Source organism: Chelon labrosus (assembly GCF_963514085.1).
Source record: "Chelon labrosus genome assembly, chromosome: 13".
Lineage (NCBI taxonomy): Eukaryota > Metazoa > Chordata > Actinopteri > Mugiliformes > Mugilidae > Chelon > Chelon labrosus.
In genome coordinates, this window is record NC_140346.1 from 25,950,444 (window position 1) to 26,078,650 (window position 128,207).

The 128,207-nt window shown below is 43.3% G+C and overlaps 13 protein-coding genes across 14 annotated transcripts; 10 read left to right on the forward strand and 3 right to left on the reverse strand.

Moving 5' to 3' along the window:
• Positions 1–1,204: 1,204 nt before the first annotated feature.
• Positions 1,205–4,684, forward strand: LOC311498374 (galectin-4-like; the record flags this gene model as incomplete). Its single annotated transcript, XM_084558922.1, has 12 exons — positions 1,205–1,249; positions 1,514–1,602; positions 2,085–2,289; positions 2,510–2,623; positions 2,968–3,051; positions 3,140–3,169; positions 3,299–3,334; positions 3,693–3,719; positions 3,824–3,853; positions 4,064–4,152; positions 4,243–4,408; positions 4,489–4,684. 12 exons carry the CDS (start codon positions 1,205–1,207, stop codon positions 4,633–4,635), a joined length of 1,062 nt encoding a protein of 353 aa, XP_084415048.1. The 3' UTR covers positions 4,636–4,684.
• A 4-nt stretch (positions 4,685–4,688) lies between these two features.
• On the reverse strand, positions 4,689–28,851 carry axl (AXL receptor tyrosine kinase; the record flags this gene model as incomplete). Its single annotated transcript, XM_084558824.1, has 20 exons — positions 4,689–7,872; positions 8,256–8,392; positions 8,961–9,120; positions 9,525–9,634; positions 10,196–10,317; positions 10,784–10,876; positions 11,336–11,413; positions 11,669–11,764; positions 13,832–13,923; positions 14,164–14,293; positions 15,012–15,029; positions 15,153–15,297; positions 15,715–15,854; positions 19,850–20,045; positions 22,022–22,137; positions 22,248–22,328; positions 24,777–24,959; positions 25,081–25,181; positions 25,631–25,841; positions 28,713–28,851. 20 exons carry the CDS (start codon positions 28,849–28,851, stop codon positions 7,413–7,415), a joined length of 2,808 nt encoding a protein of 935 aa, XP_084414950.1. The 3' UTR covers positions 4,689–7,412.
• A 6,975-nt stretch (positions 28,852–35,826) lies between these two features.
• LOC311498292 (uncharacterized protein) lies at positions 35,827–36,975 on the forward strand (the record flags this gene model as incomplete). Its single annotated transcript, XM_084558826.1, has 3 exons — positions 35,827–36,077; positions 36,318–36,351; positions 36,444–36,975. 3 exons carry the CDS (start codon positions 35,827–35,829, stop codon positions 36,651–36,653), a joined length of 495 nt encoding a protein of 164 aa, XP_084414952.1. The 3' UTR covers positions 36,654–36,975.
• A 5,483-nt stretch (positions 36,976–42,458) lies between these two features.
• On the forward strand, positions 42,459–50,334 carry LOC311498293 (uncharacterized protein). The gene is made up of 18 exons (XM_084558827.1): positions 42,459–42,702; positions 42,868–43,030; positions 43,126–43,275; positions 43,969–44,129; positions 44,304–44,480; positions 44,574–44,715; positions 44,825–45,012; positions 45,100–45,241; positions 45,336–45,514; positions 46,249–46,497; positions 46,697–46,859; positions 46,997–47,146; positions 48,754–48,914; positions 49,059–49,235; positions 49,329–49,470; positions 49,604–49,791; positions 49,879–50,020; positions 50,115–50,334. The coding sequence occupies exons 1-18, from the start codon at positions 42,532–42,534 to the stop codon at positions 50,294–50,296; spliced, it is 3,027 nt and encodes a 1,008-aa protein (XP_084414953.1). The 5' UTR covers positions 42,459–42,531; the 3' UTR covers positions 50,297–50,334.
• Positions 50,335–51,643: 1,309 nt separating this feature from the next.
• On the forward strand, positions 51,644–55,951 carry LOC311498376 (cytochrome P450 2F3-like). The gene is made up of 9 exons (XM_084558924.1): positions 51,644–51,922; positions 52,123–52,285; positions 52,423–52,572; positions 54,114–54,274; positions 54,419–54,595; positions 54,689–54,830; positions 54,964–55,151; positions 55,261–55,402; positions 55,497–55,951. The coding sequence occupies exons 1-9, from the start codon at positions 51,752–51,754 to the stop codon at positions 55,676–55,678; spliced, it is 1,476 nt and encodes a 491-aa protein (XP_084415050.1). The 5' UTR covers positions 51,644–51,751; the 3' UTR covers positions 55,679–55,951.
• Positions 55,952–56,150: 199 nt separating this feature from the next.
• LOC311498378 (cytochrome P450 2G1-like) lies at positions 56,151–60,758 on the forward strand. The gene is made up of 9 exons (XM_084558926.1): positions 56,151–56,666; positions 56,866–57,028; positions 57,166–57,315; positions 58,924–59,084; positions 59,229–59,405; positions 59,493–59,634; positions 59,768–59,955; positions 60,043–60,184; positions 60,279–60,758. The coding sequence occupies exons 1-9, from the start codon at positions 56,496–56,498 to the stop codon at positions 60,458–60,460; spliced, it is 1,476 nt and encodes a 491-aa protein (XP_084415052.1). The 5' UTR covers positions 56,151–56,495; the 3' UTR covers positions 60,461–60,758.
• Positions 60,759–60,901: 143 nt separating this feature from the next.
• Positions 60,902–65,347, forward strand: LOC311498377 (cytochrome P450 2F3-like; the record flags this gene model as incomplete). Its single annotated transcript, XM_084558925.1, has 9 exons — positions 60,902–61,442; positions 61,642–61,804; positions 61,942–62,091; positions 63,817–63,977; positions 64,112–64,288; positions 64,380–64,521; positions 64,655–64,842; positions 64,930–65,071; positions 65,166–65,347. Exons 1-9 carry the CDS (start codon positions 61,272–61,274, stop codon positions 65,345–65,347), a joined length of 1,476 nt encoding a protein of 491 aa, XP_084415051.1. The 5' UTR covers positions 60,902–61,271.
• Positions 65,348–68,434: 3,087 nt separating this feature from the next.
• LOC311498375 (cytochrome P450 2G1-like) lies at positions 68,435–72,679 on the forward strand. The gene is made up of 9 exons (XM_084558923.1): positions 68,435–68,791; positions 69,091–69,253; positions 69,541–69,690; positions 70,524–70,684; positions 71,285–71,461; positions 71,549–71,690; positions 71,810–71,997; positions 72,079–72,220; positions 72,375–72,679. The coding sequence occupies exons 1-9, from the start codon at positions 68,621–68,623 to the stop codon at positions 72,563–72,565; spliced, it is 1,485 nt and encodes a 494-aa protein (XP_084415049.1). The 5' UTR covers positions 68,435–68,620; the 3' UTR covers positions 72,566–72,679.
• A 1,206-nt stretch (positions 72,680–73,885) lies between these two features.
• Positions 73,886–79,639, reverse strand: LOC311497929 (cyclin-dependent kinase-like 1; the record flags this gene model as incomplete). Of its 2 annotated transcripts, none has more annotated exons than XM_084558313.1 (9): positions 73,886–74,352; positions 74,446–74,598; positions 74,877–74,933; positions 75,376–75,458; positions 76,019–76,219; positions 76,580–76,670; positions 78,229–78,301; positions 79,095–79,216; positions 79,472–79,639. In XM_084558313.1, 9 exons carry the CDS (start codon positions 79,637–79,639, stop codon positions 74,257–74,259), a joined length of 1,044 nt encoding a protein of 347 aa, XP_084414439.1. In that variant the 3' UTR covers positions 73,886–74,256. The 2 variants fall into 2 exon arrangements, with proteins under 2 accessions (XP_084414439.1, XP_084414438.1); XM_084558312.1 differs by having other exon boundaries at positions 74,446–74,601.
• Positions 79,640–83,559: 3,920 nt separating this feature from the next.
• Positions 83,560–93,803, forward strand: LOC311497928 (transforming growth factor beta-1 proprotein-like). Its single transcript, XM_084558311.1, has 6 exons — positions 83,560–85,230; positions 90,283–90,576; positions 90,659–90,893; positions 91,363–91,513; positions 92,370–92,480; positions 92,571–93,803. Exons 1-6 carry the CDS (start codon positions 84,903–84,905, stop codon positions 92,616–92,618), a joined length of 1,167 nt encoding a protein of 388 aa, XP_084414437.1. The 5' UTR covers positions 83,560–84,902; the 3' UTR covers positions 92,619–93,803.
• A 12,155-nt stretch (positions 93,804–105,958) lies between these two features.
• On the forward strand, positions 105,959–114,802 carry ppp5c (protein phosphatase 5, catalytic subunit). Its single transcript, XM_084559354.1, has 13 exons — positions 105,959–106,107; positions 109,686–109,927; positions 110,582–110,729; positions 110,816–110,937; positions 111,023–111,088; positions 111,242–111,340; positions 111,496–111,601; positions 111,780–111,922; positions 112,480–112,567; positions 112,661–112,701; positions 112,819–112,997; positions 113,089–113,170; positions 113,616–114,802. The coding sequence occupies exons 1-13, from the start codon at positions 106,011–106,013 to the stop codon at positions 113,676–113,678; spliced, it is 1,476 nt and encodes a 491-aa protein (XP_084415480.1). The 5' UTR covers positions 105,959–106,010; the 3' UTR covers positions 113,679–114,802.
• Positions 114,803–114,986: 184 nt separating this feature from the next.
• LOC311498105 (THAP domain-containing protein 5-like) lies at positions 114,987–118,657 on the forward strand. The gene is made up of 5 exons (XM_084558549.1): positions 114,987–115,181; positions 116,121–116,304; positions 116,888–117,705; positions 117,942–118,128; positions 118,254–118,657. The coding sequence occupies exons 1-5, from the start codon at positions 115,108–115,110 to the stop codon at positions 118,371–118,373; spliced, it is 1,383 nt and encodes a 460-aa protein (XP_084414675.1). The 5' UTR covers positions 114,987–115,107; the 3' UTR covers positions 118,374–118,657.
• A 2,422-nt stretch (positions 118,658–121,079) lies between these two features.
• Positions 121,080–127,978, reverse strand: gipr (gastric inhibitory polypeptide receptor; the record flags this gene model as incomplete). The annotated part of the gene is made up of 14 exons (XM_084559548.1): positions 121,080–121,386; positions 121,751–121,843; positions 122,877–122,918; positions 123,001–123,139; positions 124,135–124,223; positions 124,662–124,731; positions 124,914–124,974; positions 125,107–125,266; positions 125,512–125,665; positions 125,961–126,067; positions 126,190–126,311; positions 126,413–126,520; positions 126,709–126,805; positions 127,928–127,978. 14 exons carry the CDS (start codon positions 127,976–127,978, stop codon positions 121,123–121,125), a joined length of 1,557 nt encoding a protein of 518 aa, XP_084415674.1. The 3' UTR covers positions 121,080–121,122.
• Between the last annotated feature and the right edge of the window lie 229 nt (positions 127,979–128,207).

Sequence of the window (128,207 nt, forward strand, 5' to 3'; positions counted from 1 at the left end):
GTGTTAGCCCTGTGATAGACTAGAGACCTGTCCAGGGTGTACCCCGCCTCTCGCCCCATGACAACTTGGATAGGCTCCAGGCCCCCCAAGACCCTTCACAGGACAAGCGGTTACAGAAGAAGAAGAATGGTTTTAGTTGTAATTTGCTTGGAAAATAACTGAGCCCGTTTCAACATGTGCTCTCATCCTGACCCCATCCAGACGTCCATGATTAAAGTTTACGTATTATTACATTTAATTGTTTCTACATTCAGTCATCTCTGCTGGGATTTCATGGTGGCTTTGGCAGAACTTTATCTTGGCCAAATATGAAAAGCACTTTGTGCCGTAGACTTCTCAGGGAACACCCATGTATCGCCGTGGCAGCTTTTGTTCTCTGAGGGATTTTCCATGTCTCTTTGTATGTATGCATGGCTATGTAACCACTTCCCATGTTTACTTTACACAGCAGTCTGCGGAATAGCCAAGTACATACACAGAGTATTCATATAGGAAGTTATACATGGTTATCTGAGTGACTGATAAGGATTACTTAACTTTCTGTTTGCTGCTGGTAGACATGCTTGTCTGAATATTTTATGAATCATACTTATACACTCCTATAATTCTTTTAATGATAGGGGAGGAAGAAAATTATACTATGAGGTTACGGTGCTGGTCAGAGATTATATCTGCTATGTAGATAGTCACCTTGGAAAACTAAAAGATTAAAAGAACAAGAAATGTTTTTATAGTTGCAGGTTGTGTTGCAGAAATGTAAAAGATTATGAGGTATTTTTATGAGGTCTTCATGGTTCTTCTCAACCAATATTCTCCCGTAATCCGCTCCACATGTTTGTCTAGTTTTAGATACCAGTTTCGTCACTTATAAAGTATGTGTTGTTATTAAGTATTCAAGTTCATTCTCATGTTTTATTGAGTATATGATGCTTGCTTCGTTATCGTGTAGAATAGATACCCTTCATGTTGGGTTGTACTACCACAGGCTTCACATACACCACTCCTCGGTGCCACTCCTCAGCTGGGGCAAAGTTGAATTTGCATTTTGTGCCTCCTAAGTAAACAAGGTGATACTGAAATGGGTTCGGTACCCTGCTCTGCCCCTCCCTCACCACTTGCATAAAAGGAGCCATCCGACAGAGATCAGCCTCCGACCTCTCAGCCTCCTCTTTCAGTCTGCTTGTCCATCTTACTCACTGCTGCCATGTCGTTTGTCGCTCCTCCTGGCTATCAGCCAGTCTACAGCCCGGTAAGTATAGGCACAAACTGCAGCTGATATATGCTGGTATGTAGCAAAAATGTGAAAGGGATTAGGATTAGTCTGGCTGTGCTACTTATGTGCATTGTTATACTTCTCGAAATCTGTGGCATCAAACTGTTGCTGCACAGAGACTCAAATCCTGAGCCATAATTTGTGATTCTCTAATGTGTAATGCAGCTGAAATTTGCCTGTCTGCCTTGCATATTTGCATGCATTGTACATTGTGGTTGATTATGTTTGTGCACGCCGCAGAGAATTCCCTATCTGGGGCCCATTTATGGAGGCCTGAGAGATGGGACGTCCATCTACCTCCAAGGAGCCATTCCTGAAGACATCACCAGGTGTGTAGAAACCATACGTCTGTCACTTGCTTCTCATGCAGTTCACTCTTGATCGTGAAAGCAGCAGATGTACTGGTTGATAACCGTTAAATGTCTTCATGTTTCTGAGAAGGAAAGCGTGTTATCAGTTAAATTCACTGGGGCATATTTTATCTGCAATGAAAACCTTCCTACACCATCTGAACACAGAGGCTACACCTTGTGTAATCTCACTCATGGGTGAGGCAGGTTTCTTTGCTTTGTTGGACACCAAAGCAAACTCGTAACACACAGCTCCACTTTTATCATTCGTCCCTCCCCTTTTCAAAGTATTTGATCCCAGTGTGCTTTTAGAGGCCAACGACAAAGTAAATAAAGCACATACCTTTACCCCCACTTGATCTGTTTGCGTTTCTTCTCTATAATCCCAAACTAACAAATGAATTACTCCAAGACTCAGAGAGACACAATGTTTCCGGTTCACTAGTCCTTGTTTTTGGCAGGTTCTATATTAACCTGCTCTGCGGAGAGTCTGAGTCCAGCGACATCGCCATGCACTTCAACCCTCGATTCGACGGCTGGGACAAGGTGGTCTTTAACTCCTGTCAGAACGGATCCTGGGAGTCAGAAGATAAGATCCGTAGCATGCCTTTCTCCAAGGGTGAGGCCTTTGAAATGGTCATCATGGTCACTTCAGAGGGCTACAAGGTCAGAATAACAAGACGCACACACACAGTAAACTACTTCTTATGACCTAATCCCCCGTTGCATTTTCAAGTTCAATTTAAAGATTCAATAAACGTTTTAATTGCAATTAACCAACAATGAATACATCTTAAACAGATCTACTCCTCATTACCAGGCCTCACTCATTGACAGTAGGTGTAATGACTCCTCCTTTTTAACCTTTGACATCATTCTGTTTTAGATCAAAGTCAATGGGAATGATTTCCATACGTTCTGCCACCGCCTTCCTGTGGAGCGAGTCCGTGGGATGCAGATTGCAGGAGATGTCTCCATCCAGACAATTAATGTCATAGGGGTGAGTTCACAAGTCTGGGAAGCTTGCACATAATGCACAAGGTATTTGCATGAAATATGTATTAAAGCAGAACTTATGCAAGAAGTATAAATAAAAAAAACAGCTTTTTACTGTTGTGTTACAGTGCATTGGTTGGCATAGATAGGCAGGCTGGATGAATGGGGTAAACTGAACGGCAAATGTTATATTTAGGGGATGCTTGTGTCTTTCTCTTTGCAAGGTTTAAATATGTTTTCATGTTTATTACTTGAAGCTTTAGTTAAAATTTAAATCTAATTTCGCATAAAAACATGTCACGTTAAACAGTTTTTATTTTGTTGTTTTGTTATTAGGGCGGAATGGGAGGAGGTATGGGAGGAGGAATGGGAGGAGGCATGGGAGGAGGAATGGGAGGAGGAATGGGAGGAGGAATGGGAGGAGGAATGGGAGTAAGTACACCTGACTTATACATAACCACAAATACTTTAACTTTATGATTAAATTCAGCACAGTTAATCATTCAATTTGTCTTTTCAGCAGGGAGGATATCCAGGGAGCGGCATGGGGGTATGCTATTTCTGTTTGGTTAAAGTATCTTTGCATGCAGTTTCCCTTAAATGTTGCTGAAGGTTTCGTGAGATACAGATACAAACATATTTCCATTGACCTCTGCTTCTTCTTCTTCTTAATATCCAGGGAGGATACCCAGGTGGCATGGGAGGAGGGATGGGGGTCAGTATTCATGACAGTGCACTAGTAGTTTTTCCCCAAATAAATCCATTATTATAATATTTCTAACATGTTCCCCACTTTTAAAACAGGGAGGATATCCAGGAGGTGACAATGGGGTGAATAAAACTTTCTGTTTATAATATTCATCATCAAATTCATATTCTTTTAATGTATGACGTGTAACAAGGCCGTCTGAAACCTTCCTTGCAGGGTGGATATCCGGGAGGCATGGGAGGTGGAATGGGGGTATGAGACAATATTGCAGTAACAGCTTATATTTTCCGTGTAAACCAATCTGCCTTTTGTAAGTATATAAAACCAAACTCTGCGTGTAATCCGATTTATTTTTTCCAAACAGGGAGGATTCCCGGGATCCAATCTGCCGGTGAGAACGCAGCACAATAAAGTTGGCATGTTCCGTGCACACGTGATATTTGTGACTCCTGGTAAACAACAAACTGACATCTTGAATCTATTAACTTGTTGTAGGGAATGGGCGGGCAGCCAGTCTACAACCCTGTAAGTAATATTTATTTCACAGTCATACGCGCTGCAGGCAGTGATAGATTGTCCCCACGGTGCTTTCGAACCTCTACTGAGAAATGTTAGCGTGTTAACTGGAATTTTGTGTATTTCTAATTGTGTGTGTTCACTGCGGTAACTGTGCAGAGGATTGTGTTGATATTTTTGTATTATTATGATATTATCTTGTATTTTCTGTGTTTTCAGCCTGTGCCCTACTCCAACATGATCCCAGGAGGGATGTACCCCAAGAGGACCATCATCATCAGAGGCATGGTGCCCTATGGAGGAGACAGGTGTGTGTTTATCAGTCTGGAATTACCGTTGTGTACAAATCCAAGTGCTAAAGACAAATATTGTCCTCTTTGCGTGTGTGTGTGTCGCAGATTGAGCATTAACTTCGTGGTGAGCAGATCCCAGGACATTGCCTTCCACATGAACCCCAGAGTGAAGGAGAGATTGTTGGTGAGGAACAGCAGGATTGGAGGAAGCTGGGGCAAGGAGGAAAGAGAGCTCAGCTTAAACCCCTTCATGGAGGGACAGTACTTTGATGTAAGTCACCGGAGACGTATCATTTTCATTGACTATGATCAGAAGTGTCTTGAGCTTTTTTCCGTGTGTGTGTCTCTCAGATGTCGATTCGTTGCGGGAACCAGAGGTTTAAGGTGTTTGTGAATGGGCAGCACCTGTTCGACTTCTTCCATCGCATGCAGTCCTTCAACGAGATTGACATGCTGGACATAGAAGGCGACGTGCAGATCTCCTACATCCACTTCTGAGACCGCACGTACTCCCACGCGCTGACATTATTCGTGCGTCAGCCGCTGAGCCGGTAATCTCGGGTTCTTAACGTTCCTGATGTGTGATCAGAAATCTCCAAATGTTACCTCATCACCTGCTGTTTTGTTTTTACCTGCTTAGCTGAATCAATAAAGATGCCACTGAAACATTCAATACGACTGGAAGAGAGGTCATTCTGCAACAAACACATTTATTTCTTAATGCAAAATACTGCACGTACTGTATAAAACATTGCTTATACATCATAACAGTGAAAATTAAAAGGCAGTTATAATACAATCATTTCTGACAAAAAAAAATCCATACACACATCTACTGTAATGCAAAATACTGGCTCTCTGAAGGCACTTGGTAAAGTTGTGAAATTTTGAGATTTAAGGCTGATCTGTGCGGAGTTCCTGTTCTTGCTGGTTTGAAATACATGACCAATGCTCAACACATAAAACAGGAGGTGTGTCTGCACTGAAACTGGCATTTGAACATTTGAATATGGCAAGTAACACCAGTGCCTTGGTCTCAGCACTCAGGACTCCCTCTGAGTATACAGTACCAAAGGTATTGCAAGAAATGCACACTTTAGCACACTAATGCTACAGGTATAACACAGCACGGTATACAATTTCATATATAAGTACCTTTGATGTATACAAATATATATATATATATAAAAAAAAAAATCACAGCGCCTCATTGGAACTATTGGTTCTCTCAAAATTTCTGCAGGAATATGGTCAAGTCCGATCCAAAGAACAAAAATATATACTGTATGTACAAAAAAATAAGTGCATGCATGGTGGACTTCCTCAAACTTCCGGCTGTTATGCTCTCCTCTTCAACCCTGCTGGTGACAAACTGCTATTTACAGTGCTAAACCTCAACAAGAATAGGAGTGGCGGGATGGCGTCAGATGATGAGGTTAGAATTGTTTTCCAGTCCCAATCTCAGTCTTTCACCTCTGCCATCGTGAATATGCTGGCTGACGCAAGAACATATCTGAAGGCCTCTGCAAGATGACTGAGAATGTACGAACAACAAAAACAAAAATAAAAATAAAAAAAAAAAGTCATTCAAACCCAAAAAGCGTAAAAAGATATACAATTTATAAACATACGCAGATATAAAAACATTAGTGCAAAGTTGTACAAATACAAAAAAATCAGCATGAAAAAAAAAATACAAAAAAAGAACACTGTGCTTGAGAAAAAAAAAAAAAAAAAAAAGCAAAAGTGAGGAGCTTATCCCGTCTTTCGTGTTGGGTAACTCCTCCTTCATGTCTGTATCTACCCTCAGTCCATCCACCTGAACCTCTGATTTATTTGTACCCTCTTCATTTGACCAGTACCTCTGTCCCTCGAGAACTGTCTCAGATTTCCTGAGTTATGACAAAGACGTATAGTAGTAAAAACACCTCCCGGAGGACAAACAGGAGTCTTGTTGGAGTGCTACATTGAGCTGTGATACAAACTACTATGTATGCATGGGATGTGATCCTCCATAAAGCATTTCAAAGTTTACATTCTCACTTTTAATACATTGCTGTTGCTAAAAAGTCTTCAGGTATGGTATGCTTAGGCTAATATCATGGGTTTCACCCACTAACAACAATACTGAACAATATGAGCCTAAACGTTTGCACGGTCTTTCACAAACCTGCATAACTACAACCTTAAAAGGAGCAATTTGTCTTCTCCATATGATTCATATGCAATAAAACAGACCGCTGCTTCTTCTTTTCTTTTTAATCCTCTAGTTCACAGGTGTCAAACATACGGCCCGTGGGCCAAAAGTGGCCCACCGGAGGTTCTAATCTGCCCCGCAGCATGAATTTGCAAAGTGCAAATTACATAGAAGACTGCAATTGTTTAATGAAAACTACTGCTAACCCTAATTTGTCACTGTTTTAGTAAGAGAAGTGGACAGAATACAACACTGAGACCCACGACTAAACAGCAGACAGTATTGTGCCCAAATTGCACTAATTTCTCTTAAGAAATTTCATTTTTTGAAGGACAGTTTATCAAATGTAAACATTCTCCTAACTTACTTGTTCTTCTTTGCACTAAAACAAATGAAAAAAATCTGGAGTTGTCGTTCCTCATAGGTTATTATTCTGTTACCTTACTGGTCCAGGCTGCTTGTACGTGACCCTCGAACTAAAATGAGTTTGACGCCCCTTCTCTAGTTATCTTTGCTCTGAGTTACACAGATACAGGTACGGGTAAGGTTTCTCCATCACAGAATCACAGGTCTCTTATTTGGGTCATGTATGTTAGCACTTACTCCCTGGAAATGTCTAGCGTCTGAGTTTGTTTTGACTCTGGCAGTGTCTGAGCTGGTTTCACAAAGTAGTTTGATTATTTTAGCTTCATCCCTCCGCTGCATACAGGCAGTTGGACGTATGTGGCATTTTATTGCTAAAGCGACTGGGATTGATTCTTCTGATTGTGCTGCAGTGTTTGTGGGAAACAACACCTAGTCTGTTCTCCCACTGTCTACCACCTGTAATAGTGGCGGCAACTCGTATTTTTTACTCAAAATGTGCTCATCTTGGAATGGGTTGGCAGAAGAAAAAATCCCAATGCTTCACTTCATTGGAATGCCTTCGGATGTGTGTGTGAGTATATTTGTTGACTGTACATGTAGAGAGGCACATGAGGTTTCTTAAAGTCAGTAGAAAGAGGCTGGATGTTGTTCTTGGAATGGGATAGCACACTTTGGCAGTGAGCAGTCATGTCATTCTTTAAAAGTTTGTACATCACTGCCAGGGCATTCTTCTGGATCCATCCCTGTCCTCCAGCGTCTCACAGCTGGGGGTGGGCGCCGGCGTGGGGTTTGGAGTCGAGTGGCACGACGACTGTAGAGGCAGCGTGGCTGTGGAGGACGACACAGGCATGTCTAGGCTCTCCAAGGAGTCAGTAAGGGTCCGGATGGTCTCGTGTTGGGGACAGAGGACGTAGCGGTTGGGTTGGTGGACCTCCACTGTCGTCACCGAGTCCAGGGCTTTCAGACAGAGAGGAGACGAACCTCCGAGGGGGTCACGCCCGCCAACGGCCCCGAGCTCCATGGAGGACTCGTCCATGTTGACGTACAGGATCTCGTCTGGGTCCTGGGTGTCCGGCAGATCCTCAAGGGCTTTCTCTAGCTCGCAGCGCAGGGACTCAAATGATGGACGATCCTTAGGGCTCAGCAGCCAGCAGGAGAACATAAGGGTGTAGCTGGAGGAGAAATGGACGGAGAAATGTTAGTCGTGTATTCAGCCCACCGTTAAAGCATCTAAAAATGTCCTTTGGTGCTGATTGTGCTCAGCTGGTACAGAGCAGCAGTTAGTTTCTACTGTGGCCTAGAAATTTTTATCAGCAAAATATTCTGGTAACTCTAATAAATTAACTTTTTTGATGAAAAGCCATTAAAAAAATCTCCCATTTACTTTCATTTATTGGATCTCACAAACCTTAAGGCATGAAAAGGCTTGAAAGACAAATGGACTGAAAGCATTTTAGCTTCTACTGCTTTATGGAAAACAAAAATGTGTTTCTAATCAGGGGAGGAAACATCTGATCATCTGTGGAGCGTGTTTTACGAAGGAGCTGAAACTTACATGCTGTCCAGACAGTCTGGAGGCTGTTTGAGACGGTTTCCTTGTCTCAAGTAATCATAAATCTCGCTGTTTTCGACCCCGGGGTACGGTGTCTGGCCCCGTGTGGCGATTTCCCACATGGTAACTCCGAACGACCACTGAGAGAGCAAGGGCAAGACGGAGGAGAGGAGAAAATAAACAAAGAGACAGAAAGGGGAAGGATTAAGCTTTGTTGAATTCCTGTAGTGTCTTACACACCTTGTTGCACATTAGTGAAACATTAATCTGAACTGATCAAACACTGGCTGTGGAAAAATATCCCAACCATGTCTGTCTGGTATTTCTGGACATCCTCAGTGAACAAGGACTAAAGAATGCACGTAATTTAAAATGCTAACACTGTATCAACACACTCTGACATGTGCATGGACGCAGACGCCCGTAAAATATGTAAGCAATGATATTAGCAGCTGTATCCGTCGTAGAAGTTAATCAAAGTGGTTGTAATAGTAGAACTACTACACCACTTTGAATACCGAGCTGGTTCTTAGGCAAATTATTGCAAAAACGTGCCGTTTACAAGTGAAACCATGTTCCATCTGGAAGCTTGACTGAAAGAAATTTAAGTCGCTAATTTAAATGGTTAAGCCTTAACCCTGTAACGCATTTCTTCTGAGTCACACAGAGACAGACACACACTAACAAAGACACGGTAGGTGAACTAACCACGTCGCTCTTAGTGGTGTAGACGCGGTCGGCTAAGCTCTCGATGGCGATCCATTTGACGGGCATCTTGGAGATCCGCCCCTGTCTGTAGTAGTCTCCGTTGTAGATCTTCTTGGAGAGGCCAAAGTCGGCCACACATACGTTCATGTTCTCGTTCAGCCTGAGACGGAGAGACCAGAGTGTTAAACTGCTGCCGTGGGTCGTGGAAATGAAGTACATATGTGCAATTCAGTACAATTTTGACGTAATTTGGCACTATTAGGTGTTTAATTATTATATATTCTATGTTGGCCTTAGAGTTACTGTTAAGATTTTACATGCAAAACACATAAATTTGCAACTTCTGTCATTCAGAGAGAGACTATCATGCTTTTCTTGCATCATATTGGGCTTTTGTTCTTTTGAGCTCACCCTCTGTCCAGTATTGCATTAAGAATAGTCTCTCACCCTAGTTTTACTTTACAAATGCATCAAAAAGAGAAAGAGAAAGAGCCAACAAGAACACCTAAAGGAAGTGAAAAAAAGTAAAAAAAAGCGGAAGAAGAGAGAAGAGCTTGTGCTTACATGCAGTTGCGAGCGGCGAGGTCTCTGTGGATAAAATTCTTGCCGCTGAGGTACTCCATCCCCCGGGCGATATCTGTCATAAACTTGACCAGCATCTGAGACGGGAGGTACTGTAGGACAGCACACAGAGAAAAGGATTTAGTTTACACATGTACCAGCCAATTTACTTTCTGCCCAGTAGAGGGCACCGGTGCCCATCTGTCCTCTGTGATACATCTGAACCGAGCAAAACTCGACCCCAAATATAAAAAGCCTCCTCCTGTGGGAACAATAAGCTCCAGCACTCTGTTTTCTGAATGTTTGCCAAACTCTTGGATGTTTCTACATTTTGGGCGCCGCCTTGCTTTGATTAGGCCTGTCTTTCTCAACACATCTCTTCAGGGACTTACTGCGTATGGCAGTTCTTGGTTCCAACGCAACACTTCATCCATTAATGAGTAAAACTGCAGATACGCACACTCGTCGTCTCGCATGATCTCAGAGTTCGTACGTGCTGCCAAAAGGCAGTGGGTGCGGACTCGCTTAACAAATACTTTACATCTGCGCTGAACTTTGGATCCCATTTTGCTGACAGACATTCATCTGAGCTGATAAACTCCAAACACATACAGCTGTTAAACTGTTTCTGTGTTGCTGACTCTGAGTCTTTTGTTGTTTCTAATCAGACTTACCACAGGGCAGTCTCCGAGCCTTGAGTACAGCAGGTAGCTGTGCAGGTCTCCGTGTTTCATGTAGGGTAGGATGACCACAGGGGAGGGGTAACCTTCACTCTCCACGGTCTGCAGACACACACCTATAAAAACATCCCGGCTTAGTACACACATGCGTCGCACATTTGGAAAATAACATGATTTATGTCGTGATTAGCTCAGTCTTGGATTTTCTAGTTAAATAAGACAATATTGTAATGGGTCAGTTCATCTAAACAAAGAATAACACAAAAAGAAACACACTTTCTCACTTCCATGCCATGCCAACAGTTGCACACGTTTTAAAATGCATGCCTCATATAATTTGCCTTTAGAAAATGTGCAAAGTGCATTACATCAGGACTATTTCTTTGGTGGAAAGCAATTCACAGTGGGGTTTTAAAAGAAATTAGATGGGGCGGTGTTAAAGGTAAATATACACTGCTGTTGAATTTTGAATTTATTTATTGTTCTTTTGTTTTAGGTTGGAAGCAGAAGGGGATAAATGAGGAAACGTCTCTCTTTGCCAGCCTGAACTCGCCAGCCCACGCGCCATAGCTCCTGACTCACCTAGAAGCCTCATGACATTGGCATGGTCAAATTCCTTCATGCATGCAGCCTCTCGCAGAAAATCCTCCATCTCTGAGCGGGTACAGATGGCAACTGGAGAGAAGATGGTGCAGAGGTGAGACCACTTTCCACGTTTCATAGTAACACGGCACTAACGTTGCAAAGTTGCCAGGGTTTAGAAATAAACATTTCTTTGAGAGGGTGTTGGACTTTTCATACTACGAATTAATAGAGGTTAGCAGTTTTCACCACTATGTTTGTTTCAACTTCTCCACCACAGAATCCTCATGAGGGTGGCGCTGTCTAAAAAAAATCCAGTTTTAATATAATTGACTTTACATTGGCACTATGCTTTTTGTGGGGGTCAACTTTCTCTTCTGCCAATATTTTCTACAAGCCGTGTCTTTGTCTGTTTTCTGATCAGAAACTGAGATTTTCGCCCCGGACCACTTGTTGATTTCTGACCCAAGGGGCAGCCTGTCAATTGGCCTGTGTTCCCGAGATGAAGGGGTTCATTGTGGGAACCGTTGAGTGCTTATACTGTCTACTCACTTTTCATAGTCTTGACAGCAACTTTGAGGACAGACTCCTCCTGAGTCAGCAGCCCCTCCATCACAGAGCCAAACTCCCCTGAAGAAAGAAATCAAAGGAGAAAAACAGCCAGTTCAGATGCTGTTTCAGACGAAACTTTACATGATACAGATGTCTGGTTGAACTGCTCACATGTTGCACTATAGTCAGGGCCAAAACACTGGAGATAAACAGAAAGCAAGCATTGGAGCTGTGGCAGGTGAGTCCTGACTGCTGCCACTGATACTGTCCATATTAACTCCAGTGTTTAAAGTGAGACTTACACTTATAGAAACTTAAAAACCCAAGCGTTACCTTCTCCCAGAGTCTTTCCCAGGGTAAGTTTATGTCTGTCCACCATCACATCTTGGAGCTTCTGCTTCAGCTCGTCGCTGATGCCCAGGCTGTTCACTGAAGAGGAAAAAGTAAGGAATTTTAATGCCGCCTGGAGCACAAAGCACTTTAATTAACGACACAGAAAAGAGAGGAAAGAAAAAAAAACAGCCGGATTGTACAAAGCAGCCATCCGCGCTTTTCCCAAAACCACGATGCACAGCTCCACGCCAAAAACAAAGTGTTAATAAATACTGCCAGACTTAAACAACAAGGAAAATAAGACTATAACTGAACTGAAACAATCCCGTCTCCTTGTAAAACTCCCCAAAATGCTCATTAAATGTTTTCAGTTTTCAGCTGTTTGTTCATGTAAAGACAATTAGTGGCCCTAGTGTTACATTATTTGAAGTTGTATTCAAATAATAAATCGTTGAGGTCGATTGTTTTGCACAAAAATCTATTTCAAACATGTTTACCCTTATTCTAAATGCCACAGTGTAGTCGTATTTAATCTACAGTAAATCAAAAGGTTATCTGAACTAATTCAAAACCTTTTATTCATGTCTTTTATTCAATTCTTCTGTACAGTGTGGTTCCCTCTTTGTGTTTTTTAAAGTGCTTTATAAATAAAGTTGGATTGGACTGAAAAAAACAGAAACCAAAAACTTATTCAGAAAGTGACATCAGGCCTCGCTGTCCTCTTTATCTTTGGGTGTGGGTCACGTGACCGTGCGATCCTGCCGGGACCGGGGCGGTTTGGGGAGATGAGGTCAGAAGATTTAGGTTGGTTTAAATGCTCCCTTTAAATATTACCTCCACAGCTGGCTGTCATGGCGGAGAGCAGACCGAGCTACAGACGCTGGCCGGCTCTGTTTTTCACATCTGGGCCGGGATGTGACAAGGCAACAACATGCACAGCGATCCCCCTCCAGCTGCTGCTACGCTATCAATCTGCCACGCGTTGGACGGCAATGCGGTCAGGCCACAGGCATGTTCCAACACATGCTGCCGTGACCGGCTATTGCAGCAATAACCGGAGCCCCGGGGCTTGACTTTGTCCCGAGGACTGGCCAAAATTAGTGGTCAACGTCAGCCGTGTGCATCCTGCCTAAATCCCTCCAATCTGACCTCTTCCTTCATTCCCAAGGCGCTTTGCTTTTCATCGTTCACTCAGAGTACACATTATCTCCACATCTCTTTCTCTTCGCTCCTATCATTTTTACACACCGAATAGTTTTTCTTTTCTTTCTTTTCCTGCAGGTCCGCCTTTCCCCTGTCCTCTTTATGGCCATGGCAAGCCGAGACTCGTGCGTGAAGATTATATAAATAGTGTGTTTACACCAGCGACAATGCTGGGGCTTGGATGTGATCCAGCTGTGTGAAATTTGAGTCCGTATGCTGCGTTTACAGGTACGTATCTCTGCCTGTAATCATGCGGACTCGCAGGGCCTCCAGGCTGGTGACAGCACCCTGCAAAACTCTTCTTTGTTTTTCACACATTACCAAACTTCCTCTGACTCCTAATCTATCCCCCAAACGGTCAATTTACAGCTAGAGCAGCTGATTACTCCTCGACTGACGCTTAATTTTGAAATCTCACAGGAGCATCAAGTCCCCAATGTAACTGTACCCGCCTTTCACACATCTTTAAACTCTCCAATATGCTGCTAAGTTTCACCTTCATTTCCTTTATTTTCCTTTTTCCTTTATTGCACAGGTCCTTATTAAATTTCCTGCACGTCTAATCGATGTGATTATAAAGATATTGCGTTATATAATATAGCGCTGCTGTGAGTATGTCAGCTGACTGAACACTCTGTTATCACAGCTGTGGGGAACGCATTAGCTGTTTGTGTTCTTGGCTTTGATAGAACCAAACAAACTTAGGATGTGATTCCCGTCTTGAAATGGTGGAGATTTGAGCTGTCACTGTGTGACATGAGAGGCATCAGTTTCCTTCCACTGAACCTCTGGATCCAGGCCCAGGGCATACTGGAAGAGATACTGTTATGCTACTTTTTATTTGGAATTGTCCTCAGAGGCAGGTTTGGGCTCGCCATCGCCTCCAGCTGCAGTGACGGTCAGGGGTAAGTAGAAAGTGTCATGTTTCTGACAAACATGCCGAGGCAGGGAAGTACTTACGCGTCGCTTCGGTAGTCCTGCGGCTGTAGGTGCGGCGAGCGCGGTATCTGACAACCAGTTCTCCGCTCTCCATCATGGGCTCGAACGCCTCTCTGTGAGTGAACGCATGCATCCAAAACAGAGAGAGAGGTCAGTCCAGCGTTAAGTGTCAACAGCTGAAATAATGGCACTTTGTCATAATTACTATTCTGCTCCACCAGAATGCTTTAGCTTCAACAGAAAGTCTAGCAACTAGGTCAAGGAGCTGGAAAAAAAGTGAACATTTTTTGGTTTGGCACGGCTAATGAGTCACTCCCTTCCACCCACGAGGAGCCCTGACAGCCCGTACGCACCCGAATCGCGTCTCCTTGCGCCGCAGCTTGGCCACGTAAACAGCCATGAGCACAGCTATGGACACAGCTCCGGTAACGGCCACCACCACATACCACCAGTGCCAGGAAAAGGCCGGGGGCGAGGACGGACCTGAGGAGAGGGGTGTGGAGGGAGGCGGGTTAGAGTTTAGTCATGTTGATCGCTTAAGATGAAAACAATACTTTTTTTTTTTTTTTTTAGGATTTTGGAGCCCTTAAAGCGACAAAGCAGCATTCAAGTCGTCAATCATTTTCTCAGCCAGACATCAAAACGTCTTCCTAGATATACAAGTATGCTCCCTTTTTCTAATCGTTCCCTGGTGGAGTTCTTGCTGTGCCGTCTCTCACACTACCCCCGAACACTCAAACCCTCCAGCCACTGTTTGCAACTTTCCCTCCTACTCACACTCATCCTCCCCCAACTTTCCCTCTTTCTTTCCTCTTTTCATCTGCTGTTCTTGTTGTTTGAATTGTCTGTCTGGCCCTATTAGACAAAGCAAACAGAGATGCTACACTGTTCCAGCCTGTTATAAATATTTATGATGCGTCTTCCCATTCATCACCCCACCTCCAACCCCTCTCCCCCCCCTTCCCCTCTTCCCCTTTCCCGTGTCTCTGAGATCCTCAATTCTCTTTTTTTCTCTTCCTTCCTTATTTCACCAAAATACACCGCGAACGAAGTGACAGAGAATAAGAAAGAGAAGTCGTGCTTTGGAAAAAAAAACACCATGAGCTCACTTCCGCTATCGCTGTCATTTTGTGCCACTCAGAGAGGTCACAGAAGAGTAGGGTTAGTAGGGTTTAAATGTGTAAAGGCAGCTATTACTCACCTCTAGACTCCCCCATTTCTGTGGGAGTAAAAAGAAAACCAGAGCTCAAGTCAATATTTGGACAAAACCTGTCTACATGCAGTATGTTGTTTATTATGATAGTAGTATATATGAGTGGTTTAGATGCTTCCTGTCACTCACCTGCAGACGTGAGCGTCAGAGTTTGTGTGGGGGTCCAGGGTCCTTGACCGGCCCCTGTGTAGGCACACACTCGGAAAGACACATTGGACAAGGGGAGAGACAGATTGATTGACAGCTCAGTGCCCAGTCCAGTGTCCACAACAAACTGTGAATGAAAGAAAAGAAAGGGCCGGTCAGAGTAGATATTTTCCAGATGAAAAACTTAGAAACCACCACTTTGTTGTGTTTTGCTCTGTGTATGTTTCTCTGGGGGCGGCGGTGTGGTGGTTAGCACTGATGCTTCACGGCAAGAAGGTTCTGGGTTCAAATCTGGGGACTAGTTTGTATGTTCTCCCTGTGTCTGCGTGGGTTCTCTCTAGGTACTCCAGCTTCCTCCCACCGTCCAAAGACATGCTCGTTGCTTAATTGCCGATAGGTGTGAGTGTGAATGGTTGTCTGTCTCTCTGTGTTAGCCCTGTGATAGACTGGAGACCTGTCCAGGGTCCAATGACAACTGGGATAGGCTCCAGCCCCCCCGCGACCCTCCAGAGGACAAATGAAAATAAACGTTTCTCTCACTGACCTGCTTTGCAGCAGGTGTGCTGTACTCCACCATGTAGCCCTGCAGTTCTCCATTCAGCTTCCCCGGAGGCCCCTCCCACGTCATCAGCACCTCTGTCCCGTTCAGCACAGCGGTCACGTTTGCAGGTGAGTTCTCTGGCACTGAAACACAAAACACAGCAGAGATTAAAATCGTATTTTTGCCTTTTTATTTTAGAAAAATTTAGAAGCCGGCAGTGCCGTGGCTGTGAGCTCAGTGGCCAGGGGCCAGTGGGCCGGGGGTTAGCCAGGCATGTGTTTGTTTTGACAGCTTTGAGCCTCTGGGGTGTGCATAACTACAACAGCTGGAAGGAGAAGATGTCAGAGAAGGAGGAGAATTCTGCTTTAATAGGACACAAAAAAGGCATCTCAGGACACATCAGTGGAGTTCAGAAGTGCACACTCTGTTCATGTCGGCCTGGCTGGATAAAAGTCAGATGGACACATTATGAATCCTGCATGCCACCTCTTTTATTGTTGCCGTCTCTGTTTCTGCTTACTCCTCTCGCCTGCCTTTTATTTTTCTGGCTTTCAGGAACAGAGAGTAAAAAATTCTGCTGGCGGCCAAAATAACCAGTGGATAGTAATCCAAGCTGAATACCACGCTAGAAATAGTGTGAGAAATGTTTGTATGCATGCACGCGTATGCGACTGATGAAATCCACGAAACCTTTTCTCAAGGAGAAGGCGTCTCTCCTTTGTTGGCGTCTGAGTTAAGGCTCCCTTTGTCTTTGCTTCTCGCTCTCTACCGGCTTTCAAAGTCCCACAGACTAGCAGGACACCCACATAAACCCACACTAACACACACACACACACAGGCTAAATCACTGGGAGTTTGGGAAACATGGCCCAGCCTATGGATGATGTTATCAGGAAGCGTTTGGCGGGTGATTGTTTCCACATGTGGTCCCTGTTCTGCCCGCCAGCGGCAACAAAAACAAGCCTCGTTCCAGCAGCTCGGCTCCACCTATGCTCCATCATGCCTCTCCCTGCCTCCTCCTCCTCCTCCTCCTCCTCCTCCTCCTCCTCCTCCTCCTCCTCCACCTCTGTGTTGCCTCCCAGCTCTATTTTTTCCTTTGCTTTCTCATCTCTGTCTCCGTCACCGTCGTCCGTCCAACATGATTCCATCTCACTCTGTCCAAGTTTTCTTCTCTGCGGAGAACAGGGATGTTAACCGTTGACGTAAAAGTTTGTGGAGGAAAAAAAAAAACATGTGAAAAGTTGAAAAGTTCCCAAAAAAAAAGGTGGGAGTGTGCTGTTTTTGTGAAATGCAGAAACCGCAGAGTAAAAAAATGCCTCACGTTGTTTCTTTGTCTTCTAAGTGAAAGCAGCGGAGGCCCGGCGGGACGCTTACAAACAAGCACTTGAGCCGCAATTAGTTCACAACAGCAGAAGGTAACATCTGCATCTATTGCGGACTACTGTTTCACATCCCGTTTGAGCGCCGCTATCGAAAAAGAAGTGTCAAATAATCAGCTGGCTCCAGAGACAGAGGCTCTGCTCCTCTCTCTGACGGCTATATTTCATCCTCTCGGCCTAGTTAGCCCCGGCGTGGGTCAACATGTGTTTGAAAAAGGGGTCATCCTTAAGCCAGGAACTGACTTATTACCCTGGGATCCGGGAGTCTGTTCCCCATAAAGGAAAACAAACTCTTTCCTACAGAGGAAACCTGTTTTCCAGACTCGAAAAACACGAATGTTAGTGTCATGAAAATCGTCACGGCCTTCGAGGACGTCCACCCCGTTTTAATTTCATAGTGGAACAAACTGTTGTCTGTCTTGAAAATGGAATTATTCAACGCTTGTGTTTGCAATTTCTCTTTTATTTTTTTTCCCAGGAGGCAGTAATAAACAGGATTAACTGTGACACATGTGTTGCGCCACGTCGTCATGACTCACTTCCATTAGGACAGTGGATTTATTTGCGATTAGCTGTGGCATCTCGGCCGGCAGGGGAAGAGACAGAAGTTATGTTGTGACGAATGTTTAAGGGGAAACAGGAATCACTGTCTTTCTCTTTCAGCTTTCATTCACTCTTCCATTCATTCATTTAGAAAGATGCATTTCTGGCGTTGTTAAGCAAGCATCGCAGCTTTAGGATTATAAGAGTGCCATAGGTCGTCTCACTTCCTCTCCCAGACTCCCCCTCTCCCTCTCTTTCTGTTCTCTCATCCTCCAGGGAAAATAGTGGGCTTTGGGAAAATAGCAAAATGACTGTTTTCTCAAAGCACCCCCTTCTCCCGTTTCTCTTGCGCTTACATCCATTCCTTCCCTGCTCCCAGTGGCAACCCACGTTTTTTTTTTTTTTTTCCCACAGTGCCTAGCTGCACGCGCTGGAAAAAGAAATGATAGGTCGTCTCAGGTCAAAAAAAAAAAAGAGGGGGAAATGAGAGATGGATGGGTGAAGCTGAAAGACTGGATTCAGAAACTTGTCCAGCTTGTTTGGGGATGCGGGAAATAAGTTCCTCGGAAATGTACGTAGGAGACTGCGGGAAAGTGAGTGCTCAGTGAAGGAAATGGAAAAATTGGAAGGTATCTGCACAATATATTAATGAGAATATGGCCGAGCTAAGAGGATTCTGCTGCTCTTCATTCTCTTTTTGACCTTGGTGCCTTCTGAACTTTTAGACCACAAGCTGAATGTTATCTTAAGTTTTAAGTTCCTTTGACTGACTAGAACAAGTGCAGAGAGATTTACTGGAACCACGCTGTTCAAAATTTGTGATTGCAAGCAATTTGTGATTTTATTTTCTCCAAAACGAAACAAAGATCGCTATGAACTATTAAGAATAAAGAACTGAAAATTATGACTGTAGCCAACATTTCAAGGCTGTGGGGGAGGGCTACTTCTCCCTTTTCTCGTTTTTGCCAGAAAAATGAAGTTTTCACATTATAAGCAGCTTGCATTATGGAAAGCCCCGACCATCCCTCGCGTGGCATATCTCTCCTCTTAGCGTACACTGTTTCCATTCCTATTTATCCAGGGATAGAGACGGCATGAGCTGGCATGGAAAATCCCACCTCAGTTTAAACTCGCAGCACACAGCAGAGCCCAGCGTTACAGTTTGGACAGAGCGCCGCGACTAACAGAAGCCTTTCAGGAGAATTTACCACCAACCCTCCCCTTTTCCCCCCGTCTCCACCTCCACCAACTCTCTGTCTCTTCCATACCAGCCAGCCAGCCATCTACCTCAACAGTTTACATTTGAAACGGCGTCCGCGGAGGTGCAGTGACTCGCATCTGGAATCCTTCATAAACACTGACTAAGTTAAAGGGGCACAGGAATGAATATTATGACTAACAGTAGACTGTAACTTGATTCCCCCGGCTCACTGTTACCATACAGTAGGTTATTAAGTCTTGAGTCACATAGAATCAAACTGAACAAACAGCCCGACAGATGTAGGTCTGCAGTTAATTAAACCAATCCCTAAAAAAATAAAAGTATCTTGGCGCAAAGAGGCGTTTAAACTACCATTTAGCGATAACAACTTTAAAAGCATTTAAACTTTTTTCATAAAGCAAATAGTTATAGTGAGTGTGACTACAGCGCTGCAGCGGCCACAGAGACCTTTAGGAGCCTATGACAGCTTCAGTTCTAGACAGTAAAACCAACAACCCAAGGCATAAAGCATTAGAACACAGCTGCAGCACATTAACTACGCCATGGACAAAAAAATTGAATAGTTAATATCCCATCTGAACACTTGAGCCACAAGTTTGACTTGATTAAAAACTGGAAAAATGAGAAAAAACCACAGGTAGGCCTTGTAAAGCCATTAACTTTTAATATTCCAATAAAAGGCCCAAACACTGTGTGCACTGAATAAATGTGTTTTAGCTGCTAAATTCCATTTTGTAAGTCTAAACATGCAATGGTAAATGATCCTAGAAATCTGCTTAGTGGCACCTGCTAGTTTCTCCATTGCTTTGTCCTGGACTAGTCCCGGAGCGTACACAGTGGAATGGGAGGAGACCACGTCTTAGAGCTAAATCGGTAGCCAGATAACACAGCCTTGACCTTCACACACTCCCAAGGAAGTAATCCCACATGCACACACATCAAGACATGGCGTCCACGGTGAAAACAAACTAATCTCTGCACTCAGAGGACTCACCTCCTTCTTTGGTGCGTAGCTCCACCCAGGGCGACCAGTCGGACGGGCCCTGGCTGCTGTGACAGGCCACCCTGACGGCGTAGCGCCTGTGGGGCTCCAGGTCCTCGATGAGGTGGGTGGCCGGCGGGATGTTCACGTTCTGGTTGTGGATCAGCTTATCTGGGCCGGCCGTGAAGGAATCTCCCGCATGTTTAGCCTGGAACGTACAGATAACACCGCTTTCACATGTGCATTTAGACTCTTTACGGCACAAACGGGAAGAGGAAGCTGCTGTTACAGAGCTCAAGTCTGTGGACAATTGAATAACTGGCAGATAAATCACTTTAGATACAGTAATAAAGAATACAAAGAAGAACATTAGTGCATTTAAACCACAGACAGAAAGCAGCTAGACACAAAAGGATGGGATGAAGTTATAATTGTAATAAACTGCAAATAAAATCAACTAAAATAATATATATAATCTAAATCTAGAATGATATCGTTCATAGATTAAGGTGGACTGATGTTACACTTCAGTAGTTACTTTCTGTTTATATATAATATCTATAATTCTTGATTCACATGTCAAAATAAGAAAAACGACACAGAGCATTTCTGTCTCTGCAATCCAAACATTTAAGGTTGTTTTTCTAATATTTTGCTGCATCCTGTATTGTGGAAGAAAAGACTAGAGAGAGGGCTAGCATGTAAATGCTTCTGGTGGTGGTGGTGGTGGGGGTGGGGGGCCCATTAAGTGTTAATTGCCATAAATGGTGTAAAACCTGCTCCACTGCTCTTTTGAACGTGACCCAGGCTCAGCAAGGTGCACCGAATACAGAACTCATCAACCAGAAATCACAGGCAAGAAACCTGCTGCCTCTGCAAACTCTCTGTGGTAAACACATTTAAAGAGGAACACAAAGCAGGGAAAATGCTTCACTGCAGCAATCTCAAAACCGCAATAAAGTTGTTGGTCTGGCTGGTCTCATTATTCTGCTGTATTGCTCGTTGTGGAGATCAGCTCCCGCAGGCTATGGGCTGCACTTTGCAGGATGAAGCTTTACAGTTTTTAATTGTAGTGAAAAAAGAAAGAGCGGCCACACAAACACGTTAGGTCTTTGTGTGCGTGAGCAGGTGCTGATTTGCGCTGCTTTGTCAGTGTATGAGTATGCAGAGGTCACATGAGGGATTTTTTTTTTTCCATGTGGTGCGACTTTGGTGGCGTGATCCTGAGAAATGTTGAATGGGGAGAGTGTATGAATGTTTGTGACAGAGAGAGAGACGGTCTTCTTAATTCGATGAATCAGCCATCCAGGCAAGCAAAACAAGTGTGTTGAATCTAGCCCTGAGTCACAGCTGAGCCTGCATTCCTCCTGCATGGCTCAGACCCGCAATACCTGCTGTCACTGCCGTTCCTGTTCTCTTGAACTGACTTTCTTTGTATTCCTCTCCTCTCTTCTGTTCTCTCTCTCCTTCTTTCCCTCCTTCATGCATCTCTTTTTATGCTTCTATTAGTGGCGCACAGTAATGTCATTCTCCTCTCTCTCTCTCTCTCTCTTTACACCACAGCCTTTTTCATGTTTCTCCTCGCCAAACAATGAACCGTTAAATTCAGATTTTTGCCCCATTCTGCTAAAGCAGGCCCCTTGTCTTGTTCCCCTGTGAGGGTAAAGGGGGCGGGGGGCGAGGGAGAGATGAGGGGAGGGGGCAAGAACGGCAAGAGGTATGAGGGGCAGCTTTATTAAAACCAGACGTTTAGGGGTGGTGCTGCACTGCTCCCTTTTCCAGGAGAAAATGTTCCTCCTCTCAGCTATGAGTTGTAATAGCACAAAGCAGAATAGTGGCAGAGAGACACTGACACACACAGAGAAAGAGAGAGAGAGAGAGAGACATGCTACGTAAAATTAATCCAGGAGGCCACTTTCCCAGAGTGAAACATGATACTCTGGTTCATGAATAAGCCAGGGAGGGGTAGAGGATGAGTAAAGCCAGGGAAAGAAAAGCTAGTTCTCTTTTCTTTAAAATTAGGCTAGCTCAAGGTAGAGCCCTGGTGCTCAGAATCAGTCTGCAAACAAGACTTTGAATGATGTGTTTGTTTAAACTGCCGGTCAAACAGTTGCAGTGATTTTTCCAGGCCGGCGTTCTCAGCTAGTCGTGGTATTCTCCACCGGCGTACGCCTGACGTCTCACCTGAACGGAGCAGCGGATTATCGGGTAGTGGCCTCCAAAGCCGGGCTGCCACTTCAACCGGAACGCGGTCTGAGTGATCTCCACCACGGTCACGTTCTGAGGCTGCGATGGGAGGACTAAAAAAAAAAAAAAAGAAAGACAGAAAGTCAGAGAATACATAAAGCTATTGAAAAGTGCATTCAGACTAACTGAGGAGAGGTTTGTGCCTCCGTTGCACGACACCTACCGGTGATGGTACCGGATCCGGAGGTGGCCACACCCTTGCCGTTATGGGCCTCGCACGAGAAGGTGCTGGTCCTGTTCAGACCTGGGCCGAAAAAAATGAAAACGTGTGAAGCAGGAAGATTTCGGGTCTTTTGAAACCGAGAGTGCCTGCTCAGCACGCTGACTCGGACTTAACGTCGATGTGAGAACGCTGTGAAGGCTCAAACTAAAGTGAGACTGGTGTGGCGGTAATAGCTTCCACAAAGGATCTTTCTGTCAGCAGTATTACGGTCACTTAGCATGTGCCTGTTGATGTGAAAGCACAATTTTTTGAATGTCATGTGGAAATATGTCAACAATCCTTCCGTGAGAGTGAGGCTAGCCTCAACTTTCTATTGTTAAAATATAGTTCGGTTTGTCGTAATGAAGCCTGTGACAACGCATTAATGAGAAGTCTTGAACCGTTTATGCACAGGAAAAACATTAAAATGAGTCTTTTTAGATTGAAAGGCATCTAAATTGCGACTAAATTCTGTATTTTAATTACTATCTCTCAATGGATGAGTACAGCAACCATTAATTGACCAGAATATCTGGTCCATCGAGAACTACAAACGCACTCTTAGGAATCTCAAACGTCTGAGTCTGAAATTGGCTGCAGTTGGAGTCTGGAGACAAATTCTTTCCCTGTGTTTGGGAACAAAGAGGCCGGTCGCGCCGGGGTCTAGGTGTAAAAAGGCAGAGCCGCTGCCTTTGAGAGGCTGGGGCTCCACTGAGGGGGCAAAACACTGTGACACACACTGACATTCAACAGAGAGAGCGAGGGAGAATGAGTCCTCTCAGAATGTGACTCACAGCGTTGCTCACTCCAAACATTCCACAACATAGGCTCACGCACAAAACACAAAAACACGCCGGCTCACACAGAAACATGTGACATTCAAGTTTTATCACTGTTATCTAACGCCCCGGCGCTGTCAGCGAGCCACAAACTGACACAGGATTACGCAGTGTGTGTGTGTCGCGCTGCGCCAACGGCACCATGCCTCCATTGTGCCGCGGCCGGAAAGAGAACAGGGGGTACGATCCTCGCCGGGTGAAGCGAGGGGTTGTGCGGGAGGAAAAAGGAGGGAGGGAAGGGTGAGGGATGACCACTGGCTGGGAGGGCGAATGAACTGCTCATCAGGCCATCTCGGGATTGCGCCACTTGCTCCTTCGTCTCTCCTCTCTTCCTTCCTCATCAGCAAACCGCAAAACAACATCCCCCCTTGAGTTGAAATGTTTTAGCTGGTCAGTAAGAGGAAGCTCATGATCTTCACAGTGTTGACCAACAAGGTTCATGTCAGCTGGGAATGACACAGTTCTGGTTTCCTTAGCGGACACGTACTAGTTTCATGTCATTCTGCGCTCTTCGTAGTTTTGTTCAGACGTGCCATCATACTGGATTTGAGACTGCAGCTAACAAACCCTGACTCTGATTTCATCGCGAGGCGCTAAAGCGAAACTGTGAGGTTAAAAGTGCTGACATTTGCAGAAGTGAGATATAGAGACAAGATGGATTTTATGCATAGATATTCAGAAAAGTCAACATTCATATTAAACAATACTGCGGACCTTCTGCAAAAAAAATAAAAAATACAACCTCATACTTGACATTTTTTTGGGGGTGGGTGTGTGTTGCACGAGTTGAATGTGCTTCATGCCATTTCTCTTTATGGGCTTCTTGAAAGATTATTTGTGTTTGCCGTGGTTTGGACCCGCGGTCTGCCAGAGCAGCTGTCCATTCCAGAGATGTGAGTGTAGGTTACCGACAAACGGATTCTGGTCAGAACAAGGCGGGCCGCTCTGATGAGTCAAACCAGACCCATCAACCGAACGCTGCTGACAGCTCCTCCCTTCTTCCGTCTGACTCAGCCAGCTCAGCCCCGTACCCCCCTTACCACTGGACTTTGACGCGGGGCCAGCTATCTGGCGGGCAGCTGTGGTTTGCGTTCAAGCAGAAACAAAACGCTCCTCCTTCCCCTCCTTTCTTTTATCTCGCTGCGTCCTCTGCACATTAATTTTCCATCTCCCGATTGTCCTTCTCGTGCTCGCTGCTCTGAGTTTGCCCACCCAACCACAAGGCACGTCCTCAATGGATCCGCTGGAACTGTGCCAACCAGGCCCCCTCTTTGGTTTTGTTAGAGACATGGAAGAGGGGGTTTGGAAGTCTTTGAAAGGCAGAATATATTTCTGTGTAGTGTTTGAATCAGGCTGCAATAATCAGTCGAAATAGATGAAATCAAAACCAGTAATTTTAGTTGTTTTTTTTTGTTTTTGGTAGAAACTGTGCTGACAGCAACTCTCTGTTAGTTATTAAACAGAACTCATAATTCAAACTTTTATCATATGCTCCCAACATTAAATGTTTTTTTGGGGTAATATTTTTCACGTCTTATGGATAAAACAATCAATCACTGAGTTTATGAGCCCTGGAGGAACTGACCGAGGTTGTACTGCTCTAACTAAGCTGCTCGTGAGTGCTGAGGTAAGTGAGAGTGACAGATGATACCTGTGAGGTTGAGCGTGGACGGCGACAGGGCCACGGGGTCCGTCAGCAAGTTGAGAGGAGCGCCATCCTGCAGCCAGATGAGCCTGACCGGCTCCGGAGGGCCGTGGGCCACACACCTCAGGCTCAAAGACACATTGGCCACTACAGACATGTGCTGGGGCTCCACAGAGAAATGGGGAAGGCCTGAGGAAAGAATTAGCTGAGTCAGGGTCTTTTACTCTTCCAAAGCAATCCAAATCCGACTGTGGCCCTCAGAGGAAAGTTGCTTATTTTTTGTAACCGTAGCTGCTAGAGCTGAACTCACCCTCCAGCTGAATTTTCCCCTCCTTAGAAAAAGTCTGGTTTCCTCCTGAAGTGACAGCACATTTATAGGAGCCCATGTCGCTGAGCTGGACCTTCACGATTCTGTGTATAAAGAGGAATGATTTCATTTAGATCAAGACATGAGCAACCAAGCCAGCAAGACAAGAAGACGCACAGACCCTGATTAGTTTCTTTCCAAAGTTTGCCTTCCTGTCATAAAACAAGAATATAAAACATGAAGCTCCAGCTGCAGAGACACATGGGGTTTTCCTTGGATTATATCATTTATAACAGACTTAATTTCATGTTTTTTTTTTCTCTACGCTGGCTGGAAGCCGACATGGTGACATAATCCAGCAGCAAGACTGGTTCAGCGAGGAGAAAACTAAGGCGGAGGAACAGGAAATGAATGCGATCACAGATGAAGAGAGGTTTTTAGGCCAGGAGTGGCTGCCTCACAACAGATGATCCTTAAATCCCATTAAATCTAAAGGACCGACTTGAACAAAAAAAAAAGCAACTGTAGCGTGTAGCAGAAAATCACCTCTTACCTGAGTGTACTCTTGATTATCCAACCGTTGCTGTCAGTAGGAACCTGATACTGGTTGGTGTCTGCGTACAGAAGTGGTTGATCGTCTTTATACCACATCACATCAGGGGGGTCCTCCTCCTCACCTCCCTTACCCTTCAGCGAGCAATGCAACGTTACAGGTCTGCCCAGTGAAGAGATGACAGTGGTGGGACTCCGTTCGAACTCCAAATCTTTGATTGTGAGAGAGAAAAAAGAGTGGGTTAGTGTTGGCACAGTCCAAATAATAAAACCTATTTCATGCTGTTTTATTTGCAGAAGAAGGAATACTGCTGGATCTGAGATTGGATTGTGCTGAGCTCACAAAATACTGGCCAGAGGTTCTAGTTACACGAACATTTGCAGCCAGCAGGTGACATGAACGACTAAACATGTTAATGATTGTTCAGTTTGGTCGTTGAAGTTCCCATAACTCGAGATTATTTGGTCCAAACAACGGTTCAAACCCAAATATATTCAGTTTAGTGACATGAAACCAGAAAAGCAGCAAGTCTTGACACATTTAAGACAATGATGTTTACTTATTAACGAATCAATCATGCTTGTTTGTGCATCTGATAAATGTTCATTTATTCAGTACAGGTGTACCCAGAGTTTATCTGCCAGCAGCTCGCAGGCTTTTTACGAGTCTGGTTATCTTGTGTTCCTCACTGATATGGAGGGGGGGCAGACCAGACCTGAGAAGGACAGCACTGACACCGGGACAAAGGCTTCTTGTTAGAGGACGGCTGCTCCTGCTGCTCGGTGCCAGAGAACAGAGAGCTCAGCGCTAACTAAACATAATCAGAGTGAAGGTGAAGCGGCGGCGTCCCGCAGCTCGTCTGACGGTCTGTCCAAGACCCAAAAAATGTTGAACAGAAAGTCATCATAACCGTGATGAGTATTAACTTCTTCTTTTTGGGGCTTCTTCGGGAAGAAATCAAACTGTTGCACCATCAAACAACAATGCTAAGCACCCCAGCTGAGGAAAGGCGTAGCTGCTGCACGTCTTGATGAAACGGATGGAATATGACTGAGGACATGGAAACTTTGGCTGTGCACTTGGATTTCAGGATGAGAATAAATCGCGCTCTTTCCACTGAGTGATGCCTGTAAAGATTTTCTCAAGCTTGTCGAGCCGCCCCCTTAGTCTGCTTCACGGCCAACCTCCGACCTCTGGGCCGTCGCTGCGACCCCGACGGATTCCAGTGGAACCCGTCTCACCCAAACAGCAAAAGCTCCTGGGAAACATTTTAAAATCCCTCTCTGGCAGCATTTCAACATAACATATGGTGATCTTGATGTGCATGTAAAACACAAACTGCACCAACACTCAACCTGGAATCCAAAAGGCTCGTTGTGGGAGTGTGCAATAAATGAAATAAATGAAGGGGCCTGCTGAGCCTCTGCTGCACCGCCTCTCCGTCTCTGTGCTCTCTCGGTGTAAAAAGTCATCCCTCCCTTTATTTTTAAGCTTGGCTGAGCTCTTTCAAGAATGACCCTGACTTTTCTTTTTTTTTTTTCTCTCAGAGCTACTCTGAACAAAAACACTCCTACTTTCTTTCTCTGTATCTTTTTTTTTGCTGCATTCACATAATAATAAGCTTGTAAACCTTTTATTAGAAGGCAGAGAGAGCAGGCCGTGGACACACTGTGCGTACGTGTGTGTGTGTGTTTGTGTGTGGCCCGTCCCCACTGATTCATTTGTGCTTAACTACTCCATCTCCTCCCTTTTGTTGCCTGGATTCCCTTCCCTCAAGGTCCCCCACTTTTTTTTATCATTTCTCTCTTTCTAGCCGGGCCACTACTCCCACTCCCTCCTGATAAAAGTGCTCAGATGTTAAATGTCAGTGGATGTGCACATACCAAAAATACCCGACACAGTCTAAGCATTTGTCCTCCTCTCACTCCCTCCTTTATTCTCCTGGCTTTTGGTAATTCGGCCCCTCCATTCACCGCCGCGCCTTTTACCCTTTTCTCCTTTTCATGCCGTTCTTTGGACACATTTTGCCACCTCCCCTCCGAACTCTTTCTCCTCCACTCTTGCCCCCGTACCCCATCCATCATCTCGCCACTCGAGTCTGTGAGTCAGACCAGCTCTGACTCACGAACCCAAGTGTCCCGTCTCGTGATCCCCTCCTCATCCTTCACATCCCCTCGCTCCTGGACCACGGCCATCGCCAAATCCAAATAGGAACTGAGACGTCAGGAAATATTCTCCCCCTGAACGCATCATTCCGAGCTTGTAAATCACATCCGGCTATCTCTCAGGGTACAGCTCCCAGAGAGACAGTGCGGCCACGATGGTCAAAACACATGAGCTGACAGGTGGGGGGGGGGGGGGGGGTGGCCCCTGAAGGGACCCCATCAGAACAGATGAAAGCTTCTGAAAGATGACTGACAGGGGTTGTTGTGTACTAGTGGATGCAAAATTCAACAGTCTTTCCCACGCAGAACAAGCTCTCTTTTTTTTTGCACACATGCCCGAGAGGTGAAATTCATAGCATTCTCTCATTTCCCCACAAGATTTAAGCTACTTTAAGCCTCATCCTTGCCCGCAGTAGTACATCTCTGACATTCCACAGCTGGAAAACTCATGAGGAGCAGGAATCTTGGTCTGGATACCTGGATTCTTTGGATGAGTTCCCAGCAAGTGTAAAGATTTAGATGCATGCTTTAATCTAAAGAAACCCCAACATGATCTTTCAGCTGTCTTGTTAGTGAGGCAAGTTAAACAATCAGCAATCTCCTTTCACCTCAGCATCAGCAGAATAAAAACCCTCAGCATGACTGAGCTGAACGAATCAGAAATCTTTTGTTTTCTTTGAACACCTTGTTTTAATGGATGATTTTTTATTAGCAGTCTCTTCATGTTGGCCAGATGTTGAACGCTCTCTCCAGCTGCGGTTGCACTCGCCACCCCAAACCAAATTGATTTAATGAGTTAGGAGCAGAAAAGCTGACTGGGCTAATTGCTCATTACTAGTTTTTTTTTCCCCTTTCACTGAGGTTAACAAACGACGCTCAGGCTGGATAAGAAGCTGAGCTGATCGGTTAAGCCTTACCTGGCTGTGTTCCCTCGGCTGCTGGATTCAAACACGAAAAAACGACGATGAGGATGAAAAGCGACCACTTCGAGCCGCCCATGGTTTGTCTTGATAGCTGATCACCTCTGAGAATGAGCTTCTTAAGGACAGCGTTCATCTCGGGAACATCACCGGCGCATCTCAGCAGCAGCTCAAAGAACCAAAGTTGTGCGCTAGTAAAAAAAACTTTGACTGGGCAGATGCTTAAAAATGCAATTAGCCGCAGATGTGACCAAAGCAGATTGTTTCAGTTCCTTTTTCTTTCTTTCAAGGAGACAAACTGTGAAGGAGAAAAGGGATCTCTGCGCCGCTGAAACGTCTTTCCTCTTACGCGGTTGTTTTGGTTGATTCCTACTGGAGGTCTAGTGTCCACAAACTTTAGTTCCCCAAAAAAAAGCGCACAACAAAACACGCACTAAACTTTCCTTCCGCTGATGAAGTTGTCCGAAGTCGAATCTATATCTGGGAACCGAAAGAGTGTTCTTAAAGCAGTCTTTCCAAAGTCTGTCGTCCAAAGTCTCTCTCTCCTGTCCACCGGTTCCCTCAGACTCCCTCAGACATTCCCCTGCCTCTCTTTCCCCTCTCACCCCCTTCAACCAGGATTCAAATTCCTCAACTCAAGTTCTTTCCACCCTCCTCCTCCTCCTCCTCCTTCTCCACAGCCTCCCTCCCTTTCTCAAAAGGATGTGAGAAACCCTGCGGCATGCTGATTGTCTCAACACAATCCCCCATTCGCCTTTTAATTACGCACGGATCCCCAGAAGTTGCAAGTAGCTGCAGTAAATCAAAGGGTTCTCCAGCTTGAAACAGTGTCTCAAGCACAGACCTGGGCTCTGGGTGTTAATCGATCACGCTTCGTGCAGACAGAATATAAATCAGTGCTAATAAACGAGACGCAGTGAATTAAAAACTCCTTTATTTGCTTAACCTCTCCCTCAACAGATTCTCATTGTGGTGTCAAAGTTAGGCTTTGCATATCTACTGCTTGTTTCTATTGTTGCATAATCTTTTATGGGCCTGTTTAAATGTGTTTTTCATGCGTTTTCCTGCTTCTGTAGCCTACTGTATTCAACATGCTATAACACTTTTAGTTAAATAAGATGTAGTTGCTCTATAAATATGCATATAAACATAAAAAGGTAAAATATTTCCTTATCTGTGTGTGACAGATGACACTCTGGACTTTTGTTTTTGCATATTTGCACATTGGTCGTTTGGTTAATGGTTGTAAATGCACTTAATTTCACTGCAATTTAATTTTTTCTTTCTTTTTTAAATATTCACTTTTTATATAATTATTGTAAATACTGTGTAAGGAATTTTGGTTTTATTTTTCTATTTTTTAATTTATTTTTTATTGTTTATTTTACTTTTTTTTTGTTATATATTATGTGTGGTGTCAAGTGCCTGTACATTGCTGCCCCAACTGTAACATTTCCCAATTTGGGATTAATAAAGCATCTATCTATCTATCTATCTATCTATCTATCTACCTATTTTTTCATAATCCTTTCAAAATTAACTGGTTACGAAACAATAGGAATTTTACTAAACAGCTGCAAACTGTTTTGAGTATGTCAACCTTTATATAATCAGCCATATCAATGTTTCCACTCCAAGCAGCTGAGGATGAGAAAACTGAGGAGGCGAAACATGTTGTTTCAGTAATAATCCACATAAACAGGGTTACGTCATCGAACTGTCTGGGAATTTATCTGAACATGTAGCTTCAGTCTAAACACTCTGAATCAGCTTTAGTCTAAATAAATGTCCTTGATTCCAATCTGGTTTGTTGTGCTGCTGCAGACTGTGATGTCTGAGGTGTGTATACGTGTGTGTGTGTGTGTGTGTAAGGACAGAGGTGATGCTGGCGCTCGTCGCCTGGGAGAAGGCCCTGCAGAGTTCACATACCATTCATGAATAATTGATTTGCTGTGTGTGTATATTCCTGTTTTTCTTCTTTTTTTTCTCTCTTTCTCTTTTTTCCCATGAAAACGGTGGGAGGTGCTGGAACTCAGGTTGCGAGGACTCCGGGTCCCACTGGCCCTTTAAGAGTGGCTCTGTGGACAGTGTTGTGTTCCCAGGGTCTTTAATGGAGACAGAGAGGGACTGAGAAAGACCCCATTGTATGTGCTCTCTTTTCAAAAGGAGCTTGAGCAATGGTGCTCTCTCTGCTCCCAGATAGAAGCACAGAGAGAGAGGCAGAGAGGGAGGGAAGAGGGTCACAGAGGGGGTCCTGTACAAGAAAGAGGGGTGTTCTACTCCAAAACGCAAAGTTTTGGGGCTAGATGGGCCTGGAAGGAGTGGATGTTTGGGTTCTGAGGGGGATGGGCTCTAGGACTCTGTGTTTTGGTTCAAGTCCCACTAAAATACACCAGGACTTAAAGAGTTAGGATTTTTAGAAGCCAAAAGCACTTCCAGTTTAAAGCACCTGTAAAAAACTACGGATACCAGCTATTAGGTTTAATCACAAAGGAAAAGCACAGTGTTAATATCCCTTTTAGTCTTGAATGTCTGCTAAACAAAACAACCTGTTAGTTTGGAAAGACGCGACCTGCTGGCTGAAAAACATGGGAAACAAGTTCCTGCTGCTCTCCCAGCAACACCAGAGGTGCTAACAATAAGCTAACAGCCCCTTGTTCTTCTTCCCTATTTTCCAATTGCACGGCCAAAGAAAATTTGTAAAAAAATAAAAAAATAAAAAATGCTTCCCCCAACCTGTTGATGCCTTAAAAACACCATGACTGCCTGAAGTTGAAGGCTCTGCTGCCCCCTGTTGGTGACAAAGGGCTTTCATTGCAAGTGAGACCAAACAGGAATATTTGTCAGAAACCTACAGAAGATATTAGGTGACAGTTAAAGAATGAAAACATCATAATGTGTACTCAGTATATTAATATAACATGTCTCTAATGTACATACTGTATGCAGGGATTATTTTTGTGTGTGTGTGTGTTCAACCAAAGTAATTTAGGTTCTGTGTTTTGATCTCCTGTGCTCATGTTTTGAGTTTCCTGTCTTGCCTTCTTCCTGTCCTGTAATTTCCCACCTGTGTAATTTTCGGCCCCACCCTGATTGTTTTCACCTGTCTCCTCTTCCCTTCTGTGTGTATATATAGTCCTGCCTTTCCCTTTGTCCTCTGTTGCGTCCTACTGTTTTTCCACGTCTTGTCTTTTTAGGCTGTACTTGTCTCAAGCCTCGTTTTTGTGCCAAGGTTCTTGTTACTTGTAGTTCATGTCTCGTAGTAGTTTTTTTTTGTTCTCTTCACATTTATACCCGCCGTCTCAGCAGCGCTTTGTGTTTCCTTTTGCTAACTTCTGCCTCATCGCCCAGTGTCCAGCATATGGTTCCTACCTCACCCTGAATATCCGTGACAGGTTCTTTTTGAATATAATTCCAGAAGAGGGTTGTGTTGCACGAACTTTGTGTGCAAAACATTTTGTCAGATTTTTACATCGATATTGTATCTACAGCATACACACACTCGCTTACCTTTGACAGCAAACGCAAAGACTCAGTGAGTATTTGAACAGTTCTGCCGCAAGATTTTATTTTACGATGGTGACAACAAGGCTGCGATGACTGCTGGTTCAAAGACTAAGCTCTGAGCAGCAAAGCAGATGCACAATGAGTCTGACTCCTCACTTTCTTTTACTCCACGTACAGAGTTCAGGAACAGATCTGTCGGACGGGGCGATGATCTGCTTTTTCCATCGTCGCTTGGCTTTTCATAACTCTTTATTGGAACTGTTTAGGATTCGTCATGACCTATAAACAGAGCAGGTCATAACCGGGAATGAGTCAGAGTTCAAAAAACAAAAATACGCCTCAAACAGCTCATTTCACATAAAGTCTTTTGTTTTGTTTTTTTTTGCTCGAAATGTTTGCGGAGTGCAGCTGGAAGATTCAAATCAGATAATTGCTCATCCAGAAGTCCCAGATTTAAGCCAAGTGACTGGATGACTGTGGGTGGGTTCCTCTCGGTGAATGTGACCTCTCTGCTTTGTTTTTTAGTGGTGTATCAGTGTGTGCATTTTCTTTACCTGTGCATCTCATCACCACCTGGACCAAACTGCAACCATCTCTATTTATCCTGAATGTGGGACCTGTTTGACTGAGGCCTGACAGCGTCTCTGCTCTTACATAATCTTATCCTAACAGTGATAAGAAAATGCCGAACAATAGAATGAGTAACATTTAATCCTTGCTTGGATTTATGACATTGAAAAGCAGTTAATATCTTGGAGGTTGCTGCTTGATTCGGCCGCACATATTCCAGGTCTGGACAGATTAAAGTCTTGGTTGGGGCTATCCACACGAGCGCAACAACAGGCCTCCAGCTGTGCAGGGAAGATAATCCCTCTGTTTTAATCTGCCAGAGCGGGAGGTGATCCAAGCCCTGGTTGGGAGGCCATCCAAGGGCGCGGAGCTACACCAAGTTACAGGTCTGACGACAGTTTAATGATAAGCTATAATAAATCTCCCATATGTTGAGTGCAGGACAGAAAATGGAGGCTTAGATTCGTGCTCCTGATAGAGAGGAGCCGTACGGGTACAGGTCCAGCACGACATCTGCTGACGGCCGCGACGAAGCTGATGGGATCTTTGTCGTGGGATTTATCCATCGCTGCTATGATTATTTGGGCCTCTTATGCTCGTATGATATTTATGTGTGCATAAGCGGGGATGGCTCCAATTCCACTCACAACAGCATGGGTTTAAGGAGGGAAGGCCTAAATAGTGGGGATTATGTTGTTCTCCCTCCCTCTCTCTCTCTCTCTCTCTTATCCTATTTTTCTGCATCAAACGCTCTGCCTCTCATTTCACTTTCTGCTGCTGTGATGACCACAGACATGAACACGGCGGGTGTTCATCGAGGTTTCCTCAGGAAATACGGTAGGCCCGCACTGATTCCCTCTCCTCTTTGCAGTTTGACTTTGGTTTGCTCCATCTCTGAGCCCATTCTTTACGTTAGGGACCAGGGTCAGCATTGTATGTGCTTTTGCTATTAATGGAGGTTACTGATCCACACTTCGCTTTAATACTCCTCTTGTGTTTTGGCTGCAGTTTCTGGCTGACGTCTCAGTTTGCTGTGCAGGAAGAACAGCAGTTGATTTTCCGTTAAAAATAACACTTTTGCAGATTAGTCTTCCTGTATCAAATGATGAACTTGTGCTTATTTTTCCCCAAGGTGTAATAGATTCTTGGTATTTATCTCCAGCACAGCTCATTAGGCTGTTGACTTAGCAGCGACTGGAGAGGAGGAGTGCCGTCTCCCATCAGCACTCCAACTCTGAGACGAGTGATATCACTCTGACAGTCGCACTGTATCACGTAATCCGTCCCAGATGTGTTTTTACAGAATGACGAGATGTTGGTTTCCAGAGCCAAGTAATGATTCAGGTCTGAGTCAGGGTTTCATGTCTTTGTGTTTCATGCTACATCTGGTTTACATCTCCCTTTCATTTTGTCTGATACCGGCGTCATGCCGGATCCTGGCGTATATCACTGTGTCACGGTTAAATTGAATCGAGTCACATCAGTTGAATCGTAATAATGTGGGTGCAGCCAAGTTGATGCCATGATAACAAGCAATCCATCAAAATTCTTATACTCCTCTCTCTCTCTCTCTCTCTCTCTCTCTCTCTCTCTCTCTCTCTCTCTCTCTCTCTCTCTCTCTCTTTTTTTTTTTGCAAAATCCACCTGTTCATCTCTAATCCTCTGTATGGACAAATAAAGCAGGTCTTCACTGTCCATCAACATGTGCTCTCCGTTTATTATTATTACACAACGGACAGTTGTCTGGGACACGTACAATCTCACACCAGTGTGTGTGTGTGTGTGTGTGTCGTGTCCTGAAAGATAGTTTGACACTTGATCTCTGCTTCATCCTGAACAGCTGATTTTAAATTACAGGGAGATTATTGTTGACATTTAACCCTTCATAGGGCAACTCATTGAAACCCCAGAGTGTTATTGTAGGGCATGAGAAGATTTTTCATTTAAATGCAGAAAATCAAAATCCATGAAGTTAGAATTTATGGTTCCTTTGTCCTTAAGGAGTAAACAAATCACATTAGACAACATTAGGACACTTCTTCTTCCTGGTATCTAATAAAGCCGTTATGCTCAGCGTTCATGCAGACGTGGACCTTGCAGACCACATTTGACCCGAGAATGTTGCCTTGATCTTCTGTGATTGGCTGAGTGAAAACCACAAGCTTCTAAACCTCACAGAGGATGCAACTTAAAACGTGTGTTCAAGTTACCAAAGATAGTTTCTCGCCCCATAAAGGCTTAACAGTCACACCATAATATAAAGGTATATATATAAAGGTGTCCATTTAGTTTATATTTCAGGCTGCATGGCATTCCATTTCTTCGCGTTCACGGTTTAGAAGTGGCCTTTATAGAAATTTAACTGACGTCTTGATAAAAAAAGTGAGGGTTAGGGTTCCTAGGCCAACAACTATTGTTTCACCTATAAAGAATTAACAGCTGGTTTAAGCGTTTTACTTTTTATGTGGTGTAACATCTCTATGTTTGTTTCCACCTGATGATCATTCATTTATTTTACACTGAACTGCATGACATGTTGTGGTTTCCATTGTACCATATCTTGGTATATTTCTTTACATCGTAATATCCATTGATAACGTATATACATGATACAGAATTATTATTTTATATATTTTTTATTTATTAGACTTTAAAAGGTCCACTTTAAAAACTGGAATCAACGCACTACCAGCTAATTCCCGTTGAAGAACATTTGACATGTTCCAGTGTTTCTAGTCTCTACAGAGATTAGAAAATAATCAGATAAGACTAGAAAAGAATGTGTGACATGGTTCATATTTAGTGTGATGGAAAACTCTGCCAGTTCTTCTTCAATCTGAAACTAACACGACTGACAACAAATAAGTAAACCTGCAGGAGAAACAATCAGCAGCTTTACACTCTGCTGACAGAGTTCATGCACCTGTTAAGCTGGCAGTAAAAGTATTAGTTTGATCTTTGTTGCTTGACTTAATTAAAAATACTGAGCTGCACGTCTTTCTATGTTTTATTTTTTTTTTCTGCAGGGGGATTCATGTTTAAGCAGTGGAAGGAGAAGTACCTTGTGCTGACCATGGAGGGAAACCTGCTGGTGTGCCGGGATGCAGAGTCTCCTCCGGACCAGGTGGTGGCCCTGCAGACCAACTGTGAGTCCGTCGTTGAGGGAAGAGAGATTCTTGATCTGCCCAAGTTGCCTCCAGGGGGCACGAGGGGCTGCTGCTTCGCTCTCATCCTGCCACAGAACAAGTTCCTGCTGCTGCTCTCAGACAACCCTGATGACTGCAAGTGGGTCTCTCTCTCTCTCTCTCTGTCTGGATTACAGATGTCCTCTGTCCCACTCACTGTCAGACGTTATCTGCAAACATATTGACACACACATGCTGGAATGTTTGTCCCTTTGTCCTACTTAGTATCAGGTTTACTTCAGATGCTTATCAAAGGAACACTTTCTCTTGTGTTGTAATAAACCTTTACGAGCCTGGCCATGGTTCAGACGTAACAACATGTCTCGTTTACCTTTCACAGTCTTTGGCTGAAGCTGATCAGGAAAGTGCGGGAGGTGAGCCGACAGTGTCAGCGTTCAAAGGGAGTTCCTTTACCTTTACACATATATTTTCTCTGCGATGTGATGAATTTTGTCTTATTCCCTAGGGTGTCATGTCACCCGTGACCCTTCAGAGACAACGCAGCATCACTCCCTGCATCACAGACAGAGACCCCCTTCCCGACTCATCTAGCGATAAAGACCCCGGGTCGCCCAGGGTTGGCGAGGGCACCCCTCCTTTGCTTCGAGTCACCGAACGAGGGGGTTCCTTCCGAGAGAGGGGCATAGACCAAGGTCTGCTGTCAGGTCATCTGTAATAATGGGACATAACATTCATTCATTCGTGCATTTTATTCACTAGCTTATCTTTTTTTGTTTTATTTAGTGTTGTGTTGTTTCGTTCAGGGCAGATAATGAACATTGAACAAACAGAACTAATAATATGGCTTCATGTAGTTACACTATGGTCCAATTCATTGCAACAGTTATACTTGATGCAGAGCACATTCAGGAAGAGTTATGAGTATCAGGTAACTACTTAAAGACAGGGGAATGATCATTAAATAGTTCATTTGCTAAGTTTTCCCTGAAGTGGTGCATCTGTTGAAACAATCATGACGTTAATTAAATGTCAGCCTCTTGATGTTATTGTTTAAATGTCTTCTACAGCCAGTGCATCGCGGCGCTCTCTGCGTAGCGTCTCCGTGGCACCACCCCATCGCACATCAGACTGTCTTCGCCACGGCAACAGCAGCGACGCACGGGCGGTGAGGGCGGTGTGTTTGCTGATGGGAGGGGCAGCGGCCTCCTCCGCCATGGGCTACCTCAGCTCCTGCGCCCCCTCCTCCCCCCTGGCCACCAGAGCCCCAGAGCTGGCGCACGGCCCGGGAGGCTTCTCCGAGCTCCCTGCAGGCGGCTCCTTCCACGCCTGCAGCCAGGACGTCGACTCCCCGCACTTCAACAGCTTCGACTTTGAAGGAGACTCCGACTTTGATGCATTCGACTGTGGAGGATTTGCATTTTAGTTGTGTGGGGAAAAGAGAAAGAAACTGTGTGAAATACACTTTGTTCCCAACAGATTCCCAGAGCTGGTATTCCTTTATAATATAAGGGCATTGTGATCACTTGTTGGGCTTAATTTATAAATTAATGAAGCTGTTCTTCCTGGCTTTATGCCCATGCTCCTCAGGTAAATGATTCATGATCTTGACTCCTCTGAACACCGTCTGTCTGTGTTGTATCACTCTTTCCATGCAACAGGACAGCTTGATGTTAGCTGGATTAGAGCAGTATCAATCCAGCCAGCCACATGGACGTTCACAAGGATTTATTTAAGTCTCAGAATAATTAACAGTTGTGTTTTCTGCAAAACATTTGTCTCATGGCTGTATACATTTTATACTTTTGAACAAAATATATATTCTCCTCATCTAGATTCTCCCTACTTCCTTTGCCCTGCTTTGCAGAAATCACCCTATTACCCACCTTTTGCACAAACAAGTATTTGACATGGGTCGACCGTAAATAAACCCTGCTGTCACTGTGACTTTGCTCCTTTTTGTCCAGCTGTATGTTGACTGACATGGTGTAGACACAGGCCAGCGTTAGGAGGAGGGGCGGGGGGTGATGGACGAGACTGCCACAAGACAGCATATGCAGATCCCTGATGATGGCACGAGATTATCCGAGATTTTGTCCCGCCGGAATAAAATAATCTCTTTGGTTTTACAGTTCATGGGCTGAATGTGAACTTCTGATTGCGAGTGTACACACGGTCCGTGCACAAGGCTGTGTCGCACTTGCTGAGATCTGCGTTCTGCACCGGCTTACAAACGAGCCTGCCCTCCTAAAAAAAAAAAAAAAGATCCATAACCCGTTTTGCAAGCTGATTATACCAGTTGAAGTGTGTGTGTGTTTTATATTTATTTATATATACATACAGCATATTGGTGCTTTTAGTGGTGCTAAGTAAAATACCTAAAATATAAAAAGGATAAAACTGACACGCTGTGAATCAAAAGCGTTGACATAATATAGAATAATTCCTGTCCTCATCAGTGCCAAACAGACCAAACAACCACATTCCCTGGAAAAGTACAGGTGGAAGGTAAATGACAACATGCATCACTAAAGCAAAAAAGGCTATAAAATGCTAAAAGTGAACCGATTTTCTTTTTCAATTAACTTTGAAGATGTTGGCACCTGGCTTGTGTGTGCTCTGGATGAAAAACTCAGAAAGGACCTACACCAGAAATGACAGTAAATTACTTCATACAGCACCATCAACATACACTATATTACCAAAAGTATTCGCTCACCCATTCAAATGATCAGAATCAGGTGTTCTAATCACTTGGCCTGGCCCCAGGTGTATAAATTCAAGCACTCAGGCATGCAGACTGTGAAACAAGACATTTGTGAAAGAATGGGCCGCTCTCAGGAGCTCAGTGAATTCCAGCGTGGAACTGTCATAGGATGCCACTTGTGCAACAAATCCAGTCGTGAAATTTCCTCGCTCCTAAATATTCCACAGTCAACTGTCAGCTCTATTATAACAAAATGGAAGCGTTTGGGAAAAACAGCAACTCAGCCACGAAGTGGTAGGCCACGTAAAGTGACGGAGAGGGGTCAGCGGATGCTGAAGCGCATAGTGCAAAGAGGTCGCCGACTTTCTGCACAGTCAATTGCTACAGAGCTACAAACTTCATGTGACCTTCAGATTAGCCCAAGTACAGTACGCAGAGAGCTTCATGGAATGGGTTTCCATGGCCGAGCAGCTGCAGCCAAGCCACACATCACCAAGTGCAATGCAAGGCGTCGGATGCAATGGTGTAAAGCACGCCGCCACTGGCCTCTAGAGCAGTGGAGACGCGTTCTCTGGAGTGATGAATCACGCTTTTCCATCTGGCAATCTGATGGACGAGTCTGGGTTTGGAGGTTGCCAGGAGAACGGTACATTTCAGATTGCATTGTGCCAACTGTGAAATTTGGTGGAGGAGGAATTATGGTATGGGGTTGTTTTTCAGGAGCTGGGCTTGGCCCCTTAGTTCCAGTGAAAGGAACATTGAATGCTTCAGGATACCAAAACATTTTGGACAATTCCATGCTCCCAACCTTGTGGGAACAGTTTGGAGCGGGCCCCTTCCTCTTCCAACATGACTGTGCACCAGTGCACAAAGCAAGGTCCATAAAGACGTGGATGACAGAGTCTGGTGTGGATGAACTTGACTGGCCTGCACAGAGTCCTGACCTGAACCCGATAGAACACCTTTGGGATGAATTAGAGCGGAGACTGAGAGCCAGGCCTTCTCGACCAACATCAGTGTGTGACCTCACCAATGCGCTTTTGGAAGAATGGTCAAAAATTCCTATAAACACTCTCCTCAACCTTGTGGACAGTCTTCCCAGAAGAGTTGAAGCTGTAATAGCTGCAAAAGGTGGACCGACATCATATTGAATTCTATGAGTTAGGAATGGGATGGCACTTCAGTTCATAGAATGAGTAAAGGCAGGTGAGCGAATACTTTTGGTAATATAGTGTACTTGAGGATCGGTTATAGAGGATACACTGACACATGCAATGTTTTCAATCCGACAAAACAGAGTGATGTTGTAAATCCACATATTTCCCACTGACTCGAAATTAAATTAAATGTAAAGTTTTACCGAAGAGACTCAACAGTCACACACAATCAGAAACAAGCACAAGCAACTTAACCGACTCTTCCACTACTAATCAAGAGAGACAAGAGCCAAGTAATATGATCACTCGCCACCAAGTGGTCTGGGGTGTGGATTCTGTCAAAATGACAGATGGTCTTCAGATTTTTCCGTTAAAAAAAAAAAAGGTCAGTGACGGAAAATATTCCATGAACACGAGCAGTGATGAAGCCTACATTATCTTTAGGTGAAATGAACAGGTCGAACCAGTTTGGCACACATTCAACTGGTGGTAAATGAGTCAACAACTAGGCTTGAACTGGGGGCAAGAATGTACATAACAAAAAATTAGATCATAATCATGGGCTCCAGTACCCCGCCTGCCGTGACCTTCCAGAGTCAAATAAACATTCATGTAAATTACTCACTCATGACAAATGGAATTGAAATGAAACATTTAATAGAATATCCTCATAACTCACGACTATTTATGACTACAAACAAAGCATTCGGAGAAGAATTCCAGTGGATGTACTCTTTCTCATACTCTTGAAATTAAATGTAAGGAAGTGATTTAATTATTATTCACTGCGGAATGCAGCTGTCTTAACTTTACTCCAGTAGAGAGCCGGCACGACTCTTGACACAGTTGAACCTCTGGAAAAAAAAGGCAGTCAGTCAGTCAGTCAGGTGAGGCGGAGTCGTAACAGTCTGCAAATGATTCAAAGCAAACAACACAAAAGCTGGAAAGGAAAGAGGAATTTCTGCCAGCTCACCTTTAATAGCCTACAATTTCAAAGTATTACAGACTCTCTGGTACATAGGTCACCCTGTGGCTGCCTCTTCATTTTAAACTTGACCATTAGCCTTCATCAAAATTATGATTACAAAATTAAAATTAGGATTACTGGATTACTGTATTAGAATATTAAATCTCCTTTTTGAGAAGAAATACGATACCTGCTCTTTGTTCATATTAAAACATCTTATTTGGTTATTTCAGAGTTTTCATTTGAAATTTAACCATTAACTTCTATCAAAATTATGATTACTGTATATTGTATTAGAATATTAAATCTCCTTTATGAGAAGAAATGCTGCTGTTTGCTCATATTAAAACATTTTATTTAGTTATTTCAGTTCCGTTATTTTGCATTGCACAAACTACGTTTACTTTGCACAAACTGTGATTGAACACAGATAGGAATTAAATAATGCAGTTTAAGCAAGACAAAAACAAACGCGGATTAAACTTCAGTTTCATGTTTTCACTCACATTGTCTTAAGTGTCATTTATTTCCTCACGACCATGTATTGTAATTTTTTTATTCTTTATTTCATTTTGTTTATCATCAGGTTTTTTCTTTATATATTTGTGTCAGTTTTTTAGTTGTTTAGTGGGTCAGGGTTCAGAGAGGCCATGTTGGTATAAAGACTTATGGATAAAAGTGACACATAATAAATAAGACACTATGAATAAAAAGCACTGACATGATACAGAATAATTCCTTTCCAAATCTCAGATTTTCTGTTGATGTCGCCTGATTAGTTTTTCTCACGAGCACCACTTCAGTTCAATAAAGTACAATAATCCTCATGACACCTAAAATCCTCATGACTGCCAAACAGACCCAACAACCACATTCCCTGGTGCTCCACCCTTGAGTACAGGTGAAAGGTACATGACAACATGCATTACTAAAGCAAAAAGTCTATAAAGTGCTAAACTTTAACAGAATTTTTGCAATTAACTTGTCTTTGATGTCGACTAGTCTGTGTGCTCTGGATGAAAATTTCTATTTCATGTTAACTTTGCACAAACTGTGATTAAACACAGATAAGAACTGAATAAATAATGCAGTTTAAGCAAGACAAAAACAAATACACAGATGTGCTAAACTTCAGTTTTAAGTTTTCACTCTCATTGTCTTATGTATCATTTATTTCATCGCGTCTATTTTTTTTTATTCTTTATCTTTAAGAATAAAATATTTTATCTTGTTTATTATCAAATTTTCTTTGTATATCTGTGTCAGTTTTTTAGTTGTTTAGTGGGTTAGGGTTCAGAGAGGCCATGTTGGTATAAAACATGCAGACATGAAGGCTGAAAAATCACTGAGGGCTTGAAAAAATAAAAGACAGATTTAAGTTTCTTATTTAGATTTTGGACCAGGTCCAATTTGTAAAAGAGCTTCAATGAGACAATAATTTTAAGACTAATGATTGACCAGCATGAACAGCCTGGCATTTTCATCTTAACCCCAGAAAGAGAGTGAGGAAATGTTTTGCATATTTGTGTCCACATCATTCAAGTCAAATATTCCAACAGCAGTAATCAGGTGAAGGTGGAAAGCTGCATATAAAAAAAAAAAAAAATAAATCACCTGGTTTACCTGTGTCCTACTGCCGTGCTCCTCCCAAAGCCCTGTTACATATAAACACAGCTCTTTTAGCCAATCACAGAGAGAGAGAGAGAGAGAGAGAGAGTATAAAAGAAGGGACAGAGTAGAGACAGTTAAGTGTAGAGAGAGCACTATGGATTTTTCTGCAGCTCTCATCTCGGCGGGGCTCATCTTTGCTCTGCTGTGGCTGGTTAGGGTAAAAAACAGCAGGAGGCATCGACTGCCTCCAGGACCCCCTGCACTTCCTCTAATAGGAAACCTGGCTCAAATTGATAAAAATGCAGCTTTCAAAAGCTTTGTCAAGGTGAGTGTGTGTTTTAAGGAGTTGAGTAGACGTAGTCATTCTCAAATCAGATCAAGTTTATTTGCCATTTATCGATGCACACAAGTGCAAGAGAAACTTGACTTCTGCAGAGAAAGAATGAAATTTGCACCAGAATCTAACAAACCATGTTCCTTTTTTTTTTAGTTCAGTGAAACGTACGGTCCTGTGGTGACCGTGTACCTGGGATGGCAGAGGATAGTTGCTCTGGTCGGATATGATACCGTGAAAGAGGCTTTAGTGGACCAGGCTGACGACTTCACAGGCAGGGGGCAATTGCCGCTTGGGTTCAAAGTTACCAAAGGCTATGGTAAGACGAGACGGTTTCATGCTTGCACATCTTTTTATGACCGTGACTTACGTTGCATGAGTCCATATCAACAAGTGCAAATTTCCTTTCATCAGGTTTAGGGATCAGTAATGGTGACCGCTGGCGCCAGCTGAGACGCTTCACGCTGACAACACTTCGAGACTTTGGGATGGGACGCAAGGGGATGGAGGAGTGGATCCAAGAAGAGAGCAAACACTTGATGGATCACATACGTGAATTCAAAGGTGTGTTCTCAGCCGTTGTAAGGAAACATATTTCACACAGGTCTGCTGTGAAAGAGGACTATTGCACAATCTGTCAAGTTAAGTTTACTTTCTACAGCTCACAGCTTCAGTCTAAGACCAATGTTTCTCACCGCGTTCCTTAACACTAAATGAAATGTGAACAAAAAAGACGCCAATATACTTATAACAATTATAGTATGAAGAAAAATCTGCAAGAACCATAGGCCTGAACATAGACATGCAAATAGAGCAAGACAGATTCATTCATTTTCTGTAACCACTTGTCCTCTGGAGGGTCGGGGGACCCTGGAGGACCCTGGACCAGTCTCCAGTCTATCACAGGGCTAACACAGAGAGACAGACAACCGTTCACACTCACACCTACGGCCAATTTAGAATCACCAATGAACCTAACCAGCATGTCTTTGGACGGTGGGAGGATGCTGGAGTACCTGGAGAGAACCCACGCAGACACAGGGAGAACATGCAAACTCAGCAAGACAGATAACACATCCAGTTATTTGGCTAGAAAGATAGTAAGCATTGATGTTATTTATCAATCGTGCTCAAACTGCACGGTTTAATTGCTATCTCTTTCTGATGACACACATAAGGTGCGTGAAACAACACTCTGTCTTGAACACACTGTATATTCCATATAAAGTTCCTGTGTTTTAACCCTTTCTCCTCCAGGTAGCCCATTTGACCCTATATTCTTGTTGAGCCGCACCGTGTCCAATGTGATCTGCTGCCTTGTGTTTGGCGAACGTTTCACTTACGAGGACAAACAATTCCTGAAGCTTCTCAATATCATATCTAAGATGATAACATTTGGTAGCAGCCCTATGGGTCAGGTACGTGCAAGGAGGAACCAGAGAGTTTAATACTAATGCCCATGTATGTACTCTGGTTTTTACCATGTGTCATTACAATATCTTCAAGATGTTAAGACAGCACATCCTGTAACTCCTCACCTAGTGTACATTAGTACCACTTGAGAAACAAAGCTGTTTGCTCTCCTCCCATAGATGTACAACATCTTTCCGTGGCTCATGGAGCGTCTTCCTGGGCGACACCACGCTGGTTTTGCCCGTGTGGAGGAGGTGAGAGCATTTATCAAGAAGAAGATCCAGGAGCACAAAGAGACGCTGGACCCCAGCTCTCCAAGAGACTACATTGACTGCTTCCTCATCCGAATGAAACAGGTTAGGGTTAGGGTTCTCTGAGTGCAAATGAATATTGTGAATATTCTGGCCCTGATGCACATCTCATATCACTATCACCACTTTGTCATCCAGGAAGAGGACGTTCCCACAACTGAGTTCCACTATGACAACTTGGTCTCTACAGTGATGAATCTGTTCTTTGCAGGAACAGAAACCACCAGCTCCACCCTCAGATACACTCTCAGCGTGCTGATCAAATACCCCAACATACAGGGTGGGTCACTAATTATAACAGATCCAAATACAATCGTTGCACCTCTCTCATAGCATTCATAACAACAGATCGGAGTGGTGATCTTGTTTGCTTAACGTCTTTTTTCCAGAGAAAATGCAGCAGGAGATCGACACTGTCATTGGACGAGAACGTCGTCCATGCATGGAGGACAGGAAGTCCCTCCCCTTTACAGATGCTGTCATCCACGAGGCGCAGCGTTTTCTGGACATCGCCCCCTTCAGTGTCCCTCACTCCGCACTCAATGACATCTCTTTCAGGGGCTACACTATCCCCAAGGTATTCTTGATTCGTGCATCACTTCAACTATTAACATAATGTTCAACAAATCAAACCATGATTACATTAACAGTTTTCTCTCAATAGGGCACTGTAATTCTTCCCTTGTTGCACTCTGTGCTGAAAGAAGAAAAGCAATGGGAGACTCCCTGGTCCTTCAACCCCAAACACTTCCTGGACCAAAATGGCAACTTTAAGAAAAACCCTGCATTCATTCCATTCTCTGCAGGTAAAACGGAGACTTCACACACTTGATGAATCACCAGTGATCCTGAGTGTTCACATGATTTTTAATCCAGTGCTTTGTTTGTGTCTTTTCTCAGGGAAGAGAGCCTGCGTTGGCGAGTCTCTGGCTCGTATGGAGCTTTTTATTTTCTTAGTGTCACTGCTGCAGCATTTCACCTTTTCCTGCTCTGAAGGCCCAGACAGCATCGACCTGAGTGCACAGTACAGCAGCTTTGCCAATGTGCCTCGTAGATATGATATCATCGCCACACCACGCTGATAAGAGAGGCATCACTGCGGCAGTCTGACTTTACTGAACCATTGTGAAGAACAAGGATCTGTTTACAACGTACATGGCATTATTGTGATGTTCTTAGATTCATTGCACAGATGATGTTTGCTGGACACAAGACAATCAGATCTAAAGAGCAGCTTTCTCATTGCTGAATTGTGAATGTTATTTCATTTTCTCAATGTTTTTCTTTCTTTTTCTGTATATTTCAATGAATCCTGTATATTAATTGTTAAATTGTACTGTCATGCTGTTAAAAAGTGTGTTCCTGCAAGAAAACAGATTTCAGAATAAAATCAGAGCACTGAAACACTTTGTGAAAGGGAAAAGGAGCTTTTCAGAACTATTTGTTAATAAAATCATTTATATATTCATTTTAATAGTGATTCTTCTTTAAAACATCAAGCACAGGAATCTTAACAATGCTGTATATGCGCTACGCAAAGAATAACTGCAGGATTTTACAAGAAGTCCAGAAAGAATACGGTTCCTCTGATGGCCACTTGAGGCTTGCTGGAGAAACAAGTCCGTCCCATAGCCTGTATATAAATATGGACAATGCGTCCCCAATTACTTGTATGAGGCTCTTTTCTGGGGGATAGGTGAAGGTGGAGAGTTGCATAAAAAACTAAATAAAAAATCACCTGGTTTACCTGTGCCCTACTGCAGTGGTCCTCCCAAAGCCCTGTTACATATAAACACGTGTGTTTTGACGCAAGAGCCAATCACAGAGAGAGAGAGAGAGAGAGAGAGAGTATAAAAGAAGAGGGACTAATGCGAAGTGTAGAGAGAGCACTATGGATTTTTCTGCGACTCTTATCTCGGTGGGGCTAATCTTTGCTCTGCTGTGGCTGGTTAGGGTAAAAAACAGCAGGAGGTACCGACTGCCTCCAGGACCCCCTGCACTTCCTTTAATAGGAAACCTGCCTCAACTGGATAAAAATGCCCCTTTTAAAAACTTTTTGAAGGTGAGTGCCATGATCAGTATGTTTTGCAGTGCTCACATTGTTTATGGTTGTGTCTTTAAGCTGCGTAGGACAGAAAAGGTTTCTGCATGATTGAGTTTTTATGAAATCAACACTTGGCTGCACATTGACTTATGCAAAGAAAGAATGAAATTTACAAAGGAATGTTTGTTAATCTAACATATGCTGTTTTTAAAATCAGTTCAGTGAAACCTACGGTCCTGTGGTGACTGTGTACCTGGGCTGGCAGAGGATAGTTGCTCTGGTAGGATATGATACAGTGAAAGAGGCTTTAGTGGACCAGGCTGACGACTTCATAGGCAGAGGCCAAGTGCCATTTCTGATGAAAGCTACCAAAGGCGATGGTAAGACAAGACTCTTCAATCTGTCATCCATATCAAGGCTTCACTAATCTCAGTACCTTCATGCCTGCATGTCTTTATATGACCGTGACTTACGTTGCATGAGTCCATATCAACAAGTGCACATTTCCTTTCGTCAGGTTTAGCGATCAGTAATGGGGACCGCTGGCGCCAGCTGAGACGCTTCACGCTGACAACACTTAGAGACTTTGGGATGGGACGCAAGGGGATGGAGGAGTGGATCCAAGAAGAGAGCAAACACTTGATGGATCGCATACATTCATTCAAAGGTGTGTTCTCAGCAGTTGTAAGGAAACACATTTCACACAGGTCTGCTGTGAAAGGGGATGACTGCACAATCTATCAAGTTAATTTTACTTTTTACAGCATTAGCTTCAGTCTAAGACCAATTTTCACTCTGTGGAATGTGAACAAAAAAGACGCCAGTACAGCTTTACACCTGAAATATGAGCATGCAAATACTGTACACACAGATAAAACAAAGAAAGAACAAAAAAGGCATCTCTCTCATGGTGGATATCCTGAGAGGTTTCAAAGGGTTTTAAACATCATATTAATACAGAATACACATCGAAATGTCTTGTGGGGTCATCTCATCAATTTGAATTTAAGGAAACCTTTATTGAATGAGTTCTATTCATAATATCGATACAAGTTAATGATTGAATCGAGTGGTTGAGATTAACACTTTCCACAGAGTGACCCACGTACCAGATAGTTTAGTAGATGACCAAGTCAACACAAAACTGACTCTGTTCCAGAACTGGGCATTGAAGAGAGGACTCATAACACTTTGAACCTATAAGCTGTTAAAAGTTAGATATTTGGTGTGAAAATTTGAGATTTAATATGACAACATTTTCACCTCACCTTTGATGCTTAAAGGGGAATGACTGTTTTTTACAACCTGGACCTTATTTCCGGCATAAAATACAATCGTTGACTCACCCATATAACTTTGGTGTCATTTGGAGTCGTTCGGACGATATTTAGATCCAGTAGAGCGTCACGTATACCCATATAGTGGGAGTGACTGGGGCACCGAAACGCAGCCTCTAAATAACTCATTACCTGCCGCGAAACTCGTTCATTTCACCAATATTTCGTTATGATACGCCAGTGCTATTCCCCGTTGAGTCCGGAGTTACCTGTTATCTATTCGCGGACGTGCAGCAGTTTGTTGTTCTTTGGCTAGTTGTTTGGCCAGCTCTCTGCCTCCGCATCCTCCTTTCAACGAACTCCTCATCCATATACTCTGGCTCAAAACGGTAAGGACGCCCATCATAAACAAAGTCGTCGTCCACAACCTCAGAATCGGAAAAATATTCAGCCATGTCGCAAAAAACTAGCAGCAGCAAATTACAGGTAAACAAGCGGTGCTAAGAGATGACATCATCCAGGTCAGAGGTCAGTAGGTCAATCTACAGACCCTGGATGATGATAACAGGTAACTCTGGAATCAACGGGGAATAGCACTAGCGTATCATAACAAAATATTGGTGAAATGAACGAGTTTCGCAGCAGATAATGTGTTATTTAGAGGCTGCGTTTCGGTGCCTTCCACTATATGGATCTAAATATCGTCCGAACGACTCCAAATGACACCAAAGTTATATGGGTGAGTAAACGATCGTATTTTATGCCAGAAACAAGGTCCAGGTTGTAAAAAAATGGTAATTCGCCTTTAAACTGTCCAGATATGAGTCAAATTAGGACATTCTTTTTCTGGCAGCTAAAGGCCCTTAACGAGGGGCTAGACTCTACAGTTTCCATGCATTGTCTGAACCCTCCAAAACAAAAATAACAAATAGTGTTTCTCTCTTGTGCTTTTCACAGTTTTCAGGGTTCAGCATTGTTTTAACCCTTTTTCCTCCAGGTGCGTCATTTGACCCAACATTCTTGTTGAGCCGCACCGTGTCCAATGTGATTTGCTGCCTTGTGTTCGGCGAACGTTTCACTTACGAGGATAAACAATTTCTGCGGCTTCTCAACATGATGTCTGAGATTTTAAAGTTTGGTAGCAGCCCAATAGGTCAGGTACGTGCAAGGGGGAAACAGAGAGTTTAATAGTAATATCTTCAAGGCATGTTAAGGGAGCACATCATTTAATTTCTCACCTAGTGTACATTAGTACCACTTGAGAAACAAAGCTGCAATACACCGTGTGCTCTCCTCCCATAGATGTACAACATCTTTCCCTGGATCATGGAGCGTCTTCCTGGCCGACATCACACTGTTTTTGCCCATATGGAAGAGGTGAGAGCGTTTATCAGGAAGAAGATCCAGGAGCACAAAGAGACGCTGGACCCCAGCTCTCCAAGAGACTACATTGACTGCTTCTTCATCCGAATGAAACAGGTTAGGGTTAGGGTTCTCAGAGTTCAAATGAATATTGTGAATATTCTGGCTCTGATGCACATCTCATATCACTATCACCACTTTGTCATCCAGGAAGAGGACATTCCCACAACTGAGTTCCACTATGACAACTTGGTCTCTACAGTGTTGAATCTGTTCTTGGCAGGAACAGAAACCACCAGCTCCACCCTCAGATACACTCTCAGCGTGCTGATCAAATACCCCAACATACAGGGTGGGTCACCAATTATAATAGATCCAAATGCAATCGTGTCAATAATTGAATGAACCTGTTGCTGCACCTGTCTCATAGCATTCATAACAACAGATCAGAGTGGTGATCTTGTTTGCTTTACGGCTTTTTCCAGAGAAAATGCAGCAGGAGATCGACACTGTCATTGGGCAAGAACGTTGTCCAAGCATGGAGGACAGGAAGTCCCTCCCCTTTACAGATGCTGTCATCCACGAGGCGCAGCGTTTTCTGGACATTGTTCCATTCGGTGTCCCTCACTCCGCACTGCATGACATCTCTTTCAGGGGCTACACTATCCCCAAGGTATTCTTGATTCGTGCAACACTTAACCTATTAACATAATGTTTAACAAATCAAACCGTGATTACATTAACAGTTTTCTCTCAATAGGGCACTGTAATTCTTCCTTTGTTGCACTCTGTGCTGAAAGAAGAAAAGCAATGGGAGACTCCCTTGTCCTTCAACCCCAAACACTTCCTGGACCAAAATGGCAACTTTAAGAAAAACCCTGCATTCATTCCATTCTCTGCAGGTAAAACGGAGACTTCACACACTTGATGAATCACCAGTGATCCTGAGTGTTCACATGATTTTTAATCCAGTGCTTTGTTTGTGTCTTTTCTCAGGGAAGAGAGCCTGCGTTGGCGAGTCTCTGGCTCGTATGGAGCTTTTTATTTTCTTAGTGTCGCTGCTGCAGCATTTCACCTTTTCCTGCTCTGAAGGCCCAGACAGCATCGACCTCACTGCACTGTACGGCAGCTTTGCCAATTTGCCTCGTAGATATGATATGATCGCCACACCACGCTGAAAAGAGAGGGATCAGAGCAGCTTTCTCATTGCTGAATTCTGAATGTTATTTCATTTTGTCAATGTTTTTTTTTTCTTTTTCTGTATATTTCAATGAATCCTGTATATTAATTGTTAAATTGTATTGTCATGCTGTTAAAAAGTGTGTTTCTGCAAGAAAACAGATTTCAGAATAAAATCAGAGCACTGAAACACTTCTTGAAGGGGAGATGGAGCTTTTCAGAACTATTTGTTCTATTTGATTATAAAATCATTTATATATTCATTTTATTAATGATTCTTGTTTAAAACATCAAGCACAGGAATTTTAACAATGCTGTACATGCGCTACGCAAAGGATTACTGCAGTATTTTACAAGAAGTCCAGAAAGAATACAGTTCCTCTGATGGCCACTTGAGGCTTGCTGGAGAAACAAGTCCATCCCATAGCCTGTATATAAATATGGACAATACGTCCCCAATTACTTGTATGAGGCTCTTTTCCTGGGGATAGGGGCAGAGCAATCTTGCGACTTTGGAGCCAGAGTCTGATCAGTACGGTCCAAGAGTGGATGCGTTTTTGTGTAATTAATACTACGCTCTGTTCTACCTCCACCAGTTACAAGGAAATGTTGGACTGACAACTGGTAGTCATCCTGATGTCACATCCTGTTTCTATAGCATCAAATAACGAATTAAAATGAAACTTATCTGAAAAATTGACACTTGAGTATGCACCAGTATTACATTAACTATCTAAAATGACAGAAACCATCCCTGAAAAAAAAAAAAAAAAAGAGTTTTAGTTTGACCCATGTCTCATCCACTAACAGCGAGGGGTTAGAATACTGGAACCAGACACAAGGGGGAGCTCTACTTGCTTTGGCTTCACTTTTGAGGAGCTGCCCATCTTTATGCAGTCTATGGTCAGTGCACTTATCCCTCAGAGGGTCGCGGGAGGACTGTCAGCCTAGCTTTCATTGGGCGAGAGGCAGGATGCATGCCGGACAGGTCACCAGTCAATTATCAACTTTGCAGGAGAAAGTTGATTCACAGCCAAGTACAACTCATAACTCACCAATTTACTCACCCATTCAAGATATATCAGAGTTACATCAGGACAGCATGTATTCACTTCAAACAAATGACATGTCATACAAAGGCACTTCTTTCCACGTTCACTTTAAAGAGCGTGAGGAGATGTTTTACATGTTTTTCTCCACATCGTTCAAGTCAAATGTTCCGAGAGCTGTAAACAATGGTAAACAATAATCAGGTGAAGGTGGAGAGCTGCATAACAAAAAAAATAAAAAAAAAATCACCTGGTTTGCCTGTGCCCTACTGCAGTGCTCCTCCCAAAGCCCTGTTACATATAAACACATCTGGTCTTACGCAAGAGTCAATCGCAGAGAGAGAGAGAGAGAGAGAGAGAGAGTATAAAAGAAGAGGGACTAATGCGAAGTGTAGAGAGAGCACTATGGATTTTTCTGCGACTCTTATCTCGGTGGGGCTAATCTTTGCTCTGCTGTGGCTGGTTAGGGTAAAAAACAGCAGGAGGTACCGACTGCCTCCAGGACCCCCTGCACTTCCTCTAATAGGAAACCTGCCTCAACTGGATAAAAATGCCCCTTTTAAAAACTTTGTGAAGGTGAGTGCCGTGATCAGTATGTTTTGCAATGCTCAGGTTGTTTATGGTTGTAGTGTAAGCTGCGTAGGGCGGAACATGTTTCTGCATGATTGAGTTTTTATGAAATCAACACTTGGTTTCACATTGACTTATGCAAAGAAAGAATGAAATTTGCAAAGGAATGTTTGTTAATCTAATATATGCTGTTTTTTTTAAATCAGTTCAGTGAAACCTACGGTCCTGTGATGACTGTGTACCTGGGCTGGCAGAGGACAGTTGTTCTGGTAGGATATGATGCAGTGAAAGAGGCTTTAGTGGACCAGGCTGACGACTTCATAGGCAGAGGGCCGCTGCCATTTCTGATGAAAGCTACCAAAGGCTATGGTAAAACGAGACTCTTCAATCTGTCATCCATATCAAGGCTTCACTAATCTCAGTACCTTCATGCCTGCATGTCTTTATATGACCGTGACTTACGTTGCATGAGTCCATATCAACAAGTGCACATTTCCTTTTGTCAGGTTTAGGGATCAGTAATGGTGACCGCTGGCGCCAGCTGAGACGCTTCACGCTGACAACACTTAGAGACTTTGGGATGGGACGCAAGGGGATGGAGGAGTGGATCCAAGAAGAGAGCAAACACTTGATGGATCGCATACATGCATTCAAAGGTGTGTTCTCAGCAGTTGTAAGGAAACATATTTCACACAGGTCTGCTGTGAAAGGGGATTACTGCACAATCTGTCAAGTGAAGTTTACTTTCTACAGCTCACAGCTTCAGTCTAAGACCAATTTTCACTCTGTGGAATTTGAACAAAAAAGACGCCAGTACAGCTTTACACCTGAAATATGAGCATGCAAATACTGTACACACAGATAAAACAAAGAAAGAACAAAAAAAAGAACAATGAAGGCATCTCTCTCATGGTGGATTGCCTATTTATATATCAACCTTGACTAAACTGCAGTCTTTAATCCTTATCTCTTTCTGATAGCAGTTTGTGCAAAGTAAACATGTCCTGCAAAACGCTGACGCTTCAGTCACAGCCTCAATATCCTGAGAGGTTTTAAAGGGTTTTAAACATCATATTAATGCAGAATGCACATCGAATTGTCTCGTGGGGTCAACTCATCAATCTGAATTTAAGGAAACCTTTGAGAATGAGTTCTATTCATAATATCGATACAAGTTAATGATTGAATCGAGTGGTTGAGATTAAAACTTTCCACCGAGTGACCCACATATCATATGGTTTAGTAGATGATCAAATAAACACAAAGGTGACTCTGTTGGAGAACTGGGCTTTGAAGAGAAGACTTGTAACACTTTGAACCTATAAGCTGTTAAAAGATGGATTTTTGGTGTGAAAATTTGAGGTTTAATATGATTGACAACATTTTCATCTCATCTTTGATGCTTAAATGGGAATGAAAGGTTTTTACAACCTGGACCTTATTTCTGGCATAAAATACGATCGTTTGCTCACCCATATAACTTTGGTGTCATTTGGAGTCACTCGGGCCATATTTAAATCTGCATATATGCATATAGTGGGAGTGACTGGGGCACCGAAACGCAGCCTCTAAATAACGCATTATCTGCCATGAAACTCGTTCATTTCACCAATATTTCGTTATGATACACTAGTGCTATTCCCCGTTGAGTCTGGAGTTACCTGTTATCTATTCGCGGACATGCAGTGGTTCATTGTTCTTTAGCCAGCTGTTCCTCTCTCTGCCTCCGCATGCCGGCGCTCAGAGATGACATCACCCAGGTCAGAGGTTAGTAGGTCAATCTACAGACCCTGGAAGATGATAACAGGTAACTCTGGACTCAACGGGGAATAGCACTAGTGTATCATAACAAAATATTGGTGAAATGACAGATAATGCGTTATTTAGAGGCTGAGTTTCGGTGCCCCAGTCACTCCCACTATATGGATCTAAATATTGTCCGGTGAGTAAACGATCATATTTTATGCAAAAAAATAATGTCCGGGTTGTAAAAAATGGTAATTGCCCTTTAAACTGTGCAGACATGAGTCAAATTAGGACATTCTTTTTCTGGCAGCTAAAGGCACACAGGAGCTAGACTCTACAGTTTCCATGCATTGTCTGAACCCTCCAAAACAAAAATAACGAAAAATGTTTCTCTCTTGTGCTTTTCACAGATTTCAGAGTTCAACATTGTTTTAACTCTTTTTTTTTCCAGGTACGTCATTTGACCCAACATTCTTGTTGAGCCGCACCACATCCAATGTGATCTGCTGCCTTGTGTTCGGCGAACGTTTCACTTACGAGGATAAACAATTTCTGCGGCTTCTCAACCTCATATCTGAGATCTTAAAATTTGGTAGCAGCCCAATAGGTCAGGTACGTGCAAGGAGGAACCAGAGAGTTTAATAGTAATATCTTCAAGGCATGTTAAGAGAGCACATCCTGTAACTCCTCACCTCGTGTACATTAGTACCACTTGAGAAACAAAGCTGCAAAACACTATGTGCTCTCCTCCCATAGATGTACAACATCTTTCCCTGGATCACGGAGCGTCTTCCTGGTGGACACCACACTGTTTTTGCCCATATGGAGGAGCTGAGAGCGTTTATCAAGAAGAAGATTCAGGAGCACAAAGAGACGCTGGACCCCAGCTCTCCAAGAGACTACATTGACTGCTTCCTCATCCGAATGAAACAGGTTAGGGTTAGGGTTCTCAGAGTTCAAATGAATATTGTGAATATTCTGGCTCTGATGCACATCTCATATCGCTATCACCACTTTGTCATCCAGGAAGAGGACATTCCCACAACTGAGTTCCACTATGACAACTTGGTCTCTACTGTGATGAATCTGTTCTTTGCAGGAACAGAAACCACCAGCTCCACCCTCAGATACACTCTCAGTGTGCTGATCAAATACCCCAATGTACAGGGTGGGTCACTAATTTTAATAGATCCAAATACAATCGTGTCAATAGCTGAATGAACCTGTTGTTTCACCTGTCTCATAGCATTCATAACAACAGATCGGAGTGGTGATCTTGTTTGCTTTACGGCTTTTTCCAGAGAAAATGCAGCAGGAGATCGACACTGTCATTGGACAAGAACGTTGTCCAAGCATGGAGGACAGGAAGTCCCTCCCCTTTACAGATGCTGTCATCCACGAGACGCAGCGTTTTCTGGACATCACCCCCCTCAGCCTCCCTCACTACGCACTGCACGACATATCTTTCAGGGGCTACACTATCCCCAAGGTATTCTTGATTTGTGCAACACTGTAAATATTAACATAATGTTTAACAAATCAAACACATTAACATCTTATATCTTACACATATTACATTAACAATTTTCTCTCAATAGGACACTGTAATTATCCCCTTGTTGCACTCCTCGCTGAAAGAAGAAAAGCAATGGGAGACTCCCTGGTCCTTCAACCCCAAACACTTCCTGGACCAAAATGGCAACTTTAAGAAAAACCCTGCATTCATTCCATTCTCTGCAGGTAAAACGGAGACTTCACACACTTGATGAATCACCAGTGATCCTGAGTGTTCACATGATTTTTAATCCAGTGCTTTGTTTGTGTCTTTTCTCAGGGAAGAGAGCCTGCGTTGGCGAGTCTCTGGCTCGTATGGAGCTTTTTATTTTCTTAGTGTCGCTGCTGCAGCATTTCACCTTTTCCTGCTCTGAAGGCCCAGACAGCATCGACCTCACTGCACTGTACAGCAGCTTTGCCAATGTGCCTCGTAGATATGATATCATCGCCACACCACGCTGATAAGAGAGGCATCACTGCGGCAGTCTGACTTTACTTAACCATTGTGACGATGAAGGATCTGTTTACAACGTACATGGCATTATTGTGATGTTCTTAGATTCATTGTACAGACGATGTTTGCTGCACACAAGACCATCAGATCTAAAGAGCAGCTTTCTCATTGCTGAATTGTGAATGTTATTTTGTCAATGTTTTTCTTTCTTTTTCTGTATATTTCAATGAATCCTGTATATTAATTGTTAAATTGTACTGTCATGCTCTTAAAAAGTGTGTTCCTGCAATAAAACAAATTTCAGAATAAAATCAGAGTACTGAAACACTTTGTGAAAGGGAAAAGGAGCTTTTCAGAACTATTTGTTAATAAAATAATTTATATATTCATTTTAATAGTGATTCTTGTTTAAAACATCAAGCACAGGAATCTTAACAATGCTGTATATGCGCTACACAAAGAATTACTGCAGGATTTTACAAGAAGTCCAGAAAGAATACGGTTCCTCTGATGGCCACTTGAGGCTTGCTGGAGAAACAAGTCCGTCCCATAGCCTGTATATAAATATGGACAATGCGTCCCCACTTACTTGTATGAGGCTCTTTTCTGGGGGATAGGTGAAGGTGGAGAGCTGCATAACAAAAAAAAAATAAAAAAAAATTAATAAATCACCTGGTTTACCTGTGCCCTACTGCAGTGGTCCTCCCAAAGCCCTGTTACATATAAACATGTGTGTTTTGACGCAAGAGCCAATCACAGAGAGAGAGAGAGAAAGAGAGAGAGTATAAAAGAAGAGGGACTAATGCGAAGTGTAGAGAGAGCACTATGGATTTTTCTGCGACTCTTATCTCGGTGGGGCTAATCTTTGCTCTGTTGTGGCTGGTTAGGGTAAAAAACAGCAGGAGGTACCGACTGCCTCCAGGACCCCCTGCACTTCCTCTAATAGGAAACCTGCCTCAACTGGATAAAAATGCCCCTTTTAAAAACTTTGTGAAGGTGAGTGCCGTGATCAGTATGTTTTGCAGTGCTCACATTGTTTATGGTTGTGTCTTTAAGCTGCGTAGGACAGAAAAGGTTTCTGCATGATTGAGTTTTTATGAAATCAACACTTGGCTGCACATTGACTTATGCAAAGAAAGAATGAAATTTGCAAAGGAATGTTTGTTAATCTAACATATGCTGTTTTTAAAATCAGTTCAGTGAAACCTACGGTCCTGTGGTGACTGTGTACCTGGGCTGGCAGAGGATAGTTGCTCTGGTAGGATATGATGCAGTGAAAGAGGCTTTAGTGGACCAGGCTGACGACTTCATTGGCAGAGGCCAAGTGCCATTTCTGGTGAAAGCTACCAAAGGCGATGGTAAGACAAGACTCTTCAATCTGTCATCCATGTTAAGGCTTCACTAATCTCAATACCTTCATGCCTGCATGTCTTTATATGACCGTGACTTACGTTGCATGAGTCCATATCAACAAGTGCACATTTCCTTTCGTCAGGTTTAGCGATCAGTAATGGGGACCGCTGGCGCCAGCTGAGACGCTTCACGCTGACAACACTTAGAGACTTTGGGATGGGACGCAAGGGGATGGAGGAGTGGATCCAAGAAGAGAGCAAACACTTGATGGATCGCATACGTGCATTCAAAGGTGTGTTCTCAGCCGTTGTAAGGAAACACATTTCACACAGGTCTGCTGTGAAAGGGGATTACTGCACAATCTGTCAAGTTAAGTTTACTTTCTACAGCTCACAGCTTCAGTCTAAGACCAATTTTCTCTCTGTGGAATGTGAACGAAAAAGACGCCAGTACAGCTTTACACCTGAAATATGAGCATGGAAATACTGTACACACAGATAAAACAAAGAAAGAACAAAAAAGGCATCTCTCTCATGGTGGATATCCTGAGAGGTTTTAAAGGGTTTTAAACATCATATTAATGCAGAATGCACATCGAAATGTCTTGTGGGGTCATCTCATCAATTTGAATTTAAGGAAACCTTTATTGAATGAGTTCTATTCATAATATCGATACAAGTTAATGATTGAATCGAGTGGTTGAGATTAAAACTTTCCACAGAGTGACCCACGTACCAGATGGTTTAGTAGATGACCAAGTAAACACAAAGGTATCTCTGTTCCATAACTAGGCTTTGAAGAGAAGACTTGTAACACTTTGAACCTATAAGCTGTTAAAAGTTAGATTTTTGGGGTGAAAATTTGAGATTTAATATGACAACATTTTCACCTCATCTTTGATGCTTAAAGGGGAATTACTGTTTTTTACAACCTGGACCTTATTTCCGGCATAAAATACGATCGTTGACTCACCCATATAACTTTGGTGTCATTTGGAGTCGTTCGGACGATATTTAGATCCAGTGGAGCGTCACGTATACCCATACAGCGGGAGTGACTGGGGCACCGAAACGCAGCCTCTAAATAACTCATTACCTGCCGCGAAACTTGTTCATTTCACCAATATTTCGTTATGATACGCTAGTGCTATTCCCCGTTGAGTCCGGAGTTACCTGTTATCTATTCGCGGACGTGCAGCAGTTTGTTGTTCTTTGGCTAGTTGTTTGGCCAGCTCTCTGCCTCCGCATCCTCCTTTCAACGAACTCCTCATCCATATACTCTGGCTCAAAACGGTAAGGACGCCCATCATAAACAAAGTCGTCGTCCACAACCTCAGAATCGGAAAAATATTCAGCCATGTCGCAAAAAACTAGCAGTAGCAAATTACAGGTAAACAAGCGGCGCTAAGAGATGACATCATCCAGGTCAGAGGTCAGTAGGTCAATCTACAGACCCTGGATGATGATAACAGGTAACTCTGGAATCAACGGGGAATAGCACTAGCGTATCATAACAAAATATTGGTGAAATGAACGAGTTTCGCAGCAGATAATGTGTTATTTAGAGGCTGTGTTTCGGTGCCTTCCACTATATGGATCTAAATATCGTCCGAACGACTCCAAATGACACCAAAGTTATATGGGTGAGTAAACGATCGTATTTTATGCCAGAAACAAGGTCCAGGTTGTAAAAAAATGGTAATTCGCCTTTAAACTGTCCAGATATGAGTCAAATTAGGACATTCTTTTTCTGGCAGCTAAAGGCCCTTAACGAGGGGCTAGACTCTACAGTTTCCATGCATTGTCTGAACCCTCCAAAACAAAAATAACAAAAAGTGTTTCTCTCTTGTGCTTTTCACAGATTTCAGAGTTCAGCATTGTTTTAACCCTTTTTCCTCCAGGTACGTCATTTGACCCAACATTCTTGTTGAGCTGCACCGTGTCCAATGTGATCTGCTGCCTTGTGTTTGGCGAACGTTTCACGTACGAGGATAAACAATTTCTGCGGCTTCTCAACATGATGTCTGAGATTTTCAAGTTTGGTAGCAGCCCAATAGGTCAGGTACGTGCAAGGAGGAACCAGAGAGTTTAATAGTAATATCTTCAAGGCATGTTAAGAGAGCACATCCTGTAATTCCTCACCTCGTGTACATTAGTACCACTTGAGAAACAAAGCTGCAACACACTGTGTGCTCTCCTCCCATAGATGTACAACATCTTTCCCTGGATCATGGAGCGTCTTCCTGGCCGACACCACACTGTTTTTGCCCATATGGAGGAGCTGAGAGCGTTTATCAGGAAGAAGATCCAGGAGCACAAAGAGACGCTGGACCCCAGCTCTCCAAGAGACTACACTGACTGCTTCTTCATCCGAATGAAACAGGTACTTGTTCTCTGAGTTCAAATGAATATTGTGAATATTCTGGCTCTGATGCACATCTCATATCACTATCACCACTTTGTCATCCAGGAAGAGGACATTCCCACAACTGAGTTCCATTATGACAACTTGGTCTCTACAGTGTTGAATCTGTTCTTGGCAGGAACAGAAACCACCAGCTCCACCCTCAGATACACTCTCAGCGTGCTGATCAAATACCCCAACATACAGGGTGGGTCACTAATTTTAATAGATCCAAATACAATCATGTCAAGAACTGAATGAACCTGTTGTTGCACCTGTCTCATAGCATTCATAACAACAGATCGGAGTGGTGATCTTGTTTGCTTAACGGCTTTTATCAGAGAAAATGCAGCAGGAGATCGACATTGTCATTGGACGAGAACGTTGTCCAAGCATGGAGGACAGGAAGTCCCTCCCCTTTACAGATGCTGTCATCCATGAGGCACAGCGTTTTCTGGACATGGTTCCATTCAGTGTCCCTCACTCCGCACTGCACGACATCTCATTCAGGGGCTACACTATCCCCAAGGTATTCTCGATTCGTGCAACACTTCAACTATTAACATAATGTTTAACAAATCAAACCATGATTATATTAACAGTTTTCTCTCAATAGGGCACTGTAATTCTTCCCTTGTTGCACTCTGTGCTGAAAGAGGAAAAGCAATGGGAGACTCCCTGGTCCTTCAACCCCAAACACTTCCTGGACCAAAATGGCAACTTTAAGAAAAACCCTGCATTCATTCCATTCTCTGCAGGTAAAACGGAGACTTCACACACTTGATGAATCACCAGTGATCCTGAGTGTTCACATGATTTTTAATCCAGTGCTTTGTTTGTGTCTTTTCTCAGGGAAGAGAGCCTGCGTTGGCGAGTCTCTGGCTCGTATGGAGCTTTTTATTTTCTTAGTGTCGCTGCTGCAGCATTTCACCTTTTACTGCTCTGAAGGCCCAGACAGCATCGACCTGACTGCACAGTACAGCAGCTTTGCCAATGTGCCTCGTAGATATGATATCATCGCCACACCACGCTGATAAGAGAGGCATCACTGCGGCAGTCTGACTTTACTGAACCATTGTGACGATGAAGGATCTCTTTACAACGTACATGGCATTATTGTGATGTTCTTAGATTCATTGTACAGACGATGTTTGCTGCACACAAGACCATCAGATCGAAAGAGCAGCTTTCTCATTGCTGAATTGTGAATGTTTCATTTATTCATGTTTTTCTTTCTTTTTCTTTATATTTCAATGAATCCTCTATATTAATTGTTAAATTGTACTGTCATGCTGTTAAAAAGTGTGTTCCTGCAATAAAACAAATTTCAGAATAAAATCAGAGTACTGAAACACTTCTTGAAAGGGAAAAGGAGCTTTTCAGAACTATTTGTTAGTAAAATTATTTATATATTAATTTTAATAATGATTCTTGTTTAAAACATCAAGCACAGGAATCTTAACAATGCTGTATATGCCCTACGCAAAGAATTACTGCAGGATTTTACAAGAAGTCCAGAAAGAATACGGTTCCTCTGATGGCCACTTGAGGCTTGCTGGAGAAACAAGTCCGTCCCATAGCCTGTATATAAATATGGACAATGCGTCCCCACTTACTTGTATGAGGCTCTTTTCTGGGGGATAGGTGAAGGTGGAGAGTTGCATAAAAAATAAAAAAAAATTTAAAAATCACCTGGTTTTCCTGTGCCCTGCTGCAGTGCTCCTCCCAAAGCCCTGTTACATATAAACACGTGTGTTTTGATGCAAGAGCCAATCACAGAGAGAGAGAGAGAAAGAGAGAGAGTATAAAAGAAGAGGGACTAATGCGAAGTGTAGAGAGAGCACTATGGATTTTTCTGCGACTCTTATCTCGGTGGGGCTAATCTTTGCTCTGCTGTGGCTGGTTAGGGTAAAAAACAGCAGGAGGTACCGACTGCCTCCAGGACCCCCTGCACTTCCTTTAATAGGAAACCTGCCTCAACTGGATAAAAATGCCCCTTTTAAAAACTTTGTGAAGGTGAGTGCCGTGATCAGTATGTTTTGCAATGCTCACATTGTTTATGTTTGGGGCTGTAAGCTGCGTAGGACAGAAAAGGTTTCTGCATGATTGAGTTTTTATGAAATCAACACTTGGCTGCACATTGACTTATGCAAAGAAAGAGTGAAATTTGCAAAGGAATGTTCGTTAATCTAATATATGCTGTTTTTAAAATCAGTTCAGTGAAACCTACGGTCCTGTGATGACTGTGTACCTGGGCTGGCAGAGGACAGTTGTTCTGGTAGGATATGATGCAGTGAAAGAGGCTTTAGTGGACCAGGCTGACGACTTCATAGGCAGAGGGCCGCTGCCATTTCTGATGAAAGCTACCAAAGGCTATGGTAAGACAAGACTCTTCAATCTGTCATCCATGTCAAGGCTTCACTAACCTCAGTACCTTCATGCCTGCATGTCTTTATATGACCGTGACTTACGTTGCATGAGTCCATATCAACAAGTGCACATTTCCTTTCACCAGGTTTAGGGATCAGTAACGGTGACCGCTGGCGCCAGCTGAGACGCTTCACGCTGACAACACTTAGAGACTTTGGGATGGGACGCAAGGGGATGGAGGAGTGGATCCAAGAAGAGAGCAAACACTTGATGGATCGCATACATTCATTCAAAGGTGTGTTCTCAGCAGTTGTAAGGAAACATATTTCACATAGGTCTGCTGTGAAAGGGGATGACTGCACAATCTATCAAGTGAAGTTTACTTTCTACAGCTCACAGCTTCAGTCTAAGACCAATTTTCACTCTGTGAAATGTGAACAAAAAAGACGCCAGTACAGCTTTACACCTGAAATATGAGCATGCAAATACTGTACACACAGATAAAACAAAGAAAGAACAAAAAAAAGAACAAAAAAGGCATCTCTCTCATGGTGGATTGCCTATTTATATATCAACCTTGACTAAACTGCAGTCTTTAATCCTTATCTCTTTCTGATAGCAGTTTGTGAAAAGTAAACATGTCCTGTAAAACACTGACGCTTCAGTCACAGCCTCAATATCCTGAGAGGTTTTAAAGGGTTTTAAACATCATATTAATGCAGAATGCACATCGAATTGTCTCGTGGGGTCAACTCATCAATCTGAATTTAAGGAAACCTTTATTGAATGAGTTCTATTCATAATATCGATACAAGTTAATGATTGAATCGAGTGGTTGAGATTAAAACTTTCCACAGAGTGACCCATGTACCAAATGGTTTAGTAAATGACCAAGTAAACACAAAGGTGACTCTGTTCCAGAACTGGGTTTTGAAGAGAAGACTTGTAACACTTTGAAGGTATAAACTGTTAAAAGTTAGATTTTTAGTGTGATTCGAGGTTTAATATGATTGACAACATTTTCACCTCATCTTTGATGCTTAAACCTGGAACTTATTTCTGGCATAAAATACGATCGTTTACTCACCCATACAAGTTTGGTGTCATTTTTTGTCATTGGACAATATTTAGATCAGCGTCCATCCATATAGTGGGAGTGACTGGGGCACCAAAACACAGTCTCGAAATAACGCATTATCTGCCGTGAAACTCGTTCATTTCACCAATATTTCTTTATGATACTAGTGCTATCCCCCGTTGAGTCCGGAGTTACCTGTTACCTATTCGCGGACGTGCAGCGGTTTGTTGTGCTTTGGCCAGCTGTTCCTCTCTCTACCTACGCATCCTCCTTTCAACAAGCTCCTCATCCGTATACTCTGGCTCAAAACGTTAAGGACGTCCATCATAAACAAAGTCGTTGTCCACAACCTCAGCATCGGAAAAATATTCAGCCATGTTGCAAAAAACTAGCAGTAGCAAATTACAGGTAAACAAACTGCGCGGGGTGCGCACTGCGCTCAGAGATGACATCACCCAGGTCAGAGGTTAGTAGGTCAATACAGACCCTGGATGATGATAACAGGTAACTCTGGCCTCAACGGGGAATAGCACGAGTGTATCATAACAAAATATTGGTGAAATGAACGAGTTTCACGGAAGATAATGTGTTATTTAGAGGCTGCGTTTCGGTGCCCCAGTCACTCCCACTATATGGATATATGCGGTGCTCCACTGGATCTAAATATCGTCCCAACAACTCCAAATGACACCAAAGTTATATGGGTGAGTAAACGATAGTATTTTATGCCAGAAATAAGGTCCAGGTTGTAAAAAATGGTAATTCCCTTTTAAAGCGTCCAGACATGAGTCAAATTAGGACATTCTTAGCTAAAGGCCCTTACACAGGAGCTAGACTCTACAGTTTCCATGCATTGTCTGAACCCTCCAAAACAAAAATAACGAAAAATATTTCTCTCAGATTTCAGAGTTCAGCATTGTTTTAACACTTTTTTTTTTCCAGGTACGTCATTTGACCCAACATTCTTGTTGAGCCGCACCGTGTCCAATGTGATCTGCTGCCTTGTGTTCGGCGAACGTTTCACTTACGAGGACAAACAATTTCTGCGGCTTCTCAACATCATATCTGAGATCTTAAAATTTGCTAGCAGCCCATTAGGTCAGGTACGTGCAAGGAGGAACCAGAGAGTTTAATAGTAATATCTTCAAGGCATGTTAAGAGAGCACATCCTGTAACTCCTCACCTAGTGTACATTAGTACCACTTGAGAAACAAAGCTGTGTGCTCTCCTCCCACAGATGTACAACATCTTTCCCTGGATCATGGAGTGTCTTCCTGGCAGACATCACACTGTTTTTGCCCATATGGAAGAGGTGAGAGCGTTTATCAAGAAGAAGATCCAGGAGCACAAAGAGACGCTGGACCCCAGCTCTCCAAGAGACTACATTGACTGCTTCCTCATCCGAATGAAACAGGTTAGGGTTAGGCTTCTGAGTGCAAATGAATATTGTGAATATTCTGGCTCTGATGCACATCTCATATCACTATCACCACTTTGTCATCCAGGAAGAGGACGTTCCCACAACTGAGTTCCACTATGACAACTTGGTCTCTACAGTGTTGAATCTGTTCTTGGCAGGAACAGAAACCACCAGCTCCACCCTCAGATACACTCTCAGCGTGCTGATCAAATACCCCAACATACAGGGTGGGTCACTAATTTTAATAGATCCAAATACAATCATGTCAATAACTGAATAAACCTGTTGTTGCACCTGTCTCATAGCATTCATAACAACAGATCGGAGTGGTGATCTTGTTTGCTTTACGGCTTTTTCCAGAGAAAATGCAGCAGGAGATCGACACCGTCATTGTACGAGAACGTCGTCCATGCATGGCGGACAGGAAGTCCCTCCACTTTACAGATGCTGTCATCCACGAGACGCAGCGTTTTCTGGACATCGCCCCCCTCAGCCTCCCTCACTACGCACTGCACGACATATCTTTCAGGGGCTACACTATCCCCAAGGTACTCTTGATTCGTGCAACACTTCAACTATTAACATAATGTTTAATAAATTAAACTGTGATTACATTAACAGTTTTCTCTCAATAGGGCACTGTAATTATCCCCTTGTTGCACTCCTCGCTGAAAGGAGAAAAGCAATGGGAGACTCCCTTGTCCTTTAACCCCAAACACTTCCTGGACCAAAATGGCAACTTTAAGAAAAACCCTGCATTCATTCCATTCTCTGCAGGTAAAACGGAGACTTCACACACTTGATGAATCACCAGTGATCCTGAGTGTTCACATGATTTTTAATCCAGTGCTTTGTTTGTGTCTTTTCTCAGGGAAGAGAGCCTGCGTTGGCGAGTCTCTGGCTCGTATGGAGCTTTTTATTTTCTTAGTGTCGCTGCTGCAGCATTTCACCTTTTCCTACTCTGGAGGCCCAGACAGCATCGACCTCACTGCACTGTACGGCAGCTTTGTCAATATGCCTCGTAGATATGATATGATCGCCACACCCCGCTGAAAAGAGAGGCATCACTGGGGCAGACTGAACCACTGTAACGAACAAGGATCTGTTTACAACATACATGCAATTACTGTGATGTTCTTAGATTCATTGTACAGGTGATGTTTGCCGTTTCCTCACAGCTCACGAGATCATCAGATTTCCCCTGGGCAGAAATGTTTTTTCTAATTTTAATAACTATTGCCTAATAAAATAACAAGTTTTTATGTAAGTGTCTGTAGTAAGATTCTCATTTCACATAACTTTTCAACACTTAGTGACTCATAAAGTAATAATTATAGATAAAGTCGCTTCTATCTGACATGTGAGAAATGACTGTCATTCATTCATTCATTCAAAAACAATAACAGTTTAATCTTTGCACCTGGGGGGTATTCCATCAAGCAGGCTAAAGGCAAAGTCAAGCTTAAATGGCCATGTCTGGCTAATATGAGTGAGAGTTCGGTTCCATCAAAGAGGCTGAGATTAGCCCCAACTCAGTAACCATGGAAACTATGACTCCGGCTAAGCCTCAACCATGGCTAAGCCAGAACTGTGGCTCAGGTTTCCGTTCCATCAATCTGAGCCTCAACCCTGTTCCATCAAGGTGGCTAATGTGAATGCCAGCCAAGTAACCATGGTAACTTATCCTGCCGGGCAAACCTGGTCTGTAGCAGGCTAAAAGTGAAGCTCAGCACCATCTATGATCAAAGAATGTCCAATAGACAGAAACAGAGACACACAACTGTCATGGAATGATAAAATAATATGTAAAACATAAAATATATAATAAAATGTATTAAAGAAATTATTTATACTAATAATTATATATTATCTATAAGTACATTAAAGAACATTATCATGAAAATAAAATATAATAAAAAATAAGACACAAATAAATTAATTAATAAGATTAAAGTAATTAGCCAAAAAATATAATAAAAGGAAATTGAGGCATTGAAAATAAAAGATTGAATATGTACACCAAACCACAATTAGATGTAAATGTGTAAAACCACCACCAGCACCAAGGGTCTTCCAGGACAGGACCAACCTGTTGACCCACACAGATGCGTACCTGTGGGAGAGGTACCGGTTCAGCAGGCAAAGCATTGTGTATTTATGCAGTTTGCTTGTACCACACATTATGAGGGTCACTCGCCGCAGCCAGTCTCTGACCACTGTGCAGTCAGTCTGTATTGCACTGCGGTTCTTTGCCAGTGGTACATTTCTCTACAGTGTTGGTGATGCTGAGAAGTTACGTAAGGCAACTGTTTGCAGAGAGGTAACAATTATATGTCCTCTATTCATTTGTGATTATTTCCAGCATCGCCACATATTATGCAAAGGAGTTGAGATGATCACATGGGGGTGTCCATGATGTCATATTGTCATAGGCCCTGACTAATTGGAAACAGAGACAGATGGCAATGAAGTAATATATTTATTTGAATAAAGTAATTTCCATAGTTATCTTTCATATTTATACATTAAACATGACACAGAGCAAACACATTACAGGTAAGAGCAGTCTACCTGGCCCTGAAGCAGTTCCTTAATATCTACATCACCTTCTCTGGCCATCATGACCCACAGCGGATCAAGGAGACATTCTATGCAATTGCAGGTTTGTGACAGTCATGTAAAATACTTTGATTAAATGTAGCCTATCATTATCAAAAATGTAGGCAAGGCAACTTTATATAGCACATTTTAGCACAAGGTGATTCAAAGTGCTTTACATAAAATAAAATGAAAATACAACATTTCAACATATAGCATCTGGGACAAAATACAGAAGTAGCACAAATACAGCATGTAAAAATGACAGGCTTAGATGAAAATGATATAAATTCTATACAATTAAACAGAGCAATTGGCCATGTAGGAAATAAATTAAAGCTATCCCATCGATTTGCATAACAATCAGTTGATAAATGTGATGAATATCACTTTCTAACATTACTACTAGGGCTGCCAAATGATAAAATATGGAGAATTTCACATAAATTGCAGTGAAACAATAATGCTATTTTAATTATGTTCATATGAATGTTACTTATTAGGGCTGTCTTTTTGTTCTTTGGGGATTTCCTTTTAATTTTAGGGATTTGGTTGCATTAATAGGTCCACATAATTGATTAGTTTAAAACAAAAACCATCAAGAAATCAATTGGTAGATTATTGTCTACATATATTTTGTCCCTTTGATGGGGGATTTATATAACATGATGATGCTGAAATACTTAATTTTCTTTGTCACTTACGCATTCAGCCTGTCGGCAATATTCTGCCACGCCACATCCCTCGCTTTATTGATTGCCGCGGTATTGCCCTTCTTTCGGATTATGTGGCTGTAATCCTCATATACCTCCATGAGGAGGGTTTGCTCCGCTGCAGAGGACATTTCTGCACGCTTTCCCTTGCTTTTCGGCACTCGACTATAATGGGCTTTTTATTTTCCCTGTGGGCGTGCACAAGTTGAGACTTAACAGGTGAGGCTTGACTAAGCGTCAGGTGGAGCTAGCTGATTTCACTTGATGGAACGACTTGGAGCTAGATTGGGAAGAGGAGCTTACTCAAGCTTCAAGTTTACACCTAAATCTGGCAATTCTTAGCTACGTTGATGGAATACCCCCCTGTCTTAAACAGTGAAACTAACTGATAATCACTGGATGAGCAGCAACAACATGAAGACTTTTGATCGGACTCGTGATAAGTGGGTGGAGCCAGGGACACTTAGGCCCACCCACAGCCACACCGGGGCCGTCCGTAGTGTTTACATACACCGTATAATAAAAGAGGCACTTCTTAAACGCCGGCTTTGTGGGAGTTGCCGGTTTTTGCGTACGAATGCAGACCCAAGACGATTTTCAGAACTGCGCGTGCGCATGAGATAAAAACAGTTGTGACATTTTCTTAAAAGGAAACGCCTCCCCTCACAGAGTCAGAGGGCAAGTAAACGAAGTTATGCGAGTGTTTTATTTATTTATTTTTTGCATGTCCCACTCTGTTATAATTATTATTATTACTTTTAATTGAACACATTTAGACTTTTTCAGATTTTTCTGCAGGACTCAAATTTTCCAGAAATGAAAGTTTTGCCACTGATAAAGTGCTCTGCATGCACTCGTGACTGGAATTACAATACAAGACCCCGATGCATTCCACCAAACAGCATGGGATTCATGCAAAGCGGGGCGCTTGGCAGGCAGCAGTAACAGCTATTTATCACTCCAAGGATTTTGACCTTGCAGCCGCGGAGCGCAACGGAGCGCACTTTCCTGCACCATGGAGTTTTCTCTGACTTTGACTTTAATCGCTTTAATTTCTGCTTTACTGTTGCTGTTTAGCCTGAAGAAAAGTAAACCGTTGCGTTTGCCTCCGGGACCCTCCGGCCTGCCAATTATAGGAAACATCCTGCAGCTGGACAAAAAAGCTCCGTTCAAAACCTTCCTAAAGGTGACTGCCTAAACTAGTAACCAACTATTGTTCTCCTTGGTTTTTCCTGTTGTGTGTTGTTTGTGCAAACTTTTGCATGTTTATTGCACTGCAAACGAGTACACACGTCCAAACATAGGTCCTCTAATGCAAAATCTCAGTTGCACGTATAGTTTTTGTCTTCCATGTGTGGTGTTTTTGGTTTGTGTTAAAAGTCTCAGCATATCTTGTCTTAATCTCTGTAATGCATGACTCTGCGTGTTTCCTTTCGCCCCAGTACAATAACACAATCGGCATTTACTGCTGTGCTTGGCTTTCAGTTCAGTGAAAGCTATGGTCCGGTGGTTACTGTGTACCTGGGTCCTCAGCGAGTCGTGGTTCTGGCCGGGTATGATGCAGTGAAGGAGGCACTGGTGGACCAAGGAGATGACTTCACTGGCAGGGCACCTATTGCTTTTTTAAAGAGGGTTACCAGAGGCTATGGTAAAGTAGGAATTTATATATGCACAGAGCCTTTACAGTGTTTGACTACAACTTCCTGTGACCTTTCCACTAGACTGCATTAATGATCTCCTCCTGGCTAAAGGATGTATTGTGTACAGTATCTGTTCTTACATCTGTTCTGTTGCAAGGCTTCACATGATTTTTGTTGATGATTAAAGTTCGTCAGGTTCCAGAGCCTCTGCTTTGTTTTGATTGCTGTCGTTTGAGGAATAGTGGTTCATTTTGTCTGTGCAGGCCATATTTTACTACTTCTATATCTTCCAAAGGTCTGGCGATCAGTAATGGCCAGCGCTGGCAGCAGCTACGGAGGTTCACCCTGACAACTCTTAAGGATTTTGGGATGGGACGTAAGGGGATTGAAGAGTGGATCCAGGAAGAGAGCAGGCATCTGGTAGCCCTCATGAATAGCACCAAAGGTATGCATAGTATTAGGGATGTACCGAGACTTTTCGGCTGAAAACCGACCGGAAATTTATCGCCGAAACAACACGACCGAAACAGAATGTTGTGATGATGCAAGCAACAACCGCAGCAATTTTCGGTGTGCCCCTACATAGTATGTGCCTAAAACGATTGTGCATGCCTTAGGTATTTGCTTTGTTTACATATTTCAGGTAAAATACCACTCCTGCTTTGATCAAACTATGTTTCTATTTGTATTTAATGCAGCGTGCAGTCTGCTTATACAGTACAGGATGTGGAAGGGCTTGTTTAGGGCACATATCTGTTTTGTGCACTCTGTGCAGCAAACACTGTGGATGTTGCTCAATCACTGCGACTCTGAGTTTGCGTAATCATTTGTTTTTCAGTCGCACAGCGCTTGATCTATTCAGCATCCCTTCTGAAGTCTTCAATGATATGTCTGAAAGGCCTACATCAATATTTTGCTTCACGTTGACCTATTTTCTAAGCTGATAACATTAACTTGTGACGCCACCTATCGGACTAAAACAAACTTTTTTTTGAAGCACATTGGCAACATATCAGCACATGCAATCTGAACAGAGTCTGTGCAACAAGTTAAATTTGTTTAAAGAGCTTATGCCCCAAGAGGTAACACAATGCTCTTTTGGATTTCCTTCTGTGTGCTGGCTTTGATTACTGCGTCACAAAACGCAAATCCACTCCAATCCACTCACTCAATGGGGATAACTGGTGGTTTTCTGGTTTGTTCTCAAGTGTAAATGCTTTATTCACCATTGGCAGATTAGGTGAACATCACACTGAGCACCTCCTATATTTTTTCCAGCCATGCCTTTTGATCCAACCTTCTTCCTGAGTTGCTCCGTGTCCAATGTGATCTGCTGCCTGGTGTTTGGTCAACGCTTCGGCTACGATGACGACTGCTTCCTGCATCTTCTGCAGATAATCACAGATACCCTGAAGTTCGCCAGCAGCCCCTTTGGCCAGGTACGAGGCGGAAGCGCGGGGAACGTGAAACGGCATGGAGACAGGAACAGAGTACCTCAGACTAGTACTTCACCACCTGGACAGGAAAGGAAGGGGGGAAAGGAGCAGATAAAATAGACACACGTGAGATGAACAGAATCAGCATGGAGGATTCCCTCTAACTCACATCATCTTTGAATTATGTTCTGAAAGTCTGAAAGCTGCCAGAATTTGTCCGAGTAATGACAATAACTTTATGATTTATCCTTACGTCACTTTAGATTATAATGTGATCTAAATACACATATTTAATTAATGGAACTTAGTCAAAACTGGTTTATGTTTGCCGTGTGTAGCACAGGCGCCGAGCTAACCAGGCTAATCTTACTAATTATGAATCCTGTAAATCTTAAAACGACAGGTTGATAATGTTATTTGCTCCTCTGTCTGGTGCCTAACTATAGTTCTGATAAAGCCTCCGCTAAAAGTAATTAATAAGAGCACTGCTCACCTGGAACTTTAAATATTTTTGAGCAAAATCCTCGAAATATCACAAGGTAGGCAACAAAACTAACCGCTTCTTGTGGGACATGTTAATCACCTGTCCACCGCCCATCACAGATGTATAACGTCCTCCCTGGGCTGATGGAACGGCTGCCAGGTCGACACCACAAAGTGTTTGCTGGAATCGAGGAGGTGAGAGAGTTCATTATGGAAAACATCCGGGAACACCAGGAGACGCTGGACCCCAGCTCACCTAGGGATTACATCGACTGCTTCCTCACTAGACTCAGTCAGGTGCGACAGCTACCCTGCTCGCGTGTTGTACTAATGCTCTGAAAAGTTCTCTTGATCCTGAACATTGTTCTCGCTGTGTCCTTTCAGGAAAAACACATTCCCACAAGTGAGTTCCACCACGACAATCTGATATCAACAGTGTTAAACCTGTACCTGGCGGGAACTGAAACCACCAGCTCAACTCTCAGATTTGCACTAAATGCTCTGATCAGATACCCGAAAATACAAGGTAGGCAACAGAAACACGTGATGGTTGTAGATTCACAGATATGTGCAAATATTTGCTAATTTAGTCACTGATTATTTGTTAATTATAAGTTAAACGGCAACATTTCCATCATTCTGAAGAGACTATGCAGCAGGAGATCGACACTGTGGTTGGACGGGGGCGTTGCCCTTGTATGGACGACAGGAAGTCCCTCCAATTCACAGACGCGGTTCTCAACGAAATTCAGCGTTGTGTAGATATTGTCCCCATGAGCATCCCTCACTGCGCGCTTCAGGACGTCTCATTCAGGGGTTACACAATTCCCAAGGTAATCTGGAGTCATCATTCAAAGATAATGTTCCCAGATAACACAAGACGTCCCATCTGAAGCTAAGTTTTGTCTCAACAGGGTACAATAATCATCCCCTTGTTGCACTCTGTGCTGAAGGAAGAGAAACAGTGGGCCACCCCTTGGTCTTTCAACCCCCAACACTTCCTGGACCAGAATGGAAACTTTAGGAAAAACCCAGCGTTCCTGCCGTTCTCTGCAGGTAATTAGCCACGAACACTCAATCTGAAAGGTCTCTTGAACATTGGACCTACTTTCTAAACACATTTTAATGCTGCCATAAGAACTGTGTGTATAGAAGAATTATAAAAACCTTTTTCAATTCTTCATTTTTCTTGTTTGTGGTTACCTCTCAGGAAAGAGATCCTGTGTTGGAGAGGCTCTCGCTCGCATGGAGATATTCCTCTTCCTGGTGTCACTCCTGCAGAATTTCACCTTCTCCTGCCCCGGTGGACCGGACAGTGTTGACCTTAGCCCCGAGTACAGCAGCTTCGCCAATGTGCCTCGCAGGTACATCATCATTGCTACACCCCGGCGACAACAATAATCTGGCGTTCAACGTTCGAAAAGAGGTGCCGAAGGCAGATTAAAGTGGATTAATCTTCTGATGAGTGATGATTAAATACAGGATCTAAACAAATGATCTTCACATCTACACTAACCTACTCATTACTGTCATCCCTCCGTCTTTAAATCCTGTGACTAGTATTCAGTCATTCATTCATTCATCTTCTGTAACCGCTGGTCCTGAACATGAACCTAACGAACATGTCTTTGGACAGTGGCAGGACACAGGGAGGCCCGGGGGGGTAGATTCAAACCTAGAACCTTCTTGTTGTGAGGCATCAGTGCTAACCACCACACCACTGCGCCTCCCGTGACTAGTATTCTTGAAAACGAAATGTACGCCAGTTTGTCTTTTGAACAGAGCAGTGTTCAAAAGTGTAGCAGTGTTTTATTTTTTTCATTTTGGGACTTCTTGAGTTAAGCTACACCCTAAGAATGCACAACGTACAATGTGAAATGCATCTACTAAGCCAAGTAGGAATCTTAAATGACCTCAATGACCAGATTAAGTCTCTGCCTAAATACTGGAAGCTCGTCTTAATGTGTAGAGTCGCATCGACACACTTCAAACTAAAACATGCAATTGCATTATATTATAATGCATGTGTATATAATAGCAGTTGCATTGCTAAGCTATGCATTACTGCAACTGGAATACGTATTGGTTTAAAGTATTTTTTTGTGTTTCTTCGCCTGACCGCCCATGTTTGCCACAAGGCCTGTTGTTAATGTAATGCATGGATTACACAAGAAAACATTAAAATAGATGTATACTAAATCGTTTTCTTGGTAAACGGTTAGCGTTGACTGCCTCGTCCAGATTCCATCAGTCATTTTGTGCTGGTTTACAGCTCCCAGCCCGGAGAAGCATCCGGAGTTACGTGTGTAATCAGATACGTTGGAGGTCAGGTGATCAGTCAAGCCTGTCAGTGAGTTGATGCATGTCTCACTGGATCACTGTCTTGTCCCTGAGCGACAGAGCCCGTGTCCGAGTTTGGGGGATCGCTGTCGACACTGTGGATCCACTCTGTTAAGAACCCATCAAATTACTGAAGAGTATCAGCTCTCATGGCAGGTTTTATTAAACCTTAATAAGTCAGGAAGTAAGACGTCAGATATACAGCAGTGTATATATGGTTCTTTATTATATATTCAGGAAGTGTTGGTTTATAATACAACATTTACAATATGTTTCCAGAATCTAAGGCTAAATGCATATATTTGTTTTATAATTCTACATACGGCATATCGGAAAATAAAAACTATTGAAACTGTGTTTGACTATAATGAAAAAGATTAATTCTAATGTGTAGAACGTTTATATTTAATAGCCAGAAGAAATTTAACGTGGGAACCAGACAACTACACTGCTGTAGTCCAAGTGATGATGGCACACTGGTGACTGATATTTCATATCATTTTATGGAGGTGTAAAAATGCAGTTCCCGTTACATTTGATGCAAGACTTGTACTGACTGTGCGTTCTTTAGTACGTGTGCTGCCTTACCCACAACTGTACATGCCCCAGCTAATGCATGCTGTGTGCAAAATACTGAGCGAGCATGTCTGTGGAAATGAAAGCGATCGCAGAGTAGAAATCTTTTTACACTCGACACGACAAGAATATATGCATTTTGAAATTTATTGCGCAAATCCCCACCTTCTCATTCGTTAAATGTTGGGCAGGTGATATTTGTGCTTCACTTGTTTCTTGACGTCCGGCGCTGGGGAGATGTTGCTGTTCGGTAGCTGAGGCAGGTATTGGGCCTAGAGATGGGGGGAATGAAGGGAAGAGAGCGGGTGAGTTCGAGGTTGCGAGATGATTCCTTTAAAGCGTGGTTTGAACCGTTTGAAACGTACCCCCGCCTGTCTGCGTCGAGAGCCTCTGTCGTGCCGCCGTCCCATGCGCTCGCCCTCTCGACCCCAGTTGGCTCCTCCTTCGTCCTGGAAGTAAGGCAGCTCCAGGAGCTCTTCGCAGGACAAGCGGAGAGAGGGGTCCATCACCAGGCATGACTGCTGACACAGAGACGCAGAGTTGGCATGGAGTACGTGCATTTACCAAATAAACACTGATATTCCCTTGATAAATACATGTCATACTGACTGGACAGAGTTTTGAGGCGTCTGTATTTTATACATTTTTGTCATTTAGTGACTAATCCTGATTTATTTTTATCAAATTTGATTATTAAATAATTACCACATGAAAAAATGAACTTTGCAATTTATCTATGATGCAATGCAATGCCACTAATCAGCAAAAATCATACGGCCATTGAAATAAAACATACCTTCATAACCTGGAGGGCATGAGGAGACACTCCATGGAAGCGCTTCTCCAGGGGCTCCTGAGACAAAAACTCAATAGAATATAGTCCTTCAATCTTAAATCATCACCTCTCTAGACTCATTATCAGCTTTTTACCCAAAGTGACTTCAATCCTTGAGACTCTTTTCTGTGCAATTTCAATGTGAAACCTCAATGTGTAATATCTGATAAATACTTGACACTGGTAATGTGCAATACATAAAATAAATGTACCTCACTGTATTGATTCCTGCTGTGTTGTCCTATTTATTATTGTCGAGTTGTGTTTTTCCAACATATACTGTGTTATCTTATCTGCACCTTACAGTGTTTTTTGTATACTATTTAGTTTATGGTGTTTTTTTATGCTGTCGCACAAAACCACATAGGAGACGACTTTAAACTCTCGTTGTATTGCGTGCACGGACAATAAAGTCTTTCTGATTCTGATGAATGTAACAGCAGAGTAACAGGTTTCATACCGTCGTATCAGGTTCAGGAATATTCACTCCGCTGAAGAAAACGTTTGAACGGAAGACCTGCTGATGATGAGGGATCAGGTCACCTGACGTCAGAAATAAAAAAAAATGTTAAACTAAGATCTGAATCACAGTGAATCACCTTACTTTCTGTTTTGCGTTTTGAGACAAGTTTCTTATTTAGTAACCTGTCGTTTTTTTTTTTTTTTTTTTTTTTAAGGTATGTTCACCTAAGGTATGTTTGTTTCAGCTCACACTAAAACTGCTGCATTTCCTACATGGAGCGCTGCGTGAGCCGCAGTTTCGATGCAGCGGTGTCATATCAAACACACCACAAGACTGTGTGGCAGAAGATGCAGCACGGGACTTTACTATGAATTCAAAAACATGGGAGCTATCCAAAAACTAGCATTATCTGTGAAAGTAATCTTCACAGTTACACAAGTGAGTGGCTGCCTCTTCGAAACCTCATATGGGAGGCACAGTGGCGTGGCGGTTACCACTGATGCATGTTCTCCCTGTGTCTGCGTGGGTTCTCTCCAGGTTCTCCAGCTTCCTCCCACCGTCCAAAGACATGCTGGTTAGGTTCATTGGTGATTCTAAATTCTAAAAAATGAATGAATGAATAAATCTCTTATCAGCGTACCAAGAGTCTTTCGGATAAGGTAGAGCTGGTCGACGTCAGACTTCCCGGGCCAGAGTGGATTCCCACTGAGCAGCTCGGCGAAGACGCAGCCCAGAGCCCACACGTCGACAGGAGGTCCGTACTGAGTGTCTCCGACCAGCAGCTCGGGGGCTCGGTACCAGCGGGTGGCTACGTAGTCTGTGTAGTCGTCCTCTGGCCCCGCTGAGTACACCAGACAAGATGGAGATGTAGGCATACACATTCATGTAGATGCTGAATAATGGACACTAAATAACAGGTACAGCGCTGAGGAAGGGGATTACAAGACATGCTGAATGACTACATGTTAATGTATGGTAAGATAACACTGAAACCCAAGGCAGGAGGGGTAAACAGAGACACGCTACACAGAGACACACTAACTGGCTGAATGGTCCTCCTACGCGATGCACTCATTGAAACATTGAAAGTGAGGAGGCCATCAGCCGCAGCAGGCTGATATAGGCTTTGTGCTGAATAAGTCATTAGCTGCTACATTAACACTAAATGCACATAAATACGCTGGTGCTCAGGGTGACCTACTCAGGATGCGGGCAAAGCCAAAGTCGCAGAGCTTGATGATGCCGGTTTTGGTGAGGAGGATGTTCTCTGGCTTTACGTCGCGGTGGATGCACTGGAACACAAACAATCAGAGCCGGGGATTTAGGCAACATGGTATACTGCTTCTCTGTGACGGAGAAAGAAGCTTATGTTAAGGCTGGCAGATTAGAGACAGATGAGAAAAAAAATTAAATAGATCGGGAGACTTTAGTCTCATTGAGGGAGTTGAAGGTTAATAATGTGCTTAAAGGGGAACTACTGTTTTTTACAACCTGGACCTTATTTCTGTCATAAAATATGATCGTTTACTCACCCATATAACTTTGGTGTTATTTTTTGTCGTTCGTCAGATATTTATATCTGCGTATATCCATACAGTGGGAGTGACTGGGGCACCGAAACGCAGCCTCTAAATAACGCATTATCTGCCGCGAAACTCGTTCATTTCACCCGTATTTTGTTATGATACACTAGTGCTATTCCCCGTTGAGTCTGGAGTTACCTGTTATCATCATCTGGGGTCTGTAGATTGACCTACTAACCTCTGACCCGGATGATGTCATCTCTGAGCGGCTTGTTTACCTGTAATTTGCTACTGCTAGTTTTTTGCAACATGGCTGAATATTTTTCCGATTCTGAGGTTGTGGACGACGACTTTGTTTATGATGGACGTCCTCACCGTTTTGAGCCAGAGTATACGGATGAGGAGCTCATTGAAAGGAGGATGCACAGGCAGAGAGAGGAACAGCTGGCCAAAGAACAACAAACCGCTGGACGTCCGCGAACAGATAACAGGTAACTCTGGACTCAACGGGTAATAGCACTAGTGTATCATAACAAAATATTGGTGAAATGAACGAGTTTCGCGGCAGATAATGTGTTATTTAGAGACTGTGTTTCGGTGCCCCAGTCACTCCCACTATATGGATATACGCGGATCTAAATATCTGACGAACGACTCCAAATAACACCAAAGTATATGGGTGAGTAAACGATTATATTTTATGCCAGAAATAAGGTCCAGGTTGTAAAAATTAGTAATAAGTAATTCCCCTTACATGTAACATGTAACGTGTTGGGGGCTGGTTTGAGATTTGTGCAAAGTTTTCCAATATTTTGTACTGAATAACTTGCAGAGAGACTGCAGAGAAGATCGCCAGGACTCCTCTGCCGTCTCTGCAGGGCATCTACCAGCGTAGAGTCTACAGGAGAGCATCCTCCATCGTCAAGGACCCCACCCACCCCCCAACACGGACTGGTCGCACCTCAAGCTGGAGGTACAGAAGTGTGAAATGCAGAACTAAAGATGTCCCTTTTCCCCACTGCCATCAGACTCCTATACAGCTGAGAGGAGTCTATATCTTTTTATATTCTACTTTTACGATTTTATATTGTTGGGCATTTGGGTGGACGGCAAAAGAAGAATTTCATTGTACAGGAAAACATGTTTCTACACCGTGCATGTGACAAAAAACTCTGAATCTTGAATGACCAGTGTGGATAGGAGGAACAATTATAACAAACAGTAAAGTCAGTACATAAGGCATTTAAAGACTGCTTTTAAGACAGATGTCACCCTTCTTTAAACAGGAAACAATAAATCTAAAGTAAAACATTAAAGATATACTGACATTGTGCTTGTGGCAGAAGCTGACGGCCTGCAGAGTCTGCCACACTATACTCTTCAGCTGAGCCTCGGGCACCCTACGGAGAACAACGGACAAAAGGAATATTGATTGCTGTAAGAGGAACTAAACACAACCTATTTTTTTTTTTCCTCATCTATTATTCCAGTCATTTCAGAAAAGAAGCGGTGCTTTACGCAGTCATCTTGTCACCGGGGTAACCTTAGGCCCGTCTCTAACAGCAGCAGCAGCGCCTTTGTTTTCACGAGCAGCTAGAGTTTCTGCTGCACGGCACCGGAGGGGGAAAAAGGAAAAACGTCCAGAGAACAGCGGGTCATTGTGGTTTGGGTTTGCTGTGTGAGTTCAAAATGCAGTGACGCTGGGAGTGTTCAAAGCGTGCGGGCAAAGACAAGAATAATTTCCCCTAAATACTTTGCTTGTTTGATTTAAACACAACTATTCCTCCCTCATTTAGCTGCAAGCATTCTCTATCTTTGAAGTCTCTTGGCAACAGTCTTGGCTCCGTCTTTGTAACTCACCCTCTTCCTTTCTGCTGCTCTTCTCTTGCATACTCTTAACAAATGAGCTGCGTGAAAAACTCACATGCACAAACATCTTCAGTATTATGAGACTGCACCAATGCAGAAGCAACAATACTATGCATAATATAACCATACTCCATTGCAATTAAACATACAAAATATGAGTTTCCTGGTATGTGACTCATCGTGGGAATCATAACCCACGCTCTCTGATCCAGGACAAGACATATTTTCAAGCCGTACTCAGCAACTTTTCCAACAGATCGCATGCAGCAGATGACGGTCCGTTACAGACACACACAGGCTACCACTGTGTCGCCCCTGACTCACCCTCTGGGGTGTTTGTCCAGCTCGTTCAGGACCGTCTGTTCGCAGAACTCAAACACCAGATGCAGCCGTCTTTTCCTCCTGAAGACCTCCAGCAGGTTGACCAGATTCACATGTTTCAGCTGCTGCAAGACCACAGACACAACACAGACACTCTGTCGGACAAAATGCTTAATAAATGTTTAATTACACCTATACAGAGGAGCTATGGAAAGGGGGGCTGTTATTTTCTGGCGCCTTATAATGTCTCTAAAATCAAATTGCCTTGAAATAACGATAACCTCTGTGCAGAAACCATAAAGAGTGCATGAATATCTATGTGCAGAGGGTGAAACTGTGCTGTTAGATGTGAGTAAACTTTATTTTTTTTCTCTCCTTACCTTCAGCATACGTATTTCTCTCAGTGCAATCTTCTTTATTACCGGGTCATCTTCAGATTCCACAAACTTCTTGATGGCTACTATCTGGCCAGAGTCCCTGTGTCTGCATTTGAACACCACGCCATAGGAGCCCTCGCCGATTTTGGCCAACTTTTCATATTTCTCCATCCGTTTGTAGCTCTGTTACCTGTGCAAAGGTTTGCAAGGGTTTTAAAACTCTCATTTTAATATTCAGTTATTAAGTCACCAAATAAAAACATACCAGTGTGTGTGTGTATCTCCTGCAACACTGGAGCCTTCCAATATTTATTACCAGGCTCAAATAGTACTTTTTTAAAGTGGAAAGAATTGCACAATGCAGACGAAGAGACAGTGCCACAACCCGCAGGATCATTTAGGGCTGCGAGCAAAACTCACATCCAGTCCAGAACCTCAAAGCGTTTTCATCCAGATCAGCAGCGAGTCTAGTCCATCAAAAGTCCACAAAGCCCCCTATACCTGTATGTACTGTCATTACTCTCAGCCTATTAAACTGGTTATTGTTATATCTAGGAGGTCTCTCTCTCTCTCTCTCTCTGTCTCTCTCTGCTTCTTTCTGTCTCTCCACTCTCCCCTTGCTTTCTCCTCGCCCGGTGCGTCGTCACTACCTTGGTAACCACCTTTGGATCTCGTTTCCACTCGGCGCACTCCAACAACTCACTCCCAGTCATCATTACGAAGCCATTTCCTACCATTTCTTCGTACCTCATTCAGACGTTTTATTAAAAATGTTCTCATTAAACACGACTACGCTAAATACGACTTACCTCTTTTACTAAATGCGCAGAAATAAATTAAAAAAGCAGCAACAATGCGGCCCAAACGCAGGATACCAATTCACAAAGAGCGGCTGCGTAATTTAAAACGCGCACGTGAATACGCGTTCGTTGTAACCATGGAGACAGAGGACCAACAACGTTGACAGGAAGCAGCCTGGACAGAAATTTACCCAATCAAAGAGCTGCGTCCTGAGTTCACATTTGTCCTCTGTGGAGGACATTTGTAAACCTGAATATCTCCCACACACTACTACTGAATTAACCCCCTTTTGCTATCTATAGAGGACATTTAGGGCTTTTTAATGATACCAAAAGTGAAGGGGTTGGGCTGTGGTACCTTTCTCTTTCTCATTAAAGAAAATATTTTAATATTTCATTGCAGCATCTCTAAACTACACTGCCTGGCCAAAAAAAAAAAAGTCCCACGCCTTTTGCTTTGATTACAGCACGCATTCTCTGTGGCATTGTTTCAATAAGCCTCTTCAATGTCACCAGATTTATTTCCATCCAGTGTTGCATTAATGTTTCACTAAGATCTTGTATTGATGATGGGAGAGTCTGACCACTGCACAAAGTCTTCTTCACACCCCAAAGATTCTCAATGGGGTTAATGTCTGGACTCTGTGGTGGCCAATCCATGTGTGAAAATGATGTCTCATGCTCCCTGAACCACTCTTTCACAATCTGAGCCCCATGAATCCTGACATTGTCATCTTGGAATATGCCCGTGAACATCAGGGAAGAAAAAGTCCCAATCCCTTAAGTTCCCTTCACATTGCACGTGTGGAAATGCTCTTACTCTCACTATCCTTCCAGTTTTTAATAATGCGTTGGACAGTTCTTAACCCAGTTTTAGCAGTTTCTACAATCTCCTTAGATGTTTTCTCTGCTTGATGCATGCCAATGATTTGACCCTTCTCAAACAGACTAACATCTTTTCACAGGATGTGTCTTTAGACGTGGTTGTTTAAGAAATGAGAAGCATTGCATCGCAAGCATTGTTGGGGTTAAATAACTTGTTGCCAGCTTACTCACTTTGAATGTTTGGGCTTTACACCAAAGAGTTCCTATAATCTAGTTCAATGTACACAAGAGCACTGGACCTTTTGTCTTCTTATTATAATTACACGAGCAGTTTTCCAAACAATGTTCCACAGCGAGCCTCGTGCCTGTATTTCCACCCTTTGGAAACACCACTGAAAGAAGCAATGGCATCATGTTACTGAGCCACAGATCTGACATGTATGCAGGCCCAGCTCTGATGCGGCAGCATGATTTATAAAGCATCTGTTCTCTGTGTTGACTGTGAATGCTTTTTTCTCCCAGCGGCCGCCTTCTGAGACTTCAGCATTTGCCACAGCTCCATGTGATCTACAGCAGCAACATTTAGGACTTCACAGAGAATGGTGAGAAAAAACAAACAAACTATGTTGCACTCTTGTGCTCGGAGACACACAGACACCTTGAGGTGCTGGCATGGAGGCCCTGTGGCGAAGGGTATGAAATGCCCCATGGCAGATTGGTCGGAGGGGTCAACAAGGCATGTGGGCTGCTGCTGTGCTTAGAAGCCCTAGCAGCAAGATTTAATACAACTTATTTTAAGTGGTGTCCTGTTAATACAGATTTGATTTGATAACAATCTACTGCAGGCACGAACACACCCTCGCAAACAACAAAAGAGTAAAACTGAAAATTCTTCTTATCTATTTGGTTTCATCGACTGCATGAACGCGAGATGTCGGATGATGTTGATTTGCATATTTTGTGAAAGGGAAACTCCAGCAAAACTACTGTGTGAACAGACAGAATAAAAAGGAATGTTCCATGTTTGTCCACTAGGTGACAGTGCTTGCCTATCAAAACCCACAACAGCAAGTTAATAGTAGTTGTGACATTTGATAGTTATCTTAATTTTATTTCTCGCTTATTTTTCTCTTATCATCAATGCTACTAATTACAGAGAGAGAGAGAGAGAGAGAGAGAGAGAGAGACAGAGAGATCAGGCCATAATTTGTTTATGTAAGAGATCACTGATATCTGCTGTTGTTATGGCTGGAATGTTAGGGGATTTTTGAGTTTCCTCGTGTTAAATGTCAGCATTTATAACGAACAGCTTATTCTAACAACTAAACATAGACAACCGTGGGAAATAGATTTAGATTCAAGCATAAAAATAGAACAAAGCAAATGTAAAATGTCAGTTTGCTATCTTTACTTCTCCGTTGATTCATCCCTCAGGCGGAGGCCCACTGATTGAAACCGTCACTGGTTTGTTTTAGTCTTGCCCTCCTTTTGAAAATACACAATCCAACCTCTAAAAAGCACCCAGGCGTAGGACAGTGCACCACACAGCCCTGCCCTGTTGGCTCTCCATCCCTTGAAGTTCTACTTTTAGACCCGCTTCTCTCAACTCGGCTCGGCTCTCTGGCCTGGCAGGCGTGCACCTTCACAGCCACCAGGTAAATGTGACGGTCGGTTGGTGAGACGCAGGTAGCCGCCCATGCAGGGATGGTTGACATGTCAGTCATCATTGCCTCAGCGGCAGACAAGCCTGGTGGGGAGGTGGGGAGAGAGAGAAGGGGAGACAGAGAGAGAGAGAGAGAGACTGTGTTTCTAAAGGCAGTTAAAAGTTAGTTATTCAGCATGTTCAGCTGCTGGCTTCCTGGTGTGGACAGAAGTCAGGCAGCAGAGAGAGTTTAACAGCAGATGTTTTACACTGTGGCCGTTACCCTCATTTCCTGGGCGGGGAGCTCTCCTCGCTCTATTAGATGAGTAACAGGAACCAGAAAAAAAAAAAAAAGAGTTAGGGGGAAGAGAGAGAAACGCACACAGAGAGATAGAGCGAGAGAGGCAGCGTAAAAGAAAAGTTATCTGAGCTCAGAGCACCCACAAATCACTTTGTCACCAGCAAGCTCTGACAAGCACCACGAGAGAGAGAGAGAGAGGGAGGGAGAAAGAGAGAGAGAGGGAGAGAGGCTGAGCACAAGCCGAAAGGCAGGGTTAAAAAGAGGTGTGAATAGGGAGTTGTGTCAGTGGAGAGTCGAAGGCAGAAGGTGTGGATGAGCTGTGGAGGCATGAACGAGATGATACCGGTGGATGGATAGAGAGAAGAGACTGCACACCAAATCCCAAAACAGTGCAAGCTAAGAGGGACTGTTACTCCTGCTACCACTACTACTACTACTGCTACTACTGCTACTACTGCTGCTGCTGCTGTGTCTGGATGGTGCACTCATTTAACCAGAAGGTGTGTCAAACTTTAAAATCTGTTAGAGGAGGACGGCGTCTCGCTGACCCCGGCGCTGCTTGTTACACAGAGAGCATGCTTCTGTCGCACTTCCATGTTTGAGAATGAAGGGACAGACAGAGAGACAGTTGCCGCGTCTGTGAAGGAGGAGGAAGCGTTGAAAAGCAGTTTCTGGTGTACTGCAGCCGTACACTGATCACATGCTGTTATTGGTTAAGAAAAAAAAAAGAGGTAGTTGCAGCAGAGAGCACATGTCAGATGTCAAATCAGTTTCTGCAGGGGCATTGATAAGTTTGTGACTTTTGTCGAGCAGACGGTGAAATCAAGATTATTAGCTGCTGTCCAGTCAGAATCAGGACTGGATATACTCTCTGCATTTTCTTTCCCGTCACTGTGGGGATTTCATCAGCTCGGGGCTAACTCTCGGCTCATGGGGGATTTATGTGAGCTATAAAGGAAGCCAGAGGTCATCTGATCAAACTTCAAAAACACAAAAATAGGAAGCCCATTTTTCCACTTTAAGCACGGGGGCTTTACAGTGTTATTTTCTCTTCCTGGAGAGACTTTCAGAGGGAGTATATTTGGTGTTTGGCATGATCTGTAAAGATACCTTCTGGGTACAGCAGGACAGGAAGCAGTGCCAGGTTTAAAGCCTTGTACTCTGCCAGTAAGTAAGTCGGACTTGTTTTGCTGAGTGTTTCACTGCTCCTTTCACATTCGCTTGAATAGCCTCCGGGGACTTGTAATGAGAGACTGCTCGGTGAGCAATACAGCAGAGCCGACACGTGGAGTAGTATATGTTTGCTCTGAACAAGACAGTGTTCAGTTTAACGTTGCCATCGGGAGCTTGAAGACAATAACAAGTCGGTGTACGAGCACAGAACCAGGTCTGCGGACTGTCTGAGAGTTTTTTTTGGACGGACGGGTGCGGCAGCGGCCTTCTGAGTCCCGGACTCACTGTCTGTGCCTGTTTGGATGGACTCTTAGCTTTTGACAGCTCTGCTCTGAACTCACTTCAGAGTCTGGGACGTCACTTTGTTACCTGGGACGCTGAGTCAGAGGCTGGCTCATCGCTCGACGTCTGTCTGCCCACTGGGATTCTCTCCACCTGCTTCTATGCAAAGAAGACACGAGTGTTGGGTGGTTTCACAGGAGCAGCGACAGCTGTGGCACCGGTGATTTTTCAGGACTCTCCACACTGCTGTAATTGTTCTGTAGTGTGTAAACATCTTACATCAGTCACACCTCTCCACAGAGTGATTCACTGTCCCCAGGCATCCCCCGGAGACAGGCGGTGAAAGAAAAGGTAAGGGAGAATTTGCTGGGAACCAAAGCGCACAAGTGGTTGAACTGACAGGCTGCCACCATGAAGCTGTGGCTGTTGATGCTGATGGCAATGTACACGGTGGGCAAGATTAGCGGTATGTCTACGTGTAAGACCGTGGACCTGGAGATGGTGAAGAAGAAGCGCATTGAGGCCATAAGGAGCCAGATTCTCAGCAAGCTGCGGCTGTCAAAAGCGCCCGAGCCCGATCAGTCTGGAGAAAAAGATGAGATCCCTATCAACCTGCTGTCGCTCTACAACAGCACCAAGGATCTGCTGAAGGAGCAGGTCGAGGTCCAGACAGAAATCGCCACAGAGCAGGAGGAGGAGGAGTACTTTGCGAAGGTGCTACACAAGTTCAACATGACCAGTGAGTACCAAGGGAGTTATTCATACTGTTTGTATTGAATCTGTTTGTCTTGAACACTAACTATTTGTCAAGACTGGGGGCAAATTGGCTCAACTATAGCAGTATGAATGTCAAATAATAGTTTGACTGTAAATTATGCTTCAGTTTTTAAAGACAGAGAAATAGAGACAGAGAGAGAAAGAGAAAAACATACGGATAGTTTTATATGTATAATATTTGAATAAATATGCAAATGGTAGGAGTAGGAGCTGTTTGGATCAAGAACTACTAGATGTAAACGCACCACTATCCAAAAAAAAAAAGGTTGTATGTGTTCTGTTGTTCAAAGACAACGTTTGCCATCGTGTTTGCTTGCCAGGTTTCATCATTAATAAGTCTTAAAGCAGTCTCTGGGATCGATTAACTCGGCAGATGCGGCCCCAGATAATCAGCGTTTGCCTGATGGCTGCCTCGCGTCGGTTCCAATCTCCTCCATAAATTCTCTCAACACGTGTAACCCCTTACAATCTCCGCCCGACACATCCAGGCAGCTTCAGGAGTTCAGAGATCACAGGCGTTACAAGTTAGCAGAACCGTGAGCCGCATCTGGTCCGACGCTCCGCGTTGGTTTGCATGATAACCACTACATTTTACCACTTTATTAGCGCCGTTTGTTTGGCAAGACTGCCTATGCTGTTTGTTCAGCCAAATAGTCTTTGGCTGTAATTGTGCAACAACTCTTATTATGATAAACATATTTTTTTGGTTTTGCCTCTATGCTTCTATTGTTCTCTACATGCCTATACTCCTCACCCTATCAGGCAGGCATCCACGCCATCCCTCTTTAATCCACCACTTCAAAAGAAAGACTTGAGTGGATGGACCACGCTCGGGGAGGGGGGTGCGAAAACCAAAAGGGGAACAGAGCTACTTTTAAAAAATGAGGGACAAGAGTTTGTTCTGCTTAGGTGTAAACCAGACAACAAGTTTTAAAAAACAGTAAAATAAGTGAAGATTTCATTCTCTCTTGGTCTCTCTCTCTCTCTCTCTCTCTCCCTTGTGTCGTCCCTCAGGGATTGGGGTTTTCCTGTAACTTGAGCATCGGGTTCTCCCTTGCTCTCCATCATATCTATTTCTCTTTCACTGTTGCCATTTCATTCCCATAATCTCTTTAAACATGATTAGACTTCTCTCTCTCTCTTCTCTCTTCTCTCTTCTCTCTTCTCTCTTCTCTCCTCTCTCCTCGCTTCTCTCTCCTCTCTCCTCTCTCCTCTCTCCGCCGGGCTTCCTGAACTTATAATCAGCGTGTTAGCAGTGTGTTTGTGACAGGGCAGCTTGGCAGGAAGGAAGGCAGGCTGATGGCCACTGTAGATCCTGAGTGACTCAGGTCCGGTGCAAGCGGTGCCCATGGGGAGCATGTGTTTCCTACCTCTCTGGAATGCCAGAGTGCTCTTGTCCACTGTCTTACCCCAGCAGTCCTGCTTTTCCTACACACTGGAAAAGGAGAATGCCAACTGTATGAGTATTCACGGTTAGGGCCTATCAAGAAAAAGTTTCGTTAATAATAATAAGGACACGCACACACGGGACAGGACGAGAGGAGGCAGCCCAGCTTCTGCTTTCCAAAGAGAAGTTAAAGAATTAAAAATAGAATCCCGCTGGAAAAGTTTTCGTTTTCAAAACACTTATTAAGAATCGTCATTTCATTAATTTGTGTTTTGCTTTTACTGGATGACTCACACCTTCCTGACACCCCCAGAGCAGCCCACGGGGATACTGACTTGTGTGCAAAGCTAAAGTTTAAAACCTTAATCGTTTTCGTCTCCATTGCGGTAATTGTTTTGCGCATTAGGCTAAATTCCTTCAGCGAGTTCCTTGAAGCCCACGCACAATTCACCTCTACCAATTAACATGGTGTCGGTCCAAATGTAATTCAGCTCGTTTACCGAGGGAGCTGTTTTTTCCTCCCTTGGCCGCCAGCCACTTGGAAGTGAAATGAGTTCACTGCTCTGGAGTAATCATTATAATTACAAGTAAATGAACCTTCTGCCGCTGTACAACAGAGAGGGATAGGAATAGGGGGTCCGGCAGCTCTACGAGGACGGGACAAGACATCGAGGAGTGGGCCTTGGGAGGGTGGAGCAGAGAATGAGGGAGGCAGATATTTAGCCAGTTGCTGGAATCTGGTTCCTCCCACTGGTAATTATAGAGCTGTCTCCATACCTGTCACAACAGCTGTCCCCGGCTTACCTGTGGATAGGCCCTGATTCAACACACAAATCCCCCCCAGCCGCCCCCCCACCCCACACCCATGCAGGCTAGGGTGCCGTCTTTACCCCTATCTGGAGGTGGAGGAGCGAGGCAGCCGAGCATGGCGAAGGAATTTTAAACTTGAAGGCTCGAATTTTAGTAATCTCCCACCCCCCTACTCCGTGAGAGACAAACTTTATTAATTAGAAAGTAGAAGTGAGGACAAAGATTCTCAGTAGTTATGGCGCTGCAGCCAATGTGCTTCTGAGGGGAAGTGACTTAATTTCCTGTTTCGCAAACACTTCTCTAACCCTTAACATATTTATCTCACTTTTCTCAAACGAGCTGGAGACGTAGACTTTCCTAGCTTTGCTGTTGCCTGGTACGCAACGCTGCCAGCTCCCCGCTCCCAACATACTGTACTCCGCCGCGATGCTCTGTGTTTCCATTCATTCGCTTACGGCGTAACCAAACATTTGACTCCTGCTCTGCTGGGTGGGACCAGTAAAATGTCATCTCATTTCCCGTTACACTCGACATCAGCGCTTTTCACTTTCAGTTTGGCTACATTACAACGGGCGAAACTCTACCTCAGCAACGACCCAGATGGTGATGCTGGTGGACGATACACAAGCAGCAGTGACATAGAGTGTCCTGGTACGGCGTGGGCCGAGCACGAAGCACAAGTTGGCAGGGCCCGGGTTGTACTTCCTGTCGAGGAGTAATTCCCTGACTTAAAAGAGCAAAGAAGCCAATGCTCTGGAAAGCAGAGGCAGAGTAGAAGGTTCTGGGCCTGGGCCAGACCTTGCTCCATTCATACACATCTCAAATTTCTCGCACCCCTGACTTACATCTTCTCCCACCCTCCCAACTGTGAGCTAAAATGGTAAATGGTAAATGGCTTGTATTTTCTTTGCATTCGCCCTGTTACACTCCCCCAACCCCCCTTTTATCGACTCTCACTCTCTGTGTCTGTGCAGCGTTTCGCTCTCGATCATCTGCCTTCCTGTGCTCATCTTTGCACGTCCCTGTCCGATTTAATCTCCCGCAACGCAACCCCCGGTAGATTTATGGTATTAAAGCCCTCAGTAGCTTGGCTCTGTTTTTTATCAGGCTCCGTAGAGGGAATGTTGCTGCTGTCATGTCACGGGCAGACTCAGGGATTAAAGTTGCAAATGTGGGCAGCAGGAAAACAAAACACTCTCTATGGTCAACTTCACAGCAGCTGGAACAGATGAACGTTTGGCTGCATGCGTGATTATTGAGAAACACTCAGCTATTCTATTTCATCAATGTGCGCATAATCAAGCAGAACAAATCAGTTTTTTGAGTTTGTTGATGAAAAATAAGGTTATAAACTTGTTAAAACCATAATACACATCCAAGTGTATGAAAAATCTAAACCAAGCAGGTTTAACGACCAGATTCTTTGTACCACGTGTCCAATAATTTCTGCCTCACAGTGTCCAATTTGCCTTGTCTTGTTAGTTATAAAGAATGTGCCAAGAAATATGACAGAACAAACCGTGGTCTGACACAGAAACTCACCAGAGCTCCACCAGCCGCGTCTCTGCAGTACTGCTCGTATCCTCGCTCTAAATTGGAAATGGAAATTGGAAGCGGAGGATAGAAACAAGTGAAGACGCTTTAGTTAATCTAGTATTTGAGCGTCGCTGTTCGCTGTGGCAAAGCTCACATCTTTGACAACCTACAGTCTGTGATCCTAACCCTAACCCTGGAAGCTTCCGGTAAAAAAATCTCCAGCAACAAAGGTAGATAAAGGCAGTGGCCATTACTGAGGAAATCTAGTAATTTAACTCTATGCAGCGACATCAACAACATGGCAGATTAACCACACGGAATTACACACAGCCGTTTAATATTTAAGATATTTGTTTGGATTTATTTCTTCGTTAGTTAGTTAATAGCAACAAGGACAAAATATCTGAAAGAGTTCAATCTAGTACTAACGACAAGACAACACTTAGAGTGTCTTTACACTTTCTAGAGATTATTCTAGATCTAGAGATGTTAATTCTGAGCAATTAATCTCAAATAAATCCCAAATGCGTCTTGGGTGTATTCACATCGTTAATACCAGGTCTAAACGTGGCCTAAAAGAATAAAAACAGAAACAGAACACTTCAATTACAGTGGCCCTTTACAATGCCACAACTTTATTTTGAATGAGGTTGTGTTGAAACCATAGACTGTATATAAATATGGACAATGCGTTCCCACTTCCTTGCATTGGGCGGCGCCATCTTGTGAGTTTGGAGCCAGAGTTTGTCGCGTTTTTGTTTATTTAATACTACACTCTGCTCTACCTCCACTAGTTACAAGTAAATGTTGGATTATACACTGTACTTGTTTATTTATTCATTTATTACAACTCCCATAGCCAGTGGGTGGCATGGCAACTTGTGGTGATCATGATGTCACATCCTGTCTCTATAGCGTCAAATAACCAACTAAAACAAAACATGCATCAATATTATATTAAGTACCTAAAATGTCAGAAACCGAACTAAAATGTTTTAGTTTGGCCCAAGTCCCGCCCACTAACATGGAGGAGGCGGAGCTTATGACCTATACTGCAGCCAGCCACCAGGGGGAGCTCTACTTGCTTTGGCTCCACTTTTGAGGAGCAGTTCCGCCATCCATCTTTATACAGTCTGTGCTTGAAACACTAGACTATGTGACATCTGATGTGGAGCGCACAAATTATCAGAAATTGATTGACAACAATGATAAAAATCTACACAACTGGTCAGAATCAGACATCTTTACTTTTAAGTAATTTTCCATTTTTACATCACACAGCCCAAAATCAGACGGAAATCAACAAGAAACTGAGTATCATGGTCTTCAACATCTCCGAGATACGGAGCAGCGTAGGGGAACACCGCCTGCTGACCAGTGCAGAACTACGGATTCTCATTAAAAAAACCCGGTTTTCCAGTGAACAACCCAATCCTGAACAACGAGTGGATCTGTACTATGTTAAGGAAACGATACCCCGCTACCATGCTTCCCGCCTCATCAACGACCAATCGAAAGACAAATGGCTGTCCTTTGATGTCACTGAACCTCTGAGGATCTGGCTCCAAGAGACCGGTGAGATTAACGGCCCGAGCTGCTATAAGTAAAACCTCTGTCCTTTTGTTTCGCAATCTCACGTAGCTTTCTGTGTCACCAGCGGATAAACAGAGCTTTCAGCTTCGGCTGTTCTGCGACTGTGACCAGCCAAAAGACGAATGCAGCTTCAAGTTCTCCATCTCTGGGGTTCCGAGCGATCGGGGAGACACAGGGACTTTACAGAAGATGACACAGCAGCAACCCTACATCCTGACCATGTCCATCAATCAAAACATCAGCAGCCACCTCAATTCACGCACGAAACGCTCCACGGATTCAAAGGATACCTGCTCAGCGTAAGCAATTCTGAACAGATTTTATGGCATTTTGTAAAGCTGCACCCTGCACCCATTGGTAGATTTCAAATGCAGTGCCACCCATAAAGTCATTTGGCTGTGTGGTAAATGGGCTGAATTTCCACTTCCACGATGCTTTACAACATTGGAAGGATGAAGCACTTTACAATGCACCTCTCATTCAATCTTACACAGGCTTATGCAAACAAGCCAAACGAGACACATGGTCTGGTACATTTGGTAATGAGTTGCTCCTGGGCTGGGATAGCCGGGGTCCAAATCATTATAAAAACTGTTCCCTCTGATCCACCACCACTACAGGCCATCAGTAGCTTTAGGAATACAGCTTGTATTTTACAATTACGTTTTGGGCTAACTTTGATTTTCCTTAGTGGTTATGCTTATTAGCCCTTTTACCTATTACCTTCTACATCTTATATATCCTAAACATCTGTCTCCTCTTACGTAGCCAAACAGAGACCTGCTGCGTACGGAGCTTATACATCGACTTCAGGAAAGACCTCGGCTGGAAGTGGATAAATAAGCCACCGGGCTACCACGCCAACTACTGCATGGGGTCCTGCACCTACATCTGGAGTGCTGAAAACAAATATTCTCAGGTACAGTGTGCAGTCCAAAAGCTCTCTCACAACCTGTTTTTCTCCAACCTTGGTTATTTTGATTCACGCCACGGGAGCGTGGATTGCATCAGTAGTGTGAAGGAGAATATATTTAAGTGATAACTGATAAAGCTCTATCTTCTCAAATGTGCCTGAGGTGGAACACAACTAGAAGATGAACATAATGCCTATAAATATGATGGTCTGATGAGAAAACTAGAATGCTAATGGTTAATTAATTGTTAATGACAGTATCCATTACTAGCAGTTTGACATAGTCTGACAGTGATATTTATAGAGAGACAGAAAAATCTTAATATCTCAATATATGTCTTCTACTGGTTTGATTTCCATTATATTTGCTGCAGAAATCCGTGTTCAGTCCAAATTGTTCATGTGTCTTAACACTTATAAACAAACGCCTGCAGAACTAATGACATTCCCATCAGCCTGAGCTGCACGCTGTCAGACACGGTTAGTGCAGCGTCACGCCACCAACAGTGTGACCAGGCTTGTCCAACTGAAATCACACATGACTAGCATTTTGCTAAATTTGCTGGAGCACGTATTTGTCTTCTCTTCATAGCTGGATGTCTTTTAAACGGTATTTATGGAGCTTCATTCCAGTAATAAAGTAAACTCTGGGTGTGAATGGACAATTAAACACATAACATGGTGAACGGGTGATCATAAAGCAACATTTCGTGGTTGGCAACTAGATTTTAACAAAAGGAACTCATGAAGATCATCTGCCATTTTGTCCTTTTCCGTTGCATTTGCTCCGGCACATGCCTCGATGGTGATGAAACTCTGAGTTCTTTCTTTTGCGGTAATTCCCTCGTGTTATTGCTTACAGATCTTGGCCTTGTATAAGCAACACAACCCAGGAGCCTCTGCCCAGCCCTGCTGTGTTCCTCAAGCACTGGAGCCACTTCCAATCCTGTACTACGTGGGCAGGCAGCACAAGGTATCTATGCCGCAGCGGTCCTCTGTTTACACAGCGTTTTATGTTAAAAGCAGCCCTCGCAGCTGATTCACTGTTCATTTTTACTTTCAGGTGGAGCAGCTGTCCAATATGATCGTGAAGTCCTGCAAGTGTAGCTAAAAATACCGCATGGCACACTGATCTGCTTCCTCTCAGAACACGCAGGGGTGGAAAAAATTGTGTGTGAGACTACCGAGAAGAGTGTGTGAGTAAGAACGAGGGAAAAAAACATAATGTGGACAAGGGGAACACAATATTTAAAGTCATTAGACTCTCCAGCTTTTCTCCTGCCAGCCATCCATTATCACTTTGGACGTACACAAAGCAAAAAACGGACTTCTTTATAGAGATGTCATCATGTTAATGTACAGTGTATGCTTTTTCTTTTCAGTAGTAAAAATGTCTGTCTCGAAATGAATTAATTTATTTGTTGGATGGACGAAGTGACATAAAAATGCGCCAGTTTGACATGGAAAATTATTTGCAAAAAAAAAGAAAATGAGGACCAAAACCGAGGACCTTGATGGAAGAACTTTTGTTTTGGCAAATTACTGCCCGGGACATTTTTGTCAGCTGCATCAGCTTCCAAAAAAAAGGTGCTACACGACAGGTGGAAAACCATGGTCGGGGCTTTCCTGGCAGACAATGCTGCAGGTGTTTTTGAAAAGAGCGACATCGAAAAAGACAGAAAAAAACGCAGGACCAGTCCGACCAGGGGAAACTCCCCCATCCTGACTGAGAGGCTGGACAGCCAATCAAAGCAACAACTAACAGGAACCGTCCATCAGTTTTTACTGGCTTTGTTTGTTTAGTTTTTTTCTTTTTTACAATGCCTTCTTTGTCAGCATGTTTGTGTTCATTATTGAATATCAGATTGTCCTTGAGGCCTCCCGGTCTGTCAAAGCAATGAGTAGCATCGGTGGTTTTGAGAGCGATGACAGCATGTTTTTCTCCCACTTTGGGTTTTCACAGGCAGCGTGTTGTCTTTTGATGGTGAGGGTCACGGGATGTGGTTGCGGTGTCGGTGTTAGGGAAGCCATTTATTTAATCTTCATGGTAAATTATTGCCTTTTATTTCAGGAGTTTTAAGGAGGAAATTTTTACTTTCGTCTGAAATGTAACGCTTGTTGTTTTTTTTCCGAACTTCACAATCGATTCAGCTTATATGATTTGCTTTAGTTATAAAACCAGCACAATTCTCAGCTCTTCATATGTTTTTTTTTTATAGTGCACTTACTATTTGAAACTTGTTTTTGTAAATATTAAAAAAAAAAAATGAAATAAACAAGTTAAATTATCAAACCAGACTGAGCAAACTTCCTGAGCAAACTTTGTGCGATGTTTCCACTTGGCAGCGAGCTGGATTGTGAAGCCGAACGTCTGCTGCACTTGTCAGTGCATGCACGTGTGAGTGAGTTTTAATTATTAACATTTACGGAAGCAGCACGAACTGAAGTGCACCTAGGGAGACGCTACCACTATTTACACATGCATTTGTTGTTGTTCATCATGTCTATGAAGGTAACTACAGCCCATAAAACACAGCAACCCTTTGCTTAAAATGTAAATTCTCATAAAACCATGGCTTCAGCTGGAAACTGAGACTAAGGCTGAAGAACACTGATATTACACCCTGCACACTTCCTTATCCTCCTACATTTTAACACTATATGGCACTTTTTCATCTGATTTTATCATCTCACATTTAAGCAAATCAAAAAAACAGGTTGTTTGCTTGTGCCATGAGTGTCCAATGTCATGAAGCAGATCATGGAAAAGTGCGGTGCATGCCAGGTGTGTGAGGGCTATTTCTGCCTATTTACTCTGAACAACCCTGGACTGACTGCGGAGGATCAACAGGTCCTGCCGACGCCTCACCGACGCGAAGCCAACCCCGGAATTCCCGGACACACGGCCCATTTATTGGCAATGCCTTCACCTGAAGGGATGCACGCCATTCCTACATTTTTTTACTATCTCCGTGCACCTTGTCCACCCCACCCCCACCCTGCCAGCCCCACCCCTCTTCCTCTGCACTCAAGGGATTACTGTCAGCCCACGAGGCTGAATTGGGAATGAGGCGAACAGGTCCAGACCCGCTGGTAAGTACCAGACTTAAGGGCAGTGACTACATGGAAAATTAAACACACATACTGTACACATGCACATGAAAACACTGAACCCACTGACACGCAGCCGTAGCTCCGGCGCACCAGCATCAAATGCCTTACAAGCGCTTTGTGAGTGGTGTGGGGGATGCTTGTGCTGCTAACAAGGTGACAGCGATCTGTGCTATCTTGTTCCAGAGCTGGTCATATTACCCAGAAAGCGCAGGAATTTGCCTCCTATCAGAGAACACACAGAGTGCATGCTTGGAAAGACGGTCTCCCTTTGAAGGCGCATAAACAAAGTGTAATGAAACATGATCAACATAACTCAACTCAATCTTCTTTTTTGTCTCACCTCTCAGAATGATTCTGAATGATCTGTTGCCAGGTTTCGTTTTATGGCGGTGCCAAAGCACAACATGTGCCGTGTTGTCCTCATAATTTGAATGTTAAAAGGTTTGCTCTCGATAATACAGGAACAATGCCAAACCTAAATCAGGAATTCATGAGTTTTGTTGGAGGAGATAAGATCATAAAATCTCCTCCCTGGAAGCTCGCTCTGCCACCTTGCTGTTTTACTTTCTCTGTAATGGCCAAACAAAGGGTATGGATGTCATAAGGTTCATAAATCTATCATGGTGTTAATGGAACAGTCCCAGAGGGAAGTTAAACTCAAGTAGGCTTGTCTTTCTAACCCATGTTCATTTCTCAGCAGCTGCTTCCTCTCAAGCCCTCTGGCTTTTTATGGGACTGAGACAAACTGCTGACACCTCCTGCTGAAGACTGAAGAACGTACATCCCCGAGAAAGAAAAAAAGAAAACGCTCCATCCAAAGAGAATTAAAGGCTGAAAGTGAATTCACCTTACTGTGCATGAGTGTTACACAAGAGAAGCGAGTAAGTAAAGAAGAAGCATTTCGGGGTCAAGCAGGTGTTCTTTCGCCACTAACACAGTCCACGTGCATAGTTTATACGACTGAATGAGTAATCAGGAAAGTGTTCTGTTGTTGCTTTTCATCGGTTTTGACATAATTGCTCCTTTAACCGCGTCCATATGCTGCGTTTCATCTTCTCCTATCTGCAAAAAATTAAAGGCTCTGTAATCATAATGATGTTTGAAACACTTTCTCTCTGAGGCGCTTTTTACAAGTTCCCAGTGAAAAGTGATCCTAGTGCTACATGTGAGCTGATTTGCCACGCCGCTCATCTAGAAATGTTATTTTCAGTTCTATCTTATTACAACAGCCATGACATTTCCAATTACATGTCCAGTGATCTTTCGCCACAACCGGTCGTTAAAAGTGGAGCAGCAAAGCGGCCTGGCGGACTCAGACGGGGCTGACTACGACCTTAATAACAGACGCTGATGTCCTGCTGCTGCACAGCCCGGCTTCACAGGCGCACAGCTGCTCAAATCCATTGTTGCTGCAGGTGCTGGATCGGTGTGCGTGCACACAGATGTACACACACATCAACAAACACACTCGTCTGCTTCCAATTCAACTGTTTTGTAAAATAAAGACGTTTTGAAAAAAAAAGAAGAAAAATTTTTTTGGTTTTAATGTATATGCACATTTAAGATTTGAAATTTCTGAATAAACTAAGGTTGTTTTTTTGTCTTTTAAAAAGAACAGTGAGTCACTTTATACATCCTTCATTTAAATATTTTAATATTATATATTTAAGTAACAGATGTACTATCCAATATTTATTTTAGTTAGCCTGGTAACAATATTATAATCACCTGTAAGACTGTGTAATTTCATTTTATCTGTAAAAGCATACTTTATTTATTATTTTTATTTATCTACATAACTATACCACATAAATCTACAATAACAAATTGAGTCTACGGATTCATTGAGCACCAACAAGTTAAACATCATACAAGCTGTTCTCAGTGATGTCTCCTCTCCACCTGTACTCCCTTTTTCACACCTGCAGTTTGAGCTAAGATGGTTATCACGGTCTGAGTCAGCAGACCGCGTCGCTGGATCTTTTCTTTGCCACTCTTTGAAGATTCCCCGACAATTGTGAGTAATCACCTGAACTAAGCTAAGGCGAGAGATAGGGGGCGAAAACAGAGGAAGGCAGGTGAATGAATGAACGGACGAATGAGAGGGAGAAAGGATAAAACGGCTTGCTAAACGCTGAAACGTCCACTCTCAAAGAAATAAAAGCTAGCTGGGGAATAACAACGTATTAGCAACTCAGAGTTGTTCATTTCCTCCTCACCAGATGGTGGCTGCTACGCTTTTGTCATTCAAATGACCAGTAGCTCAGATCATAGTTTAGTATACGGAGGATCAAAGACGACGGAGAAACTAAAAGCAAAAACTCTTCAAAGTGAAAACTACAAAGGGAAAGTACGATAAACCATGTGAGTGTCTGAGTGTGGTTACGAACCCTGATGTGCCCTGACTCATTTGTTGGACCTTGGTAAGTAAGAACTGTTTTCTAAAAAAGGAAAGGTACCAATTACATCTCTGGACTGGCTTCTCCTCAGGGGACCGCCCCTCCATTTCCTTTCTTCTCAGAGCCTCTCTCTCTCGATATGTCCCCGGACACAGAGGGACAGATCTGCTCCTATAAACAGCTGCCATCTCCCTGGGTGATAAACAGAGAAGCGACTTTGGCTCGGGGCTCTGAAAAGGCAACTGCGTCCACGCAGGATCTACACCCAGAGGAGAGGCAGCCCCACAAATAGCAGCTTAATCTCATAGCCCCAACTGAGGAAAGCACCCCAGTGGGTGATGGTGACGGTGAGAAGGGAGGGTAACCGGTTAGGGATGACCTTTGAGGGTCCTTTTTTTGGTTTGATTACAATAGCATGTGCATTTCTGAACAAAAAGCACTCTCAGTAATGTACTGGCTTGTAAAATAGAATTAGAATAAAACAGAATTTCTAATTGCGCAACGATTGCTTTTGTCGTCGTCAGTTGGGCACAGAATCATTCTGAGCCCAGGCTGACAGCCACTCGGCCTCGATATAAATCTCCATTCGCTCTTTTGTACTCGTTCCACCACTTGTAATGTACTGCGCACTAAAAACGACTCCGGACACTTGTAGCCGCATACTTACAGAAGCCAGAGGAGAAGGCATGCGGGGAGAGGGGGCAGGGCGTCTGCTCTCTGCGGACCCCTTAGTGAGTTTGGCTGAACTGAGGCTGTGACCCTCACCAGTGGGAGTAAACTTAAACTCAATCACACTCTATTACTCATCCCATCGAGTCCCGTATCCGCTCACGCACGCACACAAGTAAAGAAGGAGGAAAGAAGTAAGTTAAGTCAGGACAGAACCCGCACGCAAACACACACTGCCTGTATCACGTGGTAACCTAACTCTTCTTATCGGATAAATGGCAGGTTAGGGAGGCGTGAGCTCTTCGAGGGGCAGCTAGCTCGGGTCTGTTTTTCATTAGCCAGCCGTGATCTGTGGCCTCCGGTGTCAATGGGGCTCTCAGCTGCATTGATGGGCGTACAAGGGTTATGACAGCGGAGAGAAAGCCTCGTCAGCCAGTTCCTTCGCTGCCTCCGCTCACAGAGGGACATTAGGTCAGCGTGCCCCCGCCCCTCCTTTCCCTCCCCACCAGTTCTGAATTCCCCAATGAACAACACATTCCTCCTTCCCAGTCTCTCTGTTTATGACACGATATCCTTTGAAGCAGCGTGAGTGTGTGTGAGTACGTGTATGTGCGCGGACGCACGAACGTGGACGCGTGTTTGTTTGCGAGTTAGCCTCGAGCAACGGAGCCTTGATAAATAAATAAACGTTTCAGCATGTCACTATCAAGGCCGAGCCGTGTGCTCGGGTGTGCTGTGAGTTTGCTGTGGAGCTGACATACCTGAGCAGGTATGATAAGGGCATACATCTGTGTGACAGCTGCTTTTTCATTGCTGAACTTAAGGCAGAATCAAGGCCATGTGAATTACACACAGAGAGGGAGAGTGCATGAGAGCGCAGGGTGGAGGAGAAAGCTGTGAGTCATCCATCTCCAAACTTGGGATGCGCTCATTTTTTAAAAGGCAGAGAAGAAGGGAAGACGGACTGTTGAAACAAAGAAAAACAAGTGAGTTGCTTTTTTAATTAAAGCAGCCCTAGAGGAGAGGGTGGTGGTGTTAGCAACTTGGGGGGAGGCGGAGGTCAAAGCTGGCTGACTCATCGCTTTACACCCATTTCCTGTGATTGGGGCACTTTGGGAATGGGCAGCAGGGTGAAGTTGTGGATGGTTTATGTAATCCTCACACGCAACGATTTATCCCAACGGTTATCCCTCTCTGGACACATTCAGACAAACCCAGGCGTAGATGTTCAGTACGATCTGTATATATGAACACACATGTATGCATAAACTCATATGTGTATATGGACACATGCTGGGACATTTAAAGAAGAGGATACAAGAAAATCAAAGAAAGGCAAAAGTTGAGCGTAATTTCTATGTAATTGCTCTAATGTCCAAGTTTAAGGTCCCTGCACTTTACATAAGCATTGCTTAATTAAACTTCTATCTGACGAAATTATAGGCAGCCTTGCAGCCCTTTTTATTCAGAAATTTTTTATCCTTTATATTAAACTATACATTAAAGAGGAACAAGTGTTTTTTACAACCTGTACCTTATTTCTGGCATAAAATACGGTCGTTTACTCACCTATATAACTTTTGTGTAATTCGTATTCCTTCGGGAGATAATTAGATCAGCGTATATCCATATAGTGGGAGTGATTGGGGCACCGAAACACAGCCTCTAAATAACGCATTATCTACCGCGAAACTCGTTAATTTCACCAACATCTTGTTATCGTACACTAGTGCTATTCCCTGTTGAGTCCGGAGTTACCTGTTATCATCATCTGGGATCTGTAGATTGACCTACAGACCCTGGATGATCTCTTCTGACCTGGATGATGTCGATTACCTGTAATTTGCTACTGCTATGGTTCATCATATCCGGGGTCTGTAGGTCAATCCACAGACCCCGAATGATGATAACAGGTAACTCCGGACTCAACGGGGAATAGCACTAGCGTTATTTAGAGGCCGCGTTTCGGTGCCCCAGTCATTCCCACGATATACGCTGATCTAATTATCTCTAGAAGGAATATGCATAACACAAAAGTTATATGGGTGAATAAACGACCGTATTTTATGCCAGAAATAAGGTCTAGGTTTTAAAAAACAGTAGTTCCCCTTTAAAATACTGAACAAATACAAATAATATTACCATGACCACCTTTTTATAGTTCATTACTGCTGGTAAAACGTTAGCTATATTCATTTTCTGTAACCGCTTGTACTCTGGAGGGTCACAGACGGACTGGAGCCTATCCCAGCTGTCATCAGGCGAGAGGCGGGGTACACCCTGGACAGGTCGCCAGTCTATCACAGGGCTAAACCATTCCCCCTCACACCTACGGCCAATTTAGAAGCACCAATTAACCTAACGAGCATGTCTTTGCTGATGGATTTGAACCCAGAACCCTCTCGGTCTGAGGCATCAGTTCTAACCACCACATTAGTATTATATTCACAATAACACTCCTTACTATTTTTTTTTAAACATCCAAACACTTCAATAACAATAACAATACTCACGCTAACATTCTGTCTCAGTTTGGTGTTTTCTTCTCAGGTTACACCCCCTTGCTTCCTTTAAGGCAGCAAACAAATAAATTAGTACTGACAACAGTTTTGGCATACTCACACACACACACGCACACACAGAATAAACAAATGTCTTCAAACAGGAACACTGGTGGTGGGGGTATAACAGAACCCAGAAACTGAATGTAGGTACTAATTTAAGCCAGTCGATCTTTGGTCCAACTTAGCATCAGCAGCACAGCGCAGCCCTTTGGCACTGCTGAATCATAAAGGCAAACTCTTAATACGATGGAACGACTTAAGAGTTTCACACACAACAGGCCCTCCCTGAAAGCATTTGACAAATTTCATTAGGAGTGATTGGCGTTTGACCACAGCGATGATCAAGAGGGAGATCATAAAGTGAAATGCATTCCACCAGCGAGACGCTGGAAGACACTATCTGTGGTTGATTTTTGGTTCGAAACCACCTGACGAACACATGTGACTACGCCACGGAGTGTGGTCCTCGCTTTCTCTTAGATATACCCGCTGCTCTCTGCGCTGTAAATAGGTGCATAGAGACCATCTGCTGAAAAAGAACACCTTGATCTGATGCCATCTCCCCTGCCTGGCCACCCAGGAGTACAGGATGTGAACTAATACTTTACAGTGAGGAATCATACTCCCTAGAGATTAAAAAAAAAAAAAAAAAAAGGCACAGGGATGAGCCTGGAAGGAACCCAAAGGTCTGTCAGTAGTCAATGCTAACTGACAGGAAAGTCCAACAGTAAGAGCAACAGGAAGAGGAAACTCTCCCCCACAACATCCTGGATGGCCGCCTTATGTGTGACTGGATATTTTCAGACGCTGTGAAGGGGTCTCTCTGTTTTCGCTGCGCAGCTGGTATTGACATGGCAAAGTTTTAGTGTCTCGTTAGTGACTTAAAAACATCTGTCTTCCAGTTTGTGCGTGCACTCCGTTATGCAGCGGTTGAGAAAGCAATGCTGTTCTACTGACACATATTTGCTGTTTGTCTTCAACCCTTGTGACATGGTTGTCTGTCTGCTGCTTGGCTTGTTTGTTATCGCTGTCTCGCCACATCAGATCTCAGCAATTCACGCCTCTTGAGACAAATCTGCCCCCGTTAAGTAGGGGCTGGGCTGGTTTTCCCCACAACCCGTCTCCCTTTCCACCTTGTCTGCTGAACCTTATTGAAGTCTTCCTTCCCTTTTAAGTTCCACACTCATCTAATGGTCAGAGTGCGTGTACCCAGACATCCTGAGTCACTCATGATGCGGGCTGCATTCTGTGGGAAAGCTTGACCATGTGTGCTGTGCTTGACTGTTCATTGCTCATAAACAGTAGGAGCCCGGGCTGCCATGTAAAATAAACTAGCCGTCACAACATGTCGTCGCTACCGTTAACTAGCGTGAAAACAACAACCACACGACCAGATGAAAGAGCCCCGTCGGGTCACGCCACGGCTCTGCTTATGCGCCACCGTCGCTTTGATAGATAATCCCAGGGCTCGCTCTCGTTTTATGAGCTCAGCCGGTAAAGGGTGGCCGCCTAGCACGCCAGTACAGCTGGAGGATGTGGGTGTGATGCAGAGCCTGTCACAAAGTTGGTGTTAGCTCCAGGTGAAGTGAGCAAACAAATACTGCTGTGTCTAGCTCCAACGCTCTGGACGGGTTCGTCAGGATGGTTGATGTCACAGGGCGATGGAGAGCAGCTCATGGGTGGTCACCGTCTATAAATATCAAACTGCTTCTCTTGTCTCTTTCCTCATATATTGTGTAACAACCTTTTACCCTCAAACATTTACAGCCTCTTGATTCAGCGTGTCTATTTCACATCCTCCGCCGTCTACTCAGCTCTAGCTATCTTCAGTCCTCCCTGTGAGTTTCTGTCTTTCTCTCTTCGGCACACAGACATGCGTCTATTTGCTTGAATTTCTCATTTCCTGTTTGGGGTGTGCATCCGATCCCTTGTTCTTGTGCCCAGCACACATCAAACACTCATGCTGTTCAAAATGAGAAGAAGAAAAAAAAAGGGACAGGAGAAAGGAGGACACGCAGGGAGCATATAAATGAGGGAATGATGACAAAATTAGATATGAATGGGAAAGGGGAGTGTTTTAAGAGAATCGGGGTGAACATGTGACGGCAGTGGAAAAGAAAACCCCGACTGATGCCACAGACGCAGGGAAAACCGAAGGGAAATTAAAAACGGAGTAGGAAATACAAAGTGGTTCATTATCATAATATCCACAGATATGGCCAAATAAGGCCAGATTTGTGCCAACAGCTGAGCTCACGCTGCAAGATCGCTTTTCAACCTTATCTAATTTTTGAGGAATCTGGGCTGCTTTCACTTCCCTTTGCAATTTGTTTTTATTCGTTCTAATTATCTGTTTAGTCGGTTATTTTCTAAATTTCCTTTAACAAGGCGGTGGTGCCAGTCAATCAGGAGGGGGGCGCCTCTGGCTAGGAGCCATTTAAAAAAACAGCCTCCCATATTATGTTTCACGTTTCCACCACAAAGAATTGATTCCATTCAGGCTGCGTGTGGGCTCACGCTCAGGTATGGAGTCGCGGTTTCGCCGGCTAACGCGACTGTATTAGTTCAGGAGTCAAAACTGAACGTTTGATTGGAAAAAGTGTTCTCATAGTCTGCTCCACCGGAGAACCTAACCCCGCTCTTATAAATCAAAGTTACAGTGCAGATGTGAAGCGGATGGAATGACGAGGAATGGGGCAGTCAAGCAATTCATTTTTATTCAAAAAGAAAATAGAAAAGAGATTTTATTTAAGGAAAGAAGCATTGATTTATGTGGCAGATGCTATTTTGTGTTATTGGTCGTCCAGTAAGACCATCAACGAGCACCGATCACTACTTTTTTTTTTTTGCTCTGTTTGAGACGTGTGCATTTAAATCAAAAGTTAGAAAAGAATTTAAGAAACAAACAAACAAAAAAAACTTTTGTTGATGTGTTTATAAACTCTTATCAGCTCACCCAAGTCAAACTGCACTGATTGCGCTGCATGCACTGGAGGTACCAATCTTATTTTATACTTGAAATGGCCCGGCAAGAAATGTAAACAGACGCTCGGCAAAATATAAACAGAAATGCTTCTATATACCCTCCTCCAGTCCCCGCCCTAACCACCCTGGTTACATGTCCAAAGCACACAGGAGAAAAACAGAAGAGGGTTTAATGTGGAAAGGTAAAGGGGCGAGCAGAATATTTAGGCAGGTATTCATCACGTTTCTTTTTCCGTTTATGCAAACTTTCCAACTCCTCGCTCTTCCCGTGGCACAAATAACTTCAGTGAACATGCAGTGTGTCATTATAGGATGTCGGCTCGGGGTTTGTAATGCCGCTGTATGATGTGAGCAATCCCTGCGATTCATGACTCAAAAACAATCAGACAAATCTGTCAGGTGAATGAAATGTCTACACCGAGCACATACAAGATATACAGCTAAAAAAACAACAACAAAAAAACATAGGACGGGAGGGTGGAGCTTTTTTTTCTCCACGATTTATCTTTCATTTTTTTAAGTCCTTTGCCCTGCTTGCTAGAAAAACATATGGTTCAAATAAGTGCGACCCCCCACAGACTCCCAGCAGTCAAGCGCTCATTAGTGAATTATTTGGACAGAGGGGAGCAGAGGAGACTGACGCTATTTTAGCCACTACAAAACACCGGCAACGCCTGACATGATACTAAGGAGGTGGTGTAAAAGAGTTAAAACAGTTAAACACTCACTACACAATGTTCTTATACGCTACAGGATGATAAATAGTAAGAAGGTCTGGAACAGGCCTATGTAACAATATACTCCGCTCACTCGGAGACCTCATCATTCATTGGCTCGCAGCCCTGGAATGTCACTCACATTCCCCTTGACCTTCATCTGTCTCTTTCTCTGGTTGCTCGTATATCTCCGCGCTCCTCCATTTATGTTTGTTTTAACTTTCTCAGGACCCCTTCAACGCCCATGCTCATGCATCGTGGACCCGAGAGGACAGCAATTTCCCTCCTCCCTCCTCCCTCCTGCCAGCGAGCCAGATTTTCTCTACCTCTCTCCTTGCCTCCCTCCCACACTGTCTCTCCCACTCACTGTCTGCGTTTACTCTCATGTGGGGCTGAGGTTCTAACGTCAGCTCGTTCTCCCCCTCATCGTGGCTCTTAATTCTTTTTTTTTTTTTTTTCCCTCCTCCCTCAAGCGCTACTAGTAAAACCATCACAGAGCTAGACGTGTTATGGCTCAGAATAAGAGACGAGTCATCAGCTAATCTTACTAAGAGAAAGTGAACTCACATTATGAGGTTAGTAAGCGTACGACAGGGGTCACACTGAGTCATCCAAGTGTTTGCCCTCTTACTCTTTTGCGGGATGTCGCTTATGAGTCAGGGTGGCAGACTGGACTGGGCTGTATCCTCTGGGACACATACTTGTCTTGCACGTCTCTTATTCACTTGAACTTGTAACCTTAACCAACCAAATCCCAAATACAGTAAACCACAAACCTACACCTCAAAGTAATGACTCTGGCGTACAAGACAAATGTCCCTCCAGTGACCCACAGCACTGCTGGACTACAGACTACAGCTGAGCCTCCGTGAGAGATCTTCCAGCTCGGATGTGTTTTTTTCTGTTTAAGGCTGCGTGATGTTTTTTGTAAACCAGCTATGTGAGGCCGTGTTGTGTCAGATACCACGCGTGAGTGAGTTAAATCGTGGAAATGAGCACCTGTGCTGTGTCACCTCAACGCGGTTATCGGTGGTTTCTGGAGGCCGTTGGTGGTGGCAGGAAACATCCACTCCAGCATCCCCCACCCGGAGGGATTTGGAAGACAGCCAAAAGAAATATTTGCAACATGAGCGAACTTTTTGATTAAAAGAGGATTTTTTTTTATGTTTTTGTTTGGAGTTCAGTCAGGTACACAGGCTATTTTGTTTTTGTTTTCGTTTTTTGATTTATTGGAATAAAGACATATCCAAGGGATAGATCATGACAAAGTCCAAGCACTTATTCCCATCATGGTTTCTATCTCTATCTCTGTCTCTCTATCTCAAATTACTTAACTGCCTGGAATGAAGTCAGATGTTTATGGGGAAAACTGGTTCACACATGAATCATATACCTAATCTCAAACTAATGATACTGTTGTAACACGTTACTCATCACAATACCATTTTCTATTAATCTTACATGAACATAGTTGCTTTATCTAGGATTTATTTCAGAGTGAGTGGCCTGCATGATTTTCAACGTGTTTCATGGATATATTAGGGAAGATATATACTGACCCCTGTTGGTTAATAAACTACCCAAATACTCGATATTTAAGACTTAGATATTTCACATTTTTCTCTCTTACACCCACACACTTTAATATTGTTTGATGTATTAGCCAAAAAGTAATTATTATTGCTCAGGGAAAGACAAAACGTGGCCAGTCTTAATAAAACCCCATAAAAAAAACCCTCCAAAGTAGCTTTAGGCATAAAAACGAGAAAATACACATTAACACTTAAGGTACACTTAATTAACCACTGTTTCATTAGGTATATAAATTAAAAAATGACTAAAATTTCGTTTCTAGTCTTTGAAGTAGTTATTTATTAAAGTGTATGTATAACTTGAAGTAATGAGACTGTTTTAACTCAGATAATTTCACTTAATTACAGTATTTGCAGTTTCCATGCATCAGAAATATTTAATCCTTTAAAGTTCAACTTCAAACTTCGCATAATGACTTTTTCGAGCAAAAACAGACTTTGCGACCTTTGCGACCATCGAGTCAATGGCGCACGTATCGGAAAACGGCAGTGAGAAGAAGATGGCGGAGGGAGGTAATGATGCGGAGCTACTCAAGGAGAAGGCGAATAAGTACTTTAAAGGTAATTTGGAAGACCTGTCAAGTCAGTGGCTCTTTTCAGCTGTTTGTAACAAATTGCGACGTGACCACAAATTGTGGCGGCGGTGCGGTTGTGTTGTAGCACACTTCAACCGGAGCCGGTCGCAAAACATTAGGCTAAGCTAACGCGGCTCAGACAGCATGCTAACGCTAAGCCCCATTCATTTTGCTTGGCGGCTTTGATTCGAAACAGCGGTTAGCCGCGGCTAGCTAGTTAGCTAGCTAGCATACGGCACGCTAGTAGAAACAACATCCATGTTAACCCATGCCGTCACGAGTGACATGTACTTGCACAGATTTTGAACTTTCTCCGGGGTTTTAAGTGCGTGGTCATGTTGCGTGTTGAACAGTAGCCGGTTCGTTTATGTTTAGTCGTGGTATCGGGGTAAACGTGGAGTTTGAAGTGAGGTTCAGCTACAACTCCTAGAATTTTCTGTTAGGCAGCGTGTGCATGTGAGCAGCAGAGCTTCCGTTAACTTACACCAGCAGTTACCTAATGTTCACAGTAGCCTCGCTTTATTTTTCTTCAGGTCGTTAGACTTTGCATTTCCCGTTTACCAAACCACGATAGTATTTTATTTTGTATTTTATTTCTTTGAAAGGAGGGAGTCACGTTGCGTCCGTATTTTTAGTCCAATAAATTGCTCCATGTGACAGAAAGAAGCATCGATAGCGAAATTCCCGTGTAACCTCTGTTTTGGCTGCATGTTAAATTTAGCTGCACTTCAAAATACGAGCGAGCCGGAAGTTATTCTTGATTCAGAAATATGTTATTCATAAAGCGTACTCGTTCGGCTCACATTCGGCTTAAATCTATATTAATATAGATTACAGAGGCCATTTGATCCAGAGTTTAAGTGTTTTAACAGCGGATGTCAGTACGCGTGCGTGAGGCCGCGGTTCTATGGGTGTCTGTGCAGACGCCTGTTCAAAATACTGCAAACTATTAAATCGTTAACAAAATGTCCGTGTTGTCAGGCTTAAAGATTTGCCTCGTATGCTGTTATTTGAGGACTTATGATACATCTGTATGTGCCATCCCTCGTGTTTATAAATTAAAGGCTCAAGCCATATCTCATTTCCAAGTGAATGCATTTACATCTGTAAAAGTTGGGTAACTGGCTCCATGTATACATTATTTAAAATGAACTGAATTTGGTGCTAATGTAAGTATACCCGTATAGCTACACCAAGCTTTAAAGCATTGCATTGCAATAGCTAGTGCCACACCTTGCCCTTGCTTACCAACACCCAGAGGAGAGGTAAATGATAACCTGTTCACAAACAAGAGGATTTATTATTGTACAGCTTCAACACATTAATCTGGTCGGACAAAGTGCTCGCAGGCTGATAGTGAGGATATCTATATAGAGGCAAAGTAATCCGAATGTGTTTTACCCGCCTACGACACGTCTGTCTCCCACATCCGAGTATCACCGTTAAATTGAAACAACCGCATTAGCGGGGTTGACACTGTGATGAGTCAGAGCAGGTGCTAGGGAAAAAGGCTGTCTGTTGTAGGATGGGCAGGGTTGTCTTTTGTCTGAGGAGTATTCATTTCAAACTCTGTATATTTCTTTAAAATATGTGCAAACTATCTTAGTTGTACACTGATTTTGCAAATAAAAAAACAGAAGAATCGTATGTTCACTGCTGGGGTTAAAGCAGGCTTTCCTCTGTGATTTATAACTTCCCTTTTCCCACAACCAGTGCTGAATTGCCCATTCACCGATGCCGAGTGTGGACTGGAGTTAAAATATTGTGTAATGTGAAGGCTAACATGAGTTAAAATGTCATCTTTATTTATTTGTTCATTTTCATATCTATAATCCAATTATCTGACTGTGTAAGCGGAGTGAAATGAACCATGCTTGAGACCATATCAATTATATACCGTACATCAATATTGAATTGCCTCACTTGTGGTAGTGAAAGTGATTACACAAACATTGTCTCATGCACATGATGTATGCCTGCTTGTGTGCAGACATAATTGGAAAGATATATAAAAAAAAATGACGTAGTCAGAGCGACGGAAAAGAGAGTTCCTTGCATGTGTTGTGGAAAAAACTTATCCTAATAGATATTAAATAGTTCTTGTTGCATCCTGTTTTTTTTTTTTTTATGAGTTCGCCTACAGGTTGCGTTTCTCCTGCATTAATCATTTTTAAGCTGTGGATCAAACTTTTGCCGTATCCGGTTGGCAAAACTCCAAATACATCCTTCTTTTGTAAGAACGACCTCAGTGCAGTTTCTTGTTCCTTTCTCAGAGAAAAGCTTAACTTCAAGTCTTTCAGAGTGGCGGCCAAAGCCGATTCGAAAGAAAGTTGCTCGCTAGCAGCAGCCATCGCTCTGGTAGTTCTAGCAGGATGGGGGGAATTCACGCGTAATTCACGGAGCTTATGGTCGCAGGTCAGTCGTCATCATGTTAAGCCCGCCCACCGACTCGTGATTGGCCCGGTCCATTTTGGATTTTTCGAAATCTCAAGTCAACGGAGAGTAGCTAGACTGCCCCTGGAAGCAAATGTAATTTGCTGCCGCTAGGGGCGCGTCTAGATTATAGGCTAAGAGTTGGGACGCTTGACACTGAGGCTCCGAAGCCTGTTTCACTCTATTGACTGGTTCGAAACGCTGTGTCGAGGCTTGTATCAAATCTCTTCATGCGTCGTCATGAAACACTTGCAGATTTGAATAATTTTCACAGCTTCATTCATTATAGGGAAATGCAAAAAATGCGTGTTCCCTCCCGGCTTCACAGCGTTGCATAAGAACTTCTCAGAAACTTTTAGTCATAAAATCAAAACACTGATGTTGAAATGCCTGTCATCTCACTTCATAGCAAACATCTGCCATATCATTCTGAATCATGTTTCAAGTGATAAGCAGTAGCAGTATTAAACTGACATTACAACATGTTGTAACACTTTCAAGCCTGGACAACGGTTCTCAGAATGAAGACACAGCTGCTTAAGGCTGACTTTGTTTTTGTTTGTTTTTTTTGTTGTCACTGGAACTGGAATCTACCTGATGTGTGAATCATTTGAGAGTCCGTGGCTGCTATAATTGCACCTGACCACTAGATGTCACTGCCAGTGTCTACCTTTGAAGCTTTGAGTCTGTTTTCTGTACGATCGGGAAGAAGCCCCCAAAAAGCTTCACAAGGCTTCATCCGCCCGTCTCTAGTGAATACTAACCAGTCAAAAGAGCAGCGAGGCGACGTCAGTTCTGTGGCTTCAATCCCGTCTCTTGTTTCAGTACCGACAAGAAACAGCCACAACAATAGTAGTCATTTATTGTGTCTTGTTTGGAGCGTCAGAAACCTTTCTAAGATGCCTCTGAGATTTTTCCATCATAAGCTCCACCACACCCCATACTTGATGCAGCCTTCTCCATCCATCCTCCTACAGTTGCTCCTCTCTTTAGCTCTGGTGAATCTGGTGCACCAACCTGGACATGTCACCACAGACACCATATTTAAAACTCTTGCATGGTGTAACGTCTAGACACTAGAATCTCAATCTCACTGTTTTTTTTGTTTTTTTTTTCAATTTGTTTTTCTAGACAAAGACTACGAAAATGCTATCAAGTACTACTCAGAAGCATTGGACCTCAATCCATCCAATGCCATCTACTACAGCAACCGAAGCCTGGCGTACCTACGCACAGAGTGCTACGGTTATGCCCTGGCGGATGCCACGAAGGCCCTGGAGATAGATAAAAACTACATCAAGGGATATTACCGCCGTGCCACTTCCAACATGGCACTGGGCAAGTTCAAAGCTGCACTTAAGGACTACGAGACGGTAAGGAATAACGTGCATTTCACTGTTATGTACGGTATATGAGCAGAGTGCATGGTTCAATTTATTGTTTTCTCAAAAGAAAGATCTCTCCAGTTCCCTCTGTTGACTAGTCACACTGAGTTAGGCTTTTTATGTTGCCTTAACAGCCTGAAATGGGGATTATCCTCTAATCCCGTCATGATGCTAATTAGGTCTAGTGCAAAGGCACTTACACCACTGTTTATTTGATATCTGCTGTTTGTGCTGTTCTCATAAGAAGCAATATAATATGCTGGGGGGGGGGGGGGGTGTAGGAACAAATGCTCCTAAAGCCACAGTCAGCAATTCAGTGCATAGACTAGACTGCTCACTAAGCCAAGACATAATAAGATAATTCATGTGTATTTATAGATCTCTTAAATGCATTGGGCAGGACAGAAGGTGACTGAGTTGTTTTAATGTTGTCCATTTACAGAACCCCACGGAGCAATTTAATTCCATCCACCAGAAACTGTTTGCACGTTGTAATTAAAAATTGATCCTTAATGCACTTTTATTACCAATGACGTCCTGTTCCAGCTAGCGCACTGAGTCACCGTCTCTGTGTCTGCCATAATGCCAGGTGATGATTAACCCGCGTGTTTACTTCATGTGATTTCCCTGTTCTGATGATAGGTAGTGAGAGTTCGACCGAATGACAAGGATGCGAGGATGAAGTATCAGGAATGTAACAAGATTGTGAAACAGAAGGCTTTTGAGAGAGCCATCGCCAGTGATGAGATTAAAAAATCTGTTGTCGACTCTCTGGACATTGAAAGCATGAGTACGTTTCTTGTATTCTAAAAAAATATTCATAAAATATCGAAGTAACTAAATAAACAGGACATTAAAGATAATGTTGCGTTGCAGCGATCGAGGACGACTATGTGGGGCCCAAACTTGAGGACGGGAAGGTCACATTAAAGTTCATGAAGGAGATGATGGACTGGTTCAAAGACCAGAAGAAACTGCACAGAAAGTGTGCTTACCAGGTAAACACGTTTATTCATATCAAACACACTCACTAAAGGAATGTCCCTGTTACCTGTATTGTTAAATTCTTTCATCCTCTTTCAGATTTTGGTGCAAGTTAAAGATGTTCTATCAAAGCTACCAAGTCTTGTTGAAATCACATTAAAAGAGGTAAGGCCTTTACAGAGAATCACATGGAAGATGAATAAAGGTTTGTAGTAGTTCACAATGACTGCAGTAGATTATATCTGATTACTAACTAGATGATTTTCCACGGTTGTTTCATAAAGTTATTCTTACGTGTACCGTTTCTCTTTGCCACAGACAGAAAAAATAACTATATGTGGTGACACCCACGGGCAATACTACGATCTCCTCAACATCTTCAAGCTGAACGGGTTGCCTTCAGAGACCAACCCTTACGTATCCTTTGTTTTTGTAGACAGCCACGCATCGGGTTTTAAAAGAGAGTTCCCTGTAGTCATCTTCCTGGTTTGTACGCTTGTGTCTAAAATTACAACAGACAAATGTCTCAAATCCGGACCTTGTGCGTCATAGCACTTAACCACAGCATTCAGCTGTTCAATGGCGACTTTGTGGATCGTGGCTCTTTCTCTGTTGAAGTCATTCTTACCCTTTTTGGCTTCAAGCTGCTCCACCCCAACCACTTCCACTTGCTTAGAGGTGAGAGTGCTCACAATGTGCCTGCCTATCTATATGCACGTGTGGTAGCTGTTGTGACAAGTTTATAGAGCAACACTGGCAGTGATTATTGGTCATATACTACTGTTAAAATACAGACTTTCAGCTTAGTACTGAAACGAGGTTGTGTAAAATGCAATAACGAAGCATATACCTGCAGGTAACCATGAGACGGACAACATGAACCAGATGTATGGATTTGAAGGCGAGGTCAAAGCCAAGTACACAGCCCAGATGTTTCAGCTTTTCAGTGAGGTCTTCCAGTGGCTGCCTCTTGCACAGTGTATCAACAACAAAGTACTGGTAAGCTTTGCCAATGTGAGCCTGAGGTCACGGAACTGAATTTCATAGTTGCTCTCCAGGTCAAGGAGACGTCTTTGCCAGTTTCAATGCAAATCTGATTTATTTTTTTGTGTCTAATTTAGAATAATTCTTGATTTAAATCGATTCTTGAGTCAATAAAAAAACAGAAATTATATTTTGACCGTTAGTCCAGTGTGTGAAATATATTCTTGTATGTGTCTGTGGTCCAGTTTGGCCTCTTTACTTCTATAAACATAAAGTAATTGATTAATTACATGATAAACTAATGTTTAAGATGTTTGGCATTTGTAAACTGATTCAGAATCATTTTAGATGACTGATGTGAAACCATTTCTTTCCATAAACCTCTGATTATTGATATAAAATTCAGTAGCTAGTTGGAAAGGATTTGGGGATGAAGCAAAATCTCAAGTTTAATCTTATTACCCATAAGTGGGTTGGTTTAGTAAAGAATCTAGACTTTTTTTCCACCTTTTTTGCTCAGTGGTTTGTACATTTTATGTATAACTGTATTCTGACAACATTTTCCATGTCAGGTTATGCACGGGGGACTGTTCAGTGAAGATGGTGTCACATTGGAGGACCTCAGGAAGATTGACAGGAATAGACAGCCTCCAGACTCAGGTAGCGTCAAAATCCACATTCACCATCAGTTTAAATATCTATTGAACAAAGCAGAACCGTTCCATCTCAACACCTTCCACCACTCTTTCACAGGTCCCATGTGTGACCTTCTCTGGTCAGATCCACAGCCTCAGGTCAGTTCCCAGCCACCGGACGTATCCTTAGGTCTATTTCCATCAGACTTTCCACAAGTTTATAGTGGAGAATTATTCCGTCAACATATATTTTGCCCTTTTCTCTCTTTCACGCAGAATGGCCGGTCGATCAGCAAGCGAGGAGTGAGTTGCCAGTTCGGGCCAGATGTGACGGAACGCTTCCTGGACCAGAACAAGCTGGACTTCATCATTCGTAGTCATGAGGTCAAAGCTGAGGGCTACGAGGTCACTCACTCAGGGAAGTGCATCACCGTGTTCTCAGCACCCAACTACTGGTACGCAATCACGTTGACTAACTTGAATGAATCACTTGGGATTGAGGCTGTATACTTCATCTGTTGTATGTTTTATTCTGCCTCCCCCCAGTGATCAGATGGGAAACAAAGGATCATATATCCACCTCAGGGCATCAGATCTCAAGCCAGAATTTCACCAGTTCACTGCTGTGGTCAGTATCCTCAACTATTGTATGGAATATTTATCTCTTCGTTGTTTTGGGGGTTATTGTGACCTTATGTTATGGAGATAGGAGCTTTTAAATTTGAAAAATGATTTATATGGATCCCATTAATACCCATCGGTTTTATGAAAAATTTACTCAAGGGGTTTCATTGGACAGATGTTAAACGTATTTGTAGCTCTGTGCACAGTGATACAGTGACACCTTCAGGACCTCATGTGTAAGTTAGCTGTTATTGACTGAAACTGTTATGTAATAATGATTTAAATTTAAAAAGGTCAGAAAATAAAAGTGATTTCACACCCATGTGGGGTGGATAGTGAAACAAAAGACTATAAACCCTGCTAAAAATACAAGTTGGACTTGTATTTGAGTTTTTGAATGAGTCGAAACTGAATTTAATGTCTATTTTCCTGTCTTTCTGCTTTCACAGCCTCATCCGAATGTCAAGCCCATGGCGTATGCCAACACGCTAATGCAGTTGGGGATGATGTAGAGGCCACGCTAATCTGTCTGTGACACTGATGACCTCCCATCGGACCCAGAACCATCCCTGCCACCTCATTCCCTCCAGTGCTCGGACATGCTCTCGTTCATGCTTAGCCTAAGGGATCCCTCTCCCCAACAAACTTCCGCTAGTTGTACGCAGAACATACGTGGTGTAGTTCAGATGGGAAGAGATCACTTAGACCAGCCCAGTCACCAACTGGATATATTCATTCACGTTACCGTACGATAATAACTGGAAAATACCCATTTCCATTGTCCGTTTGCCTGCTCATGTGTTCCATCACTTGGTAAAGAAACCAACCTTGAGAATTTCAGATGAGTCTCCTTCGAGCTGCTTGGTTTTTACATATATAATATACTCAACAGATGGCATCAAATAGCTGGTATGTACCAAAGATCTGTAATGAAATGATTGTTCAGTTTTTCAAGGAGCACCTTGTGATTCTGAAACCTAGCATTGTCCTGTTGGCCTGCATACACAGTTTAAAACTTTGTAAACTGATTTTCAGAGCAGCATGTCTATCAGTGTTTCTCAAACTCCTTACAGTATGTTAGTTTATTTTTTATTTTACAGGAATACAAAATCTGATTACATGTGATTCCAGTCAGAAAAAAAAAAAAAAAAAAAAAGTCGATGGTCTTCGGGTACACTCTTAAAGGTGCTGTTTGCCATTAGTGGTGTATTTAGCTGGTTCAGTCATGTAGCTGGTAACATTTATTTTGCACTGCTGTGCTGTTCTGCTCCCCGTTGGGAAGATACTGCTGCTCTCTCATGTTTTCATCCTAGATCGTCGTTGTGCCACTCACCCGGCAGCTCCCGCACAGTCTTCTCTCCAAACTAGCTTTGGTGTACAGCAAACACTGATGGCACTCTAGTCTCCCAATTCATGTTAAATTACTGGTTCCCTTTTAACCCCCCCATATGTGGATTTCTTCAGCACACCGACGTCCAAATGCAAACCTGTCTTGAAACGCACAGCTGCATTGTCCAATGTCCCTCAACTTTTTAGATAAAGTACACTGATGTGTATGTATATATACTGTATCATTTAAAGATTCTGTGTAATGTTTGGAGAAAACTATTGAATAAAAAAAGCCAGTCCAGTGATTTTAGAAATAAGCTGGTATCTTTATTTATGTCGCCTAGACTTATTTTTGTGTGAAAGAGTTTGCTATCTATAAAAAAAAGGTTAATATGTACTTCATTTTATCCTATTTAAGGATATTTACTTAAGCGGAGTTCGTTTCCTGGTTCAACGACCGTCGCGCTTGTTTGACGTCACACGTTCTAACAGCTGATCACGCCTCGTCAACGATGCGCCGCGGGTTGACAACACACAACACGCGTTTCACCTTGCTATGAACCCAGTCGGACTCGGAGACAGGAGCAACAGCGGCGACGACACCAGCTTGAAATGCCCAAATATTGTTCGGTACCAAACTGCAAGAATGACTCCGGCGGCGGCACCGACAGGAAAAGCTTCTACAAGTAAGAGGTTGATTTTTAGCTAGCTAGGCTAAACTGGCTCCTCACACTGACTGAGCTGGTAGGGACGTCATCAAACTCCCAAGCAACTTTTTTCCTGTTTGACGAGTCACTCTTACACGGTCGAAATATTTACATTAATACAACATTTTACCGACTGAAACGAATCAGTGTAACTGTAAAACATCCAGATTTTTTCGCCGTTTGTGTTTTGACGACTTGCTAAATTTCCTGTTTTGACCTTTGAAACTGTCCTGATTTAATCATAAACTGTGACATATGGCTGCCGGAGGACAGAGTAGTGTTGACAAGCAAATCCACACTTTAAGACCGAATTTAAGGTCATTTCTATTTATTTATTTTTTTTGGAAATGTGCTCTTCAGGTTTATTTTTCCACTCCATCCATCATTATGAAGACAGACTATAGAAGATCATCTTAATTATGGAGCTGTTTCAAAGAAAGAACTGTGGCTTTATGTTTTCGGCACTAGGCCACCATTTAAAAGGGTGTTTCTAATATTTAGTCTACCTCACATAAAATGTAAGAAGCATCTTTCAGTGTTAATGTAGTTGGACGCAGCAGATCCACTTAACAGTGGCCTAAGCAGCTAGCAGAGTTGGATCGTTTTACAAGCCAAACATGAGTCAGGTGATGAGTCAGGTACCTGATCGCATCATATCATGTGTTAGTTTTCACTTTAGTTTTGGAGCTTTTAATGCTCATAAATGTTGATTTACAGTCAAAACCTCAAAACAAATGCTGTGTAGTTTCCCACTTTATTGTTTCATTTGTTAAATAAAAATGAATTTAGAATATATTTCACTGTGTGTGAAGTGTGACCAGAGTCTTTCATTTGTAGTTATTTTTTTAAATTTTTTTTTAATCATGTTCTTGAATTTCCCTCGGGATTAATAAAGTATCTATCTATCTATCTATCTAGGTTTCCTCTGCAGGACCCCGTCCGGCTGCAGCAGTGGCTGACGAACATGGGCCGTGAGAACTGGACTCCCTCTCGACACCAGTATATTTGCCATGAACATTTTGCACCGTCCTGCTTCAAGGTGCGATGGGGGATCCGTTACCTCGAGAACGATGCCGTGCCCACGGTCTTCCAGGAGGCTGAGGTAAAACAAAAGAAAACCTAAAATAGGCTTGATGTTATATAGATAAACTGATATTTAAAAAAATATATACATTACTGAACACTGTTTTTGAACATTTATACCAATTAATTGGCTTTATCAAGATGTTTTAGTTTAATTTATAACGATAAAATTAGTCTCAGGAGCCATCTCTTTAATTAAATACGCACAGCAGTCTTGTTGTGAAAGGTTCTATGCAGTCAAATAAACTTGCTCGTCGAAGTTGAAGTACTGGAGTTTATCCATGTGATGATTGTGCAGCTCTATTCTAATGAGAGGGAGTCGGTACATTTCTGCAAGAAGTTTATTTGCGAGACCAGTTTTTTCATAGTTTTCACATAGAATTGTGTAATTACGAATCTCATTTAAAAAACAGCTGGTACTTAAAAATATCTGAACATGTGTCAGTTGCTTATTTGCAGCATACAGTTACTTGTCATACATTATTAGATTCTGATATAACATCTGAATGCAGCTGGAAAGTACTATATTTGCAGTACAGTAGTTAAACTGTAAATCTTGTCGCGTTCCTCCATATAAATACATGCTTCTTTTGTCTTTGTAGAAAAGGAAAGCCACCGATCACGGTGAGAAGAAGCCAAAGCGGCTGAGAGTGAACAGTAGTCAAAGCACAACGGTGTCGGATGACCAGGCCGCGGCTTTCGGCGCTGCAGAGATGCAGAACATGTTGCACACTGTTCATCTGTATGAGATCGCTGTCGACCCATCGCAGCACGGAGAAGTGAGCTTGGTGGAGTCGAGCGACGTTGGAGGATATGACTGCTCTCTCCAGACTGACCTGGACCCGCTGGCGGCCGTGGACGGAACTGAAACGAGAATAAACGTCCCTTTAACTTTATTCCAGACGGTAGATGATCTCAGTAACAGTGGAGAGGGCACAGAGGAGGTGGTGGTGATGTCTGAATGCTCTGCTGGTGAAGGGCAAGATGAGCTAGTGAATGGAATCACCGCTGCCATTTTAACTCAGGGACACAGGCTGGTCATAAATGACTCCACACTGGGCTGTTCAGATGAGGCCGTGGCCTCTGCTGGAGTTGAAGACGTGACTTACACCACAGAAGAGATCTCAGATGTCCACAGAGGCCTTGGAACCCAAGTCATTGCCTACTTCGAGACGATTCCAAATGTTTTCCCCAGTGAAGCATCTCCCAGGCTCACCTTCTCCCCTGATACGGTGCTGTCGTCCGCCCTGAGCTCCAAGCCCATCACGTCTACCCTGCCTATAGTGTCCAAACACGCTGCACCTTCCCCCACTGTGGTCCTCACTGTGGAAAGACTGGACTCAGAGGGGGGCGAGGGAGACGAAGGCAAGTCCGAGGAAGAGGATGCCGAGCAGCAAGATCAACAGCTGGAGGAACACTGGTGAGAACTGGTCTTGATTTGTCTGTACTGTCATTTTGGTAAAGATTAATCAGTGCTTGAGTTTTACACTTTACAAAAAGGGATTCATTTTAAAGTGTCAGTCATGGATGGAAACTCAACTAAAGATGCAGCAAACGCTAAATAATAAAATATCACCATAAGGGGATTTAAGCCGTTAATAAAGAGCACTTTGGTAGTCATGCTTGTCTTTCTGTCCCGTCTTGTCTCGTGAAAAGTTACCACAAGAACAGTCTGAGTAAGGAGCAGCTGGAGGCGATCGTGGCCGAGCTACAGAAAAAGGTGAAAGTGCTGCAGCAGCGACACCGTCGACACCTGGAGAAACTCCTCGGACTGGAGAACATGGTCAGTCAGCTGAGGCAAAACAACCTGCTGAACGAGGAGCGACTGCAGCTGCTTGAGAGGGTATTTATTTTGAATTAAGTTCAGGTTGACAGCTGTGGTTTAGCTGTAGTTGAAAGGAAATCACAGAATCCTCTGAATGGCTTTCAGTATTTTTATGCCACCTTTATTTCCCCCTTTCCCTTCAGGCCTATGTACAGACCAGTGCAGCGGCGTCACATGCCGGCGAGACCGTGGCCATCATCTACGAAGAGGACGATGTTGCGTACTTGTACACTCCACTGAACGACGCGGAGGCAAAGCTGTGACACCCGACCTGATTGTGGACGTCTGTGTGCACTGTGCCAAAACACATAACGGGGCTACTACTGTACTGAAAACAAAAAAAAAAAGTCTCTAATCTAAACAATATCCATGTATCGAATGAGGTTTGCACAATTATTAATGATTAACATGGGACAACATTGAATGTGTGTGTGTTTTTTTTTTTAAGTTTTTGTCTTCTTCCTTCAACCCGATTTTGTTCTTGCTTATTAAAGTATATTTCTTTTTTTTTTGGGGAAAATGTAAATATCATAAAACATGACTTTTACTTCGGTTTGTCCTTCATTTCTGTACATGCAGCTGTTAGCGAGTTTGGGCATTTTTTTCCCTCAGTGGCAGGTTGAAACAAAAGAAATGAGTCAAAAGTCACAGTGTTCAGATCAGTAAACAACACATCAGGTCGGGATCGGCTCATGGAAAATTTGATTAGCTAGTGAGAGCAAGTTGCTGCATGGTGAGTTGGTTCAGATAGGGAGGAGCTGATTAGGCCAAAGCGATCAGTTTACTACATGACTCCTGACGCAGGTTTATACACTGATCCTTGACACACTCTACACACACAGACGCAAATGACCCTCATTGACGTAAAGCATTTCCCAATCCTTTTCTTACCTTAATATACTGCCAGGCCAAAACAAAACCACCTGGATTTCACTAATCAAGTAGGTAGGAGCCTCCTATTGGATAATTACTGCATGGGTGATTATCTTTCAGCTTGCAACAAATTATTTAAGCCCAACTGACGCAATGAGTAGCTTCTCATTTCTTAAACAACCATGTCTAAAGACGTCGGTCGTGGAAAAGATGTTAGTCTGTTTGAGAAGGGTGAAATCATTGGCATGCATCAAGCAGAGAAAACATCTGAGGAGATTGAAGAAACTACTAAAAGTGGGTTAAGAACTGTTCAACGCATTATTAAAAACTGGAAGGATAGTGGGGAACCATCATCTTTAAGGAAGAAATGTGATTGAAATTGATCGTGATTGGTGATCACTTAAATGTTTGGTGAAATGAAATGGAAGAAAACAAACTCAGGTCTATGTTTAATAGTGAAAATAAGAACATTTCCATGTACAATGTGAAGGGAACTCAATGGATTGGGACTGAACAGCTGTGCAGCCTTAAGAAAACCACTAATCAGTGAGGATAACCAGAAAAAAAAGGCTTCAATTTGCTAGGGAGCATAAAGATTGGACTCTGGAGCAATGGAAGAAGGTCATGTGGTCTGATGGGTCCAGATTTACCCTGTTCCAGAGTGATGGGGGCATCAGGGTAAGAAGAGAGGCAGATGAAGTGATGCACCCATCATGCCTAGTGTCTACTGTACAAGCCTGTGGGGGCAGTGCTATGATCTGGGGTTGCTGCAGTTGCTCAGGTCTAGGTTCAGCAACATTATGTTGTCCAAAGAATGAGGTCAGCTGACTACCTGAATATACTGAATGACCAGGTTATTCCATCAATGGATCATATTCCAAGATGACAATGTCAGGATTCATGGGGCTCAGATTGTGAAAGAGTGGTTCAGGGAGCATGAGACATCATTTTCACACATGGATTGGCCACCACAGAGTCCAGACCTTAACCCCATTGAGAATCTTTGGGATGTGCTGGAGAAGACTTTGTGCAGTGGTCAGACTCTCCCATCATCAATACAAGATCTTGGTGAAAAATGAATGCAACACTGGATGGAAATAAATCTGGTGACATTGCAGAAGCTGGCCAGGCATTGTAGATTGATAATTTTTTTCCTGTATTTGTATTTGTTCTCTGTCTCTCCACTAGATGGCGGTAGAGACAGCTGTAGCCTACTCTTAGAGTTTCATTTCGATTCTAGAAAGTGTAAATTGGACTTCACACACATAAAACTTGGCCGACAAAGGAGCTTACTGGCATTTTTTCAGTGAGAAAATATTCTGTGTTGAGCATCTTGAGTGTGTGGCGGAATAAAAATCTGAGTCAGGATGTGGCCAAACAGCTGAAGTAAAGACGAGCGTCCCTTGAACCTTGGAACCGGTTCAGGTGGGGCTGTGGGTTTTTTTTAGTGTCAGTGAGGGGAATAACCTTGTTTTTCTTTTGGGAGTTTCAGGTCCTCGTTTTGCACGATTGCACTAATTGAAGAAAAAAAAAGAATAACGCAGACAAGATCCAACAGCGGTACAACAGAAAATGATCATTTCAAAGTGGCCTTGTGGGGAGTGGAGTAATATGACTAACGATGTGGCTTTATCCACTTGGCGGTAAAAACTGTTCAATTAAACTTGTCTGGCACATCTTTAAACATCATTTCAGAGGTAGAAAAAGAGAAATAAAATTTACACCATGTCCTCTGTGGAAATAAAATGAGAGAGAATGAGTGTGCTGCGAGATATGAGCCTTTGTCTTGAAGTTATCCTCAAGTGGAAAGTGTTGCTGCTTCCCTTTTTCCCTTCCCTTTTGAACACAATCCGGAGATTCCCTTTTTGCGGATCCAAGTCAGTCACTCTGCTGCTTTTAGGCACGACAGCAGAGTCTATGAAATACACAAGAGTCAAATCCAGATCCACCAGCAGCAGGACTGTCTCTGTACGGTGTCCTGTAAAATGAGTCCATCCTCGCAGCTTGATCTTAGTCAAAGAGTCTTTAAGATGAAGCGTTTTCAGAGGAAGCCTAACAAACGGTAACACATCACTGTCCTCTCAGTCACTCAGAGAAACCGAATGGCGCCGACACGTCCGGCTATAATATTGTGAACGGTCAGCAGTAGCTTTCACAAGGCTTCTCCTCTTTCTCTTCTTCTGCCCCGTCCTGTCCGTGAGCAGAGATGCAGCAGTACGTACTCGGCTTCCCGTTCCCCAGCTGTTCCTGGTGGTTGGTGTAGGGGTGGGAATTGGGTACGTGAGGGCGAGGGGGAGAGGAGGTGTGGGGCGTGGTAGAGGAGAGGTGGTTGACCTCCTGGGCGGGCGGGTGGTAAGGAGACAGATGGTAGCCCTGGCTAGAAGATCGTCCGTTGGCACCAACCTGCACAGAAAACATATTTAATTAACTCTACCTCACTGCATCCAACATTTAGCCTGGTAGGTGGTTCACAAATTAAAATATGTGTGTCACAAACCCCCAAAAAGTATTAAACTACTGAAGCAACATTCATCTGTTTGAAATCTTTCCAGACATATTGTAGAGTGTGAAGCTGAAGGCAGAAGACCAGAGTTCTCTGTGCTCCTCTTTCAAACCACACATGTGTACTACAATCTGTTTTGATTGTTAAGATTCAGTTTAGCTGCATTTCTCTCAGATGCACGAGGCCCGTAAATGTAAATGCAACAAGGAAAAGAAAGTTCTGGCATGTATTTATCCGACAGGCTGCAGGGTTACGGTTACACACCTGTGGCGTGTTGCTGACTGTGTTTCTGAAGTCATCCAGGTCAGTCATCCCCAGCTTCCACCTCTGCCATGTCTTCTTTAACTCTGCTTGCACCTGCGACCACAGGACGAGTTACGGGACGAGAAACAAAAGAGAAGCCGTGTCAAAATGATCAGAACATTTAAAAAAAAAAAAAACATCAATAAGAAGATTAAATGATGTGGCATATCAGCATGAAGGTGAGAATCCATCAGAAGACATGCTGTATACTACAGAATAAGACTAAGATTCAACTCACATGTCAGATTTGTTGTCTTAAACCCTACCTACATAATCACAGATATATTTTAATGCCTTATACACCGACCAGCCACAATATTATGACCACTGACAGTAGAAGTAAATAACATTGACCATCTTGTGACAATTCAGTGTTGTGCTGGGAAACTTCTGGACCTGGCATTCATTCATTGTTGTGGATGTTACTTAGACATGTAGCACCCACCTAGACCAGACCAGGCACCCCCACCCCATAGCAATGACACTTCTTGATGGCAGCAGCCATCCCCAGCAGGATGCAGCCTGACACAGACACACACACAAAAACACTTTAGGAACAACTAAAAAAAAACATGAAGAACAGCACAAGGTGTTGACCTGGCCTCCAAATTCACTAGATCCCAAACTGATCAAGTATCTGTGGGATGATCCACAGAGGCCCCTCCCCTAAAAGGCTGACATTGTGTTGATCAGAAACCACAGGACACCCTCAGAAGGCCCATGTCCATTCTCTGATGTGTCACCACAAGGGAGACCTGCACAATATTAGGAAGGAAGGTGGTCATTAATGTTATGCCTGATCGGTGTAAGTCTTAGTGCCCTCTCTAATATCAACACTTATTAGAAACTCTTCGTATTCCCCTGCTCACGGTGGACCTAATTACAGGGTGTATTTCACTGTGTTGCTTTGTAAGCGTTTTCTGTTATTCCTCTGTGATGCCTCCATGATACATGCACCTCAACAGAAACCTAAGTCCTGTCCCTTGTATTTAAAATAAGAGCTAGTATTTGTCCCCAAAAGGAAGCGTGTCAACAGATTTATGTCCCCACAAAACCTGTAACGCAAGTACACTGCCATGCCACTTACCTCCTTGTTGACAAAACAGTAGAGGATGGCGACGAGTAAACCCTGCGAGGAGAACAACTCATGCTTAACCGAACCACACATACAGATGCCACAGAATTTGATTTGTGATGCACTTTTACTGAACCTGGAAGGAGTTGAAGAAGAGTTGGAAGAAGAGGTTGAGGTTGTGGAGGACTCCCTCTGTGTGCTCCTGCGTCAGCAATGCAAAGATCACTTCGTGGATGCCCAGCAGAGGGATGAGGGTCAGGGTGGATTTGGCCAGCCTGCAGAGAAACACACACACACATGGAGGAGATGGATGGTGTCTGTTCACTATCTGGATCAAAGGCACGGACCAATCGCTTTGCTCGGTTCGTTGGACGCGTGCTTTGCAGCTTAATCGCAGTCTCCCAACGGCACTTTAACATGCAGGGATCACCCAATTCAACCTTCCTGCAGCAGAGCATCGTGGGGAATAAGACAGTAGCTCTGCTGGATGGAAATTATTGTTGCAGCATAGTCCATTATGCTAGATAGTCATCGGCTTATGTGAATGTGATGCTGGTAAATTATATGTCAAGAGATAAATTGTAAGTGTAAGTTTCTAAACCCCATTAGAAACTCGCTGTTGGATCTTTTATGATCACTTGATCTCCGTAGCGTCAAGAATGAATGACTGTAATTTCATGTACACTATGTTCAAATTATCTGCAGCATAAAAATAAAAAATACTGCCATGACATAGTAGAATATAATATTAAAACTGTGAATATCAGATGTCAGCATGTAAGTGATGCCTTCTCATAAAATGATAGCTCCCCTCTCGCTGCAGTTTGATCTTCTTTCTTTCTTTCTTTCTTTGGGGTTTCTCCAGTCGAGTAACGTGAAGTGAAGTGAAATGAAATAGAAAACACCGGCATTGAGGAATAAACCAAACAATCTTAAATCAAACAATTTAAATTAGGAGTAAAAATGACAAATGTTCACCTCCAAAGCAGGGGTCACACCAAGCCGTGCAATCAAACCCTGTTTGTGTCTAAATATTAAAGTGCTGACCTCGGCCCCGTGCTACTGCTTTCATCTCAACTCTGCTCTGGTCCTTTAAACGCTCCAGTAAGAAGAAGGTTTCCCACACTATGATCCCGCAGAGTTCATATGTTCAGCAGGTTCAGCATGCTATAAGGTTGACCGTGAAGCCATTGGCGTCATTGCCGTCTTGCTTACAACAGTGCGGTGGTGGGGAAACGTATTTTTAGTAACTGCCCTCTTCTCTGCTTACCTGAATTTGTAGTCGGTGTGTCTCATCTGATGGGCTTTCAGTTTGGATATGAGGATTTGGATGATGCGGATGAAGACAAAGAAGTTCACCTGAAGAGATAAAATGACACGACACAATAAGAACAGTGATTCAAACTTTTTTTTTACTATTTTTTTTAATGCACGCCTTAATGAAACTCTGCAGCCTCCGATGGAAACCTCCATTCACTGCATGTACACGTCTGCTCGTGGGTTTGTGGTTGAGTGATCTGAACGAGTCATGGGGAGGATTCGGGTCATGTTCGGCGTGAGTGTGTGTGCGTTATCTGCACTATGTCGGCCAACGCTTCCTGGAGAACAACCGCGAGGAGACGTCGTGTCATAACACAACGCGAGGGAGATGAAACGGCACAAAGTTTACAGTTTACATGAACAACTGCCAGCCACAGGGCTCTGGTGGCTCTGGTCTGTGTTCACACTGTTTGCATTTATACTGACTGGAGACCTGCTTTAATGGACCTTTTATTAGCATGTGTGCGCGTCTATTACCATAATGGCCAGCAGGATGGGGGTGCGGATTATCCACCAGTGTGCCAGGTTTTCATTTATCTCCCAACATCTGAAAAAAAAAACATATAGGATGAAGACACGAAGCAGAGTCCAGCATCACATCGTACGCTCATAAATCACTTTTTATTGGACACATTTTACTGTTAATCACCCTGAAACTGAATTATGTAATTGTAATGCACAAGTGGAGTACAGGTGTGACGCAAAATGCTAGAAAACACTAAAATTCACCTTGTGTTTTCAAACAGGTAACGCACAATAATCCACGGGACGACGAACAACACCGGGGCTCCTGACACAAACAGAAGTAAGCACGTACAGAAGGTTAGGAACAGCACAGACGTGGATCAGTTTAAACATTTCTCTCGTATTATTCAGCTGCGTTGAGTGCGACCGCCTCTGCATGCTGTCTTGTGTTTCGTACCCCAGCCTATGAACAGGTATCCGCGGAAGTGGCGGTTTTCAGAGAACACCATCAGCACCAGCAGGTTGTGTAGATACAGGCCCTCCACCAGCAGCCAGTAGTAGTTGGCCCCGACACAGTACTGCATCAGCACCTGAGCCACGCGGCAGCCGGTCAGTGCCTGACGAGTGTGTTTGCAGGAAGAGATAAATGAAGTTAGACGGAGAATATTTATTTTATATTAATAATCTGATCTATTAAAATCAGCTAGAACTGTTTTAGATGTCAGTCAAGTCTCAAATCAGCATTTACATCTAGTGTGATGATGAGTATACGACAAACATTAAGTAATAGATGGGAAACACATTCAGCTGCGTTTTCTGTGACATGACCTAAATGTCAGCGTCTCTATTTTTGTGTCCTAACCTGATCGCTGAGCACATCAGAGATGTCCCTGTTGTCTCTGAACTCGGGGGGGTTTCTGCTGAGCAGAGCATCTCTGATCAGGATGGAAACAGCTCGCAGGATGAACGATGCAAACAGGTTGGTGTGGATGTAGTTTCTGGTGCAGTGAAGCTTACTGCAGGGATCGCACAAGCCACACTGACATTAAACACGTCACAGCAGCAGCGTGTTTCACATTCGAGCAATGTGCTAAAAGTGCAAAAAAAATTTCTGCTGATTCAAGGTTCTTTAAGGTTTAAGGGTCTGCATACTTTCAGGTCTGCGCATTAGTTTGCAGCGCACTCCATCACTGTAATCTGATCAGATGCCTGACCGTGACTGCACAGTGTTTAACAGTAAACAGAGACCTAAATGAAGAAACAGCGCTGTATTAATGAAATAACAAGAGTTTTAGGGCGCAGACTGCCTACCTGAAGAACAGCAGGATGATCAGGGCCAGAGACAGACTGGCCAGACTCACACAGTAACCCACTGTGTACATGACTCTGAAATAGGCTAAAACCGTAATCTGCTTCTCCTGCACAACATGCAAAAAAACAAAAAAACAAGCGTCACACTCGTCCTGCAGCTCAACCAAAGTATCTCCATGTTTCCATAGCTCTGATATTTTTTCCTTTATGTGTGCGTACAGGTGTGTACCTGAGCTTCCCGTTGGCCGTTGTCAGCCATGCACTGAGAATGGTCCCTCCAGGTGGGGCTGGAGTTGCTGGTGGCCCACTGACCATCAGGGCCGCACTCCCGCAGCACAAATCCACTGCTCACTGCAATGAACAAACAGGACAGGATGAAATACGCACCTTTTGTCTTTTGTCAGGTCGGTGCACGCACACAGCTGAGAACAATGCGTGAAGTGTACCCCTACCTTTTTTGTACCAGGGCAGGTACCAGGGGCACGGCACCTTGACTGTAGAGTTGGGTTGTCCGTCTGACCAGCATGCATACTTGTCAAACATACGACTGCAAAACACTCCTGGGAAGAGGAGAAACATGTACGTAATCACAGTTTAGTTGTAGGATGTTAGTGAGGCGGATGAATGCTTTGTTGTGTATTTTATTTCAATTCTCTAGGAACCACATGGAATAATTTAGCACATATTTCTATTTTTTTTTGTATTTATTTTAGTGTTACCATGATGAATGTGCGTCTTTGTGTGCTACCTTCGGGTATGGGTTCTGTGCTCATCTGGATCAAACACTCATTTCTGTAGCGGCTCCATTCTTGCACTGTCTCTTCCACAGTCCTCCCTGACACACTCTACACACACACACACACACACAAATGACCCGCATTGACATAAAGCATTTCCAAATCCCTTACTCTAAACCCTTTAATGCACTGCCTGGCCAAAAAAAAGTGTCGTCACCTGGATTTAACTAAGCAAATAGGTAGGAGCCTCCTATTGGATGATTACTGCATGGGTGATTATCTTTCATTATTTCGTTATTTTTTCATTATTTAACCCCAACTGATGCAATGAGTAGCTTCTCATTTCTTAAACAACTATGTCTAAAGACACATCCTGTGGTCGTGGAAAAGATGTTAGTCTGTTTGAGAAGGGTCAAACAGACATTTCCACACGTACAATGTGAAGGGAACTCAAGGGATTGGGACTGAACAGCTGTGTAGCCTTAAAAAAAACACTAATCAGTGAGGATAAGTGGAAGAAAAAGGCTTCAGTTTGCTAGGGAGCATAAAGATTGGACTGTGGAGCAATGGAAGAAGGTCATGTGGTCTGATGAGTCCAGATTTTTAGTGATGGGGGCATCAGGGTAAGAAGAGAGGCAGATGGAGTGATGCACCCATCATGCCTAGTGTCTACTGTACAAGCCTGTGGGGGCAGTGCTATGATCCGGGGTTGCTGCAGTTGCTCAGGTCTAGGTTCAGCAACATTATGTGTCCAAAGAATGAGGTCAGCTGACTACCTGGATATACTGAATGACCAGGTTATTCCATCAATGGATTTTTTCTTCCCTGATGTTCACGGGCATATTCCAAGATGACAATGTCAGGATTCATGGGGCTCAGGTGGTGAAAGAGTGGAAAGAGTGGCATGAGACATCATTTTCACACATGGATTGGCCACCACAGAGTCCAGACCTTAACCCCATTGAGAATCTTTGGGATGTGCTGGAGAAGGTTTTGTGCAGCGGTCAGACTCTCCCATCATCAATACAAGATCTTGGTGAAAGATTAATGCAACACTGGATGGAAATAAAACTTGTGACAGAAGCTGTGTGCTGTAATCAAAGCTAAAGGAGGTCCAACGAAATACTAGAGTGTGTGACCTTTTTATTTGGCGGCGATTTCTTTTCGGCCAGGCAGTGTATAATGGACGACATAATGGGGTCCTCAATAAAACGTCTGTGCAGCACATACCATGGTCCCGTAGAAGAGGAAGAGGATGAGGAGCGTGTGAGAGGCCTTCATCACTTAGAGGTGTGCGGTGCTTCATCAGGAAGTCAGCAAAGATCAAGTAAAGGAAACGGAGGGAAACGTTCCAGACAGCAGGGCCCCGTCTGCTCTGCTCCAGATTACCTGGAAAGATTTAAACAAATACAGGAATATTTGATTGATGATATTTGAACCTGTGGATATCCATCCATCCATCTATCCATCCATGCATCCATCCCTCCCTCTCTCTACACAGTGAGTCACA

What these genes read in the sequence shown, in the direction of transcription:
- LOC311498375 (XM_084558923.1), top strand. Translation starts at nt 68,621, where the DNA reads ATGGAGTTTTCTCTGACTTTGACTTTAATCGCTTTAATTTCTGCTTTA. An exon ending in GAGGGTTACCAGAGGCTATG is followed by an intron (nt 69,254 to 69,540) that starts GTAAAGTAGGAA and finishes TATCTTCCAAAG; the next exon opens with GTCTGGCGATCAGTAATGGC. An exon ending in GTTCCTGCCGTTCTCTGCAG is followed by an intron (nt 72,221 to 72,374) that starts GTAATTAGCCAC and finishes GTTACCTCTCAG; the next exon opens with GAAAGAGATCCTGTGTTGGA.
- LOC311498105 (XM_084558549.1), top strand. Translation starts at nt 115,108, where the DNA reads ATGCCCAAATATTGTTCGGTACCAAACTGCAAGAATGACTCCGGCGGC. An exon ending in GACAGGAAAAGCTTCTACAA is followed by an intron (nt 115,182 to 116,120) that starts GTAAGAGGTTGA and finishes CTATCTATCTAG; the next exon opens with GTTTCCTCTGCAGGACCCCG. An exon ending in CAACAGCTGGAGGAACACTG is followed by an intron (nt 117,706 to 117,941) that starts GTGAGAACTGGT and finishes TCTCGTGAAAAG; the next exon opens with TTACCACAAGAACAGTCTGA.
- LOC311498376 (XM_084558924.1), top strand. Translation starts at nt 51,752, where the DNA reads ATGGATTTTTCTGCGACTCTTATCTCGGTGGGGCTAATCTTTGCTCTG. An exon ending in CTTTTAAAAACTTTGTGAAG is followed by an intron (nt 51,923 to 52,122) that starts GTGAGTGCCGTG and finishes TTTTTAAATCAG; the next exon opens with TTCAGTGAAACCTACGGTCC. An exon ending in TCGCATACATGCATTCAAAG is followed by an intron (nt 52,573 to 54,113) that starts GTGTGTTCTCAG and finishes TTTTTTTTCCAG; the next exon opens with GTACGTCATTTGACCCAACA.
- LOC311498293 (XM_084558827.1), top strand. Translation starts at nt 42,532, where the DNA reads ATGGATTTTTCTGCAGCTCTCATCTCGGCGGGGCTCATCTTTGCTCTG. An exon ending in CTTTCAAAAGCTTTGTCAAG is followed by an intron (nt 42,703 to 42,867) that starts GTGAGTGTGTGT and finishes TTTTTTTTTTAG; the next exon opens with TTCAGTGAAACGTACGGTCC. An exon ending in ATTCATTCCATTCTCTGCAG is followed by an intron (nt 45,242 to 45,335) that starts GTAAAACGGAGA and finishes GTCTTTTCTCAG; the next exon opens with GGAAGAGAGCCTGCGTTGGC.
- LOC311497928 (XM_084558311.1), top strand. Translation starts at nt 84,903, where the DNA reads ATGAAGCTGTGGCTGTTGATGCTGATGGCAATGTACACGGTGGGCAAG. An exon ending in ACACAAGTTCAACATGACCA is followed by an intron (nt 85,231 to 90,282) that starts GTGAGTACCAAG and finishes TACATCACACAG; the next exon opens with CCCAAAATCAGACGGAAATC. An exon ending in ACGTGGGCAGGCAGCACAAG is followed by an intron (nt 92,481 to 92,570) that starts GTATCTATGCCG and finishes TTTTACTTTCAG; the next exon opens with GTGGAGCAGCTGTCCAATAT.
- LOC311498378 (XM_084558926.1), top strand. Translation starts at nt 56,496, where the DNA reads ATGGATTTTTCTGCGACTCTTATCTCGGTGGGGCTAATCTTTGCTCTG. An exon ending in TCTTCATCCGAATGAAACAG is followed by an intron (nt 59,406 to 59,492) that starts GTACTTGTTCTC and finishes TTTGTCATCCAG; the next exon opens with GAAGAGGACATTCCCACAAC. An exon ending in ATTCATTCCATTCTCTGCAG is followed by an intron (nt 60,185 to 60,278) that starts GTAAAACGGAGA and finishes GTCTTTTCTCAG; the next exon opens with GGAAGAGAGCCTGCGTTGGC.
- ppp5c (XM_084559354.1), top strand. Translation starts at nt 106,011, where the DNA reads ATGGCGCACGTATCGGAAAACGGCAGTGAGAAGAAGATGGCGGAGGGA. An exon ending in CACTTAAGGACTACGAGACG is followed by an intron (nt 109,928 to 110,581) that starts GTAAGGAATAAC and finishes TTCTGATGATAG; the next exon opens with GTAGTGAGAGTTCGACCGAA. An exon ending in TTCTCAGCACCCAACTACTG is followed by an intron (nt 112,998 to 113,088) that starts GTACGCAATCAC and finishes GCCTCCCCCCAG; the next exon opens with TGATCAGATGGGAAACAAAG.